Source organism: Pipistrellus kuhlii, unplaced genomic scaffold (genome assembly GCF_014108245.1).
Source record: "Pipistrellus kuhlii isolate mPipKuh1 unplaced genomic scaffold, mPipKuh1.p scaffold_m20_p_2, whole genome shotgun sequence".
NCBI classification, from domain to species: domain Eukaryota; kingdom Metazoa; phylum Chordata; class Mammalia; order Chiroptera; family Vespertilionidae; genus Pipistrellus; species Pipistrellus kuhlii.
In genome coordinates, this window is record NW_023425515.1 from 60983987 (window position 1) to 61128165 (window position 144179).

General features: G+C 38.9%; 2 protein-coding genes and 1 pseudogene across 3 annotated transcripts; 1 reads left to right on the forward strand and 2 right to left on the reverse strand.

Moving 5' to 3' along the window:
- Nucleotides 1-16778: 16778 nt before the first annotated feature.
- Nucleotides 16779-102320, reverse strand: CD96 (CD96 molecule). 2 transcript variants are annotated; one of them, XM_036446895.2, is made up of 15 exons: nucleotides 102169-102320; nucleotides 99603-99962; nucleotides 90183-90307; nucleotides 80178-80385; nucleotides 76343-76398; nucleotides 64039-64129; nucleotides 61496-61684; nucleotides 53640-53668; nucleotides 53513-53576; nucleotides 35751-35819; nucleotides 34609-34680; nucleotides 24872-24934; nucleotides 22829-22918; nucleotides 19545-19668; nucleotides 16779-17805 (listed from the first exon to the last, which is right to left on the reverse strand). In XM_036446895.2, the coding sequence occupies exons 1-15, from the start codon at nucleotides 102227-102229 to the stop codon at nucleotides 17649-17651; spliced, it is 1758 nt and encodes a 585-aa protein (XP_036302788.1). In that variant the 5' UTR covers nucleotides 102230-102320; the 3' UTR covers nucleotides 16779-17648. The 2 variants fall into 2 exon arrangements, with proteins under 2 accessions (XP_036302788.1, XP_036302787.1); XM_036446894.2 differs by having other exon boundaries at nucleotides 24872-24937.
- LOC118724776 lies at nucleotides 25242-28794 on the reverse strand (annotated as a pseudogene).
- ZBED2 (zinc finger BED-type containing 2) lies at nucleotides 69034-71503 on the forward strand. The gene is made up of 2 exons (XM_036446900.2): nucleotides 69034-69160; nucleotides 69398-71503. The coding sequence occupies exon 2, from the start codon at nucleotides 70209-70211 to the stop codon at nucleotides 70866-70868; it is 660 nt and encodes a 219-aa protein (XP_036302793.1). The 5' UTR covers nucleotides 69034-69160; nucleotides 69398-70208; the 3' UTR covers nucleotides 70869-71503.
- Nucleotides 102321-144179: the final 41859 nt, after the last annotated feature.

Sequence of the window (144179 nt, forward strand, 5' to 3'; positions counted from 1 at the left end):
GTATTATTGCAAGCCTGGTAAGACTGTTTATGACCAAAGTATGTAAAGAGTTTGGACTTTGTATTTCTGTAGACAAAATGGACCATTGTAGGTTTTTGAGAAGGGGAGTAAACTGATTCACCTTTGTACTTCAGGAAAATAACTCTTGCATGCTGAAGAATGGCCGGAGAAATGCCGTCTTTGAGGTAAGTCCCTGAAATCCATCATATTATAGAAGCAGGAGAGAAGTGAGAAGGCCTCAGAAGGCCTGTCGCACAGACTAAGCGCATGGCCTTTCTTAACGGTGGTGCTTGCCTCCTCATTCTCACTTCTCATGTCCAAGGACCTATAATTCTAGGGCTTGAGTGGACAGCCTAACTGTCTCTGAATTAATTTTGCATCACTTGAAAGTCTCAGCAATTTGGTCATCTATTTTGTTACCTGTAACCATACATGCTTATATGAATACCTCTACAGCTTTTGTGTGTGTGTTTGTTTTCTGGAAATTTTGTCTTCATTATTTGATCACCAGCCCCTCCGAATTGCTGAGGAGTTTAATGCAACTTGCGCCCTCTCTTGGAGACTATATTATATTTTGAAAGTGTCTATGACTCATTTTCTTTGGAATCTTGTGAGGTTCCCAGAGTAAGCATCTGAATAGCTTGCTATTTGGGCATGTCTGGTTGGCAGGGCAAATGGCCTAGATTTTACCTGATTGAAGACAACCTAAAAGCCTCAGAGGAAACTGACTGACTTAATGAGACTGTGATGGGCAGTCTCTGGCCCTCACATCTATTACCCTGTGCTGTCTTACCTCCCATTCTGTGTGCTCAAGGAGGGGAGGGGGCGAAGGACAGACCTCCAAGAGAATCAGAACCCAGGCATGTGTTTGGTGCAGGGACATTGCCTGGAGGTGAGTGTGGTTATATGATGCTTAGAGTTTCACAGTGATGTGTCATTCACATTTTTCCCCCCCTTGGGTGGAGGTTATGGGGAGGGTGAAGGACTGAAAGGACGATCCAGGTAAGTGAAAGATGGCTGGAGTATAAGGCTGCTTTGTTTTGTGCCTCATATCAGCAGAGTTTATTTCTCCCTAGTCATCCCCAACCTTGTTTCTCCAATTCAAGTAATAAGAAATCGTGTGATAAGGATCAGGGTGGAATGAAGAAATGTCACCACTGCAGGTGGTGCTGTAGACATGATGACAGCAGAAGCAATTACCTCCAGGAAGAGTGGCATCACTTGTGAGCCTCCAAGGAAAAGGAGATAAGGAAGTACATGGACGCATTCCTCAAACATCCTTAATACCGAAGGCAGAGTCAAGAGCCGAGATCCAGTTATTGTGCTGGATAGAGTTAGAGCTGGAGGCCATGGTATTGGGACCTATTTCCTGGTTGTACCGAGGGGATCCATTTCCTGACTGTACCCAGGTGACTGTCTTTGAGAATCTGAGTAAGAGAGCAGCAGCAAGGTAAGCAGGGAGTCATCATATGTGGCATCACCTTATGCATGCCTGGTCTTTGTGGCCCACAGCAGAGATTCTGTAAGGAGATGAATGAGTAGCAGCAGCAATTAACTATCCCTAAGATTGTTTCTCCCAGATTTGAAAGCTTGAAGTTCAGGTTCAGAAAGATCTTGAGAGCCTCTCTTACTTTTATATTTATTGGACATCAAATTTTCTGGTATATTTTAAGGAAATTTTATTTTAATAACAACATAATGTTACCATGACACTTTTGAGAGGTGCTAATAACAAGTGGTGACTATAAAGTTAGTTTAATGTTCTTTTAGAGTCATGTGCCCCTTAAAGACTGGATAAGTTTGAGAAATGCATTAATAGGCAATTTTATCATCATGTGGACATCACGGAGTGCATTACACAAGCCTAGATGGTTTAGCCCAGTGTTTTTCAACCTTTTTTGGGCAAAGGCACACTTGTTTCATGAAAAAAATCACGAGGCACACCACCATTAGAAAATGTTAAAAAATTTAACTCTGTGCCTATATTGACTATATATAAAGTAATTCTCTTGAATAGGAATCAAATAAACACAAAGAAAGTATTTTATAATTACTTTATTATGAAATATTAAGTAAACAAAATAGTGAAAAATTATAAAATTCTTGTCTTGTCTGCACCTACGGCACACCAGGCAACATCTCGCGGCACACTAGTGTGCCGCGGAACAGCGGTTGAAAAACGCTGGTTTAGCCTATTAGACACTTAGACTTATTTGCTCCCAGGCTACAAACATGTACAGTGCATTACTGTACTGAATACTGTATGTATTTGTAATAATAAAAGGATAAGTATTTGTACTGCTGAACATAGAAAAGATACAGTAAAAAAAAAAAAAAAAAGATGAAAAATGGAACACCTTTATAGGCACTTACCATGAGTGGAGCTCGCACAACTGGGAGTTGGTCTGGGCGAGTCAGTGAGGAGTGAGTGAATGTGAAGACATAGGACGTTACTGTTCACCTTAAACAGTGTAAACTTAAGCTACACTGAATTTGTAAAACAACACAAGTTTAAGTCAAACACCAGAGAAATGATGCAATCAAGAGGCATGGTAAACACATGGATGAGGCTGCTGCTAGCATAACAGCTTACTGTTTGATAGCAAACTTTTTTTTAATAACTAGGAAGCACACACTCTATAATATTGATAAGTAGTATAATATAGTGAAAACATAGATCAATAACACAGTAGTCATTTATCATCATTATCAAGTATTATGTGCTGCACTTAATTGTATGTGCTATACTTACCAGTAAATGACTGGTAGCATAGTAGGTTTGTTTACACCAGCGTCACCACAAACACATGAGTAATGTATTTACACTCTGATGTTATGAGGGCTGTGATGTCACTAGGTGATAGAGAATTTTTAAAATTGTTTTTTCTCTCTCTTTTTTTTAAATTATTTTTTATTGATTAAGCTATTACATATGTGTTTTTATCCTCCCTCACCCCGCTGGTGTCTGTGTCCATTGGTTGGGCTTCTATGCATGCATACAAGTCCTTTGGTTGTTCTCTCCCCCTTACCCCCACCCTCCTTTACCTTTCCTCTGGGGTTTGATGGTCTGATCGATGCTTCTCTGTCTCTGTTTCTGTTTTTGTTCATCAGTTTATGTTGTTCATTATTTTCCATAAATGAGTGAGATCAGATGATATTTATCTTTCTCTGATTGGCTTATTTTGCTTAGCATAAAGCTCCCTAGTTCCATCCATGCTGTTGATGAGTGGATTAAAAAACTGTGGTGATAGGAATTTTTCAGCTCTTTTATAATCATATGGGACCATGTCTTGTTGTATATGTGGCCTGTCATTGACCTAATTGTCGTTATGCAGCACAGGACTGTATTCCTATTACCACACAACATTCCTGCACCTTCTTCCATTCCCCCTACTGCCAAAATAAGTAATTGAGAGAATATTAAGGCCTCAGAGCTTTTATTTTCCAGCTAGTTGGTTGCAGTGTACCTGATTTAATATGGTATGGAGCCACCTTCTGGCACTAAAGGCACACTTCATGCATGTGGTAAGTTTCCTTTCACTTTCAATCCACTCACCAGCACCAGTAGGAACAAATCTTACGCAAAAATACTGGGTCCCACGCCAACCCTACTGCATCAGATTCCCTGGGGGTAACACCCTTTTTCCTTCCTTTTAAACAAGTTCCCTGGGGATTTTTATGCCTCAAATGCTTTAGATTAAGACTTTAAAATATCAATTTCTCTTTTTAAAAAAAATAGAAGAGGTAGAATGGCAGAGTAATCAGTTTTTATCCATGTTGGATATAATTTCATGCAATCACAGAAGAATATTTTGGCTCAACTGGCGGGAAACCCAACTGTTCTCCCTCCTTATCCCACCCCACATTTCCTGGAATGATGAGAATGACATCAGCTATTAGGGGAATACCAGTGTCTATATTAGTAATCACTTGACCTTTAGTCACAATCAGAATGCCTTCTATACATTTGTTATTAATTTAGCAAATTTAACCATAAAAAAAGAAATGTGTTCTTTTTAATGACCGGACTTTACATTTTGGGTTGCTGACAGCAGTTGGAAATAGCATGATGTCACATCATCAGTGAAGTAAATAGGGTAAATGAGAGCAGATATATATATATATATATATATATATATATATATATATATATATATATATATTATATATATAGTAAATTATAAAAATAATAGCGTTAATAATATAATTTTAATATTGTTAAAATTGCAAGTTTGTGCAAACAACTGTAATCACGAAAGATGATTCCTTTTAAAAAAGCAAAGTAAATTTTAGTGTAAACACAGACAATGAATCTTTAGTGTTTTTCCCTTATCAACTCTCTCTGAATGTTACGTTACAGTTAAAAGCCCTTAGTATGTGTCTTGGCCTTTTGAAGATTCGTTTCAAAGGATTCTGGTCCGCTTAAGTCTCTGCAGCTAACCCCCAACTTAACCACATGTTTGCTCCACCCTTCCCAAACTGCTGAAATTGGTCTTGGAGGAAGTTGTATTTTGTCTTAATCTATCTGTGCCCATAGCTTCTGCTTCCTTTTAGTAACAGAAGTAAAGAAAAGGTAAAGTTTATCCCACATATCTTTCTGTTTCATCCTAGTGTAAAGAAGAATGTCCTAGAAGTCAGTTGGCAATACAGCAAAGTAGGAGAAGTGATTTCAGTCCCATGGCGGAAAGCATCCAAGCCAAGTTTGACAACAATAAGTCTAGAGAGGATCGAAGCTTTCGATGGGAGGTTGAACTAGATGGGCTTTGGGGTCTCGCCAAGCACACTCCCCGCCTTCAGCTGAGTAACTTTACACAGTTCAGCCTTTCCTTCTTCTCCTGTTTATTACATTTCTTATGCAAATCTTTGGCTTCTTTTGCTGGAACTGGGACTACTGGGCTATCATATGTATAAACATGGACCTGACATTCTAAAATGATGCTGCTACCAGAGAAAGTTTGAGATTGTAGTTTGTAGAGCAGTTTTCTAATATAGCTTTTATACTGGTCATGCATCCTAGCCCCTGGGGCAGCTCAAATTTTTCTCTAACCCATCCCCACAACCAGAATCGAGGATGAGATGCTCTGACCTCAGGAAGCCAGTCTCAGAAAAGGAAGTTCTCAGAGTGAGGAGTATGAATAGCTGGCATGGCCCCCTTTCTATGTTTTCCACACCTTCCCAGTAGTGGCACTGGTATGTGTGTGTTCTTAGGGCAGAACTTCTCAACTCTTCTGCATAACAGTGGACACTGAGCAGAGCGCCATGTGGCCAGGGAGAAAGCACTGATCATGGCACTGCTTTCAAGATGCACGGTTTGCCAAAACCGGTTTGGCTCAGTGGATAGAGCGTTGGTCTTTGGACTGAAAGGTCCCAGGTTCGATTCTGGTCAGGGGCATGTACATTGGTTGCGGGCACATCCCCAGTAGGGAGTGTGTCAGAGGCAGCTGGTCGATGTTTCTCTCTCATCGATGTTTTTATCTCTCTATCTTTCTCCCTTCCTCTCTGTAAAGAATCAATAAAATATATTAAAAAAAGATGCATGGTTTGTTTTTCCAATTCATATATAAAATAAAATTTAATATATGTATTAAATTATATATATATATATATATATATATATATATATATATATATATATATATAATTGAGGCTACAGATCCTCTATGTTTCTCCTATGGCTGTGAGTCCTTCTTGGAGCACATCCATATCCCTGGGTAGTCATGATCCCTAATATGCAAGTTTCAGATCTGAGGGAAGGGCACCGAGAATCCAGTTAGACACAGTTAACCTCTCTTGGTTCACTCACGCTTTGACCCAGTTCATCAGGTAGAAGACTGTAGGTGGATTTGGGGTCAAAGCTCAGAATCCTGTCCACTTGTCCAAACCTTAGGTAGCATGGGACAAACAGCAGGTTGAGAATCAGGAATATGAGACAAAATTTTCTTGAAATCAGAGACATGGCCATGTTCTTGAAGAGAGTAGAAGACCAAAGACATCCTACCTAAGACTTAACTCTCTGCTCTTGATTTGATCTGGAAAACTACCGGTAGGGCCCTGCCTGTCTTACCGTGCAATGTTCAGTAGCATAGCTTGACCAGGTTAGCAAAGAGGCAGAAGATGGAGGCCTCTGTTTCAGGTTTAGAACTCCCGTGGCAATCCTTTGACCTGTTGAGACCTGTTCTCACTCTCAGTTTCAGACCACTGTGCCTTAACCCGTGTTTTTATTTCTCTTCAGCTTTGCTGAAATGTAATTGACTTGTGTAAATTTAAGTTGTATAACATGATGATTTGACACACATATATATTGGAAAATGTTTACCACAGTAAGGTTAGTTAACAGATCCTTCACATAATTATTATTTTCTTTTGTTGTTGTTAAGGTCTGTTCTTTTTTTTTTTTTAATATATTTTTATTGATTTTGTACAGAGAGGAAGGGAGAGAGAGAGTTAGAAACACCGATGAGAGAGAGTCATCGGTCAGCTGCCTCTTGCACACCCCCTAGTGGGGATATGCCCGCAACCAAGGTACATGCCCTTGACCGGAATCGAACCCGGGACCTTTCAGTCCCCAAGCCGATGCTCTATCCATTGAGCCAAACCAGTTTCGGCAAGGTCTGTTCTTTCAACAACTTTCAAGTATGCAATACAATATTGTTTGCTATAGTCACTATGCTGTATGTTAGATCCCCAGAAAACTTATTCATCTTCTAACTAGAAGTTTGTACCCTTTCACCAACATCTCCCCATTTCCTCCAGCCCTCAGGGTATTCGTGTTGACTTAGTTTAGTCTTCATTGATTCCCTAGATTTGGCTTTTCCTCTGCATCAGTGGATACTAGCCTGATTCTACCAATCTGAGTGAAATATTGAAATGGAGCCAGAGGTCTGTTCAACCTGCCAACCCCCACTCCTCCCCCCCCCCCAAAGATTTAGATCCTGACCTCTCCTAGCTTGACTCACCTGCCCCCAAAAGAAACATGTGAAGAAAATAGCAAATGGATGTATTAGTCTTTGACATGGAGTTAATCCAATAAAGCTTAGATCACCACATTGACAGACCATCACCCATTTTTGGCTAAATTCTGTGATCCACAAGGCTTTTCCCCCCTTCCTATTCACTCATTTGCCATCACATGTCATAGGTGACACTTGTCATCCAATATTTAATTGAACACTACTAACTTGTCCCAGGCTTCACCCTTACTTTGTGGTGCTGATATGTGCAAAGGAACCACATGCTCTTGGGGACATTCCAGTCCAACAGAGGAATTCAGGACCTGAAATTGCTTAGCTGGCAGTTGACATTATACATTTTGATTTGAACATTATACCAAATCTAAAAAGTGTGGTTTCTGTAAAATAGAGTGTATCTTCAAATTAAGTATTTATTGAACAAACTAGAGGCCCAGTGCACAGATTCATGTTTATATGTGTGTGTGTGTGTGTGGGGGGGTGTCCCTCAGCCTGGCCTGCACCCTCTTGCAATCTGGGACCCCTCAGAGGATGTCCCACTGTGGATTTAGGCCTGATCCCCACAAGATTGCTGAGCCTTCTGTCCCAGGGTTGGAGAGAGTCCAGGGCCTGCAGGGATCAAGCCTAAACTGGCAGTGGGACATTCCCAAGGGATGTAGCAGTGCACCAAGTGGCAGGTGGCCAGGGAGGAGCCTGACCCAGGGCTGGGTGCTGCACCACTCATGCTCATCCCAGCAAGCTGTGTCTGTCACTGCTGCTTGGTAGTGTTGCCATGGAATCAGGAGAGGCTCCTGCCACCACAGTTGTACTCACTAGCTATGAGCCCAGTTCTGGCTGAGTGGTGCTCCCCCTATGGGAGCACACTGACCACCAAGGGAAAACTCCTGCATTGAGCATCTGCCCCCTGTTGGTCAGTGCACCTCGTAGCTACTGGTTGTTCCTGAAATTCTGGTTGTTTTTTGGTCATTCAGTCGTACAGTCGCTTAGGCTTTTATTTGTGTGTGTGTGTGTGTGTGTGTGTGTGTGTGTGTGTGTGTATCTATCTATATCTATATCTATATCTATATCTATATCTATATCTATATCTATATCTATATCTATATCTATATCTATATCTCACTCATCCTTTACCAAAATTTGGGGTGCTCTGAAGCAGGAGAAAGGGCAGTGATTGCTGAGCCTTCTGCCCCAGGATTGGGGAGAGTCAATTGCTAGAGGGAGGAGCTGCACCCATTGCCCTGGGTGCAGATTGGGCTGCAAAGACTGTCAACCTCAAACTGTTTCCATAGTTTCTACCAAAGGAAAAAAACAAAGCACTGCCCCAGGGTGTGAGGAGGAACTGAAGTCTCTCCCTGAGGTAAAGAATGGGGAAACACAGCTTAGGCTCCTTTGATATGAAATGGTTTAATGGTGGAGGAAAATCTTGCCCTGGAGTCCTGGGAAAATCAAAGGGCTCTATTCATTTCCTTGGAAAAACAAAAATTGATTGAAATTTTGGTGGCTCTCAGCCAGTACCTAAGGCAGAATAAGACCCAGAAATGAAACAAAAACAGTGGACTTGCAGGATGAATCCTCGTTTATTTTCTTCTGAACTATGGATTAAATAACACCAGAGACTAGAGAAAGAAAATTCCTGAAATAAACAGATTGTTGCATCTCGTCATACTGTTCCGAGAGTTGCACTGTTGGGAAAAATAGGCTAGTGTTATTTATTAGTGTCTCAAGTGCTTTTTAAACTTTCTTTTTGGAAATAATTTTAAACTTTAAAAAAGATTGCAAAAATAAAACCAGTAAAGAATCCCCACTCATTTCCTTTACCTAGATTCATCTGGTGTTAACATCTTGATTATCTGCCTTTCTCTCTTTCTCTATGTATGTGTATACTTATGCATGTAAGTACTACATATACATACACACCCATTTGAGAGTAAGTTATGTACATAATGGCTGTGTTTACTACTAAATACTTCAGTGTGAATTATGTAAGAATGGAAATATTTTCTTACATAAGCACAACAGAGCTATCAATACTTTTATCTAGCTTTCTGCCCATATTCCAATTTTATTAGATGACCTGAAAAATACCAGGTATGGTTTGTCAGATTTCCTTTATAGTGTTTTTTCTCTCTAATAAGGAATCCAGTCTAGATTTAATTATTGTAATTAATTGTCATGTCTTTTTAGCTTCCTTTAATTTGGGGAATATTTTTAGAGCTTCTCTTTGTCTTTCAGACATTTCTTATTTTGTGATTTTTTTTATATTACTTTATATTTGCATAGGGGATATTATTGCCTATCCAAGGTGTCATATACAGAGGAGCACAGTATCTATATATTCGTTGCTGGTGATGTTAATTTTGATCAGTCTGTCAAGTTATTCTTTTTAGTCTAATTTCTCCACCACAAATTACTGTTCTCTTGTCTTCCCCTTGAAACTGATAAGCATATTCCAGGGAGGTCCTTAAAGACCATGTAAATATCATGATTATCATAAAATTTTCCCCCTTAACTTAATATGTGTTGATGAATCTAGGCTAATTCAATCTTTATTATGATGATTTCAATATAATAACTTTCCAATTGGAGTACTTATTCCATGTTTACCAGTTATATCTTGGCATTCTCCTGTAGGCAACAATCCTCTCTTCTTTTATTTCTCTTCATCTCTCCCTCTCCCTTTCTTCTTTCTCTCTCTCTCTCTCTCACTCATTTATTATAAATTCCAATTCCAATTTTCTAATTCATTAATATACTTAATTATATTGGTGCTCTAATTATCTTAGATTTAGCCAGGAGTCCATTCAAGCTTACTACTGAATCCTTTTGACATACTCCAACAATTTTTGGTATTCATTCCTATTTTTTGATACAACTAGATACTTCAATCTCATATTATAGCTACTTGGTCTTTAATTAGACATTTATTTGAAAATTTTAGTGAGAATTTTTTTTAAGAGTATAAATTGAAATAGTAAAGTTTTAAGACCTTACCTAACTTCATGGTAGTTATGAAATAATATAAACAAGATATTTTGTACAAAAGGGTTTCTTCTAAACCATTCTCCTGAAAACAACTTATTATAATGTAAAAAGATTTACTAATAAGATTTAATAACATTAAGCATTCAAACTGGAGAATAACTAAGCAACCAGCAAGCAAAGCAAACAACTCTCTTCCACTGGGTTTGACACATTACTTGTATGCATACTAAGTTATAATATAAAACCAACTATTAAATGTTGAAGAGACTTTGTTGTGTTGTGAAGAATAAACTTAACTTTGATACTAAAATATGTGACCAATATGCGTTTATTTTCACCTATTTCAGTATTTACTCCTAGTCTCTTTATGATCATTCCATCCCTGAAGGTTTTATTTTGATTGCAGTGTTTGTTTATTTTGTGGGTCCTTTATAAAGATTTATTATTTAAATTTATCTTGTTAAAAATATTAGACATGTCACCTTTTAATTAGGTAACTTTTTTCAAAAAAAGCATTTTTTGAGTTCTCATTTATATGAGAATGTTACTATGTTTACTTTCTTTTTATAAATTTACTTTCTTTTTATATATTAATTGTTAAGTCTTTATCTCATCACTATTTTCTTCTATTATATCTTCATATTTTGCTTGTAAAACTCATCTTCAGTTGCACTTTTTAAAATCTTATCTATGTTCTCCATCTTCCATGATTATTGATTTTCATCTTAATCAATGAGTCTTTTAAAAACTGGGCTAGGAGTAATACAAATATATATATATATATTTTAATTCTCTAGTTGGTGTCAGGAAATAAATATGTCCTCTTATAGCTACAGAGGATCCTGGTCAGGCTTTAAGAAGGGATTTCATTTAAAATAATTAAAACCCTGAGGAATAAACAGTGTTGCTACCACCAGTGTACCCTAGTTAGATCACTGTCCTACCGAGGCCATGGGTGTGAATGGACACCTGTTATACCCCACAAAACCACATAGAACAAGCAGTCCTTGAAGATTTGTTAAGACCCATCAGGAATGGACAGGTACACACATTGCTATTACTAAACCACTCATGTGAGACTGCCTTCAGGGCCTTGGACTTGCTGGGGCCTGAAAACTACTTCCCCCCCCTACTTCTCAGGGAAGCATTTCTGCAACTCTGAATCAGCCCTCCCTCTTTCATGTGTTCTCATATTTGGGTTGATTTTCTGGTTGATGTCCATATCCTCCATGAACTTAAACTCCAGGGGAAATGATCGCATACCCAGTGCAAAGCACAATGCTTGGAAGATAGAGTCTCCCAAATGCTGGTCAAATAAATGAAGGAATGTTTGCAGTGAGTCACAAGAGGTAACGATGTGAATACTGTAAGAGGTCAGCTCATATAAGGCCAAGGGGCCTTGCCCGGCTGTTGTAACACAGTAGTTGAGCATCAACTCATGAACCAGGAAGTCGTGGTTTGATTGCCAGTCTTAGTACATGCCTTGGCTATAGCTTGATCCCCAGTAGGGGGTATGCAGGGGATGGAAAATTAATGATTCTCTTTTACCATCGATGTTACTATCTCTTTTGCCCTCTCCCTTCCTCTCTCTCTCTCTTTTTTTAAAAATATATTTTATTGATTTTGTACAGAGGAAGGGAGAGACATAGAGAGTTAGAAACATCGATGAAACAGAGTCATCGATCAGCTGCCTCTTGCATACCCCCTACTGGGGATATGCCTGCAACCAAGGTACATGCCCCCAACCGGAATCGAACCCGGGACCCTTCAGTCCCCAAGCCAATGCTCTATCCATTGAGCCAAACCGGTTTCGGCTCCCTTCCTCTTTTTAAAAAAATATGTTTTATTGCTTTTTTTTTTACAGAGAGGAAGAGGGATAGAGAGTTAGAAACATTGATGAGAGAGAAACATCGATCAGCTGCCTCCTGCATACCTCCTATTGGGGATGTGCCTGCAACCAAGGTACATGCCCTTGACCAGAATCGAACCTGGGACTTTTCAGTCTGCAGGCCAACGCTCTATCCACTGAGCCAAACCAGTTAGGATTCAATTGCTATTTATAATGATGTGAGATTCAGATTTAGCAGGCATCAAAGCATGTCCCTTTGAATCAGCTTCATGTTTAAGAAAAATCCAGTGCAACCCAATTATCTATAAAAGTAGATTTATACTCATCACAAACTAGTGGTACAATATGGTTCTACCATATATAAAATTCCCAAATCTCCATTCCTCTTCCTATTCAGCATTAATTGATATTGATGTCATGAAGAGAGAAAAGGCAGAATAGAGAAGGTAACTCTCATACATGATTCTCAGGTTGTCAGGCCCACATCAAATTTGTCTTCACAGTTCATGAAGCTGTTGTTCTATCCTCTCCAATCTGCCTTCCCAGCACTTTTGAGTATTTTTCTGGTGATTGTGACGTGGCATAATACTGTAATCAGTTTTATATGACGGTATGACTTCTTTAGACAGAAAACGGGGAGTTGTCTGACAGAACTCAGGACAATTGTGCACATGTTGCTGGCATTTACCAAGGGTTGCTGGATGCAGCCCTATCCATGTTCTCTTCTTTATGATCTTGGGTTTGTTACTCTTCCCCTTTATTGTCTTTTGTGCTTCTCCCTATAATCATAACCTCACAGAGCCTTTGAGCAAATATGAGGCATGTGAGTAAGCAGACTAGGCAAAGTATATATCAGAAAGGTACAAAGATGCTGCTTGGGGGAAAACTTCAGATTCTGTTGTTCTCATTCTATAATTTGCACCAACCAAGGTCCAGACCCATCACAGAGTGCAAAGCAGTGTTTGAATAATTTCAAAAGTGTTTCACAGTCCTGACCTTGCCTACAGTCACATTTTCCTGTGCTCTAGTTCTGTCTTCCTGGCTACAGCATGGAGACGTGGCAGAAATCACAGAATCCAGGAAAAAAGACCCCATTTGCAGGATCTGAGAAATAAAACGCCCTGTTCCCACCAACTCAACACATGTTTCTGGCTGGAACATCAGCCTATTTTTGCCAGTTAATGTCTTTTTCTGCAATAGTGATAATAGTCATTCACCACTTCAGCTGTGACTGTTGGACACTCAAACATAGCTCAATTTTTTTATTGCTGTTGTCAAAAACTTGAGCTATGTATATTAACCCTCAGAGAATAACGTTTTTGTGTTTCTGCAGATTCAACCTTCAGGTTCAAGCCATGGGCATGCTCCTAAATCAGAGTGCTGAGAGGGCTGCCTTCCAGAACCTCTTCCCCTGCTCAGAGCCTCTGAGACACAGTCCTTTTCATTATCTCTGGCCTTGATCAGTTTCTCTAAATTCTCTTCCCAGCTTCTGACCTTGATTAGTCTCTATTCAATTTATAGTCTCCCCCCCCCCCCCCCAGCACCCCCCTCCCCCCACACTTTCTTAGCCATGCCACCCCCAGGGCTCAATTATTTCTACTTTCTTTGTTTTCTGTCAACCATTTTAAGAATATACAACCTGGGCATTAAAAAAAAAAAATCAATATTTACTTAAGTGCACACAAAACAGTTTTTATTTATAGTAGGATGAGATATAAAAAACAGTTAAATATGATGATTTAATAGAGATTAATCACATGATGTACTGGAAATCAGAGAGCTGGGTCATTTTAACTATGTCACTTCTAATTATGTGACCTTGGACAACTCCATTTCACTGAACCTCTAACTCCTTATTTGCAACATGACATGTAATGCACATCCTGGTTAAATGTTTCATAATGTTAGACCTATATTGCAAAGTTAATTTCATCAAGCCAACCATATGTTCTTCAGTAAAACAAAATTTATGCTGAATCAAGGGAAACTTTTTTTTTTTTTCACTAAAGCACTTATTTTAATACTCATCCTAGATTATTTTATTACTTATTTTATTTGCTCAATATATGAGCAAAACTTACACCTACCTCTGGACTCATGTGTATAGGTTAACGACTGCTATGATAATGCTGTATAACAACTCACAATTTCAGTGGTACATTCCAATATTTAATGTGTTAACGGGAAAAAAGAACCGTTGAAACCTGTAAAGAATTTTTGTGAGTTTATTTGAGCCAAACTTTCAACATATGCTGGGAAGCAGAACCTTAATGGATTGAGATAATGCTCCGAAGAATGGTGGGTTACATTTCTCTATTTATACACTGAAATCAAAGGAGGGACCTACGTGGGTTACATGAAATTCATTGGTGATGGAGTAAGAAGGCGGGAGAAAGCGAAGCGGTGGGAAACTCCTGGGATTGGATAAAAAATAAAATGATGGACTGCACTCAGGTGAGTGCAGTTACAATTAACATGATAAAGAAGGAATTTGAGGCATCTGTCCTGGCGCCCACCACATTTGGTTGTGCCCCCGGGGCTCCGGAAAAAGGGAAGTTATAAGTTACCCAGTCATCTCATAGATATGTTATCTTAGAGGCAAAAAGGCAAATGGGCTCAGTAAAAAGATCAAAGTTGATCTTTGGGAAAATATCGGCCTAGAACATGACTACCCACTATAACCTGTTTGTAGTTAGATATTTAATTTTCAAACCATCTTTTGTGGTTATTTTAGGTCTCTAAGTTCGCAAGACTGCCACACAGACCTCCCCTGAGCTTGTCAGGTTAGCATGTGGCTCTTTTCTTTCACAAATGTATACCCCTCTGAAGTAGGTTGGAGGTTGGTTGATCTAACTTGAGCATGGTTTAGGTGGTTCCTCTCTTCTCCATGAGTCTTATCTTCTTGGAGCTAGTGGGCTAATCTGAAAATGTTCTCATGGTAATGGCATAGAATAAGAGAGTAAGTTCAATCATATGAGCACTGTCCAAGCCTTGGGTAGACCATGTCCTTGATATTCCATTGTCCAAAGCAAATTGCATGGACAACCCCGAAGTCATGAGATGCTCATGATGCAGGTGGATAAGGAAGTGAATAGTTCTGAACAACAATCTAACATGCTGTGCTTTGGAAATGAGTGATGAAAAGGCGTATGTATGGCCTTTTCTCAGTGAAAATAAAGGCAGTGATGAAGATGTGCAGGATTAGTCGCTACTTTTCCTCCTGTGGCACATAACTGAATGCACTTCTAGGGAGAGGAGTTGCTGGTTTTGAGACAGCCTTTATGAACTTGCTTGCATACAATTTTAAGTTGCAGGTAAAACGGTCATTGTACTCAAATGAGGAAAGTCAAGGTCATGGCACTACCTCAAAAGCATCCCGAGCCCCTCTGATTGACAGATTTGTGAAAATTCCTGGGAACCACTGATCCAGTATTCCTTCATAGGTAAGCTCCTGCTCACTCTAATCAAGTTGGAGATGATTTTGAAAATGCAGATCAGGACTTATTTATAAAAACAAGGGATTGTGGTTCAAAAAGGAGCTAGTGCAAAAATACTGTGAGACACCTGCTACCTGATAGATTAAAAAATCGTATGACTTACATTGTATTTATATATGTAAAACTGTCTATCTCTTTACTGAAAGAATCTAAACATCCTTCAACTCTGCTGCTTTTTACCCCAATGCCTCCACTTGTTTTCATGTCTTCTGTTGAAACATAAAATAAAACCACAATGATGACACATTACTGATGATTAAGTTGTATTAAGCAAGAATAACTACACATGAAATAAGAGTCATATATTTTATTATGAAGTAGTCTATTTGTTTCTTGAGAACTAATAAGAAATTGAGGGTAATTAAGGCAGTCAAACCTTAGTTTATTTTTCCATTTATTGGGCTGTATTAGCTATCTATTACTGTGTAATGTATTTCCCAAACTTAATGGTGTGAATCAGAAGTATTTATTATCTCACATAGTGTGCGTGGGTCAGGAATTCAGAGGAGGCTTAGATGGATGGCTTTGAATTTCATGAGGTCCCAGTCAAAAAATCAACTGAGGTTTTAGTTATCTGAAGATGTGAGTGGGGGCTTGAGGAGCTGCTTCCAATATGGTTCAACCACATGGCTGGCTAGTTGTTAAGAAGAAGCCTCGGTTCCTTGACAGGTGGACACATCAATAAGGCTGCCTGAATGTCCTCACAGCATGGCAACTGGCTTCTTCCAGAACAAGTGGTCAAAGAGAGATCAAGGCAGAAGCTACAATATAATTTATGACCTAGCCTTGGAAGTCACACTCTGTCATTTCTACAGCATTTTATTGGTTATACCAGGCCTGGGACTGGTACTCACTCACAAAATTGTGTAAGTGCATGCCCTGAGTGTGAATATGTACTTAAATTTTACACCCTTGCTGCCTTGCTTGCCTTAATCTAGTCCTGACCAGCTGTACACATTTGCTGTACTTAGTGTTAGAAGGGGCTACATAAAAGGCAAGAATCATGGGAACAACATGAAGGCTGGCTACCATAAGAGTTAAGCACTTAACCAAGATTCTGATCAATGAGAAGGGACTTCCACTGGCTCATCAGTTCTCAACTTTGGTTGAACACCTGAATCATCTGGGAGTGATGACTTAATTGATCAAGAGGAACAACCATGATATCAAAAAGGTCTCCAAATTATTCACTTGTGCAGTCAGGGATAAGTACATTGAAAAGGAAGTAAAAGTTCCGTCTGAGACTGAATTCCACACAGAATTTGCTATTGTATCGATATCTATCAGCAACATCTGTTTTCCCCTCATGGAGCAGAGTATGGAGGAAGGTTTAGAAGGACAAGGGGCATCAGTAATTTACTCACTCACAAACTGTTGTGAAAACAGAACAGGTCAGGATGACTAGGTTTCTTTCCCCACCACCTGTATGTTCTGTTTGAAATGTTTTATAAAAGATTGGTAGACACAGGGTTAACTCATCAATGCTAGTCTGATTTGAGGTTCTTTATTTGTTTCAAGACATATCAAAACAGGCACATTGGATGAACAGAGAGATCCACAGATGAAAAAGAGAATAATGGAAATGAAATGAGCTAGATTAGGGTTAGGCTGTCTGTTTACTTATATACCAGTTTGCCAATGGTTTCACACACACACACATACACACACACACACACACACACAAACACACACACGTGAAGCCAATAATGAGATCACGCTTAGCTCATATAATTTTAGAAGCCAGTTCAGGTTTGTATCTATTAGGCTACATGGTTGTTGAGTAGTTATCTCTTTGAACCTTCCTTATTCCCCAGGGCAGGAGCCTGGGCTGAATGTACTGGGAAGAAAGGTGAAGGAGGATTGGAATGGGGTTCTTATGCTGTTTTCTGCATTGAAAATAAATAACATAATTTCAATATAAAGACTCCTGCTAGAACTTTCACATTTTCTTCTTGTAATTTTCCTAGGAAATGTAGAAAAAGCCTCAGAGATTAGCATGATTTTGGCAAATAGTTTAGAATGTTGGCAGATGCCCAAAGAGAAAAAGCTCTGTTACAGACATATGCTCGAAACCATTGGTGTCACCTCAATCAGATAATTAAAATGAAAAATAAAACACTGCAAGCATTTTTTATGGCAGTAGCCTAATTTGCACTTGTTACATAAGCAAGGACATTCCTGCAGATTGCACTGGGTGTCAGCATAACATATCCTCACTCTTCTGTAAAGGCATGCTCAGATGAAAGGGGACAAGTTGCTGGGAAAACAGGTCATTCTCTCCTGACATCCATTTTAGCCACAGAAGAGGCTTGGCTAGAGGGCAAATACTTAATAAACAAAATATCTACCATCTCAATAGGATTCTAGCAGAGTTTCATTGTATGGCAAAGTCTCAAAGGTTTGGAGTGCTTCCATCTCGTGACAGGGTAGATCACTTCCAATGGATTCTTGAATGCAAATGTACTTGATGGGAGGGGGAGGCGGCTTGAAAGATGGGGGTCTTTCCATGCTAGGAACAAAACATTGCTCTTTTAATGCTAAGAATGTGAGGAGGTGATTGAAGTAGGAAACAGAGAAAAAGAAAGACATACCCCACTAGCTCTCAGAATTTTCTTGGCATAACTTTCTGCTTGTTAGTTTTCTCATGATAATATCATTAATTAATATTTAGATGGTAATTGTATAGTTTGCAAAGTGTTTTCGTTATAACCTTATATCTAGAAATTGAATATTATTGTCACCATTCCATATATAAAAATTAGGCACCAAGGTTTTAAGCATCTTGTTCAAGAGAACCAGACGAGCAATTCAAGTCTTTTAACTTAAACCCATACTCTTCATGACAACTGGTTCTTAATAGAAGTGCTTCTCTTATGTGGGTTAAAAATATTCCTCTAGAGACAAAATTTTAAAATTCTGTGTGCTGTGGGATCTGGTTTAGGTGGGAAGTAAAGACAAAAATGTTACACTCAATTGAATCCTTGAGTTGATTGGTACAGAATAGATAGTACCAGAGTCCCTTCTCTTTATATAAGTGAACATTCTGAATGTCATCTTTGTATAAAGTGTTATTCTCTGTTAACGCAACTCATCTCTTGTCTGAAATGCAACAGGCATACAGGTGACTGTGAGATCTAGCTATACAAATGCCTCAGCCCTACTGATAATAGAAAACAGAAATATATCTGTGAGCAGATTTATGTCCACAACCAAACACCTCTAGCCCTTGTCTATCAATCCTTAGTACCTTAACTTCTCTCTCTCCCATAAAAACATTGTTTCTCATTTCTGTATAGCACAGGCATTTGACTAACACACAACAAAAAATCATTTCAGATTTTCACAGTCCCATAACTTTCTCATTCTATTAAACAAATCCCCAGTGTCTATTACCTGGTTTTCTGATGCTTTAATGGAGACAGTATTTATCAAAAGGTAAATAAAGTATTAAGAAATTTGCACTTTTGTTTCTTTCAGGTAAATTCTGAATTTCTCAAGGTCATATGGTGACCAAAGTGTAGTACTTGGATGAGAATCCATAAATTCTGACTATTGGTTTAGTGTTTTATTCACCATGATAGTAATTGGCAGATATGTGGAAGATCAGACCTATGTATTATGAGGGTCTCCTCTAATTGTGGCCTAATCTGGACTGATTCAACATAGATCTGTCAGAAAAGTAGAGCATAACCTTATGTGTCCTTTCAGATTGTGGATTGGAAGAAGAGTTCCAGAAAATATTTCAATACGACTTAAAAAAAGGGGGGTAACCAACTGCTTAGTTTCTTTTCCTCTTGGGGAAAAAGGTAAAGGGCAGTAAAAGCTCATTCTGCTGAAAAGCAGCTGGAAATTTCTTAAAATTACCTTTCTCACTCAATTTCACACTTGAGCATCTCAGCAGGGCTAGGCTCAGGCAGGTCAGAGATGCATGAAAATGAAAAAATAATAAAGATTAAAAGAAAAATCATTTTCAATTTTGAGGTAAGGTGAGGCTCGGTTTTTATTTCATGCCCACTGACTGTTCTACTTGCTGAGTGCAGTGTTACAGCCTGAACAAGGCAGAAGGGCTACCAAATCAGAAGTTGTGTATCTAAGCCCAATTGTGTGTTGTGGGAAAGCTACATTACCTCTCTGAGCCTTATTTCCTCTGTTAAATATGACTCAATATAGGAATGATATCTATAGTGCTGAATGAATAATGCATATTGAAGAAGTATCGGTTCCTGCATATCTTGGCATTATACCCACATTTCTTGTTGGTATTGACACCATTTTCTCACTCCAAGACCAAAAAATACCAGGCAGAAAAAGAGCAAAGCTGCTACCATCACTGGCCAGGACATTCCATCTTTGGGCTTATTAACCACATTATCTGAAAAGGGCATAAAGAGAAGAATTTTAATGCTAAACTTTGGCCATTGGAAAACAGAATTTCTCCCACCTGACAGATATTTCAATCAAGGGCCAAAGGTGTTTCCTGACCACAGTCACACCAAGGGACCTTGTCTATGCCTTGTTCTAATTTCTGGTTTGGCATTTATACAACCACGTTTTTACATGAATGTCTTTCTTGGTCATGTGTTCCACAGCTGATCTTTTCCTTCATTTCCCCAAGGCCCTGGACAATTCCTGACATGTGGTACCCAAAGAAATGTTACCCGTATTTCCCCAAAAATAAGACATCCTCCAAAAATAAGACCTAGCGGAACTTTGGGAGAAAAAATTAATATAAGACACTGTCTTATTTTCGGGGAAACAGGGTATTTGCAAGAATGAATAAATTAAAATAATTTGTAAGTTAACGTTATTTTTGAAACAATAGTCTACCTTTGGGTTTTCTTATTCTTGAAGGAGTCACTAAATGCTCTATGGAAGCACATGTGATAGGAGGAGGGAAAAAGAGTAAAAAGCAGTGTGACATTCCAAAGTCCTGAAGAGCTAAAGCTGAGAAACCCTGGATAATACCTATGGAGTTGTAGTGCTGAAAAACTATGTTTCAAGACTTCTCATTTGAATGTCACTCAAGGAATCATATCCAGGCTAGAGATTTTCTTATCCTTTTCTATCACATAGCCTCCTTTTTTATTCCCCATATCCATTTCAAGAATAGAAAGGGGAGAATGGACAAAACAGTTAAAACTGAAACCAGTTGGTATTGCAATTTCTGTGGTCTGAAAAGGGAGGAAGTTGAAAGTAACAGACTGGCTAAAATGATATTGGTGAGTAATCAATGGGCTGATTTTTCTTATTCTTGCTGACCATATCCATACTCAACTCATTCATTAACATTTGAATATTATCAATAAATTAAACTGCATGAATCAAAGTCTTTAAAATATTATAGATTCTAGACTAGCAGCAAAATAAATATCCTACTCTGGATGGTTTTACATTTTAGCAATTGAAATTGCCTGGTTCTACCTGGCAGTTAATAGAAGTATTTTCTTTTTAAAAACTACTGAGATCAGCCGAAACCGGATTGGCTCCATGGATAGAGCGTCGGCTTGGGGACTGAAAGGTCCCGGGTTCAATTCCGGTCAAGGGCATGTACCTAGGTTGCGGGCATATCCCCAGTAGGGGGTGTGCAAGAGGCAGCTGATCGATGACTCTATAGAGTAGTTTCTAACTCTATCTCTCTCCCTTCCTCTCTGTACAAAATCAATAAAATATATTAAAAAACAAACAAACTACTGAGATCGTGTTTACAATTCATACAGCACAGAACTATAAAACTACAGTGAAAAAAAAGTGCCCTTACTATTTAGGTACCAGTTACGCACACTAGAGGCAATAACTTTCAATAGTTAATTACATATCCTACCAGAAATTTCCTATGCATACATAAACATACAATATAATATAATATGTATCATGAATATACATCCCTTTTATTACAAATGCGGACATACTCTACATATTGTTCTGCCTGTTCCCTGGCTTTTTTTCTCTTAAAAATTTTCTTGGAATACTTTCCAAATAAGTGTATAGAGATTGACCTCACTTGATTAAACTCCTGGCTAGTTCCCCAAATGTAGAGATCTACCATAGTTTATTTAATTGGTCTCTTAATGTCAGGTGGTTGAATTGTGTCCAGGCTTTTATTATCTCTAACAACACTCCAGTGGAATCCTTATACATTATAGATAGATCTTTAGCTCTTTAGATTACATAGATCATTTGGGCAAAAAGTGAATTTTTATATCAAAATTATCTGGACTGATTTAATCCAGATTATAAAGGTTTTTATTTTCATTTGTTGTCTAGATCTATTATACTGTTTTCCATACAAGTCTCAAAAAAAAAAAAAAAAGATACAGTCTAAAAAACTGGATTTAGAATATTACGTACCAAGTCTTTTCTATGTCTTACATATTGTAGTTTGGACTGCAGCCACATTATGTTAAGTTAACAGAGTGTTGGTTATCAGTGTGGAAGACTGAAGACTTTTTCTCTCACAACACATATATCCAGGATTTGAGGTCTTCCTGAAGCTCACCCTACCTCAGCCCTGTTGAAACGGACCCCGAGGGTACCCTGGAAGCTCATGGAGTTCTTCCATACACAACCATGTGATACTGTGTATGCATCAGTGACTAAAGAGAGTTCAGAAATTCAAACCACTGGAGTATTGTGATCACCTAAGGAACAGCTCAGGACTGCACAACGTTCTGTTTTAGTGAAATCAAAATTAACTAGGCTCTACACTAGTAATATGGTAGGAAATAATATTTATCCCCAAAGTTTTAGAGAAATAAAAGAATAAAAAGTTTTTTAAATGGGTGTTAGGTTAATGTTTACAAAATTTTTCTTCAAACCAAATATAGAATAAGATCATTGACTTCAGGAATGTCTCAGTGCAGAAGCCGAGCTCCAATCGGGCCCCATTTCCAAAGTAGGCAGTTCTTAAAGTCACCAATATCTTATATTGGTAGGAACACAGTTTGCAATTCTGTTGACATGTTGTGTGAGGATGATGCTCTAATGATCTAAGGATTGCATGACCTTCCATATGAAATAAAATGATTACACAGGTGAAGTGCTCACTAATCAAGTGAACAACCCCTGAAGTGAAAGTGTTGATTAGACCTCTGAATTTATGATTAAGACCTGCATTGGGAGGGTCCTAACTTTATTGAACCTCCTTATATAAAATAATGGATTACATTTAGCATTGATTAATTTTTATTAATATAATACAGGAATTCTTTTTGTTCCAACAATCTCTTTCTTGATTCAGACTATATTTTCACAAGACTGAAATGTTATTCCATATTTTCCTGTTCCCCAATTAAAATCAGATCTTTCTGTTAGATGCTGACAATACCTGTACTATATCATAGCATGTCACAAATAAATTTAATTATATGGCTACTTAATCACTATATATCATCTCTAACAGATTACTATCTTCAGGAGGTCAGTGTTTTCACTGTATGCCCAACAGTTGACACAGTGTCTGGCAAACTGTACTCAATAAATATTTCTTGAGTCAATAAAACATAACATCCAAAAGTAAATGGCATATGGCTCACCAGTGATATGGATGTCGTTATTTTTAGTAGATCTATTGGCAGCTGTGGGAACTTCTGGAAATTCTTCGGTTGTCCTAATGAAGTCATCACCTAGGGATACAAAGGGGATTATCTGAACTGTTCCTAATAGCCATCTCAATCTGATCAAATAGTATAAAATCATGACTGGATTTCACTTGCTGTTAGGAAGAGCTCAATTTATATGGCTTAAACACTCCTAAAATATTTTATGTGTAAAGTTCACTAAGGATCAATTTACTGCAAGGCCAGAATCTTAGTTTCTGTCTAATATGGCACCAAATAGTGAAGTTTCCTATTGGATTAAATAAAAAAATAAATAAGGGGAGAGAGAGAGAAGCTGCATAGCGCACATTACAATCCAATATCTGCTAAAGAATCTCCATGAGAAATTTAAATAATTACGGGAAAGTATCTTAAGTTGGGAGCATGGAAAGATGAGGTATATCCCTATTCTCTCACAATAACAGAGGTCTAGCCCAGTGGTTGGCAAACTGTGGCTCATGAGCTACATGCAGCTCTTTGGCCCCTTGAGTGTGGCTCTTCCACAAAATACCAGTGGCGTTAGAAGAGGTTTAAGTTTTAAAAAATTGACTCTCAAAAGAAATTCCAATCGTTGTGCTGTTGATATTTGGCTCTATTGACTAATGAGTTTTCAATCACTGTTCTAGCCAATCAAAATACTGATTCTCCCCACTCTAATGTATTTGGAAAGGTCAATAAAAATTCATTGGCATCATTCAAGTAGACAAATCTATATTGACAAATCATTCAATCTTCCAATGGAAAAATAAAACAAAATGCATTTTTAATGATTTCAATTGGTTAAAAAAAAGCCATTATATAGATTTACCGTATTTTTCGGACCATAAGACGCTCCGGACCATAAGACACACCAGTTTTTAGAGAAGGGAAATGAAGAAAAAAAGATTCTGAAACAAATAGTGTCCTAAAATATTTTATGTGCATTAAAATCCAACATCACAGTCATAAACACATGTAATCAACCCTGTAAACTAGTAAACAGCAGCATTTAGAACCATTTTAGAGCCAGGCAAGCACACAGAGACCACACAGAGCCGGGCAAGTAAAAAAACTTTTTTTTTTAAAGTATATATGTAGGCTATATTTGGACCATAAGACGCAGGGACTTTTCCCCCCCACTTCTGGGGGGAAAAAAAGTGCGTCTTATAGTCCGAAAAATACGGTAAACCTATATAATAAAGAGCTAATATGCAAATAGTCATCACACCTGCATGCCATAATGACTCAGACATTTAACACTGGGAAGAGAGGAATGGGGACCAGCCAGGCACAAATGAGCTTGCAAGAAAGGCATGGGGACCAACCAGGTTATGGCCTAAGAGAGGAACAAGCCACCTGCCCCATGGTCCTGGGTGTCAGTGCCTGTGGCTGCAGCCCGTGTGAAGCCACCTGCCCATGGTCCCCTGCAGCTGCAGCTGGCCAGGGCAAAGCTGGCCTGGGTCCTGGGTGCCAGCAGCCAGCCAGAGGGAGGGAAGCCTGGGTCCCAGGTGCCTGTGACTTGTTGGAGGAGGGAATCCTGGGTCCTGGGTGCAGGGTGAGGCAGAGGCAGTTAAGGGTGATCAGGCCAGAAGGGCAGCAGTTAGGGGCAATCAGGCAGGCAGGCAGGCTGTCAAGCGGTTAGGAGCCAGCAGTCCCAGGTTGCGAGAGTCAGTTAGAGATCCTCCGAGAGGTCTCAGATTGGAGAGGGTACAGGGTGGGCTGAGGGACTCCCTGCCCCGTGCACAAATTTTGAGTACACTGGCCTCTAGTTTTGAAATAAAAGAGGAAAATCTAATACTTGGTCTCTATCTTCTTTCAGTGACTGGGCAGAATTTTGGTTCCATTCATTATCATTGTCATTGTCATTGCCATTTTCATTAACAAGATGCACTTTTAAATATCTATCAGAGATTGGATTCTTAGCAATCCTTGTTTTTTAATCTCTGTCAAGATGAAGCAGACCACTACCTCTCCTGACCCTAAGTCTTCCACACTGCTTACCATGAACTGTAGAGTCCACATCTGAGGGGAATGAACTGTGTGTTTCACTGGGCATCCATGAAGCTGCTAAAGGAAGAACATAATGGAAGAATCAATCTGTAAAAGACTAGTTATTTTCTCTTCTTAACTTTTAATTGAATCTAATGATTATAAAAGAGGGATATTAATGTATATTTAAAGCAACATCATTGTACTATTCTGCAGCACACATTAGAAAGTCCCAAAATAAAGTGGGAGTTGAGGTAATGCTAGTAGAAGGCCTGTATTATAGACAAATAGGAGAAAGAAAAAGAAATAAAACTACTAGGAGAGGTTCTTTCAGCCACAGAGAAGGTGCTGTGACTATTCTCGTGGCCATCCACAGATGAGCTTATGTGAGAGAATGAAAGCCCAGGTGTGTTATGGTGGCCTTTAGTCGAGGAGAGGTGCCAATAGGACTTTGAAGAACTTGGTAGAACACCTGAGGGAACAAAATCATTTGTATTTGTGAGTAAGCTGACATTTTTTATTCAACTGTGAAAATTGAACTGTATCAACAGTGAATTATCAGATCCTGATTGTTATAAGCCTGTTAGCTGCTGAGTGTAGCCTTTTAATGTATTCTGTGGCAAACCTTCCCCTTGAGTGGATGGCAGCAAACTCAGCACATATGGCTTTTGAAATAGAGCCATTAACTCATTTTGTTTAGTTCCCCATCTCTGGCAAGAAAATCCACTTCTTGGCAAACTCCCCATAACTGTATTTGATAACAGGCCAATAATGTGATATAAAGTAAAATAACTCTAGTGGTGCCTGAGTAGTATGCTCATTTAGTTAAAACATTAGCATACATGATTTTGCAAGTTAAGTGTCTTCTTGTGTGTCCAAACCAAAATAATCAAAACCAAAATAAAATAAAACAAACATTAAAAAATAAACCACAAAAAACAGCCCCAGCCTTCCCCTTTCTTGGTTTTCCCTTGAATACCAAGGGCATTTGCAGCTGCAGACCAATGTATGTTATTAGGTACTTCAGAAGAGGCATTGGTCCCCGGACAATCTGTCATGGCAACTTCCATGGGGAGTCAGTTCACAGGAAAGGGTGGTTTTGTACACAGCTATTTAGAGTTTGACTAGGCCAGAGAGATGTTCTTATCTTCAATAGAATTATCTGACCCTGCACCTATGATCTCAACTCTTTTTTTCCCCCTAGACTACCAAGGTATACAGATGTTGGTGTACTGAGTAATTTTAAATGTCCATTTTTAATGATTAAGTCGTTAAGATAGGAATTTGATTGACAAAGAGCAACAATTATAAAAAGAAATTAGTAAGAGGCCTGGATTTAGGTACAATTATAATGAAGACAGTTTGTTCAGGTTTCTCCTCCCCCCCCACCCCCCCTTATTTTTTGTTTTGTTTTTGCCCAATATTGTGTTTCACTTACTTTCTATTTTTAGTGTTTGATGTCTTTATATATTATCTCTTCAAATTCAGTTTTTAAGAAAGTATGTAATAAATTAATTTATGTTAAGGTGTCGGGAGCCGAAAAAGAATCAGTGACTACATCTTAAAAGACACCTCCATCTTAGACACTGAGTTTCTGACTTACCAGAACTCAAGTGACAAGCTGCTGTGTGGCAGGTAACTAGAAACAATCTAAATGCCTAGCAGCATATCTGGCCATTGAGCAAGGCACACCTGTTGTGATAACTCGCCCCGCCCCGGAGAATCCCTGCTGTATCCTCCCCTACAGACACATCCTGCTGATACACAACCCTCCCCGCCCTGGAATGTCTCTGCAGCAACTAACCCCTACAACCTGTGTACATATATTGCGGCTGCAACAAATAAAATTTGAGGCTTGATCAGAACCCTGTCTTGCCTCCACTTCTCCACATCTCCTGTCCTCCCTCATTCCCTTCCAGGTGTCTCCTCGCTCCCACGTTGCTGTCCCGCTGGCAGGGGCATTAAGGTTATAAAATGGTTGACCAAATGCTATCCCTTTGAGAAAGACAGGTATTTTTTTTTTTTTTTTAAGATTTTTCCATTTCATGATTATTATCAGCAGGTCACAGGGGAACAGTTTGTAATGATTAGTTACACGTGGATTCGAAGGCGTTTTTTTTGTTTGTTTGTTTGTTTTTTTAAGCGTAACATAATTTCAGGAAATGGTGATATCATTAGTATGATCCATCCAAATTACAGTATTTAAAATCATGCAAATTATTTGCCCATTTCATAAAGTTTCTTTTTAGACTTTTAGGTATTTTTCAAGTGTAAAAAGACATCTAAAAATGTGTGATAGAATTAAACTACAAAAACTATTTTGGAAGAGTAGAGTTATTTCTCTAATTTTGGCTTTAAGATTTTATTTTAACTTAGTTTAAAAAATACAGTGGGGAGTGTATTGAGGAAGGTGAAGAAAAAAGGAGCTTCTAGTTGATGGATTCAGCATGTCTAAAACACTTAAGTAATGTAAAAAAAAAAAAAAAAAAAAAAAAAAAAAATCATGAGCCCGAGCTGTTTTGGCTCAGTGGATAGAACATCAGCCTGCAGACTGAGGTGTTCTGGGTTCAATTTTGGTCAAGGACACATGTCCAGGTTGCAGGCTCGATCCCCAGAGTGGGGCACAAAGAGGCAGTCAATCAATGATTCTCTCTCTTCATTGATATTTCTCTCTCTCTCTTCCTCTCTGAAATTAATAAAAATATATTTTTAAACAACCTTCAAGAGAAAGAATATATTATAAATAAAATTTCAGCAAGATGAAGAGATGAACAATTTTTACAATAAATGTGCCCACAGGTGAGGCCTTCCTTAAGAATGCTTGTTTACAGCATCTTTAGTAAGATAGAATTGGTTATGTACAATAACTCATCTTTCACTAAATGATATACTTTTCTGAAAGTTCCTACTCTATCATTTAGCTATATGATTTTTAGAATTTTGTTTCACATTGACCATACTATTGGCCATTTTTAAGTCTCAAGAGTCTCAGCAGAATTGTGTTGTTATTGTCTTTTAATTGATTGAAATATTCTGTGTTGTTAAATTCAAGAGTTAAATCTCTGTCAAACCTTTGAGCACCCATTTTCATCAAAATCCACAAATGAACATGACTTTGACATTTAGATGATAGACACCAGCTTGATGGATAACCTCCTTTAGCACATCACTATTATCAGCTAAAACATGAACACAGGTATATTATGTTGATGGAGTTTCTCAAATACATTTTTATATAATCTTTTTAACATAACCTTGATTTCTTCCACAATTTTTTAAAATTTTACTATTAGCAAAGCTTGTTCAACAAGGAAACCATGTAATACCATTCTATCATAAAAATGTACTTCTCTTTAATGGTAAAAACAGGATCAATTTCAATAGCACGGTATTTTTCAGTTACTTGCAATAACTCCTTTGGACATCTGTCTGTAACTAATTTATAGTTATCAATAATATCATGACATGGCAGGCATATTTTCTCTTTGTAGAGAAATCTACTTAGTCTGTGGTTACCTGAAGGTTGGCAGCTCATCTTTTGATGAAACCAGTGATAATCTGTTACCTTTGTAGGATTCTTATGGCAAATTGAACTTTCAAATTATGGAATAATTTTACATGTCCAGACTTTTTTTATTTGATTATGTAGTCTTCCTTAAGGCACTCTGAGTTCTTATGTAATTAATTTTGTCCTAATACAATGGCATAGGTGGCAAGTAATAACTCAAGATGGAGGGCTTATATACCAAGATCTCTATGACCTTGGTCTTCAGCCCCGTCTTCCTCTTCAGGCTGAGTATGTATTCGGCCAGCACCACCTCTTCCACTAGAACATAAATGCTGGAACAAGTTACTGTGTGTGTACTCTTGCCATGATCACCTAGGCCAAAGGTGGGATCCTCATACTCTTCCTGGCCACCAAAAGAAGATGACATGCATGAGCTTTCAAAGTGTGACATTTGTGTTCTCGCTGTACAAAAGTCCCCAGACACTGGTAGTTTAACAAAAAAATATATATAATTTAAAATCAGAGAAATGAATAATTAATTTGAGACTGACCTAATTAGAAACTATATGACAGAAAGGGAAAACAACATTTTAGAGGATAGGAAAATGGAATGAGATGTGATCAGAGACATAAAATATTTTAGAATTTGAAAACAAGAGTGGTGAATTTAGAGGATCAGGATCAAAGCCAACAGGGAACAGAGGGACTGAAAATTATCCTGGAGATTTAAATAGGAATAAGATCCAGTGCTGCTATAGGCTCTCTCATTCCTATGTCCCTACCACTGACCCTCAACCCCCCAATTCTAGCCTCTCCATCACCTTCTGTCAATGGAAAGTAAAAAGGGGGTTGTTAAGAAATTATTAGACACAGCTCTCAAAAGCCTGAGAAGAGCCAGATAAAATCATGGGCAAGATAAGCAATGCATTTTCAAGGTTTAAGAAGAATACATATAATTTGAAGGATAAGGAATGCATGGTTAAAGAACAGAATAAAGACCCCATGTGATATCAGTAAGAGGTACTCTGAGGCCCAGGTGTGTGTGTATGTGTGTGTGTGTGTGTGTGTGTGTGTGTGTGTGTGTGTAGTGAGCTTGTTGATTTTTGTTAATAGAGCAAGTTGGAGGCATAATGATTCATGGAGATTCATATCATTTTTCTGCTTGTCTAACTGACAGACTGAATTAAATATGGTTTTCATCTCCAGTGGACCAGATGGATAACAGGGAAAACCAAAAATCAAAAAAGTAATTAAACTTAAATTTTCTGCTCTATGGTCTGATCACCTGAGTGTCAGGAAGAAAACATGTTATCAGATGTTATTAACTTTGTAGATTTGGGGCATTTAGTTGGTCAGATTTGGTATCCCCATTTCACAGGTGCTTAAAGTAAAATAAGCATATCTGTTTTAGATTGAGGAAACTTGGAAGCTGAACTAAGGTTAGACTTCAATATTCATGAATCCCAGCTTAGACTTCTTCAAGTTGATTAAAAAAAATGACAACAAAATAATACATTAAACCATATATTTATAAATTTAATGTAAGTGCAATGAACTCAGAACCATCTAGTGACACCCAAATAAATATGAGCTATGTAAAATACATGTATATAAACAAATATCCCATATCACAAGATCACAAATAGCAATGGCCTTAAAAAACACTGCTGTGGGATTATTTCACAAGAAAACCATTCATTATTATTCTTTTCCCTGTCTCTGAATATTTTATAAATCTATTGGAATAAACATAATGGAAGAAAACAAATCCCGCTGCCAATGCCTGCCACGAGTCTTGCTAAGTGCATCATCTAATATTGGGTGTTACATTATAGTACAATCCAATGAGTAGGAACATGCTTCAAAAATAGTTTGGGAATAAATAATCAATATGCACTTGTTGGATCCTAATGTGTTTTTGTCAGTGATTATAAATAGAACAACTCACTGCAGGAAATTTTTCTATGTTTATGGATAAAACATGACAATTTGTTAACAAGGACTTCTTATTCTTGCACAAGTAAAAATGTGGGTGTTTCACTGCCAGGAAAAAATTGTTTATTGGGTTTTAAAGTTGCATTTCTATATTTCACAATTTCTAAAGCTATTTTCATTATAAAAATGATAAAGAGATACGTGAGGATAAATAAAGTTTTCAACTGGGGAAAGAAAGAAAATGTGAAGTGTTACAATAGTTCATTTCAGTATGAAATATATTAGAAAGACCAAAAATAGACTTGTGTAAATTATAGAGAACTTTCAAATCCTTTTCAGTTTTCCAGTGTCTGAGACAAAATGTACCTTGGGTGGCTTGCCTGCTTCATATTGATGTTATGCCTGGGACAATTTTTTTTTATTTTATTCCTGGCACACATAGTATTTTAGTAAGAATTTAAATAAAGCAAATAAATAAAAAGGTCAAAAATTCCATTTAAGTAGGTCATTTCTTTTCACTGTATTTATGTGTGTTTTCTTTCTTGTCCTTGCCCATGTGTACACATACTCTTTCAAATACTCAAGAAAGATTTTCTGAGTACCTATGTATGCCTGCCACTCTACAAATATCAAGATACAATAGTGAACAAGTCAGAAAAAAGGTTAAGTGCTTGTTCTTGTGTATCTTACATTCTAGTATAATTTAAATAGAAAATCAAATAAATACAATAAAGAAAAACATCAGGCAATAACTGTTATGCTGATAATTAAAATATGGGATAATATATATTATATAATTGTAGCATAAATTTAAGTTCAGCTTTTTGTTATATCATTGTCCAATAAACTCTTTTGCTCACTGCTACACAATTCTCTCCACCCATGTCATCAACAAGTATGCTTTAATTTATCTTTCAACAATATTTATTGAGAACTAACTATACGGCAGGCATTACCTTAGGCACTATGGACACAGGTAAGCAAGCAAACCAAAAATCGCATGGAATTTACTTGCATTATATTATTGAGAATAAGGGATGACAAGTTAGTGAGGTCTGATTTCAGCATAGTTTGTTACAAACAACTCTATTTTTTATTAACACCATATAGGATAAATGTTAATTTATTAAGTATAGGTTTTCATCCCCAGTCTAACAAATATTTTATTCTCAATTTATAACTGATTGGTAAACCTTTCCAACTCCTAGCCTTGTCTACATAATAAGACATACTTTTAGTACACTATAACTATAGTTTTAATGGGCTTCATAATATTTCATTGACTTATTATCTTATGCTATTCCACATTCTCTTATTATTGGAGAAATTCTTCCCAAATGCCCCATCATTCTCCTTCACACACACACATTTTTTAATTTTTAAAAATAAACATTATTTGTCTACCTCATCTCACCCCTGTTATGCCATTCAAAAGCAAACACTGTTCTGAATGTTGTATCTATTATTCATTTATTTAATTTTAAAGTTTTTTTTTTAATCACATGTTATACCTAAACCATATAGTGTCTGGTTGCACTTGCTTTTAAATTTATTTAAAAATATTATTCCATATATTGTCACCTGGCATTTACTTTTTTGATTCAACAAAATGTTATGAAGATTCATTCATGTTGTTGTATGTGACTGTCATTTACTCATTTTTCATTACTTTATGATATTTTATTATATAGCAATGTTACAAGTTATTTATCTAGTCTCCTGGCTATGATCATTTAGATTATTCATAGTTTTTGCTATTATGAATAGTGTACATATTTCCTGGATATATGAGCTAGTGTTTTGTTGTGTGTGTATTAGAATATTTATCCAGGAAAAAAATTGTTGGATTGCAATGTATGAAAATATTCATTTTAAAAACATAATGCTAAAGTGATGGTAACAATTTATACTCTCACTAGCAATATATAAAATTGTACATTGCTCTCTAGTTCATATAACATGCAATAATTACAGACTTAACTGTTGCTAATTAATTAGGTATAAAATGATTATCTCATTATAGCCTTCATTTGTGTTTTCTGATTAATAGAGAAGTTGAGAATCCTTTTTTTCTAGCCACTATTTTTTTTTACTAATATATTTTATTGACTTTTTAGAGAGAGGAAGGAAGAGGGATAGAAAGTTAGAAACATCAATGAGAGAGAAACATCGATCAATTGCCTCCTGCACACTCCCCACTAGGGATGTACCTGCAACCAAGGCACATGCCCTTAACCCAAATAGAACCTGGGACCTCTCAGTCCACAGGCCGATGCTCTATCCACTGAGCCAAACCAGTTTTGGCTAGCCACTGTTTCATGATTTGTGATATACCTATTTGTTCATTGTCTATTGCTTTCTGCTTTTCTTCTTAGTGATTTGTAGGCATTCTTTATTATTATCCATGAAATAACATTTTGATCCATTGTGAATTATATAGTTTTAGTCCTTTTCCAATTACATGTGTAACAAATATCTTCTCTCAGATTCTAGTTTTCTTCCTTCCTTCCTTCCTTCCTTCCTTCCTTCCTTCCTTCCTTCCTTCCTTCCTTCCTTCCTTCCTTCTTTCCTTTCTTTCTTACATTCCTTAAGGTGTCTTTTGATAAAATATTATTTATCTTAATTTATTTGATTCTATTCTTTCTATTTTGATAATGGTGAGTGTTTTTTCTCTCTTCTTTAAGTCCTTCCCTGCCTCAAAGCTTGGAAGAAATTCACCTTTATTTGATTATGTTTTAGTGTTTTGCTTTTGACATAAAGGATATGGAGTTTATTTTTGTGTAATGTGCATGGTAGAAGTATATTTTAATACTTTTTTTCCCTTATAAATAATAAATGTTTCTAGGTCATTTGCTGAGCAGTCTCTCTTCTTCCCAGTACTCTGCTATGCTGCCTTTGACACGCATCGAAGTTCCACTTATTTGTGCACTTTGTGTTATTTCTTCTGATGATGCCTTTTTAGTCTTGTATTTACTTAGGCAGTGAGTTTACAAGTGTCTCTTATAATCTACCCTTGAACAACACTGGGGTTAGGGATCCTGACTCCTTTGTAGTTGAAAATTCGCATATAATTTTAATTCCTCCAAGACAATTGCTAATAGCTCACTGTTGACCAGAAACCTTACTTATGTATTAATAACATAGTTGATTAATACACATTGTGAAATATTGTACTCTTAACATAAAGTAAGCTAGAGAAAAGAACATGCTATTACAAAGATCAAGAGGAAGAGAATAAATACATTTACACTATTTTATATATTTAGTGAAAAAAAATCCACATATAAGTACATCTGTGCAATTCTAACCCATGCTGTTCAAGAATCAACTTATATTATTAACATATTTATTTAAATTAATATGACACATTAAATTATAGAGGGTTATACACAGACTGATGTTGAAAGTGCCTCATGAATTAAAAATTATGATTAACTCAAGTTTGTGAACCTAATGTCCATAAGAGATGAGTTGCTTGTCTCAACTCTAATGGCTCCCAACAAAGAGAGATGAAAGAAAGCAATAAATAATTCTATAGAAAGCAATATTATATGTTTCTCTTTTATTTATTTCCTAAGGATAAGTTCCATGCAGGAAGATGACTGAGTCAGTGGGTAGAAAATATTTTGAGAAGTTTTAAAGGTACAACTTAATGCATGCCAAAGGGAACATGGCCATCTACTGTTCGTGGCAAAGAGCCTAGCAGATAAAGTCACAAACCTGGCATCCAAGGTTTCACTTCTGCCACACATCCCTTGCTGTGCTGTCACAATACTGGTCTTTGTCAATTCCTGCTACACAGTGGCTGCAGACACTGCAGCTGCTAGCTGGCCAGATCAAAGGTAAAAGATCATTTCTGTGCCTCATCTGGGCTCCCTCTTTCATTTTTATTAGAGATAGTATGCATTCTGCTAGGATGCTTCTTCCATAGATACACTAAAAGCTTGCACTTCTACCTCCATTACTTATATCCTTACTCAGATGTCACCTTAAATTTAAGGCATTGGAAAGCTTTATTTAGAATGGGAACCCACTCTGACCCTATATTCTCACTGACTTCCTTTTCTGCTTTATGTTTTCTATCTCACTCATCATTTGTCTGTCTTTCTTCAACCAGGATTTGGAATTTAGATCTGTCTGTTCACAGATGTCTGCCCAGCTCCAACATTAATGTTTCAAATGTGGTGGATACCTTAGAAATATTTGTTAATATTATGAAAAAACATATAGGAGTTACTCAATATGTATGTTAGATGAATGAATTCGGGGCAGAGAGGACTAAAAAAAGACTCATGGTTATACTTACAGTTTTTGATATCTTTCCCACTGGAGGTCCAGGAGTAGTTGAAGCCTTGGGTAGTCACACTGGAATTGCTTGCTGTAAGACAAAATTTCCAGAATCCAAGCTTTTTATAAAGATGTAATTTAACTTTGCTGTGAGTGCTGAATTTTTAATTTATGTGACTTTGGGGAAATCTGAAAATTGAAATGTGCCTCGCTATGAAGTAACACTAGCTGGCATATTGAGGGAAAGTTCTGCAGCTTGTGTTTAATGCCAGCTAATCATGATTTACTTCCTTTTTCTGTTCTTGTAACCAATTCAGATCACTAGGAGTGCTGTCAAGACTACTTAAATATTATCTTAAAATCACATGATAAATAAAAGGTAGCTATAATAATAAAAACATAATATGCTAATTAGACCAGACAGCCAAACAACCTTCTGGATATCATTCTGGACGACGTTCTTCCTGATAAAACCTGGTGGTGGGGGCCAAGGCAGAGGTGGTTAGGGGCGATCAGGCAGGAAGGTGAGCAGTTAGGGACTGTCAGGCAGATAGGCAAAAGGGGTTAGGGGTGATCAGGCAGGCAGGTGAGTGGGTAGGGGTGGTCAGGCATGCAGGTGAGTGGGTAGGGGTGGTCAGGCAGGCAGGCGAACAGTTAAGGGCAATCAGGCAGCAGAGGGGGTTGGGGCAATCAAGCAGACAGGCAGGCAAGTGGTTAGGGGCAATCAGGCAGGCAGGTAAGTGGTTAGGGATGATCAGGCAGGCAGGTAGAGTACTTAGGGACTATCAGGCAGGTAGATGAGTGGTTAGGGGCAATGAGGCAGGCAGGCTGGCAAGCAGTTAGGATCCAGTGGTCCCAGATTAAGAGAAGGTGAAAGCCAAGCTGAGGGACTCCCCTCCACCTCCATGCACAAATTTTGTGCACTGGGCTTCTAGTAGTAAAATAACAATCATTAATCTTTTTTTTTTTTAAATAGTGATTGTCATATCAATATATAGTTACCAAATTACAAATTACAACAAGCAACTCAAACCAAAAATATCAACATCAAATGAGGAAATATAGCCTTTTACCCAAACCTCCACATTATCATGTCTGTAGTAACACTTGTGAGCCTGTTGTCTCTTTTGAAACATTTTTGGAAAGGCTTGCTATACTCACTTTGAGGCGTGTTGTTTGGAGTCAGTGTGCTCACATCTACAGGAGCCATTGAAGATGTAGCTAGATATCCTATTTAAAAAACAAATTTCCCAAATTGTCATAGATATTTGTATTCACATGTTTAACTCTGCCACTATGGTAAACAAGAGTGGCATGCAGAACATGTGATATTACAGCTGGTAAGAACCTTAGTGAATACAGAGTATTTACTTCATTTTATAAATAATAAAATTGAGTCCAAAAGGTACATGCCTATGGTTACATACCGAATATTCAACATCATTTATTTGATACCAGTCTCCTAACTAATGCCAAGTGCATTACATTCATACTCCCAAAATATATTTAATATCAACTGTCTGCCAGACTCTATTCTATATGGAAATAACAATAAAGACAAGGCTCTCACCCTCATGGAACTTACAGTGAATCTTCACAACTGTGTATAATGTTTTAACATAGAAAACAGGGTTTTGCATTTACACTAATTTCTATCTTCTTATAATCCATCATTTCCCATTCTCCTTCTCCCTTTTCTCCCCCTAAAATGAAAGACTAGTTCATATTCATTTGAATATATCTCTTCAGATGAAGCAAATTAGATTAAAGAAGAAAAATGCCTAGCCACACTCATTGAAAACATTTTATGTTTCTTGGAAAGACAAATTTTCAGTATATTTTATTTATGTGTATTTTCCTCTATTCTAAAACATTATTTAGGTGGCTTACATAGATATGCAATGCAAGAAGATACCAGAAGTGAAAAGGAAAAATAAGAGTAAGGAAAATATAGTTAGGAAAGGTTTGTTGAGTCCCATTGAAATTTGAGTGGAGATAGTATAAAAATGCACTTATTGATGTCATGTATTTTTGGTAGCTGTGTGCCCCCCATTTGGTCAGAACTTTCTAGTAACAATGCTAAGAAATAAAGTATATGTCATGCCATCAATGGACATTATAAGGTCAGAAACAGTCAATTTTTAAGAAAAACACAACTATTCCTTTTATGGTAATTAAAAATAAATTTATCCCAGGTTTAATACCAAGAATATTGTATAATGTTGTCACTATTCTCAAAAAAGATCCTTACTGGTACATTCTGATAGTCAGCATGCTCATGACCACTCTAGCTTTAAATGACAGTGAGTGGCACCACTGTTTCCCAAGTACCTCAGTTCTGAGAAAGAGTATGCCTCAGATAGAAAGCATGAGTAATCAAATCTCTGAAAAATATATGTAGGATAAATAAATAAATTGGCATTGGGGTTTATGCATCTATAAGGAGTTCAGCTATAGACATGATCAACCACAATCGTTTTTGCAGTGTAGCCCACCAATGAACATCAAAGATATACTACACCCTAGGTGTGTTAGAAACTGCCTCATATCATGCTGTATGAGCAACTAAAATAGGAAGCCAGCCTGAGAATAGGCAGAAAAAATGTTTTAAAGACCAGATATAAATAACTTTATTTCTGCAACAATTACTTATTTGAGTGCATAGAATAGGGGATAAAATAAAGAGAAACTTGCCTCTGCCCTCATGGAACACAGTTTAGTGAGAATAAAGGTCAGTGTGGGAGACCACTGGCTGATCACCAAAGCCAGTCCTCTTCTTTTTGGCTCAGATATAGTGAGTAGAATTCCTACTCTCCTGTGTGTTTAAGTGTGGTCTTGTATTGAGTCTGAGCCAATGGATTGTGAGTGATGATTACTATTTTAAGGCCTGACCAATAAAGCCTCCTATGCATGATCCTCCATGAGCTTTCCTCATGTACTATTCAGCTCTTACAGTGAAGGGAGACTTATTATAGAAGGCATAACTTAAAGGTGACAGAGCTGCTGGCAGCTTTAGTTCTTGAATGACTATGGGACAGAGCACCCAGCCACTGGCTTAGCCTTTCATTGGCTCTTAATGATAAAAGGACTTATCCTATATAATAAAGAGGTAATATGCAAATTGACCATCACTCCAACACATAAGATGGCTGCCCCATGTAGACACAAGATGGCCACCACAAGATGGCTGGCAGGGGAGGGCAGTTGTGGGTGAGCAGGCCTGCAGGGGAGGATAGTTAGGGACAATCAGGCCTGCAGTGGAGGGCAGTTAGGGCCAACTAGGCCTAAAGGGAGGATATTTGGGGGGACCAGGCCAGCAGGAGAGGGCAGATAGGGGTGACCTGGCTGGCAAGGAAGGGCAGTTGGGGAAAATTAGGCCAGCAGGAAAGCAGTTAGGCATCAATCAGGTTGGCAGGCAGAACAGTTAGGGGCAATCAGGAAGGCAGGCAGGTGAGTAGTTGGGAGCCAGAAGTCCTGGATTATGAGAGGGATGTCTGACTGCCCATTTAGGCCCGATCCTACTGGGATCATATCTAAACGGGCAGTCAGACATCCCTCGAGGGGTTCCAGATTAGAGAGGGTTCAGGCCGGGTTGAGGAACACCACCCCCACCCCCATGCACAAATTTTGTGCACCAAGCCTCTAGTACTATATCAAGCATAAATGAACAAAAGAAAAGTTTGGAATTTGTTGTTACTGCAAATTCTTGCAAACAGTAAAATCCTATTACAGTTCAAGGTGATAGCGCTATTTGCCATAGAGAAAATGTGGTATACCATGGGATTCCAAAGAGGGAAACATAACAGAAGTGGAAACTCAGGAAGAAGTTCTAAAAGTAGTTACATAGTCACTAGCCTGCAGGATGACAGAAATTAGTTAAGACAATCTGGGAGTTAGGGGAAGAAAGAGGAGAAGTAAGGAGAAGAATATTTCATGCAGTGTGAATAGAAAAGATAGGAGAGGACTGAAGCCAGTTGAATATGTTGAAGGCACTTTGTACACAGTTAGGAGATGCAGATGGAGCCCTGGCAGGTGTGGCTTAGTTGGTTGAGGGTTGTCCAGTTTAATTCCCTGTTGGGGCATATACCTAGGATTTGGGTTTTGATCCCTGCTCAGGATGAGTGCAAGAGGCAATCAATTAATATTTCTCTCTCACATCAATGTGATTTTACTCTCTCTCTCTCTCTCTCTCTCTCTCTCTCTCTCTCTCTCTCTCTCTCTCCTGTAAATAAATAATAATAATAATAATTTTAAAAAAGAGGTAATGATGGAACTTTAAGAAGAATCTGTATTCCAAAGGCCCATGGAAGAATTGACTTTCAGCTAGAACTTACAAGATGCTCTAACCCAGGCGTCCTCAAACTTTTTAAAGTGGGGGCCAGATCACGGTCCCTCAGAGAGCTGGAGGGCCGGACTATATGAACTACTAATTCCTACTGTAACACCTCAGCTGCGCTCACTGCCCAAAAAACCTGGCGGGCCGGATCAGACTCCTCTGCAGGCCGCATGTGGCCCGCGGGCCGTAGTTTGAAGACACCTGCAAGGGTAAGTCAGTCGGTAGCCTGAACTTACCTATACAGTGAAGGCTCAACAGAGCATGTGAATGATTGGATATAGGAAGTAAAGAAGAGAGAGAAGGCAAAATAAGTCCAAGATTCCTGTCTTGGGCAGCTTTTTGGTTCATGCTAATATTAACTGAGAAATTAAAGAAGAAGCAGTTTTGAAGTGGCCAGTGACATGAAAACAAATTAAAATTTGGACAGATTTATTTTGAATACATATTAAATTCCAGCAGAAGTCTGACCATGTGAGTTTGAATCTTAACTGTGAAACTGGGATGCAAATAGGTATTTGTGAGACACCAGCATATAATCAATAATTGAAATAGCTGTGAGTACCAGGGAGGGAGGATCCTGGAAGAAAATGGGTCTAATAGGGAATAATGAAGACTCCTTTCATATAATGGACAGGCAGAAGCAAAAAAGATTGAAAAGGAGAGTCCAGAGAGGCAGGAAGAGAGTATAGCGTGAGAAAGAAGCCAAGGTGACTGAGGTCTCCAGAAGCAGAGCAAGTCAGTACAATTTAGCAAATATTTGTTAGTGAACACTGTGTGCCAATTGCTGGGTCACTGATGTCAAACACTGCCAAGAAGACAGTTTCCACATAGCTCTCAACTGTTAGAAAGCCACTGCATCAGACCCATCAACCTGAATACAGAGTCTAGGGGACAGATTTGCAAAGCACTTGAAAGCTTGCAAAGGCATTGTAAATTATCTATTAAAAGCTTGCATTCCACAGCAAGACTTCCTGGATTGAGTCCTGGATTAGTTTTAAGTTAGATGTATGATCTTGGGAAAGTCTATTGATTTTTTTTCTCTCCTCCTCCAATTCCTCACTTGTAAGATAACTAGAAGCTTGGTTCACAAAATTCATGCATTGAGGGAAGTGTTCAGCCCAGCTTGAACCCTCTCCAATCTGGGACTCCTTGAGGGATGTCCAACCACCATGTAGGCCCAATCCCAGTGTGGTGGTCTGACATTCCTCTCACAATCCAGGACTGCTGGCTTCCAACTGTCCTCCCTTTCAGGCCTTGTCTCCCCTTCTTCCCGCCCCCCAACTGCCCTTCTCTGCTGGCCTTGTCACCCCTAACTTCCCACAACTGCCTTCCCCTGCAGGCCATTTGTGGAGGCCATCTTATGGCAGCTATCTTTGACTACATGGAGGTGGCCATTTTGTGTCTTGGTGTGATGGTCAATTTGCATATTACTCTTTTATTACAATAGATAGGATACTTTTCCAGGAGTGTGATCACAAAGGTTGAGAGTCATTCCTATCAAGTTTTTAGAAAAGTGCCTCACATGAGGTTAAGTGTTGAAATGTAATATTAGAAGCTATAAACTAGGCCATCCACAGTTTAGTTCAGGTGTTGAAAATACAAGCATGTCCTACCAAGAGAAGACTTGAATTTCCTGATGAGTTTTACAATTGCCCATTTCCCTTGTTCTTTCTAGGAGGTCCATTCAAGGTAACTAATCTCTCCTTCCCCAGGCTGACCCAAGTCAAGAACTACATCCCAAAAGACTGCATCATAAATGGGTAATTGGCAGGGGTGAAGAGAGGGGCAGCTTTCAGGGGCATTAACTGTGTGATGAGGAAGTAATTTCTACTGGCAGCTACCTACATCTCCTCTTTCAAATCACTGAGACACCAGTAGTTCAGATTCTAGTGCAGTAATTGTAACTTCTAGCTCACTGCCTCCCCCACTCATCAAAGAGGAGGGCCCAGCAGAGGCTGTATCAAGAGCAGCTATGCTTCTCCTTGGTTATAATTTTATGAACCTATGGATCACAAATTCAATTTAAATTTTATTTCTGTCACTGAGATGGCGTTATCGTTGTCCCTCTGTAGCAATTTCTTCAGCTACCTGTTTTTAAAATTTTGTATTGTTGTGTACTTTTTAAGTTATCTCATGTCATTATGGGAGCAAGGGGAAGTAAAAGAAAATGCATAGACAAAAGCAATGACTAGACATAAATAATCATTAGATACTGTGAATTATTGAGATATGATGTGCTCCTCCTAATTCATAGAGGAAGACAGGATGAAAAAGGGAAAGGAAAGGGGAGAGAACAAAGAATATTATTCATGTTTTGAACAATTTTCAGAAGGATAATGAAAATGATCTTTACTCTGGGACCCCATTCCTTATGTGAAGCTTTCAGTGAGAGTCTATAGTCTCTTACCTCCACCCCCATGGGCCAGCATCATTAATTCATTCATTCATTTCCCTTCCTCTCCTCCTCCCTCTCTTACCCTGAGAACTGACCTTCATAGAATTCACTGACTTAGTAAGTGAAAACAAAAAGGAATTGTTTTAACAGGGGTGATGCAGTACCAATCCTATATAATAAAAAGGTAATATGCAAATCAACTGGCCTGTGGAATAACCAGACATTATGACGTGCACTGACCACCAGGGGACATATGCTCAACGCGGAGCTGTCCCCTGGTGGTCAGTGCGCTCCCACAGGGGGAACACTGCTCAGTCAGAAGCCCAGAAGCTAGGCTCACAGCTGGCGAGTGCAGTGGTGGTGGCAGGAGCTTCTCCTGCCTCTGCAGAAGCACTAAGGATGTCTGACTGCAGGCTTAGTCCCGCTCCCCAGGGAGTGGGTCTAAGCCATCAGTAAGACATCCCTGAGGGCTCCCAGACTGCGAAAGGGCATAGGCCGGACTGAGGAACACCCTCCCCCCCCCCCCCCCCCCCCCCCCCCCCCACTCCAAGTACACAAATCTCATGCATCAGGCTTCTAGTGGTGATAATAAAGACAAAGAAAAAAAAAAACTAGAAAATGATCAGAGAACATTGCTTTTATTTGTAAGCCCTTCTTCTTCTTCTTCTCCTCCTCCTTCTTCTTCTTCTTCTTCTTCTTCTTCTTCTTCTTCTTCTTCTTCTTCTTCTTCTTCTTCTTCTTCTTCTTCTTCTTCTTCTTCTTCTTCTTCTTGCAATTGCCAGCCACCTTTTAAAATACCTCTTACTTAAAAGCAACAGACATTTTCCCTAGGAAGTTTGATTGCCCACACTGGGTGGTACTGAATAGTTCCCTATGATTTGATTCTGGCAGAATCATTGCAACCCTGATGAAGTATGATAACTTGACTGGGATTTTCATTTGTATTAAAATGACTGATTAAATGATCTTTTCTTGAGGTCAGAAAATAATGTGACAAAAATCCTTGCAGACAGTGGGTTTGCTGTAAAAGAACTTATTCAGCTCCATGCAACATGTTGTTTGTGGACCATGTGGGAGGAGGAATATGTGCATGCTCCCTTGATCTTCATGTTATTGTATCTCTTGCCTGGCTTAGGTATCATTGCTGCTCTATGTTTCCTCTCACAAGCAGGCCTGTGGAGTTTTCTGAGGGCTGAATATTGCCAATAAGCTGTTAGAAACAAAAGGGTCAATGATGCTTCGTCACTATCTTGAGAAAGCCAAAGATCATTTCTGTCTCGTTGGTCTCCAGCTGAATTTTGTTTGGGTCTTGTCCTGAGGATCTGAACCAGGTTGCACAGATTATTGAAAGAGTGTTCCCTTTACTCTGAGACCTTGCTCATCATATAGAAGGCAGAGCTGAAGTCATTTAGAGAACTATGTAGTTTCCTAGATAAATTAAATCCCACTCACTCCTCTCAGCTTTACACCATTAATTAAGGTTAAAAACCGTGTCCTTTAAATAAATATATATATTTATTGATTTAAAAAAAAAGGGCCCTAACCAGTTTGGCTCAGTGGGTAGAGCATCAGCCTGCAGACTGAAAGGCCCCAGGTTTGATTCCAGTCAAGGGCATGTACATTGGTTGCGGGTACATTGCTAGTAGGAGGTGTGTAGGAGGCAGATGATCAATGTTTCTCTCTCATCAATGTTTCTAACTCTCTTTTCCTAAATAGCAGACCAAGGTACCTATTTTCCCAGATAAAAACTGAAGGACATGCAAAGAATTCTCACCCTGGAAGAATACCTAAGAGGAACAAAGAAGCCCCCAAATTAGGTTGGCTTCCAGAAACTCAAGGGCTGCAGAAAAGGAAGAAGCAGAAAATGGAGGAGAAGTACTACCTTCATCTAAGGGACAGCAGCCACAAGCCAGTCACAGATTTCTGAGAAATATGGAAAGTGCCCCATGAGTTCAAGATGACCATTTTTACTCTCCCCACCCAGAAGGCACCTAAATCAGATTACAGACAGCATGGCAAAGAAGGTTTTTCCCCTACCTACCTCTCCCCCTTTTTCTCTACCTTATGATCCCCCAAAGTTGGTTCAAGCCAATAGCTAGGAGTGAGGGAGAGGAATGAGCCAGGAAATCACAAAGACATCTCCTGCATCTCTCCTCCACCTCCACTGACAGAAAGTACACTCCCTCATGTCCCAGGCTTCCACAGCTGACAGACCCAGGCTTGGGAAGGGAGGAAGAAGGGAAGTTCTGGACTGAATTAACTTTTGCAAGTTTTGACATTATATTTGACAAGACTTTTAAAATATTGATAGGGGTCTGGTCTTGTGACTGAAAGGGACCAGACAACATTTATTATGTAAAAATCACCAAAAAAAATAAAAAGCAAAGGAGTTGGCCTGAAATATCTTTTCGAGGCCAGGAAGAAATTATTCAGTAGAACTAATTTGGTCAGGGAATGATGGGAAAAGGAAAATTAGTTTTTGCTAACCTAGCCAGACCATCTTATTCATTAACTAACTGAAAGGTAAAAATTATTTATAAATTCAGACCATTATTGCTTGAGTGATCTGATTAGTCAAACTCAATTATCAGGATTTCACATTATTTCTATGTAAAACTGAACCTGAAAATGTAACTTACTTTCTCAAATAGTAACATTTTCACTTTGCTTTCCATTCCATCAACATAACATCTATTGGCAAGTCACCCAATCTCCTCAACAAATGTGTAATTTTAGTCCATCAATTACAACATCTACATCAATGATTTCACCTGCAGCACAAAAAGCCTTTAAAACCTATCCCACCATTAACCAGAGAATTGCACTTAAAAGAGTATAGACTAACAACTACATCTAAACACATTTGGGTCAGTCTCATCAACCCCTGATATCAGCATGAGGTGGATATTGACCTTCAGGCCAGCATAAAGCAGATGTATAGCATGAGATCCTAATCTCTGCACAAGTCCCTGTCTACACATTGGAGGCAGAATGTTTAGAGAAACGTGCTTCTGAATGACTAATGACAATGTCTGTTGCTGGAATATTGGTCTAACAAAGGTTTGCAGGACTTTAAAAAAATAAACATATATATATTAGTGACCTGGTGCATGGAATTGTGCACATTGGAAGGAAACTAATTACAACGTGGCTGGTAAGGTGGAACTGGGCCAGATGGGCCCGACACGCCTAGAGCCAACCTCCTGAGGTCCCACCCTGGCGTATATGGAGTAAGTGGAGTCCCTCTGGCAGGTGGGGTCCCTCAGCCTGGTCCGTGGGGATTGGGCTGAAACCAGCTCTCCGACATCCCCTGAGGGATCCAGGAATATGAAAGGGCACTCTGTACGGAACACAAATTCAGGTGTGTAGTAAACCAGAATTGGGGGCCGACAGTGCCCTAGCAACAACATAACCCACAGCCGAATATGGAATTGCACAACCCCATGAGGAATTGGGCTCCCTCCTCTCAAAGTTTTTGTTGTACAGGGTGTGTCACCCAAAAAACCATTGCTGCCAAGTGACTGCAGCTCAGCAGCTCCTGTGTTGAGCACCTGCCCCCTAGTGGTCATTATGTGTCATAGCAACCAGTGGACACAGTATACTAGCCTTTTTATATCTATAACTAGAGGCCTGGTGCATGAAATTTGTGTTTTGGGGGGTGTTCCTCAGCCCAGCCTGCCCCTTCTCCAATCTGGTACCCTTTGGGGGATGTCCAACTGCTGGGTTAGGTCTGATCCCACTGTGGGATCGGTTCTAACCCAGCAGTTGGACATCCCTCTCACAATCTGGGACTGCTGACTCCCAACCATTTGCCTGCCTGCTTGCCTGCTTGCTTCTAATTGCTTCTGCCTTCCAGCCTGATCAATCCATAACCACTTTCCTGCCAGCCTAATTGATACCTAACTGCCTCCTTGCCCGGCCCAGTTGCCCCAACTACCCTCCCCTGCTGGCCTGGTCACCCCTAACTGCCCTTCCTCCCCTTCAGGCCTGGTCCCTCCCAACTACCCTTCCTCCCTCCCCTGCAGGGCTGGTCGCCCCCAACTGCCCTTGCCCTTGGCCTGGTTGCCCCTAACTGCCCTCCCCTGCAGGCCTGGTCTCTCCTAACTGCCCTCCCTCCCATGCAGGCCAGGTCCCCTCCCCAACTGCCTTCCCTTCCTGTAGGCCTGGTCACCCCAATTGTCCTCCCCTGCTGGCCTAGTTGCCCCTAATTGCTCTCCCCTGCCAGCCATCTTATGGTGGCCATCTTGTGACCACATGGGGGTGGCCATCTTGTGTGAGGGTGTGGCAGTCAAATTGCTTATTATATATAGGATAATAAAAGCATAATATGCTAATTAGACCAGACATCCTTCTGAATGTCTTTCCAGACAACCTTACGGACAAAGCAGCAGCTTCCATGATTGCCTTGTGTCAAGGCAAGCCATTGCAGCTGTGAGGGCCAAGCCCCTTGCACGAATTTTGGGCATCAGGGCTCTAGTATATAGATATTTATTGATTTCAGAGAAGAAGGGAGAGGGAGAAAGAGATAGAAACATCAGTGATGAGAGAGAATCATTGATCTGATGCCTCCTGCATGTCCCACACTGGGGATTGTTCCTGCAATCTGGGCATGTGCCCTGACCAATAATCAAACTCTGACCTCCTGGTTTATAGGTTGGCACTCAACCACTGAGCCACACTGGCTGGACTGCATGTCTTTCTTGATGGAAGATGAAAGCAGGACAGAGTGCATCACACATCATGTGATAAATTTATGGACAATTACAAAATAAACTGAAAAAAAAATAGTCCATAGCTTTTCCTCAGAGGCATCATACTCTGAGTGGGGAAAACTAAATAAACAAATATAGAAAGTAAACCAGTCATCCAGAAGGCTATCCTTGAGTTATGGTGACAAGTCTGGGGAATAAAAAGAGAAATTCTTTAACAATCTGTAACATGTGCCCAGGTTGAAATGTGATGACAAGGTTATAATAATAAGTATTTCTTGGAATTCAAGGGAGCGCATTGAAGTTTTGTATGAATTCTGCACATATCTCTGGGCAATAAGAATTACAATAATGTTGGGAAGAGCAGGGATAATGGAAAGAAGAGGGTTTTTTTTCTCTGATTTATTTACAACGGAGGGAGTTAACCTCACTCCTAGAAAACACTGATCCAAGAAAGGAAAGATTAATAGAGGTACAGCTGTCATGTTGACCTTTTCATAGCCACTCTACCAGCTTCTCACTAGAAGGGATTTGTTCAGTGTCTAAATACATTTATTGAGCATCTATCATGTTCTCTCAGAGACTATAGGATCAGTCTCTGAAGTCTGACCATCTGAGTTCCATCCTGGTTTTTCCACTTTTGGAATGATTTTGGGTAATTTAACCTCTGTGTCTCAGTATCTTTATCTGTAAAATGGGAATAATAGTAGTACCTATATTAATGTTGTTGGGAATATTAAATGAGGAAATACATTTACTACTTTAGAATAATACCAGACCCATTAGCATCACTCAAATGTTAATAAAAACTGTTCATATTATTGCTTGGTACTATTAATACAACCATGTCAGTTGGCAGACACTTTCAGTAATTACTAAGGAAAGAATTGGAAGGCCTTTGTGCGATAGTCTTCTAAAGACCTTTTATTCCCCGCCCCCCCGCCCCCTCCCTATTTAGGCAGACAACCCTGCTGAGCCTCTTGTGGCACTACTCTCCATTTCTACATATGCCCATTCTAGTTCAGATCATCATCCCTTTAAATTGTTTAAAATCTATATCGCTTGGTCTTCTTGCTCCCTGTTCTTGCTGCTACAGCTTACCACACACATGGCTTTTGTTTTACTCACATTATTCACATACTCAGAAAGCCACAGTGGCTGTTTGGTGTTGTTCAGATCCCAGCCCACATCCATAGTTCATTAATTTAAGCTCATCCTCATCTAGTTCCACCTCAGCTGAGCAATCTAGTTCCAGCCACCCCCACTCCAACAAGCACTGCCAGCCTGCATCGTGTTTGTCTTCTTACATCTTGCCCTCACTTTATTTTATTTACCAAAACTACTGTCTGAATATCTGTCTCTCATCTTTCTTCCATTCGGGGCCATATCTCCTTCCAGACTTCCCTGTGCGGCTTCCCTGAGTCCAATCCCCTCACCCTCAGAACTCACTTATTTTTCTTACTTTTTGGTGCCTGGCTACTTTTGACAGTGGCAGAAGCTGTCAGCCAGCAATGGAGGCATCTGGATACTCCACGGCAGGCATGACGTGACCAGGGAAGGTGTCAGAAGTTTCTGTCACTACACATCAGCAATCTTCTCACTGCCTTACAGACTCTCTCTGGGAACCCCTCTTAGTTTTAGAACCCAGTATTTCAGCATACAACTGATCTGGTCTGCTTCCCCCTTCCAATGGCACCTTTTCCAATTTAACCCCCCACCCCTTTCTGCCATGCTTGCCCATAAATTAGTAGTTTTGTTGCATCCCCTGGGCAGGTGCTTCTTCCAGTCTTTATCCTCAGTATCTGATCCCCCACTTGCCAAGGATCAGGTATGTTCATCTAGAGACCTGGCTGTTGGTTACTTAAGGTGCCCAGGGGTAGAAATAGCCACATTGTGGGGAGAAGCTAAATTTTTATAGAGGGCTTAACATTAAAATCAGTATCATCAGGTTAAAGGATTCTGCACAGGCATAAAAAGAGGAGCATCTGTGGCCTGGTGGGCAGTGAAATGGAAGGCTAGGCAAGTAGGTCCTGCTAGAGCCATGGTTGGCAAACTGTTGCTCGAAAGCCACATGTGGCTCTTTAGCCCCTTGAGTGTGGCTTTTCCATAAAATACCACAGCCTGGGCAAGTCTATTTTGAAGTGGCGTTAGAAATTTAAGTTTAAAAAATTTGGTTCTCAAAAGAAATTTCAATTGTTGTACTGTTGCTATTTGGCTCTGTTGACTAACAAGTTTGTCGACCACTGTGAATCTCACTCTGTCCTGCTTTCATCTTCCATCAAGAAAGTTATGCAGTCCAGCCAGTCTGGCTCAGTGGTTTAGTGCTGACATATAAACCAGGAGGTCAGAGTTTGATTATTGGTCAGGGCACATGCCCAGATTGCAGGAACAATCCCCAGTGTGGGACATGCAGGAGGCATCTGATCAATGATCCTCACTGAGTATAAGCTCGGTGAAACTGGGCCCTCTCTGTCTTGTCTTTCACCATATCCCAGAACCTCAACAATGCCTGGCATGATGCAGTCACTCAATGTTTCATTGTTGTTGAATAAATAATCTGTAGAAGGTGCAGGGCAATCATGAGGGCAGGAGAAACCCCCAATTTATGCCAGTATTGTCCCACCCTGGATTTGTCAGCTGTCTCTGATTGCTGCATTCCAGCTTGTTTTATCTCGCCCTTTAGCTTGTCAGCCTAGTGTCCTTTCCTTTTCCGGGGACAGAACATGCAGCCGGGACTCAGCAAACACCAATTAGTTCAGGCTGAATTGAACTGCGTTTCACTGGATAGCTCTTGAAGTTTGTTATGAGTTACACAGTCTCCTCTCATTAAAGAATATTCTTCTCATTTTTTTTTGTCAACATTTGTTTAAAAAATATCCTTTCATTGAGGGGAAAAATATGAATTGGATGTTTGCAGCAAGATACGTAGCTTCATAATTATGATTGAACTATGTAGTTCATTACATCTTAGAATCTAAAATGAAACCATCCATAGCCTTTTGAAGTTGATTCCCAGGACATGTTCCATCTCGCTCGCTTCTTTTCTTAAGAGAACACAGGAGGGTGAATCCTACCAGCTTTTGGGACAGCCAGTCCTCATTACCCTACAGCTTGCTAAGACAAAATTTGGGATTCCACTTGAAATTCAGAGATTATTGTAAGAAAATAAATTGTATTTCGATATACTCAGCCATCGATTTAACATGTGTTGTCTTTTTTTTTTGGGGGGGGGGGAGGGGAGCATAAAAATCAGACTGAGAATTGTTCCAAACATAATCTATTGTTACTATCTTGATAGAGGTTGAAATTTTGTAAAGCAAAACAAACAAACAAAAAAACAGAAGAATTACTCTTAAGCCAGAGCCTAATTTAAAATGGGGTTTCTCAGCCTCAGCACTGTTGATGTTTGGGTCCAGAGGTTGTCCTATCCTACAAAATGTACACTATTTAACAGCACCCGTGGCTTCTACATATTAGATGACAGTAACACCCTCCCTCCCTCCCATTTTGGTGATCAAAAATGTCTCCAAGGGGTTGGAGGACAAAATTATGCTGGTGAGAAACACTGAGCTACAACAGTCCTGCCCTGGCTGGTGTGGCTCAGTTGGTTGAGCATCACTCCATGTACCAAAAGGTCACTGGTTCAATTCCTGGTCAGGGCACCTACATATTTTGTATAATAAAAATGTGCACTTGAAACTTAAAAAGAAAAAAAGCAATATATATATATATATATATATATATATATATATATATAGAGAGAGAGAGAGAGAGAGAGAGAGAGAGAGAGAGAGAAAGAGAGAGAGAGAGAGAGAGAGAGAGAGAGAGAGAGAGAGAGAGAGAGCGAGCGCCAGGGGCCATCACAAACAAAACAAGTGGAAGGATGACCTAACAGCCTGCATGAGGTGACCAGGCCAGCAGGGCTGTCAGTGAGGAATGACTAAACAACCAAACAATAGGCTGTGTGGGGCGACCAGGCCAGCAGGGGGGGCAGTTGGGGGCAACCAGGCCAGCGTGGGAGGCAGTTAGGAGTGATCAGGCTGGCAGGCAGAGATGGTTAGGGGTGATCAGGCTGGCAGGAGAGGAAGTTAGGGGTGATTAGGCAGGCAGGCAAATGAGCGGTTAGGAGATAGCAGTCCAGGATTGTGAGAGGGATGTCTGACTGCCAGTTTGGGCTCTATCCTGGAGATCGAGAATTCCTGATTGGAGAGGGTGCAGGCTGGGTTGAAGGGACCCTCCCCCCAATGCATGAATTTCATGCACCAGGCCTCTAGATAAATACATAAAACAGTCCAACATGGCAGGATCTTATTTTAAGGAGATTTTTAAATCTTCAGCTATTTCCCCACTATATCACCATAGTGTGATAATAGACCAGGTAGCATTTTTCTGTTTTCTAACAAATATATTTATTTGTGCTCTCCTTCTTCTCTAATACTAGAGCTGTAGTAAACAGTAGAGTCCTTAAGGGTAGTAGTGTCCTTTCCATTTCTTTGATTTTCTTTACAGAAATAAGAATAGTGCTTGGTCTGATGGAAACATGTGACAGCATGCATTAACCAACCCCATAGGAAACTCAACTAGAAGATATTCATTTATGCTCTCAATTGGAAGAATGTAAGTATCATGGGAGCATATTATTTTCTCTTTCTCTCTCTCTTGTTCACTGTTGTATTTCCAGCACCTAGAAGAGCATCTGGTGCACACCAAATGCTCAATCAATATGTAATAAAGGAATTATGTCATTTCTTTTCTAAAAATGTTTAATGAGGTCCCTGACTTATTTCCATGGGAGATTATTTGGAATCTTTAGGCTGAGGTTTAAGGCTCTCTTTATTCTGTGTTTTTCAATATTCTTCTGTGCATCTCTGCTATACAGTCCCACTCTTGGACACAAGCTTAGATCCAAACATTTTCTCAAATTCTCACAAACATTTTTGCCAATGAAGAACTCCTCAGTTTGTTCTCAACTGAGTGAAATCAATATAACACACATTTCAAAAATCAGCTTATTTCATCTCTTTTAGAGAATATCTGAGTCCATAAACTCATGGGGATCTCTCTTTGCTCAAAGCCTAAGACTTACTGCTCTGTACCTCACCTTGTACATTTTAATTCTATAAGAAGCAGCACCTTTCACTCTATGATTTTGAGTTATCATTTCCATGTATGCATGTCTTCTCTCTCTCCAAGTACACAGCAAATTTTTAGAAGGCAGGGACAAATTATCATGTTTAGAAATAATATAGAGTCTATTAATGATAGCTACATAATAAAGGTACATTATTCTCATTAATTATTTTATTTATTTATCTATTCAACTAGTATTTTTTAAAATATATTTTATTGATTTTTTTACAGAGAGGAAGGGAGAGAGATAGAGAGCTAGAAACGTCGATGAGAGAGAAACATCGACCAGCTGCCTCTTGCACACCCTCTGCCGGGGATGTGCCCGCAACCAATGTACATGCCCCTGACCGGAATCGAACCTGGGACCTTCAGTCCACAGACCGACGCTCTACCACTGAGCCAAACCGGTTTTGGCTCAACTAGTATTTTTTACTGGCTTTCTTTGTGCTAGACATGTGCCAGGATGTAAAAAATATGCTTACTGTTTTTCATGAAGTGTTTAGATAAGTTGGAGAAAACATGATATCTAACGTGGTGAGAGCTAGATTTAGCATGAGAAAACTTTGGTATGAATACTAACTTGGCCACTTACTAGTCATGTGACCACTTATGCTCTTAGCATCTTAGTGTCCCCATCTGGGAAGTGGGAATGATAACACTTGTTCTGTCTGCCTATCATAATAAAGATCACACCACATTGTATTTTATGTGCAAACATTTTCTAAGTGACTGAACATCATGGTTTTAATTTGTTCACAAATTGTTTGACAAAATCTCTTCAACAAGTGGAGCCTAATTCTCCTCTCCTTCAGGACAAAGCCGCCATAGTGGGGGCCAACGCAGAGGTGGTTAGGGGCAATCAGGCAGATAGGAAAGAAGTTAGGGGTGATCAGGCAGGAAGGTAGAGTGGTTAGGGGCAATCAGACAGGCAGGAGCATGGTTAGGGGTGATCAGGAAGGCAGGCAGAGGCAGTTAGGGGTAATCAAGTGGGCAGGTGAGTGGTTAGGGGTGATCAGGTAGGCAGACTAGTGGTTAGGGTGATCAGGCAGGCAGGCAAGCAGGCAAAGTGGTTAGGGATGATCAAGCAGGCAGGCAGGCAGGATAGCGGTTAGGATCCAGTGGTCTGGAATTGTGAGAGGGATCCTGGATTGCGAATAAATGCAGGCTGCACTGGGGGAGACCCCCCCTTACCTCCATGCACAAATTTCGTGCACCGGGCCTCTAGTGTTTTATAAGTTGTTAAATTTTGGGGTGAAATATTTGTTATGAAGCAATAGACAATCCACAGAGTACTGTACAGACTTAAGGTACTATTTTTGAGTATGCTATTATTTATTAAATGAAGCATATCATAATTTATAATTGTTTATTTCTGAATAATGAATTAGAAGTGAAAGAAAAAGAAACTTTAAAAGGAAAATGACAAAACCTTAAGAACTAAAAAAAAAAAAAAATCACGTGAATATAAACTTTCTAATTTGCAGGAGATGCTCACTCTGCCTCGTTCTTTATTTTCTGAAACATATCAACCTGTGACAGTGGCTGCAGGCTATCTGCTGAAGGCTACAGGCTAAAAGAATTGTTCATCCCTACTAACTGCTTTTGTTTGATTCCTTTTCAGTTCTCATTTTGAGCTAAAATTAATAGTTTTAATTAAATAAAAATGAAAACTTTACTTTTATACTCCATAGACTATATAAATATTTGTATTAGAAAAAATCATCATAGTTCTTTGTTAAATACCAAGGACATGGACATAGAAATTTATAATTTGTTTGCCAACTTCTGAAAGTCAGTGTTATTTCTTTGCTGTAGAAACACTAACCCAGCCTGATCTCCATTATATTTTTTTAATTTCTTTATTGATTAAGTTATCACATCTTTGTCCTAATCTCCAGTATTAATAATGTCCCTGTGAGGCTGAATTCATAGTCCTCACTAGTCAACTTGGTCAAAATTAATTTGAACCAGGACAAATTTAAATTTTAAATTTTATTTACCTACCTCTAGTCCACAGAATCTCTGTTTACAACAAATTTCTTACAAACATCCCACTTAGAAGGAGGAGGGCTGTCAATTTATTAACCTACTTAATAATATAATAAAAAATTTAATTTCTCACTGAATATTCATTTACTCTGTTTTTTCTAGGACTTTAAGTGAAGGACTTTGGAAGTTGTGCTAACTCTTGGAAACCTGGAGAATAGTACTTATGTGTTTATCTGAAATATCATAGATTAGAAAAGCTCATGAATGACACAAATGTTTTGAATTTTTTTCCTTTATCTGTATGCTTCGTTAAAGGATTAATAAATAGGACATGGAAATTAAAACAGTATGAAAATATTCTTACCTGTGGGAGATCTGTTGTTGGCCGGAGAAGGTTGGGTGCCAAAGGTAGATTCTGTAATACCAAGGGTAGATTCTGTAATACCAAAGATAGATTCTGTAATACCAAGGATAGATTCTGTAATGCCAAGTGCAGGATCTGTCGGAGGGGTTACTGAGTCTGAAAGGACAAAGCAGAAATTTATAATGAATAAAAGTACTATAATAGAAAGATAAAGTATTGACTTAATCTTCCCCGCCCAAACTTTGTTTATTCATTTAACAAATCATCATTGAGGCCTTTTAACAGGCAAGGCAGTGGCACATAATGGCAAATAACAGAGTCCTGTGGCTGTCTCTAAAAAGCATACAGCCTAGATCAGTGGTCAGCAAACTCATTTGTCAACAGAGCCAAGTATCAACAGTACAACGATTGAAATTTCTTTTGAGAGCCAATTTTTTAAAACTTAAATGCCTTCCAATGCCACTTCTTCAAAATAGACTTGCCCAGACCATGGTATTTTGTGGAAGAGCCACACTCAAGGGGCCAAAGAGTTGCATGTGGCTCACAAGCCACAGTTTGCAGATCATGGGTCTAGATGGTAGGTGGGGAACCAGCACTGTATTGATGCTGTGAGAGAGGAAGAGAGGGGGGTCAGGGGGAGGCACAGGAAGGTCACCCTCCTGGGGTTGGGAGGTCAAGAAAAGCTTTCTGGAAAAAGTGACATTTAACCAAGACCTAGTAAAACAAGCACAACAGCTAATATCTGAAGTATTTAAAAAGTAACCACACAGTTTACAAGTCTATAAACACACAAAAATTGTTTTACCAGCAAGTGTAGAAACAATGATACAACTATCAGACTGGATATAATACCAATGAACTTAAGATTGATGGTATGATTATGCTCTTTCTAAAATGCCTATTTTTGTCATAAAATTTTTATTTGGCTACACTTTTCTCTCTGTATGTGGGAGGGGGTTTAATGAAAGAGAGGCTGGAATATGTCATTTGACTTATTATGTATCCTTGTCAATTCTTTTAAAGCCTTCATTATTTGACTGTAAGATATTCCTATTAGCAATACAAAACAATTTAGAAATGCCAAAAGAAATCTACTGACTAGGAATATTTGGGTTAGATATGGGTAAGTGAATTTGAATCTAGGGAACTTTGTGATTTTCTAGATAAAATGGCATTGGGTATAGTGTCATGTATTTGATGTCAGTTATTTAGATATTTGATTACACATTATCCTGTTGGTTCTATTCTGTAACTTAACTTAAGGGAAAAGTATATATTTTTTAAATTATGTCACTTGAAACCACAGCATATTGGGAGGAATTTCTTATTGTCAGATGAATCTATGTTTTATTTTTATTGGTAGTAATGTTGTTACTGCTATTGGCTGTAGGTGGCACTAACAGCTGGCTCTGACTTGCTATCATACAAATGATTCCTTGTTATTAATCTCTGCGGAGGAGGAAGATGGTAGTTATATGGAGAGTATATGAATAGGTTAGTAGAATGACCATCTTCTTCTCCACATGCCATCCCAAACAAGATGGACCTCTGAGCATGATGTGCACATTTGATCATGATTTGGCCCCCTATCGCATCCCTGACTTCATTTCCTGATGCTGCCCATCATCTTTTACATTTCTCTCAGATCACATTCTCCAGCCAGCAGGTGATAGCTCAGCCCTGTTTCCTAAACACAATATGCTCTCAATGAGTGCCTGATCTTTGTGCATGCTGTTTCTAACACTTTCTCACCCCAAACCTCCTGGGATGCACTTCCTCAAACTTAAAAGGAGCTTTATGATGTGTTCAGAGTTTACCCTGCAAAGGCCTTATTACTTATGGGGCATGCCCTTCAAGAGAAGTAATTACTTTGTTCCTCACTTTGTATTTTTGTATTTTATGCAAGTGGATGATGATTCAGTGCCTACAAATTTCCTCTTAACATTGGAAGGAAGAAGTCCAGCTTTAAGTACAGAGCTGACTACGGGTGCATCATAAGCCTTATCTTCCAAAGGAATAACCTTGCTGAAACCAATTTGGCTCAGTGGATAGATCGTCGGCCTGTGGACTGAAATATTTCGGGTTTGATTCTGGTCAAGGGCATGTGCCTTGGTTGCAGGCACATCCCCAGTAGGGGGTGTGCAGGAGGCAGCTGATCAATGTTTCTCTCTCATCGATGTTTCTACCTCTCTATCCCTCTCTCTTCCTCTCTGTAGAAATAACCTTAATCAGTCGAAACACACACCTAGAAATATGATGCAGAGGTGTTTTTCTCTGTGGATTGCTTAGAACAGAGGTTGCCACATGTGGCTCACATGTCAAATCCCACTCATTGCCTGTGTTTGCAAACAGAATTTATTGGAACACAGCCATGCCCATGTGTTTATATATTATCCGTATAAGAAAAATCTGTTGTCTCAGTGCAAAGTAGAGAAATTCTGGGAATATTACAGAGCAGAAAAGAGACTGAGTAAGAGGAGAGCAGTTTTTGTTGCCTTTAATAAGAGTAACAATGTTGGTAGGCTGTAAGATAAGTGTCTGAGGTTCTCCCTTCCCCACCTACCCTGTATCCCAGGAACTCCTCCCCCCTCTGATAAAAGCAATGCAGACCTTTTAACATAAAACTTGAGGCCAAAAATATCCTTCTGGTTTCAGATTGGCCTGCAAAGTCAAAACTCTGCCTCAGTCAAAACAAAACTTAGGGGTATAAAAAGGAGCAGCTAAAACCTAACAGGGAAAAACTATTTTCTGAAATTCAAATTCAGAAGTTAGCAAACACATGTCAGCCAGTTTACAGACCATCAGGTTGTCAGGGGTAGAGATATTGGCCAAAAGCAGCTCACTTTGTTTCTGAGTGTGTCCCCTCTGCAGCAGGCCTGTCAGGGCCCTCCGGACCAGCAGTGGGCAGCAATGACCACGTGTCTGGCCCATAGAGCAGCTGAGTCAGTTTTAGGGCTTCCTTAGAGCTTGAATCAGCCCTTGGCTATTCCACCTTAAAGTGAACTCCTGAGCACACTAGGTCCATGCTTCTCAAAATGTGGCTCGTGATTTCTCATAGAAACAGAATGGAAATGCAGAATCTCAGGCCCACACCTTTGATTTACTGAATCAGAATCTGCATTTTAATAAGATCCAACGTGATTTGTATTTAAGTTAAAGTCTTTTATTGTATGAGGAACATAACAGAAAGTATTTGTCTGGCACATCCCGCCTCAATAGTCAATGGTTCTCTCGTCCCATTGTTGACATATCCCGTTGTAATTCTCTCTTCACATCCCAAAAACACCTGCACACTCACACACAGTCACAGGACTCACTAATCCTTAACTCTTTTTAATCTTGACCTTAACAGTTATAGTTGGAAATCCATTTAATAAACAAATCTCAGTCAAGGCTGATGATAGCCAAGATATTAGGCTCCCCCTGAGGTATTCACACTGAGCAAAACAAAACATCCCCTCCATCTCAATAAAACAAAACACACTTTGTATATGCCAAAAGCTGGACTCTGCATTGTTACAATAGTAGACATACCAATAGGTTAGGCCAGCAGCAGAAGAGGATATTTTTGGAAAATCATTCTTTAAAAATGTACTGTTGAATTACAAGAGTCTACAGGCTCTGGAATTCAAATAACTGCTCGATGAGCTGCCAATCACCCCAATCCTGACCCATTCCCTTTCTGAGTTTTCTATAGTAAGAGTCACTGAGCATTTGAACTTCCTGGGAGCCTGGGGTAGGTGGGAAGAGAGCACCTCAGATCTTGTTATCTTGCAGCCTTCTAACATTGTTACTCTTCCCTGGGAATAAAAAGGGGCAAAAACTGGTCTCCTTTCACTAATCACTTTTCTGTTCTCTTTTAGCACTCAGTGACAACAGACTTTTCTTCTGTATTTTCATCTTCCTATCTGTCAACAATAATAGCTTGATATGGGAATGACGTTTGGACAAATCATGAGAAGTTAACTCCAGTATTTATATGGCATCCAGTGGTACCACTACAGATAGAGAAAGCATGTTTGGAAGCGTTTAAGAACTATAACAAATGGAAAAATATGATAGAGTGATGACATTATTTTATGGAGTCTCAACTGCATCTTCTAAATCATTCCCAAAGATGTATGTCAGACTGTGACCAGAATACTAGCTATAATTTGGAGAAACTGGAATCTTCAAGATTTATTGTCTTTCATATTTTATCACAAAGTATAAAAACTCATTATAAAATTTTAAAAATAACCATCTGCTCAGATCCTAAAATTATATTAGATACAAGACTCTCCTATAATATTGGAATCATCATGTGCTTTGGGTATCCAGAATGAATACTCTTCCTTATTACCTTGAAATATTCATTATTTTTGTCCTATCCAATTTGGCTCAGTGGATAGAGTATTGGCCTGTGGACCAAAGCATCCTGGGTTTAATTCTGGTCAAGGGTATATACCTGGGTTGCAGGCTCCTCCCTGGCCTGGCCCTTAACCAATTATTTTGTTTCTCTTACATTGATTTTTCTCTCTGTCTTTCTTCCTCTCTTCCACTCTCACTAAAAGTCAATGGAAAAATATTCTCAGACAAGGATTAACAAAAAAACTATTCATTATTTTCTAATCTTAAAAATAAATATAATTCAAGAGAATGAGAAGATACATGACAGGCTGGGAGAAAAATATTTGCAAGAGACACATCTGACAAAGGACTGTTATGCAAAACATATAAAAAGAACTCCTAAAACAATATTAAGAAAACAAAAAATTTGATTAAAAAAGTGGGACCAAATCTTTACCAGACACCGAACCAAGGAAGATATACAGATATCAAATAAGCATATAAAAATGTGCTTCATATCACATGTAACCAGAGAAATGGAAATTAAAACAACAATGAGATATTGCTACAGAATGACCAAAAGCTGGAACACTGACACCAATCACAGATGACAATGGGAAGCAACGGTATTCATTGCTGGTGGGAATTCAAAAGGATACAACTACTTTGGAAGACAGTTTGGTGGTTTCTTACAAAACTAAACATACTTTTACCATACAATCCATCAATTGTGTTCTTTGGTATATAATAAAGTAGTGTAAAACTCATGATAGCATAGAAATCTGCACATGAATGTTTATGGTAGCTTTATGCATAGTTGCCAAAACTTGGAAGCCACCAAGATGTCCTTCAGTAGGTGAATGTGGTACATGCATACAATGGAATAGTATTCAGTGCTAAAATAAAAAATTGAGCTATCAAGCCATGAAAAGACTTGGAGGAAACCTAAATGCCTATTACTAAATGAAAGAAGGTAATCTGAAAAGGCTATATACTGTATGATCCTAGTTAATAAAAGAGTAATATGCAGATTGACCATCACTCCAATACACAAGATGGCTGGCCCCATGTAGTGAAAGATCCTGCCCCTATGTGGACACAAGATGGACACCACAAGATGGCCAGCAGGGAAGGGCAATTGGGAGGGACCAGGCCTGTAAGAGAGGGCAGTTGGGGGCAATCAAGCTTGCAGGGGAGGGCAGTTAGGGGTGACCAGGTCAGCATAAGAGGGAAGTTGGAGGTAACCAGGCCTCAGGAAAGGGCAATTGGGGGAGACCCAGGCCTGCAGTGGAGAGCAGTTAGGGGGCACCAGACCTGCAGGGGAAGGCAGTTAGAGGTGACTAGGCCTGCAGGGGATAGCAGTTAGGGGCAAACAGGCTGGCAGGGGAGCAGTTAGGTATCAATCAGGCTGTCAGGAGGGTGGTTAGGGGGTGATCAGGCTGGCAGGCAGAAACAGTTAGGGGCAATCAGGAAAGCAGTCAGGCGAGAAGTTAGGAGCCAGCAGTCCTGGATTGTGAGAGGGATGTCCCAAATTGGAGGGTGCAGGCTGGGCTGAGGGGCACCCCCCCCTGCTGTGCATAAATTTCATGCACCAGGCCTCTAGTTTTAATATAACATTCCAAAACAGCAAATCTATAGAAATTGTAAAAAGAGCTCAGTATTTTCCAGGGGTTGGGTGTGGGAGGACAGGGATGAATAGGTGAAGTACAAAAGATATTTAGGGCAGTGAAATGACTGTATATGATACTATAATGATGGGTACATATTATTACACATTTGTCAAAATGCACAACACCAAGAATGAACCCTAAAATAAAGCTATGGACTTTGGATAATTATGATGTGTCAATGTAGGTTTTCCAGTTGTACCAAATGCACATTCTGGTATGTGATGTTGATAATGAGGGAGAATATGCATGTGTGTGGGGAAGATGGGGGGCGTATACAGTAAATCTCTGTACCTCTCTCTTTTTTTGCTGTTAAACTGGAACTGCTCTAAAAAAATAGTCTTTGAACAAAGTCACAAGCACAGTTTTAACATCATAAAATATTGTTTTTATAAACATATGTTCATGACAGAAATAAGGTTCTCTTTGGAATGTAAGGTTGTTTGGTCTCTGGTTCATGTCATTAGGTTCTGCCAAAGCTATTGGTAAAACGATGTGAGAACCAGTTACCTTTAATTATTTTTAATGTTCCAAGACTGCACTTTAACTATACCCAGCCTTCTTCGGGAAAGATGATATATTTATTTTTGAAAGAATTAGGCAAAGTTGAATATGGATATATATATATATATATATATATATATATATATATATATATATATATATATATATGGTATATGGAGAGAGAGACAGAGACAGAGACAGAGACAGAGACAGAGAGACAGAGAGAGAGACAGAGAGAGAGTTATAGTAGGCATAGGGATGGTGCTATTGTCCCAGTATCAAATAGGCATTTGTTTCTGAATAGTGGGGAATGGACCTGCACCTTTGCTAGTCCAAGGATCCCAGGAACCAACCACCTGCTGGACTGGGAAGGACCCAAGAAACAGACGTGGCCTGAAATCAAGGGGAACTCTTTCCCTCATCAATTACTCTGGTTTTTATGAGTATGTTATAAACTACAATACCTCTGAAAATAGGAAGGTGGTAAAGATATTAATAGTCCTGCAGAGATTATTAATTGCTTACAAATCTATTTAAGTTTTATAGGCATTACTTTACTATTATACATATGCATATTTGATGGTTGTCATTACAAATTTCTATTTTTTATAGGTAATTTGTTGTCACAGTGTTTGTTGAAACATTTGTTCATCTCTTTTATGTGGTAAAATCTTCATTATTTGATCTAATTAGCCAACTGTTGAAATATGTAGGATGATCCTACATATCAATTTTGTCATAAAAATCTTCTTTGTGCCAGACTCCGTGCTTCAAAATCAGGGGTATTAAAGCAAGATACAGTCCCTATCCTTAAAGTATTTATATCTCATAGATGGTTTACCCATTGTGCTATATGTATTTGAATGTTTTTAGCAATCCATAAGGAATTTTTAGATTTAAAAAAAATGCTAAATGATCATCTCTATTGATTATTGTTATAGTAGTGCTAATGCCACTAAGTTAAGAGTTATTATTAATGGAATTTGGGGGGGGGGGAAAGGTTCTGTATTCATCTAAAAGTCTTGAAAACATTCTTTTTAAAAAATATATATATTTTATTGATTTTTTACAAAGAGGAAGGGAGAGAGATAGAGAGCTAGAAATGTCGATGAGAGAGAATCATCCACCAGCTGCCTCTTGCACATCCCTTACCGGGGATGTGCCCGCAACCAAAGTACATGCCCTTGACCAGAATTGAACCTGGGACCTTTAAGCCCGCAGACCGACGCCCTACCACTGAGCCAAACCGGTTTCGGCTTGAAAACGTTCTTGAATCAGCTTTTTATTTAAAGAATATATTTTTTCAGTAGGATACCACTTGTCAAAAAATGCTTTCTACTCTGAAATTTAATAATTTTGAGTTGTGTAGCAAGATTAAAATATCATGGAAATAATGAGTATTCTATTTGTTCCAATTAGAAATCCTCTGAACTTAGGGCAGTCTTGGCCACCCCCTTTTTACCTTATTAAACAGACTACTCACCCAAGAAAATAGTGATCTTTTCAGATGAGATATTCCATACTTTATTTCCAGGCACTGGAGTCTGAGCCATACACCATATGGTCAGGTTGTTCGATTGGGCTGGTTCATTGCCATACACCCTTGTGAAAACAGACTTTACGTTCAAAAATCCACTTTTGTCTTTTCTCTCTTCATTTGTAATGTATATTTCTACAAGAGGAATAAGAGCAAGGTTAGTCACTAACATTGCCAGCATGAGCCATACAGTGATGCCAAGGCCTGGCTAGAGACAGTTTGGTTTATGGTAAAGGAGAGTCTAAAGGTGTCTAATGGCAGTATCTGGGCAGTGAGGGTATGTTCCAGCAGGTGCAGAATTAACTGCAACTGTTTGCAGAGGCTGCTGCATGGCATTGGTCCATGGTCCAGATGTGAAATGTATTGATGAAGAGGATTGTTTGGTTTGTAACCAGGGCCCAGGGGAATTCCAGGACTCTGCTATGGAATCTGGATACATAGCAGGAATATGCCTAAGTGATCAGGAAACTATAAAATGACCTCAGCTAAGACTCTGAGATGCTCTGTGCCATCTCAGTGGTTCCCCTTCCCCAGTCCCCCTTATGGGCCCCTTGTTGCAAATGTACATGTGATGCATATCTTTACTTTAATGGTGATGCTTATTGTGTCCTTTTCCTGCAATAAACTTCAGGTTTATAGCCACTGTCATGTTGGGTCCTGTGAGTCTTCTTTAGAAATAGCACCCTGTTTAACTGCCTCTGTTAGTCCAACTTGCAAACAGCATACATGGCAGCAGGAATTTAATGTAAAACTGTCATCAGAGGCCATAACTTTCGGAATTCTCACAGCGTCTTTACATTAAAGGCTCTACATGCTAGTTCTGAAGTTTTTACAAACTCATCACCAAATGTAGTTACATGCTAGTGGAACTCTGACCACATCGTCTGGCCTTATGGTTGGGAGTGTCATTATAACTGCACAGGAACTTCATTTCTCTAATATAATTTTCTCTTTAATCCAAGCTAGCCTTGTCCAACCTAATGTTGCTATGACTCACTTGTCTCCTTTCAGCCAGATCCTTTTACCTGTGCACACACCGCACATCCACTCTTTAATTATTAAGCCCTTAGGATGTTAGGTTCTGGCCAGCATCAGACTTCTGTCTCAAGCACAAAGCCTCAAGTCTGTCAACCATAAGAGCACAGTTTCTGCCAAACTAAAGATAACATCTTGACCTCAGTTATGTTTCAGCCCCAGGCCCATGAAAGCGGAACAACCCTACACTACCAACCACATCCTCGTGAAATCAGACAGGATGACGCCATGGCCAGCATCGGGACCTGACACAATGATCAACTCCTCCCTTTGCTTTGGCTCTGAGGAATCAGTAGAGCCGAGGACCCCAACTCCCTTAGCCATCTTGACTAATAACTACCCCCACCCTATATAATTAATCTATCATCCAGAGGCCATTGGAGAGCCAGGTCTCAGAGTACTGGCCCACCTATGCCTCTGGGCTTGGTGTCAGTTCCCTAAATAAACCTTCACTGTACTTTCTTTGCTGCAAACTGCCGTTCACATCTTATTGGGCTTTAATGAGTGTAGGCAAACCAACCCCTTTAGTTTGAAGTAACACAATGGACACATCAAACAGGGCTTATTTAACAGAAGAACATATCTATAATGACATTTAACAGATATTATCAGGATTGCATCCTGTCATGGTGGGTGAACTGTTTTTAAAGGAAACTAGTAACAAAACCAATAGTAGTTTCAAAATGAATCAAGTGTATTAACCCAATGATTGATGATCACCAACTTTTAAGTTCATTATTTAAAAAAATAATGAAGTAAGCTCTGTGTGATTCAGTTATTGTTGAAAATATGTTGCACTTTGAGGAGAAATGACTCAGGAGAAAGGTTATTGTGCTAGGCAGGGATGGCTGGGATTATTCTAGCAAAGGTGGTCATGTTTATCACCTGTGAAAAATATGGCTTTGTGTAGTCTCACCTGAGGTTATTTCAATGTGTGTTCCTGCCCCAGAAACTTTTCATCCTCCAGGTGAGCATCTTCCTTGTCTCGGAGCCAAGTTCTCTATGTGCACTTCCTCCAGTATCCTCCCCTCCCTGCCCCCCCCCCCCCCACTCCACCCAGGTCCATTCAAGAAAATGTAGAAATCATTCATTTATTGACTTAAAGCAGTGGTACTAAGTTAATGGAAGTATATGAAATTATTAATAATTGTATGTTGAATTAAAAGTTTTGCCTTCATCTAAAAGTTCTGCTTTTACTCACAGTGAAATAAAACATTAGTGTTTATATATAAGTTGATGAAGTCAAGTGTATTTCTCATATCCTGGGAAATGATACTCCCATCCTCTTGGAGGAGCCAGATGAGAACCAAAAAGTGGCATTTAATGGGCAAGATCCTGTTTTCCTTAGAATGGGAATGTCCTTAAATGCCAAGATAAACTTAAGCAACCTTGATTTCTATTGTCCTTTGTTTTCTTTCTTTCCCAAACCCATTTCCATTGAATGATTTCCTTACCTTCTCTTTCACTTTGAGGAAAACTTCTCTCTATAAACCACATGAGATTTGCTGAAGGAAATACATTCCTCAGTGAGCAGGTAAATGTTCTCTGGGTGTAAATACAAGACACAGGAAGAATTATTTGCAAGTTCAGGAGAAAGGAATACCCATTACATCTCCACTAACCCTCACAAAAGGCAAATTGGCAGAAAACATTTTCTCCACTTTTAACAATGCCATGTTTGAAGAGGTTGTGTGAAAACTTGAACTACAAATAGAATTTCTCTTTATAAAGATGTTATAACTTAATAGCTAGAATCCAGGACAATACTGGTGTTGCAAATCTGGATTCTTGGTTTTATAAAAGGAAAATCACAGCTCTGCACAGGCAGAATAAAGTAGTAGTAAATGGAAATGAAAAGATAGAAGGAAGACACTATAACAGGCAGAGGCCAGAGAAGTATATTCTGTTAGAATAAATGCTATACTTTGGTTATTTACATTTCCCAAATAATATAATATAGAGAATGGTCTCAGGGTTTGGACAGGTTCAAGCCTCAAACTAATGAGAGGGCATGGTCCTTTTGTGGCAAAGCCACATGCAAGTCCCAGCTTGAAGGACAAAGCCCTCCAAGCACAATTATAGCCAAAGATTATAATTGTAAGCTTGACCTTAAGGTCTGAACCTGTGGTCCCAGGTAGCAGAGTGATGTAGGCTGTAGGAGGTTTAGCAAGTACTGTTAAAACAAAGCTTGATAGAGTTCAGGTGCATGTAATTGAGTAGATTCAAAACCTTTGAGAACATTGTAAACATCTTGACCATGCCCTTACTTTGCCTCGTGGAATCTGGCTATAAATTAAAGATTCGGCTTGCAGGCTATGGCACTGTCTCTCCATTGAAGAGCAGTGTCCCATCTAGCCCCTGCTTTATTCTCTTGTCTGTCTTCTTTAATCTTTCACCGACCCCCCCTCTCCCCCCTTCACCCCTGGCCATGCTGAGCAAGGCACAATATAAAATGTTATTTGTAGCAGTGGCCACAGCAACCCTTTACTATAAATATCTCACTTTTGACTTATAGAGAGTTTTCCTAATTCATTTTATTATCTTAATTCTATAGCGTAGGAAAGATACACTTTATTATTGTCACTTGACAGGTGGGAAAACCAAGGCACAGAATCACAGACTAGCTAAAGGGTGTGGGATGTAGTTGATAGCACAAATTGGGAACTGTGTTACCTAAATCCCAGTCCAAAATATCTCCTGGTAATATATAATATTGAAATAAGAGAGAAAAATAGACGAACAGGTTGTTTATGTCACAAAACTAAAACGTTTAGAGTTAGGATTAGTTATGTTTGATTTTCAACACTGTGTTTATTCTTTGTGAGATGGGTTTCTTCAATAGCTTGGTGAAAATATCCAGTAAGACTTATTGGATCCTCATTATTTTATTCGAGACACTGAGAAATAATAATTCCATTTATAATTACTTGCTTTCTCATCAAGAGATGTGCGTAGTTTTACATATTACCAACCCTTGTTTTTAGTTCTCAAATATTTCCCAATTGATGAATACACTAGTTAATTAATAAAGATACTCAGCATGCCAATTTCCCCACAGACTAGTTAGCCCCAAAGAGTCTGGACCTTCTACTGAGTTGAGAAACCACATTTAAACATATTAAGTTACATTTCTCTGGTGAGATCCTACTGAGGTGCAGTGTAGTATACCTCAGTGTGTCCCTACAAAAATCTCAAGGAAATATGTAAAACTTTCAGAGGAATCTATCTGTTGTATATCCAAAAATCTATGTATTCTGTATCAAACATTGCAACTCCCATGTTCCCACTCATTCAACACTTGACAGTGGGGATACATGCAGCAGCAAGAATGCAGATCTGTGAAATTGCTTCACTTTCTGTCCTAAAAATTCAAAAGTTGCCCTAATTGGTTTGGCTCAGTGGATAGAGCATTGGCCTTCGGGCTAAAGGGTCCCAGGTTTAGGCATGTACCTTGGTTTTGGGCACATCCCTAGTAGGGGGTGTAGGGGGTGTGAAGGAGGCAGCTGATCAATGTTCCTCTCTTATCAATATTTCTAACTCTCTATATCTCTCCCTTCAACTCTGTAAAAAAAAAAAAATCAATAAAATATATTTAAAAAAATCAAAATAGGTCCCCTAAAATATATTCCTGTCAAATAAAGAAAAAAAAAATAGTTTATTTAATCCAATAAAATGCCAAAGATTGATGATTATCTCTATGATGTAAGAGTTATAGTAAATGGAGTAGTATTATATCAACTAGAGGCTCGGTGCATGAAATTCATGCATGGTGGGGGAGGTTCCTCAGCCTGGCCTGCACCCTCTCCAATCTGGGACCCCTCACTGTCCCACTGCCTTTTGCAATTCAGGACTGCTAGCTCCTAACTGCTTGCCTACCTGCCTGCCTGATTGCCCCTAACCCCTCTGCCTCCCTACCTGATGGCCTCTAACTGCTTCCCTCCTGGCCTGATATCCCCTTACTGTTCCCCTGCTTGTCTGATCACCTCAAACCATCTCTGCCTCACCCCACACTCAGAACCCAGGATTCTCTCCTCCGGCCAGTTGCAAACACCTGGGACCTGGGCTTCCCTTCCTCTGGCCAGCCACAGGTACCCAGGATCCAAACAGGCTTCATCTGGACTGGCCACAGCCACAGGTGACCATGGACAGGCAGCTTCACCCAGGCCCAAGCTGCAGGCATTTGGGACCATGGGGCGGATGGCTTGTCCCTCTCCTGGGCTCCAGGTGCAGGCATGGCACCTGAGACCATGGGGCAGAGGCTTATCCTTCTCCTGGGCTGGGCCGCACGTGCAAGTGCAGCTTCTGGCTCCTGGGACTCTAAGGTGAGTGGCTTGTCCCTTTCCCAGGCCACAGGCACAGGTATAGCCACTGGCACCCAGGACCATGAGGTGGGCAGCTTGTCCTGCTTCTGGGCTGCAGCTTGGCTGGTCCCCATTCCTCTCTATTGCAAGCTCATTTGTGCCTGGCTGGTCCCCATTCCTCTTTCCCCAATGTTGAGTGTCTGAGCAGTTAAGGTATGATGGCATGAGGGCATGTGAGGGTGTGATGACCATTTGCATATTAGCTCTTTATTATATAGGTTACCTTTAACCACTCTTATGATTCATTTCCTCCATGCTCAGTTAACCCATAAAAAGTCAATGATGTGATAATATCAATAACAAGTGTTGGTTCCATTATTTTTTAAAGAAAATTTCTTGTCAACTTAAAAAAAAAATGTTTAAAGATTTACTCTTGTGGATTCTCTGAATTCAGATTTTATGGAATGATTTAGACTTCAAATATTCTATACCACCTCCAGACTGTATCCCAAGATTTTGTTTAGGAATATAGTTCTTATCCTGAAAATCCTCTTATCCTGAAAATCTCTCTAAAACAGTAGACTAAAGTAGTTGAAATTGAATATCTTAGAAAACATGAGCAGATATGGTTTTCCTGAGCAAACAGAACTGTCTTTATTTAGAAACTTCTACTTGGTCCAAATGAGTAAGAAGAAAACAACATGTTAAATTAAAATAAAAAAGAAGTAAATATGCACAAAAGTCTACATGCACACACATACAAGCACACAGAGACCTGTTCCTTTACTCGAAATTAAATCATTCGCTCACTCTCTGTGTGTCTGTTGCCTCCGTGAGACAAGCCAAATCATTGATTTCCCCAACACTTTATTCTAAGTCCACCTGGAATAAGTTAGCACTAGCACAAAGAATTGTGTAAAAAGTGCCAAATGTATTTGAAAATTTCTGTAGGAGTTCAGAGAAGAGTGGAATTTGAAAGTAGCTTAGAGAACAAAGCTGAATTTTGTGGACTGGGAAGAGATGAGCCCAGACTACAGCTGGTCTCTGTTGGAAAGTAGTGGGGAATTCACAAAGCTGGGTGGATGGAATGGATTTCTAGGCCAGGTGTGAGCTAGGAACATTGTCCTGGAAGCAGAGGGAAGCCAGTGGATGGTTGGAGTATTATGAGATTGAGGAGTCAGGAGAAATAGATATAAATCTGGCTGTAAGACTGACTGTTTCCTTATTTCCACAGTTGAAGTTCTGAAATGGTGACCATTTGTCAGTTAACCCACAATTAGTTTCCCTAAATTTGGACAAAACCTTTTTCCAAAGTGCTTTGCAAAGAATCACTTTGAAAACATTTAGCTTTTTAATCTAGAAAGAAAAACCTTTAAAAACTTCCCTATGTCTTTATCAACTCTACATTCCTATCTGGAGTCTTCCTCTCCACCCTCACCCCCTTCTTTTTCATTTGGAATTTTACTCTCATGCTCTATTTGTTTTTCACTTTGCCTATTTCTATTTTTCCCCCCTATTACTCAATTGTTTTCTTCCTGTTTCTTTTTGGCAGATTTTCTTCTTAAATCTATACATGCATATTCACTTATTTATAATATGAATGAAAATGTATTTTTTTGCTTAAATTGTGATTATCCTTTTATTCTACTCCAACTGAGAAAAGGAACTAATCACATTTCTACTTTTCCAATTCTAGTTACATAATATAATAAAAAGAAAATCCATTTTTTTTCTCATTTGGCTATATTTATTTGAACTGGGGTGTTTTCTTTTATTCCCTTTTCTGTAAGTTCTTTGGCTTTCTACTTATTGAATTTACATCTATAGTTTATAAACCAAAATGAGATTCTTGGTCTGACAATTGGGCAAAACATTTGGAACCTCAGATGCCCTTGAGGCATGTGGTTTCTGCTCACATTCACCCCTTTTCCTTAAATCTCCTTGGCTTGAAAGCTAGATAATCTAGTCATCTGGACATGGAACTACAATGTGTAGGTGCTGGATTTGCTCTTTAACTACATGCGATTTGCCAGGAACATCGTTTTAGTGCTGGAAGGGGAGGAGACAAAGTTTGCATTTGTGTCTGTGTTGCAGAAAAACCCACAGGCAGGGACACACCCATTTGGGAACATGGCTCCTCTGAAAGTGGGAGGGAACAGGAACTGGAGGCACCTCCTCTGGGGCAGGAGTCAGCTAATAACTAACTATTCAAGGCGCACAGAGCACTCACCCTGCAAGGGAGCCACTGGAATCAAGACCAGCTCCTCTGGTGCCTGTAAGTAACCCCTTGTGGCTCGTGGGTGTTTTCCAATTGTTGGGGGTTGCAAAGCTTGAGGAATAAGGCTCTCATTTTCTTCAGAAATGACCCAAGTAAGAAACCAGACAGAGGTCAGGCTACTTTTAAAATGTAATATGATTTTCATTTTTTAAAAACTCTTAAAATGTAGTAACTAAGCAAAACATGTGGAGTAAGCTGTTGTCAGGAAGGTCTTATCAGCTGTTGGCTTTGCAGGTGATGGTGCCTGGAAGGTGGAGCGTGCTGAGCTGCTTGCCCAGGACCACCAGTCTGTGGAGAGGTTCCACTTGTTTCTCCTCCGTGCCAGCCAGTTCCTCCCGCTGAAAACAGCTAAACCTGATGTTTGGACTTTTTAGAATCCTCGCCCCAGAGGACTCTGGAGGGATGAACTGACCTCACACTGGGAACTTTATTATCAGGACCCTGACAGGCATTGTAGCCGTTGACTGCTTGTTGTGACAGTGCCTGGGAAGCATAAGTCTCTCTCACTTCAGCATCTGTCCTTGCTTGCTGCTACCCACACTGAGAGGGACCTGGGGAAGCCCCAGCCTGAGCATCCTGAACAGCCTGGACATTGAGGCTGTTCATCTTACCTCCGAACACATTTTACAGGATCTGGGAGCACAGAGACAGTGGAAGCAGCCAGGAGAAAAACTAAAATTTTCAACATTCAAAGACACCGTGGCGTGGTGGATGTAGATGCAGAACACTGAGTGAGCTGAAGAGCTTTGCAATTGTTGCACTAGTTTGCTTTGACTCTGGCTCTGCCAAGGAGGGATCAGTACATCTGGGGCGCAGAGAGAAAGTGCAGGGGAGCCTCAGAGGCCATTTTGCTTGGCTCTGACTCACCCTGACTCTCTGGTGAAGCAAAAGGAGAAAACATCACCCCAACCAGGTGTGGCCAGCCTTTGATCATTACTGTGAAACTCCAAGAGTTGCCACAGTTCTTTTCCAGGTACACAATTAGTCTTAGTTGTGGTTCAACAGAGACTTTTAGCTCAAGGAACGCTGTAGCAGAGGAGACAGTATGAGGCGGGAAGAGGAGGAAGAAGAGAGAACCAGGATGACAGCTAAAGGGGAGTTGCTGATGAAGGAGGAGGAGGAGGAGGAGATCCATGAGATGGGAGAACTGGTTGGCCCTTTTGTGAATGCCATGCCAACCCCAGTGCCCCACAACAAGGGGAGCCGGTTTTCTGAGGCCTGGGAGTATTTCCACCTGGCCCCTGCTCGTGCTGGACATCACCCCCACCAATACGCCACTTGCCGCCTCTGTGGCAGGCAGGTGAGCCGTGGCCCCGGGGTGAACGTGGGCACCACGGCCCTGTGGAAGCACCTGAAGAGCATGCACAGGGAGGAGCTGGAGAAGGGTGGCCATGGTCAGGCAGGACAGTGCCAGGACCCGAGGGGCCAAGGACCTCAGATCCCCAGGGGCATCGAAGGCGAGTGGGCCAGGCTCCTGGAGCAGGTGGGGGCCCTGGCTTTGTGGGCCAGCCAAAGAGAAAGGGACCTTCTCAGGAGGGAGAGGGCAGTGGAATGGCGGGAAAGGGCGGTGGAAAGGAGAGAGCGAGCTGTGGAGGAGGTGGAAAGGGCCATCCTGGAGATGAAATGGAAGGTGAGGGCCAAGAGGGAGGCCCGCCAGAGGGAGACAGACCAGCTGGCAGCAGCTCACCCCTTCCATTTTGTGTAAAGTGGGCTTGGGGACATCTGTTCTGAAAACACTGACTTTAGATTCCTAGCAAAGAGCCATTTTAGTTTCAGCTTAAATAGATAGCAAGCCAATCTGGTGGGATTTTGCTTTTAATAGAAAGCGTGCATAGTATGTGTTAATACCAGCAAGCTCTGAATTAACCAAATGTTTAGCTATGGGGTTCCTAGTGCTATTCCGATTAAATCTTTAAAAATACACTAACTAAATATAGAGATTGTGTCACACCATGGGTCTGTGAATTGTTCTGGGTCACAATGTACCAGCCTATCAGCACGGATGAGTGAACATATTGGGATGGGTGCCTAGCACTTGGTTTTGGTAAAGCTGGAGGTTTTGACAGTTGAGGTTGGTCGGGTAGCTGGAACGTGCCTGCCTGGCCAGCTCCCTGTCAGAGGCCCTACCAGGAGCTGAGCTGGGGCTTCCTGGGGCTGAGGTGTTTGCATGCAGCTGGTGGTTATTTGAGGACTGGATACAAAGCTTGTTCTGTGGAACTGAGCAGTGGAAGGACAAAGAAGCTTGAGCCTGAGGTCTCCAGACCCTTCCAATGTATACCTTTCTCCCACAGTGGCAGTGCTTTGACACCTGCTTATATTAAAGCTGTTCCATCACTCTAATCTGTCTGAATCTTGTCTTTTCAACAACTTAACACAGAAGTGATTAATGCATAATTAGTGCAGAGAGAATGAAAGACTTTATAACTCATTTGAATTAAATATTAAGAATAAGAGGACATAAGACCATCCAGTTTGACTCAGTGGGTAGAGCATTGGGCCTTGGACTGAAGAATCTGGGGTTTGATTCTGGTCAAGGGCACATAATCTGGTTGTAGGCTCAATCCCAGGCCCTAGAAAGGACACATGCAGGAAGCAACCAATCAATGTGTCTCTCTCACATTAATGTTTCTTTCTCTGTGTCTCTCCCCATCCCTTCCACTATCTCTAAAATAAATGGAAAAATATCTTCAGGTGAGGTTTAAAAAATGTATTCATAAATAGTTAAAAATGTAATCTAGTCTCATATTAAGGTCTTTTAAGTGAGAAGGAATTAGTGAAGAAGAGATGAAAGAAACCCAAAGAGAAAAAGAAAATGATAGAGAGATGGGTAAATAAAAAAAAAATATAGACCTGAGGCAGAAAAGTTAAAACGAAAGAAAAAAGGATAAAGAAACATGAAAAGATAAGAGAAGAGAGACAGCTCCCTAGGCAAAATTCACCACAGAAACATAAAAGAGACCATGACTGTCTGGGACAGTGAAGGACAGAGAACATTTTGTTAAATTCTGAGGTCAATTCTAATGAGTTCAGTTGCTTTTATTTTCTTTCCACAGAACACTCAGAGCACTTGTCCATTTGAGCAGTAAGTTTTGGATTTTATTCCCACCTCTGAAATGCTAACTGCATATCCATCAATTGTTCTCAGAGTTTTTAAAACTCTTCATCATGAAATTTTCAGAGATGTTTTGAAAAAAGGGTGACTAATGGTCTATAGGAGGAGAAAAATTCCCTGCTTTGCTAAAGATATGCCTAAAATGTTAACTCAGGAACAGAATAAAATCAAGGTGGAAATTACTCTGGTTTTTGAGCTAGAGCTGACTGTTGCTTTGGATGATTCCTCTAGAACCTTTTTTTTTTTTTAACTGGGCTGGGAATAGGGAAAACAGAATGGTGAAAGCTGGAAAAGATAAGAGGAGATAAAGGTAGAAGCATTTTATTATCTTGTAGGTAGTCTAAGCACTCTATGGGCACTTTGCTTCCTGAAAGTGGACAAGATCCTCATATAATAATGGTGTCTTGCCTTGTTCAATCCTCACATACATGGCTCCTTCTTATTGCTTGTTCTTAGACTCCACCAACAGCTCTAACAACCAGATTCGTCTTTTCTATGAGCTTCTCATGGAACAAACACAAGTTCAAACACCAGGCTTGTGGAAAACCCAGGCTGTAATGCAGTCCTATAAATAGCTTTATCCCCCCCCCTGCCCCTAGAAGCCTGACTGATGTTAAAGATTTCACTTCCCATGTGGTTTCCCCACTGGGTATGGTTTCCCTCTGAGGCCTTCCCCAGGTGTAGTGGAAGCTCAAACCCTCACCACTGCAAGGAAGATGGTGGCTGGCAGTCTCATGACCAGACATTTGGACTCAGAGACTTATTGTGCCACAATATGTTAGGAAAAAAAAAAAAAAAAAAAAAAAAAAAGAAAAGAAGCCTCAATACCTAATCTTACACACACACACATACACACACACGAATGTTTCTTAGGAAGGTCAAGGAATCCCCAAAGATTCAGGATTTTATAAAACCAAGGTTAAATAAACAAATATCAACTTCTGTAAATAGCAACTAGAGCTTTCTTTTCTGATAGGTGTTTTTAGGTTATGGTGTCTGTTTTATATGGTTATTATTCTTCTCTTCTTTAGACATGTTTAAGCCCAACTGCTTTGGTTTCCTGTTTCATGTTAGGTAGTTTTCTTTATATTCCCCCCCCCCCCCACCTAAATTTTGTCAAACATAACAAAGGTTAAGAGTGACAAGAACAGGACCTATGGAGATGACTGAGTTAAAGTAAGGAGAGACATGGGGCTTGCGGAGAGACTGCACTGTTGAGTCAGCTCTGGAATTTGCATGCATCTCTCTTGTGCCTTCTTTTGCTGTGTCATTGGAGCTGGGTGTAGAGGGCCAGGGGCTCTGGGCTGAGGGGCTCATTGGCTCAGCACCTTTTGCTCTAACGTAAAAATCTGCTACATGGTGGAATCCAGAAGTTTAAACTGAAGGTCCCTTTTCCATCTCAGCTACAAAGGGAGGCTCCATGCCATATTGGAAGTCTGGTGAAACCTCCCACTCAGGAACACACAAGAACATGCCATCACAGGTGTGACACTTGGACATCCCTGGCCTGTCTAAGCCTGAGAGGCATCATTGTTACAATAATTTGGGAAATTTTCTATCTTACAGAAAAACTAAATTAACCATAAATGTTATAACTTTAGTAATGTTGGAAAACACTACTCACAACTGACCAAATGCCCATTGCTCTAACACTGAGTGCCACTTGTGTAGTAGTATGTAGCACATAGTAGGCATTTAATATGTTCATGTTGACTTAGAATTAATTTTTAAGGAATGAAGGGAGGGCATAGAAAATTACCACTGCCCAACACCTAACGTAGCAAAATGGCAGATACTTTGCATATGTTCACCGTTTGGTCCATACCTCACCCTTGTGAGGTTCGGATCAATGATGAGGAAGCCAAAAAACTGAGATTCCAGGGTCCAGAGTCAATAAGTGATGGATACGAATTCAACCCAGATCTATCAGGTTCCACAACCTACGTTCCATTTTTTTCATTATCCCACACTGTCTCAATCACATAGTAGATTTATGAATATAAATGCAGAGGAAGGAATGGGTGAAAGAGAGTGAATGAATGATAAATACTGCGGAGGAAAGAAATATTCCTGAGACATTTAACATGTACCATGTACTTCATTACTGTGCATAAATTTAATTCACCTAAAAACCCTGAAAAATATGTATTATGATCCCAGGTGAGGTGAGTTGGCTGAGACTTATGGGAGTTAACTACCTGGTGAGGATATGTAGTTAATAAGTGGTCTAATTAAGATTTGACAGTAGTTCTACCTGCCCCTGGAGCTGACTGCTTTCACTGTACTACCTGACCTGGATATGGGCAAGCTAAATTTTCATCCCAGCTTGGCCCTTTCATAATGACTCAGCCAGTTGTTCAGACTCTCCAGGCCTCAATTTCTTGTCTGTAAAATGACAGATATCCTACATTTTTTTTTTTTTGAGGCTTGTTGGGAGCATCTCATGATGAAAGTGTGTGAAAGGGTTTTACAGAGTTCATAACTAATTGAAAATACAATCTGATTATAAGAATATCAGAGGGAAGAATCATTAATGTTGGCAAGATGTTAAAAGACCCATAGATAAGCCATGTCCTGTAGTTGGATTTAGTGAGAGTTTATTCACTAATTCCCCAGGAAGTAAGGTCTCCTGTTTTCCCTCTCAGCACCTAGGCAAGCTTGGTATAGAAGAAATTTGATAACATGTAACACAAAGTCTTTTTTTTTTAAATTGGAATTTTGGGGTCCAATTTGATGGTAACATATCTAATTGAGTAATAGTAACTATAAACACCAGCACCAAAAACCTACAAGAAATCCTTATAAGAAACAAAATACCTGTTAAATATTATACCACTAGATTAGTGGTTTTATTTAAATTAATGAAATGAAGTCCAATGATAAAAGTGGGAATTAATTGATAAAATAATTTAAAATATTTTTCTATATGCTCAGAACTTCAATAGCAATGATCTGAGATTAATACATAAAGTCAGCAAAAGACACAAATTCTTGGGTAATATATATTCATATAAAACCACTCCACAGAGTCTGAGCTATAATTCAACTGTCAAATTACATGACTGATATTCAGCAGGACTAGAAATTATAAGTGATTTAATGTTCTTGGGACTAGAAGAGACTAGAATATAAGTATAATTTTCTCTCATCCCATGTAATAGGAAATAGAAGAGTTAATGAAAATATTTTTTATTTGGAGTTACGAAAAACTTGAAAGAAAAAATAATACAACAACACAGTTAATTAACATACATAATAGTAATATGAACAAAACAACAAAATAATATTTATTGAGCAATTAATATATGCCACACTATATACTAAGAATTTTTTCATAGGTTATTTCATTTAATTCTTAAAAACAACAACAATGTGCAAATACTCATCTAATCCCCTCCATATGACTGGGAACACTAACTACAAAGATGTGAAATAACTTGCCTAAAGTCACAGCAAAAAGAAGAGCTGGCAAGTGAGCTCTGAGCTCAGATTCCAGGTGATTAGAGGCTGGGAACTACTTAGGAGGAACTGAAGTCAGAGGGTCTACTTTACTGCCCCTTTTCTCTTGCCCTTTCTCCTGCTGCCTACGAAATAGCCAGGATTCTGAGGGGTACCTAAGGACAGGTTTATTCCTGTTAACTCCAAAATAAAAACAATGGGAAAGCTGGTACAGGAAATGGCTCTGAACAAATTAACTGTCAGCTAAGCATAAAACTCATTCTTTCACCAGGATTCACACTGCTCTCTGCCCTACTTTTCCTTCAGTATCTACTTCAATTTTTATTAAAAAAAAAAATTTAAGCTATTGAGACCTTTTTTTTTTTTTATTTCAGTAAAAAATAAGGACTCAGGACCACAGATCACATACTTTGAGAGCCTCAAGTCAGAAAGTAAGAATGCCCATTAGGTTTATAGAATCAATTCAGCTTCCCTTCTACCTCACCAGAAATTATTTGGCTGAGGGCCAAAGAATAATATCCTTTGGGAAAATATTCTGGACAACAAAGTAACCTAACACACCTCGGCATGTTATTCCATAAATTTTCAAAGGCTTTAATGTGACTCACCTCTCCCAAGACATCCATGGAGTTATTTTCCATAATCACGGGGATTTCTGGCTTAGCTTAAAGGCAAAGAAAACACAGTTAGTGGCACGTAATGCCATCTTACCTGGCTATAGTGTGTGTGTGTGTGTGTGTGTGTGTGTGTGTGTGTGTGTGAGAGAGAGAGAGAGAGAGAGAGAGAGAGAGAGAGAGAGAGAGAGAGAGAAATTAGTCATTCATAATATATTAAACACTCACTGTATGCCTGGAAGAATGTTAGATTTTTAGGAAACAAAGGGAGGCAAATAATCTTCACTGTGCTAAAGATATTCATATTTTCCTGGAAAAATACAGATACATAAACAAGAAATTATAAAACACTGAGATAAGTACCATAATGGAGGACATATAGGATTTGAAGAAAGCTTTTAAGAGAAACTGCTAACTCAACCTCAGGAAATAAGAGGAAGCTTTTGGAATTTGCAACATCTAATTGATAGTTGAATCATGATAATTAGTGAATCAGGTGACAAGGGCCTGTGGACAAGGGGAGGGACAGAAATGCAGTATAAAGTTTAGGCCTCTGAAAAGAACAGGAAAGATACTTTATTCTTTAGTTGTATGGTACTAGAAAATATTAGGAACTATTTCAACGATTTTGTTATCCTGTTAGATTATAGGTGCCTCAAAGCCAGACTGTTTTATTTATCTTTTCATCTCAAGCTCTTAACAGAGTCCAATCCAAAGTAGGTATTAAGTATATCATCTCAAACTTAAGTGGTTTCAAGTAAGTTCTTTACAAATATTTTTAAATTTCATTTTATTTTGTTAATCTTCACCCAAAGATATTTTCCCATTGATTTTTTAAATTTATTATTATTATTTTTTTTAGAGTGAGTTGAAGAGAGGGGGAGAGATGGAGAGAGAGAAACATTGATGTGAGAGAGACTCATCAATTGGTTCCCTCCCACACACAGTTGGGGATTTAGCCTGTAATCTAGATATGTGCCCTTGGCCAGAATCAAACCCAGGGCCCTTCAGTCTGCTGGCTGACACTCTATCCACTGAGCCAAACCAGCAAGGATTCTTTTTAAATTTTTAAAATATATTTTTATTGATTTCAGGTAGGGATGGAGAGGGATAGAGAGATAGAAACATCAATGATTAGAGAGAGTCATTGATCAGCTGCATCCTACATGTTCTACACTAAGGATGGAGCCCACAACCCGGGCATCTGCCCTGACTGGGAATTGAACCATGACCTCCTGGTTCATAGGTCGATGCTCAACCACTGAGCCACACTGGTTGGGCTCAAGTAAATTCCTGAGTACAGCAGACAAAGCCATCTATGAACCAGACGTTAATACATTTTTAATATTATTAAAATATTAAGACCCTATCACAGGTGCTATTAATGCCTGCAAATCCACTTGACATTTGCCTTTACTTGCTGGTTGAGAAACCTCACTAAATAGAGGCAAATGTGATACTCTCCTAAGGATTTATTGGGGCTAGGGGAGCACACTGAGTCCACAAGCAGGGCAAACAAGAAATCCCAGAGAATTTGTGGCAATAACAGATGGGGAGCTGTGGCTAATACCCCAGCTTCCCAGCCTTTGTTTGGGATAACTCTGATGTGTGTTCTTCCAGAGTTCCCCAGGGGTTCGAGCTCTAAACCCACAGCTTGATCGAGTACATTCTATTATCTTCCTTCCTCTTCTGATGTTTCAGAGGATTACCTCTCAAATAGATGAATTCAACCCCAGTCCTCTCCTTGTTTTCTTTCAGGAGAACCCAAACCAAAATACAACCCTAACACACTGAGGTGAGGAGGAGCATTTCTGACCTCCTATTGGCAACGAATACCGTAGAATAAAGGACCCCAAAGAAAGAAGAATTACTAAAAATTGCAGGGTGATAGAGATTATTTTTGAATCTCAGGACAATCTGATTTAGAGCAGAGGAGCAGGAATTTGTGATGGCAGGTGACTTACCACCAAGGAAAGGAAAGTTAAGGAAGAAGAGTGAGGGAGATGCAGGAGCTAGGCAAACTTCCAATCCTTGGTCTGTTAGAGAGTAGAGGCATTGTCAGGAAGAAGGAAAGAGCTAGATCTGGGGCACGTAGAGTGGGTCTGTGGTACACCCAGGTATTTATTTTGAGGTTTTCATATTTTTATTCTTGGCTTCATCTATTTGAGGATTAACCATGGAATTCAGAGTGGGTTCTAAATGAACTATGTATTGTGCTTCTATGCCAGGGCCATGATAATATATGTTCGGGTGACACCCACAAATAGTTTCAGACTAGATGAGACTTTTCTAACACAACCTAGCCGGCCCATTTGGTAAAGGAGAAAGTCCAAGGAAAATCTAAATATATCAACAAGGAGGCAGAATCTCCTATTTTTAAGCATGTACTGAAAGCAGTTCAAAGAAGAAACAGAAATGTTGAGACAGATATACAGATAGATAGGTTGAGAAAAGTGAGACATAAAAGTAAGAAGCGATCAAGACCAAGATGAAAGCATTTTTATGCAGCAAAGAGGACACAGTGTAATTTGACAAAGCAATTAAGTCAAGTTACGGTGCAAAAAACCCTTGGTCAAAAGGGACACAGTTTGCCTTATTTAGAATTGATATTTCTTTGCACATTCTGGATGGCTGCCTTCATTGATTTGCCAATAGTAAGACTAGATGAGTTGGTTTCATGTTTGTGCTAAGACAGTCACACCGCAGTAGGTGTGCTGAGAGTGATAATCAATAAAAGAGATGAACAGTCTTTCCCAACTCTTCACAGAATGTTGTTTGGGCTCCATAAGGAACCTGGCCATCAGGGGTGATTGATTATTTCCCAGCCTGTGCATGGGAGATCTGGGGAAAAAGGGGAGGCAGAAGGACAGGAGGGAGAGATAGAAGAAGACTATAAGCAAGAGGCTTTAAACTATTTTAATCTTGGCTGTAGCTACTCCATCTATGAACTGCAGGGCTGGCATTTCCTTCAACATATTGAATTGTGTAACCTCTAATCATAATGCAATGAGATTGTAAGCAAAAAAGTAAAAACAAAGATTTTCTTTTTACTTGTTATGTCAGTCGTGACTTATGCTTTGTAAAGTTATTTTCTTTTCGTTTACCTCATTTCCAAAATCAATTAATTGCTCACTTGCATCACTGCTTTTCTCTTTGCCTTAATTTAGAAATGCTGTTTTAAAAAGCACAGTTCTTAGTCACAAAGATGAGAAAAATATTCAAAGCTAGGGATTTTTGTTTATTAACATTTCCTTGCACCGCTGAACAAAATAGAATTTTCACATCCCCCATCCCCCACCCTGTTTGGACCCTGCAGAATCAGAGGCCCCTCCTGTGGGCTTCCTGGCTGGAGGAGCTGGCCTGCATTCACTCCAGCTGGCTTTGGCAAGGTGTGGGGGCAATGCCCTGAGAGTATCTCTGGAGCTCCTTTCATCATCCTCCTATTCTCACGCTGGCCTTATTCTGTCTTGCTCCAGCAAGCAACTAAGACAATTAGGCAGCTAAGCCATTATATTTTGGCAGCCATAATTAAAGAGATTTCCAGCATTCTTAGGAAATATTAAAATTGTAAGTAAGGGAGCGGTCACCAGGAAACCGACCAATTGTGTGATTTCAATCTGTTAACAGAATCGGTATTCTTTTTACTTTTTATCCTCCTCCCCAGCCCCAACACGAAAGGCAGGTATCAAGGTAAATAAAACTCCTCCTGAACAGCTAGCCTTGCTTGGCTGCACTCCAGATCACAGGCTGCTTCCTCTCTAGGGGGAAAAGTGAGGCAGGCAACGGGGATGGCAGGATGGCAGGGAGTCCAGAGAACAAAAATTCTTACCGAAGACCTTGACCCTGGTGGAGCTCCTCAAGATTGTGCCAGGCCTGACTGTAACGTGGCAAGAGAACTTCCGGTCATCGTCGTGGATTTGGACTGGAGAGAGGGAAAGCCCATAGTCTGCACCTAGCTTGACTCTGTCTTTAAATGCCGTGGCATTGCTGATGGGGTGATTCTGGTTGAAAAGTGTCTCCTGAGTTCCATTGTCTTCCTGGTGAGAAGAATAGATACCAGTCATTGAGCACTCAAGCAGGCTAGCTCTGGGCTAGGTATTCCACAAGTATTAATTTATATCTTGTAAAAAGAGAGAGATGAACGAAGGATTGAAATGAAGAGGTATTTAGTATGTTACTAGACAAAGTATCAGTACTCTTGACTTTCAGCTAAAAACTATTGTCAATTTATTCTAATATGAACAGATACTCTTTTCTGTTAAGAACTCCCCCTTGGAATCCCCTATAAACTGCATTTTTTGGGGGGAGAGGCACACAGCACTGGGGGCTAATGGCAGATCACAATTCTCATGTCAAATTCAGAAATCTTAATGGCAAGGTGTGCTGAGAAGGCTTTATGTTTTGCCTATAAAATCTTCAACTGAACTGGATAATTATAGTCAACCTCTCTCCCAGCATAACTTTAGAAAGCTTTCATTTAGGTCCTCTGAGGGCCAGGACTAGGATGAGGTAAGGAGATTCCTAGGGCACAAAAGGTTCTTGTAAATGCACCCTTGGGCACCTGAGTGTGAGCGCCTCCTTAATTTTTATGCTGTAGGCACTTCCTTTCCTCACTCCCACCTTGTCATGGACCTTGCCCTTCTGCCCTTATTTCTGTGTTTGTGCTGCCTTCAAATAGGGCACATGAAGAGGAGGCTGTAATGTTAATCTGAACGTTGGAGACCAGAGATCATTTGGAGTATTTGTTTCCTCTCTTCCATATCTTTCCTTGGGTGTGTGAAGAAAAGCCCCCATTGTTCTTGCCCACCTCATTATTTTCATGGACAAGATTTTGGGGATGTCACAGCATTGGCCCATGTCAGTCATTCTGCTGACTAAGGGTCCAGTGAAGAGGGGACTTTTGAGGGGCACAGGATAAAGGGAGGGGTATGTCCTTATAGCCTTTAGTATAACAACATGCTCAATTCAGTTGCTTTGAAAACACTCAGATGCACAAATTTATCCTCTGGGGGTTGAATTCAGTTGTTCTGGGGTGAGACCCTCAGAGGGGCGGGGCTGAGAACCACGGGTCTAACTCTAAACAACAGGTGGATGCTATGCACAGGGGCCAGGGGAAATGGAGGGAACTAAAGAGGGTGAGGTGAACAGAAATATTAATACATCTGGTGGGGAAGAAGTCATGAAATAATGCAAATAATGCTCTGACTTAGAATCTCTGGTTCAACAAATGAGACACATTCAGGGTGAAAGAAATGGAAGCAGATGAGTGAGAGAATTCAAGTATGGGCTAGGAGCAGAAACAGTGAAAACATGAACGTAGACTTTTTAAATAGTTTATATAGATATTTCCAGAATATACTTAGTAGAAATTCTTATGTAAGAAACAATTCTATAAATAACTATAGCAGGGATTGGTATCATCTTTACAAATTACATGTATATATCATACCCTGCTTAAAACCTACTCCTGAAGCAATGCACACACCTTTATACTAACATAAAGGACCTATGTGCCTATCCTGCTGTCTTCTTAATGAAGAAGTGTTCAGAAAGTTAAAGGGAGAGAGCTTATATTCTGGAGACAAGGGCTCCAAAAGGAGCCTTAAGAATTGGCTGGCACTTGACTCAGCATTTGCAGACCTTGAGCCCAATAATTAAGGAGGCAGGCTCCCCCTGCAGGTCCTCCAGCCCAACAAGCTTGATTTTATAGCTCCTGCTTTATGCACAGGGACTGTTTCATTGAGGATTATGGAATTCAAAATGCTGCTTGATGTTTAGTAAATGACTAGCCACCCGGAACATTTCCATCTGTCACTCTGTTGTGGGAAGAAGGGCAGTTAGAGGCCACTTGGTTGGAGGTTGGAGACTGGCAAGGAAACCTGCTTTTTCCTTTATTGTGTAGCTGGGTGTGACTAACCCTGCTAGTTTCATTGATGGAGGAAAGATATCAAAAAATAAAACAAAACAAACCCCCCTGAATCCCAATTTGCTCAAGGGTTCATTTGTGTGTTTTTTCTGGGCAGTTGACTGTTGTAGAGGAAAAGATTTGTTCCTTTGTTAGGAAAGATAGGATTCAGTTGCAAAGTTGTGCCTTGTAACTTACAACAGTCAGAGATCCTGAAAGAATCTAGAATCCCAGTTATAAAGGGGCCAAGGCAAGACTGCACATGGGTGTCTACTTTCATGGAGCAAATGGGAGGAGAGGCAGAAAAATACTAGTGCAGTAAAGCATTAAATATCTAGACTCAGTAGAGGGAGAGTAATACCAATATCATGCTATGACCACTACTAAAATTATATATTCTTATTAGTCATAGCTTAAGTTTATTTAGAACCTACTGTTTTAGGCACTAGTTAAAATTGTTCCAAGTCTTATTTACTCTCTACAACAATCTGGAATGAACTGAAGTTATGTAACTTGCTCAAAGGTCACACAAAATAAGAAGGCACTTACAAAGGCTTTTTTGCAGCATCAAAAAAGCAGGGATGCCTGGGACCAAGGACAAGTAAGCCTCAGAGACAACACACACTAATGAAAAGCAAACCATCACACACATACACACCAAAAAACAAAACAAAACAAAACAAACCACTTCCAGGACTATCAGAAAAGAAAAAAATTTAAAGAAATCCCTGCAGGCCAGAGGCTGTTATATAGGTTGTTGATTACAGAGGTGTGGACAATTTGCTGATTGAAAGGGCCCTTGGGAGTTAGATACCCTATGACTCTAGCCATCGAGTGTACTTCAGCTGCCACCTGATAATGATAATCTTAGGCTCAGCAGAAAACAGACTGGTAAGAGGGTCTTATTATATAGTCTTTATTCTTGTCTGTTTTTCTCTTCTTATTCTTTTAAGAAAAAAATTTAACAACTTTCATGGACTCCCAACTTAATGGACCCTATGATTTAATGGGAAATATAGATCATACTGGCATACCTACACTAGTCCTGACACTCAGTATATGTTCAATTAATACGAGCTATCCTCCAGCCTCACTGAGGATCAACCAGCTACTTCATGAGTCTTCTTTTTTTACCCTAATCTTGGCTCTTAGGCCACATAACTAGTAAATGGAGGAACCAGGACTTGAAAAAATAATTTCCCTCAAGGTCATGCTGTTAATAATTTTGCTATCAATATATACAGCCTCACAAATGTAGTAGGATAAACAATCCTTGTCTTGTCTTCTTAGAGGCTATTTGAGAAGAATTAATGCATAAGAAAAACAAATAGAAAACCATACCCCATATCCATAGAAGAGAAATAAACATATAATTAAGTTATATACAAGAGTTAGATAAGATAATTTCCATGATAAGGGCTGGCTGGGGTCATATTGAATCATGAAACATCGCTTCCCTGTGTCCCTTAAAGATCTGACAAACCTGGGGATGAATGGTGGAGGCTTTCCTATTTTTGTACTAGAATTAGAATTTCCAGTCCAGAAAAGGGACATTGGTACTATTTAATTTCATGACATTATTTCATCCCTGGGATGGCACAAGCTCCGTGTCAGAGCCAGTGGTGTTGACTACAGCACATGGTGGCTGCTGAGTGTCTATAGCTCATTCAATAAATTCTGTTCATTGTATTGTTTGCTACTTCTTTAACTCCATACTGCTTCCTATCTTCACGGCCCCCATTTATTCTCCATCCAGCTAGTGCTGTCCAAGCAGCTGCTTGTGAAGCCCCCAGGTCCACTCTGTAGAGCACCAGAACATTGTTTTTCTAATAATCACAACTGTAGGTTGGCCAGCACTTTAATTCTGATTATGATGAAGACAACTAGAGGCTACTGTCATCAGGTAGAAAGCGGAAATTTTGTTTTCTGAATTGCTAGGTTTCTCATAGGCAAGGAAAACAGCATTGTTTATTAGCACCATTTACCTTTTATTTAGCTATAAAACATCAGAAATGTTAAAGAATAGTATATCTATAAAGATACATTTATAGATAAAATTTTTTAAAAAATATAAGCATCTAAGTTTTGAAAAAATGTTTTATTAATTTTTAGAAAGAGGAAGGGAGATGGATAGAGAGATAGAAACATCAATGAGAGAGAAACATCATGGATCAGCTGCTTTCTGCATATCCCGCTCTGGGGATTGATTCCCAGCATGTGCCCTTCCTTACCAGGAACTGAACTACAATCTCTTTGTTCTTGGGTCAACACTTAACCACTTAGCCACACCAGCCAGGCAGCATCTAGGTTTTAGTTATATGCCTTTATCGCTAATATTAAACTGTTTGCTGAAATATTTCTGTCCTTCTTGTTGTGATTTTAAAGAGAAGAACCATGGGTTTCTCTTTACCTACAACTTTGGGAACAAATATTTCCTCCTGCCCTTTATCTTCCCAAATTGTACTCATGTGTCCCAGGGTTTTAGTACATGTCTGTTATTTGCTGGTCAACTGTTGTCTTTTTTTTTTTTTTTTTTTTTTTTTTTTTTTTAATATTCAGCTCAAACATAATCTTTGAAAGATTCCCCAGGTCCATCTAGTCAGAGTCAAACTATTTTCCCTCTTTTTAAAAACAATTTTTTAATCAAAATTGCATTTCATGGTAGGAAATATGTCCAATATAGTTTGTATCCCTGCAGGACCTAGTACCCCAAACAGATTTGCATATATTTATTGGATTGAATCAAAATTTATACTGTGGGAAATTAGGATGATGGTTTGGAATAAAAACAGAATATTAGATATGTGTAGAAGCTCCCAGAACAAGCCTGCAGAATTTCCCTGATGAATGTGTGTTTGTGCCCCAGGACATAAAACGGGAAAGATACAACTTGTCCTTTTTCTACCAACTGCATCCCATCTATTGTGTGATTTCTAATGGATCACCTGCCATTCATCTAGACCTTCCACTGAAGGGTTAACCCTTTGTGTTCACTTAGCTACTTTCCATGATAGATCAATGTTGGATACCCTATTTGTGCCTGGTGCCTGTCTACTTCAGTGTAGTCACAATTCTGGAAAGTAACTCCTCCAAATGCAAAGGATGTGCCCATGAACATATTTAGCACAGCCTTCATATGGGATCAGATACATATACCAAATGATTTTCTAATTTAACAGAGGGTCATAACTGATTTAATTAGATGCTATAAAACTCTACCTATACTTTTTATTTTCTAGTGACCTAGATTAAAATAATTTTAGTTTGTAAAATTGTTTCCAGACTCTAATGCAGACCTGAAAATGGGAGCGTGCACAGCTTCTTGGAGCTACTGAGTTCATTACAGCAGGTGTCTGTCCTCCTGAGCTCATCTCCCTCATCTCTGAATTTTATAAAAAAAACACGTTATATGTTTGTGAGGACAACTGGCTATATCGTTGTGATTGTTATTGCTAGTTTAACAAGAGATTAAAGAACTAAAATAGGGATCGGAGAGGATATTTATGTCCTCTGCAGACCTATAACAGTCATGGCATGAAGTACTGCAGTTTATTTCTTAATATGAGGAGATCGGATAATTTCATATCAGACTGGCTGAATCCTGCAGCCTCCAACAGCATGGAGCACGGATGTAAATCAGAAGAGCAAATAGATTTTGACATTTAAAAATGGAATGCACAGTAGGAATTTAATCAGCACATTTGCCAATACAATACTTCCTTTGAAGAGAGGTTTCTTTCAAAAAGATACCTCAGGAGCTCTGCATCCTGATGCATTGTTTAAAGTGAGAGCATGGCTTGAGGTTCTAGCAGAAGTTTAGGATTCACTCTCCCAGTGTGTGACCTTAGGTGAACTCTCTCTGCCCCTCATTTATCCTTTCTTGGCAGGATCCAAAGATGAGGTCTATTTAGTCTTCTTCATTTCTTTAAAGAAAATTACTAGATAAGGATGCCTTACCATTTATCAAGTCACCGACACTTAATGAGCAGCTATTCATTAATCAATCAAATGCACAGCATCAATTTAGTGACCATCAATTTAATACGAGGACATGGAGTAGGACTATGGGGGAAGGAGACAAAGAGACACAGAGCTGTCCCATTATTCACCGAGTGCCTATGTTCTAGGCACTATATATACCAAATGCTAAGAATTTTTGAAGTGAGTGATGCAGCTTTTTGTCCTGGAGAAGCTCATGATCACACAAAGGACACTGATCGAGTGAAGGCTTTACATTTGCTTGGAAAAACAGATCACACACCCTAAAGATAAGATAAAACACTACAGATTAACTTACTAGGCAGCCAAAACTCCATAGTGAAGATTTACTAAACTTTATTATTTATTATTATTAAGCTTTATTATCCCCACTGTTAGTTGAATTTATGAGAATTGGGGTAGAAACATTTTGCCTATATGTGGAAAACATTAAAAATGTAAGCCAACATATAGAAAGTGCATTTCCATTGCTGTAATGTTTAGTATTGTAAGTTTCTGCCCTCCCGGGGTCCTCTCCTCTTCAAAGCCTTTTCTTAAGAACCAAACTGTATCGCATTTATTAAGAACAATTGAGTTATACTAACCATAGGCAACATGCCCAGGAAGGTTTATATTTTAAAAATCAAACGCTACGAAAGGATAAGAGCATTTTCTGACCGATAACGAAGAGACATTGGACAATTTAGGACAATGAGAAAGATATTTTAGAATATTTTTTCCTTTCCTTTTACTGACTACCCAAAAAATATGTAGCCAGTGAGAAACTATCTGTAGGTTGTATTTTAAGGCCTACTAGCAAGTCAGTTATTTTGGGTTTGTCACATCCCCCTTAGAAATCTTTTTATAGGAAGGGTCTACTTTCCAAGACAGTCCACAAAAATCTAGGTCAACTTGAAATATGAATGATAACTTATGCAAATACACTATTTTGCAAACTGTCTCAGCTGCTATGTTCATGGATATCTATGATTCTGTAAGAATTTTTAAATTTTGTGTTTTTATTGTGATGACAAGCTAAAAAGTAATGTAATCATATTCTGGATCTAAATGAACACTCATGTTGTGATTACCAAAACTATGTTTATGATTATCTTTATAATTATCTTTAGAATTGCTTTGGTCTTGTGTCATTGTAACAATGCAGAAACCTTCTTTTCACATTATTGCAGGAGTCCCTCCACTCCCACTTTTCCCCTTTGCCTACCTCCACCCTCTCCTTCCTACCTCTTCCTTGGACTTTACCAAATTATTGTCTGTGTCCATGGAATATGCATAGGTGTTCTGTAGCTATTTCCTTCATCTTCTTTATCCAATCACTACTCCATCCTTTTCCCTTTGGGCACCAGCCAGTCTAGCATTCCATGTATTTCTGCTTCTGGTTACATTTGTTCATCAGTTTATTTTTTTTTATTAGATCCCACATATTAGTGGAATCATATAGTAATTGTCTTTCTCTAACTGGCTTATTTCATTTAGCATAATACTCTCCAGGTCCATCCATGCTGTTGGAAAGGGTAAGACTTCCTTCTTTTTTATAGAATTCCATGGTGTAAATGTATTGCAGCTTTTTGATCCACTTATCTGCTGATGGAAATTTTGGGATGTTCCTTAGCTACTGTAAGCAATTCTGCCATGAACATAGGGGTGGATATATTCTTTCTGATTGGTGATTAGGATACCTGAAGTGGAATACCTGGGTCAAAAGGCAGTTCCATTTTGAATTTTTTGAGGAAATTCCATACTGCTTTCCACAGTGGCTGCACTATTCTGCATTCCCACCAGCAGTGCACAAGGGTTCCCTTTCTTTTACATCCTCTCAAATATTTGTTATTTGTAGATTTATTGATGCTAGCCATTATGGCAGGTGAGAGGTGATATCTCATTGTGGTTTTAATTTGCATTTCTCTGATGATTAGTGATGTTGAGCATCTTTTCATACATCTATTGGCCATTTGTACATCCTCTTTGGAGAAGTGTCTAACCTTATTTTTTTTTTAATTTGCTCTTTATTTTTATTTTCCCCCTCTTTGATACAAACTGGCCTCAGCCAGTGCCTGGACTCATCTACCTCCCTCCCCTTGCTTAATAATTAAGTCCCAGGACAATGAATTCTGGTCATCATCCAGTAGTCCAGTTCTGTTGACTACAGAGACAGAGTTTTCAATCAAAATAATAATAATATCTTGACCTCAGTTATGTTTTAGCTTTGGACCTAGGAAAATGGAACAGTCCTACAGAACAAATCCTTGTGAAACTGGACAGAACAACCTCCATGGTTCACATCAGGAATAGATGCAATGATTAGTTACTTCTTACTCTAGCACCCACCAATCAGCAGAGACCACACCCTAGCTACTTTAGTCACCATGATCAATGATTCCCCCATCCCCCACCCCCAATATAATCCAGCCCTGGACACCAGCAAGGAGCCAGGTCTTTGAGCATGAACGACCTGTGACTTTGGGCATGGCACCATATTCTTAATAAATCCTTAATTTCTTGGCTGCAAACTCTTGTTCATGTCTTATGGGACTTTGATGCACTTAGGCAAATATTCTTTCAGTCTAGTAACATTATCTGATTTAACAGCATTAAAGGTGAACTATGTATATTGGCTAACAGCTGGCTGCCATTTGATTGGCTTAGAAAATTTCTCATAAAATTTCAGATTTCTCAATTTGTTTTTGAAGTGAGAAAACAAGGCAACTATAGGCTTGTCAATCCCTGTGGCAGTAATAGAGCTGGCCAGTGGCTGTTTGTAATATAGTTCCTCTTTCTATCAGGTATATTTTCCATCTATCTATCTATCTATCTATCTATCTATCTATCTATCTATCTATCATCTATCTATCTATATAAAATCCTAATGTGCAAATAGACCAAGCAGTGGAACCAAACAACAGAACAACTGAACAACTGGTTGCTATGACAGTGTTGACCACCGGGTGTGTGTGTGTGTGTGGAACATGGTGGGTGTCAGCAGCAGGCAGCTGTGCACGGAATGGAATGTGGTGGGTGTCAGCTGCAGCAGGATGATGGAGCAGGTGAATAGGAGCACCAGACCAAGGCAGGGTGCTGTCATAGGGGTGAGCGTGTGGTGGTTATTAAAAATTCTTTGCCCAGTGCACTGGTCCTGATTGCTCAGAGCTGTCAGCAGGTGCAAGTGGCAGCTGCCAGCCCTGACCACCCCTGTGGGCTTCTCTATCTCCACTTGCTCCTGAGGAGTGATGGGGCAGCAGCTGCCACTTGCACCCACTGATAGTGCAGGCCACAATGGTTCAGCATCATCAGCAGGGTGCAAGCTGGGCTGGTGCTTTCGTCACCTGGGAGCAGCAGCAGCGGGAGTGGGGCTGCCAGAAGACAGGGGAACAGGGGCCATGGTAGGAGGGGCTGGGCAGGGGCACAGTGGATGGGCCAAGAACTGTTTCTGTGCCCACTGCAGCCTTGTGGTCCACAGTTCCTTTCAAGGTGCACAAATTCATACACTGGGCCCCTAGTACCCCTAGTATTTTACAAGCATTAGATTTTATGTTTCCTCTCATACAGCAATGTTGTGTATTTCCCAGGATGTGATGGTAAGCATTCTGAGAAAAGGGAGTTTATCCATAGGCATACATTGTTTGTAAAACAAACATTTGTGAGTAGGGGCTTCTACTGGAGATGGCTCCTCTCCAGGGCACCATCACACACTTTTCTGTAATGGGGGCTTGACATATAGCTTGAAATAGGAACTAACCTTTAGAAACTAATTTCTAAATCAGTGCATGCATAGACCCCAAGACTTGCTGAGTGTCTCCCCACAACCATTCCCACCCTGACACATAATACCTGTCCCTCATCCAGTATGTGCTTCCTTCCTTATTATTATTTATTATTCATTTTTACTTCATTAATATTTAAAGATCATTCACTGAAAAGGGCAGCACTTACCACCAACCATGTGAAGGTGAACTCAGATGAAATTTCAGAGGACATATTTTGTAGGCATGGTATTTTCAGAGTCTGATTTATCTCTATTTCTATTGTATTGTTGCTTCTCCATTCTTCCTGTATAACTGTAACAAAACATAAGGTGGAAAAGACATTGATCTGTGGTTGGTTTATAAAGTGTCTTTTATCAAAGAAAGGAGAACTGTTTTAACATAAAGATTCATCCATCCTCAGGGTAAACCTATGAAGTAAAGAGGAGAAATCCCATTAGAGTCCTTACTGTGTAAATGGCAAAACAAAGTCACTATGAAAAATTACCACTGAAAAATTATAGGGGCTCTTTCCTAAAAGAATTAAGGTCACAATGTGACATGTTCCTCTGCTTTCCCCCTGAATTCATGCTTTAGTCTTCAGATCACATTTCCTTAATCAGATAGAATGTAAAACATTAAATATTAGCCTATAATTGTCTTTTAAAATTTTAATAGTCTTAATATTTTTATGTCTGTGAACCTCAAACAGCAGAATGAGTGGAAAGTACAGAGAGTTCCCATATTCCCCTTGCTCCCATGCTTGCAAAACCTCGCCACTATTAACATCTCTAATCACAGCAGTACATCATTTGTTACAATCATGAACCTACACTGACTCATCTTTATTATCTAAACTGCATTAGGGTTTACTCTTGGTGTTGTGAAGTCTGTGGGTATCAAGACATGTATAATGACGAGTTCACCATTGTGGTATCACACAGAACAATTTCACTGCCCTGAGAATGGTCTATGCTCCACCTATTCATCCCTCCCTCCCACCAAACTCCTGTCAACCACTGATATTTTTCCTGTTTTATAATTGTCTCTATAGAGCTTATAAATTCCTCCAAGTAAAAAATGATACAGAAAAAAACATAAGGAAAATCTAAGGAAGCATCATTAACACACTGGTTTCATTTTAAAAATGATATGAGATAAATAACTGGCTATAGTCTTTTTGTGTGGAAAGTTTTATACACATACTAGAATATATTTTTATATACTTACTAGAATATTATTTGATGTTTTAGTGTATATATACTAAAACATCAAATAATAACCCTACATACTAAAAGACTAATATGCAAATTGTCCCCTTGACCCAGAGTTCAACTGGGAAGGCTGGCTGCCAACTGTCCACAGCCCTTCCACACCACCGCCAGAAACCAATTACTGTTTTACTAATAGAGAGATGTGGACACGAAGCCAGGAAGGCTGTCAACAACATTAATTGCTCTAACCACTCACTCTTTAGTTGAGACATTGTTAGCTGAAGGAGCCTCCACCTCTGTTAGTCCTATGTAAATTTCTGTTATTTCCTGCCTAAAATGCTATGAGTGTTTTACCCATAGTCTCAATAAAAGGGATAGCAGGGCCAGAGCAGTGAGTAGTTATCCCATTAGTGTTGGACTACTGCCTGGCTCCCCATATTGCCAAATTAAATTTCTTCTAGTCTCTTTTCATTTGTGTGAGGCCCTTCTCCAGAACTTGAACCCTGAACCAGGATCCTGAATTACGAGGGATGTGAAAGGTGATCCCACATCTGGTGCCCGAACAGGGACATCTGGAGGAGAAGATATTTTTCACCTAAGAGCAAAGGAAGGAAAAAAGTTACACCAAGAAAAGGTGTGGAAAATTCACCCGACAAAGGTGAGGGAAGTTCACTGCACACAAAAGCCCATGGCAAGCTGCAGAGTCAAGAACTGTAAGTAGGGTGGGAATGTCTTTTTCAGCCAGGCTAATGGGGAAGAATTAGGTTATAAATATAAAGTAAACTTTATTATTACAGACTTTTGGTTTGCATGTTTAAAGAATGTGGTTTCTTGTTCAAATTAAAATCTTAGTTTGTTTTTGGAATTTAAAATATGTAATAAGAAGTGAAACTCCATTGTTGAAAATTTCTCTGCCTCTGGTGCAGAGAAATTCAAAGGTGGTAGGAGAGGGCAAGGCTATCTGCTCTCCTGCAATGAGATTACTTAAGGCCTTGTTTAAAAATTATAAAAGAACTCTCATGGAAATTCAAATCTTGGCCAAATTGGGTGTTATTACTTCAGAAAGTAAAAAATAAAGAAAAAATTTAAGACCTGTCTATCTTTTAAGTATAAAAAGAAATTCAGCCAGATCCATTGCTGAAACTTCCCCCAAAGTAAGCAGGATGTGGGGAAGGAAGGGAGACACATGGAGATCCAATGTGGAAGCCCACTCTCCCAATATGCTCAGGAAGGTGGTAATTTGCATTCGAATGGCTACAAACTTCCTCCAAACTGGTTTGGCAAAACTTTTTTTGGAAGTTTGCTTAATTATATAAATAATAAAGTTAAAGGTTTAGATATTTTTAAATGACAAAATGCTAAATATTTGACTATCTTAAGATAATAATAATAATAAATATTATAATCTTTAAACCATATATGGATATGGACATATATATAATGTTTATTTATTTTCCATATTAAAATTTCAAGGTCTTAAAAGAGATGATTCTTGGAAAGCTCCAAGGACTCTGAGTAATACAAGAAATTTATTCTCTCTTCTTAAAGGAAATCTTATTAAATTTAACAGATCTTATATACTTGAAATTGCATGGAAAGCCTTATCAAATAAAAATTAATAAATATGTTTTAAATGCTATGAAGGTTTGACCTCTAAGAGGGGCAAAATGAAATAACTAAATATTTCTAAATATTTCTTCCAGTTTAAAATTGAATTGCCATAGCTTAGAGCAAAGAATATCTTTACATGATATTATTCTATAATGTTATTATAATTTTTGATATTTTACAACAGCATATTGTACAATTATCCCAAACAAACTCACAAACCAATTTTTTGAATGTTTGGCAGTAATATAAAAAGGACATGAAATGATTTTATCCCTTCCACTATGTGGAAGGCCCCCTGGGAAGGCACTTGAGCATTCTATATTGGCCTTTCTTGCTCTTTTTTGCCAAGAGGGATCCTCCCACAGCTGTTGCCTGAGCTTTCTGTTCCTGCTATGGTTGAAGCCTTGCAGTAGCTGGTACCATGAATCTGTCTTGCCCAATGGCATGAGATGGGCCCTCCCTGGAGAAGAATCCTGGGTTCCCCAAGATATGTGATTAATGCTGGGGCCCCTCCAGCAGGCGAGGGGATCGCAAGGCAGGTGCTGGGTGTGGAGGCCACAGGGGCATAGGCTACCAAGGAGACAAAACTGAACCTCACATCGCCTGCTTGGCTCCGGAAGATGGCTGATTAGCCAAAGATGGGTAAGATTTCTCAGGGAAGGAACAACCTAAGACAGGCACAGTCCCAGAGAGGCCATCAGGAGAAAACTTGGGGATCAACAGAGGTGGGGCACAGATCCTCACCCCCCAAAATTGCAGGGGCTTAAGCCTTTGCCCCTTCTGAGGGAGGTCTCCTGTCCCCATGGCTGCTTTGCACTTCCCACACCCAGCTCAGATCAGGATCCAGGCAACAAACAGACTTGACCCAGCTCAAATCAGGACCCAGACAACAAACAGAGACTTGGCCCAGCTCAGATCGGGACCCAGGCAACAGAGATGTGGCTGACAGCAACTGCCCTATATCTAAATACAGGCTACCCCCAGGAATGTTTAGAACTTTCTCAAGGATGCAAATAATCCTTTCCATTAATATTTACAATGTAAACTAAGGTTGTTGTTTGAGTATTAAATTTGACAGTAAAATAGTAGTCAAGTTTTCAGATTAATTTAAATTGGCTAATTAAAATAAGTAAATATTCAAGAAAATTTAATTGTACAAAAAGCTGTTTCTAAAGTATTAACCAAAATTTCTATTGGTAGTTCATTTCATGGTAAAATTGCTTAACATGCAATGAACCTAAAGTAGTCATATTTTTGTGCAAAAAATTTAAAGTTATCAAAACTGCATTATAAAAATTTTCCAAAAGCCTTCTAATAATTAAATTAAAAAAGAGGGGTATAGTGAAAAAATACCATGTAAGAAAAAAATATCCTGTAAGTAAATTACATCTACACAAAAATTTTTTCTTTGAAAATTAATTTTCATTTGTAATACTTACAGCAAGATACCCATGGAAAACACACATGGTGTCAAAATAAGTCAAAGGAAAATTGGGCAAAAAATAAAAGGATCCCAAGTAAAATTTTTAGAAAAGATTCCTTTGTTAACTTTTGGTTGAGAATATGTTTGTATATTTTCAGAAAACAACTCCAAGACCATGTGGATTCCTGCAACAGAGAGGAATTAACAGGAATGCTCCAGCCATGAAAACAAGAGGAGAAACAGTTCAGAGATGGAAGACGCTGCCATGCTAGCAGTCAGCAGCTGTGCATCACTGCAGATTGCCCAGGACCAAACCAGAGATGGTAGGGCCTGCATTGCTACCATTTGTCCACCATCCAGATATCATTGCTGACATGTACACATAAGGAACTGTTGAACATTGAAACTTGGACTCAGAACTTTTGGACATTGAAATTGGGACTCAAATATTTTTTGTTCTTATATGTTTATTTCTGGTCTGCAGATGCAAGATTTTTTTTTAAAGGAAAGAATTGGGGGGAGTTGCCGAAACCGAACATTGTCACTAATAGAGAAATGTGAAAAGGGAATCTGAAAGGCTGGCCAATCTTAATTGCTCTGAATAGTAGGAGCTATTCACTCATTGTTTGGTTGAGACTTTGGGAGTTAAAGCAACCTCCACCTGTTAATAATATGTAAATTCTTGCTGATTGTCTATTATTGGAATTTCCTGCCAAAAGGATATGGGTGTTTCCCCTAGCCTCAATAAAAAGGGATAGCAAAGGCCAGAGCAGTGGTAGTTCTCCCCCTAGAGGTGAACTCCCCCCTGGCCCCCCATTTTCCCAAATTAACTCTTTTCCAGTCTCTTCAATTGTTTTCAGCCTTATCCAGGAACCAGATTTTGAATAGGAATCCTGAACCATGAGGGATGCGATAAGGGATGCAACACTTATACAACTCAATAACAAAAACAAACAAACAATCTGATTTAAAAATGGGCAAAGGAATTGAATTCACAGTTTTCTAAAGAAGACATACACATGCCAACAGTTATATAAAGAGGTGCTCAACATCACTATTCACCAGGGAAATGCAAATCAAAACCACAATAAGATCTCACTTTGTAATAGTTAGAATGGCTATTATAAAAAAGACAAGAGATAACAAGTATTTGTGAGAATGTGGAGAAAAGGTAAGCCTTGTACACTGCTGATGAAAATGTAAACTGGTGCAGCCACTATAGAAAACTGTATGGAGATTCCTCAAAAAATTAAACATAGAACTACCATGTGATCTAGCAATCCCACTTCTGGATATATATCTAAATGAAATGAAATTATTGTCTCAATAAATATCTGCATTCATATGTTAATTGCAGCTTCTATAATAATAATAAAAGCATAATATGCTAATTAAACTGTCTGGACATCATTCTAAATGTCATTCTGAACAAAGCCACCGTGTTGGGGGACTAGGCAGAGGTGGCGATCAGGAGACAGGCAAGTATTAATAGTTAGGGGTGATCAGGAAGGCAAGCCAGTAGTTAGGAGCGATCAGGCAGGCAGGCAAGGGGTCAGGAGCCATAGGTCCTGGATTGCTAGAGGGATGTCTGACTGCCTGTTTAGGCCCCTGCAGGATCGAGTCTAACCCAGCAGTCAGACATCCCAGAGGCATCTCGCATTGGAAAAGGGTGGAGGCTGGGCTGAGGGACCCACCAGGCCTTTAGTTATTTATAATAGCCAAACATATGGAAACAATGTAAGTGCCCATCAATGGATAAATGGGTAAAGGAAATGTTCTAATACACAATGGAATATTATTCAGCCATGAAAAGGAAATCCTGTCATTCGGGTAGGATGGATGGACCTTGAGAGCATTATGCTAAGTGAAATAAGACAGAGAAAGACAAGTACTGTATGACTTCACCTATATGTAGAATCTGAAAAATAAATGAAATCAGAGATACAAAGAACAGATTAGTGCTTGCCAAAGGTGGAGGTAGGGGAGTGGAAAAATGAGTAAAGGAGGTAAAAGAGTACAAACTTCCAGTTATAAGATAAATAAGTTCTGGGGAGCTAATATATAGCAAGGTGACTAAAGGTAAAAGGCCTCAAAGGCTTTTGTTGTAATCTGGGAAATTAAAGTCACATATTTTTATAATGAATCCTAATAACTACAAATTTTAAAATGCATCAACATCTTACAATCTATATCAATAACATGAAAGCCCCTAAACTAAGGGGAAACCTGGTTGAGTAAAAATTAATAAGAAGCAAACACCAGCCCAGCTGCCATAGCTCAGTGGTTGAGCATTGACCTGTGAACTAGGAGATCATGGTTTGATTTCCAGTTGTGGGATTGATCTCCAGTAGGGGGTTTGCAGGAGGCAGCTAATCAATGATTCCCTCTCATTGTTGATGTTTCTATCTCTCTCCTTTTTCCTTCCTCTCAAAATCAATACAAATATATATTTTTTGAAGTAGCAAACACCTAACTATTTTTGTATTTCTACCCTCATCCACAGCCTCAGAGCAGTGACTAACACAAAGGAATGAAATATTGAGAAAAGAGAAAAACATCCCTTCTCAGTGAGGCCCTCCAGGAAGAGGGGACAGGAGTTAGCATGCCCTGAGGTGTGAGCAGAGGAGTGGGTGGAATAAAGCATATGACAACAGAAAGGAAACAGGAAGAGGTCTCAACCGCCTCTGGTTTCTCAGCATTTTCATATTTAGATTCTTATATGTCACTTCAATTTGCATCTATTTATGTACATCATAAATGTTTGCAATACATGTGTGCTTTGCCCACCCAATTAACTCTTTCATGGATTTAAGAGGGAAATGGCAAGACTATGAATAGAAGTGAGAGGAGATCAAAAGAATAAGGAGGAAAAATCTATGATTGTGCTGGGGGCCCCGACCAGGCTTTTGAATGGCAACTGCCTTCTCTGAGTGAAGTGTCTACCCTTAGCTCTATGCCAGGCTTACATTTTTAGTCCCTCCACAGTGAAGAATTTTCCCCCTTGTTTCTACTTTCCCCCCTTTCTACTTAAATACACAGTACTTGAACCATCTCCCTAACACTGAGGCCATTGCTTTTCATCCAATCCAGCTGACCAGCAGCAAAGCTAAACTAAATCAGAAGACTGGGGATTTTCTAACCACACAGGATGCAGACCTGGCTCTGTCTCTCTATTGATGTTTTGGGTGGGGGTGAGGGGGTTTGCTTGTTTGTTTGTTTGTTTTGTAGCTACAACTGGGTAGCTACAAAACAAACAAAGGGTAACGGTTACCCTTTATTTTAGAAACACACTTTCCTTAAAGGCAATAATACCACTCCTCATTTTAGAGAGCATACTACCTCTTTTCCATTTCTGACTTCATGTTGAAGACATCATAATTCATATAGGATCTGTATCCTATTTCCTAGAGCCATATCAATCTATGTTGCCAATCTTGAAGAGTAAACAGTAAGTCCTCAGATATGTAATAGTATAAGTTTCCAGATCTATGCAGAGTTAAAAAAAAAAAAATCTATGTCTAAGCCAAGGTCAATTTGTATGTGTGCTCACGTATAATAAATATACTCTTGAGTTTCAAAATAGGCCAGTATAAAAAGAGGGAGGAGGATTCCTTTTTAATAAGAATTGAAAAATAATTTACTCAGTACTGTATTATACTTAATGAAAACTACCGTTTACCACACTTGTATCCTTCTATAGGAACCATGCTAAGTGCTTCAAATAGATTATCTCTTTTAATCATCAAAATAATGGTATCTATGAAGGAGGCACTATAATTACTTATTATGTTTGTTATATAAGAAAAGAAAAGCTTAGAGTCTTGAAATAACTTGGCAAAGATGATGTATATAGTGAATGACAGAGTTAACATTAAAATCTGAGCTGCCTGACCCCAATGCATAAATTATGCTCTCCTTATTTCTATTCACTCAATCCCACCCCACCTATCCCCAATTGAACTCAACTGCATTTTTTTTTTCATGGAAAACAAACAGCAATGGGACTAGAGCATTGTAAGGTGGTGGACAGTTTCTAGTCTGTAGGTGGACAATTTCAATCCCATGGTCTTATTTCTTGCTAATAAATAGAGAGGAGGTAATAAATCCATACCTGCTTGTCATGGGCAGTTCTATGCCACCCTTAGCATTGCTTTCATGAATTATTTTGTTTTTTGTTTGTTTTTTTCTTGTATTACTAGGCCACTTTACCTTGAGTTAAAAACATTCAATTTCCAGTGCATTTTTCACTTGTTGACTTATTAGTAGAAATAGGAATAATCGATTTTATGACTAAGTACTTTATGGTGGGAATTATTATGATGATTTTCCAGGTGGACTCAGAGAATAACATGACAGATCCCTGGTGAAATTCATTTCTAGCCATAAAGGAGTTAGAACTTAAGCCTAGGACTCCTGCCTGCAGAGCAGGTGTCCAAAGCATGTTTGTGTGAACTCTACATGTTCAGCAGCCTTGTTGGCACCCTTAGCTACCCTGTACAAAATATATCCGAGAACTTCTGTTAATTCCTCCACAAACATGCTCTATCCTTTTCTCCTCCTATCTTGGCACATGGCACTGCCATTCAGGTGTGTGTGCCAGACACCTGGATAGCAACCTCAACTTTTTTCTCTCCTTCATCACACTGCAATTGTCTTATATTACCAAGTCATGTCTCTTTTATGCCCAGTGCATAAAATTTCTCTTTTTCTTTCTTCAATCTTTTTATTTTTATATCAACCCAAACAACATTCTGTCTCCTCTCTGGCTCCTAAGACTGTTTCCTAATTTGTCTACAGTACGTATCTCCTTCTTATCCACCTTCATTTCATTCTCATACTAAGGTCAGGATGATCATATGAGTCTATAAATGTCATACCATCATTTGCTGAAAAGGCTTCAATGTCTTCACACGATAAAAATCAAAACCTCAAACTTGGATGACAATGCCTTATAAGATCTGGCCCTTACCATATCTCACACCTCATCCCCTAGTCTCTACACCACAGTCCCACTGATATTTCCCATTTCCTCAGACACAGCAAAGCCCTTCACACAAGCTGTTGCCTCTCTCTGGGTCACTCTCTAACCTCCTACCTCTGACTAGTGTGAACACTTAGTCTTTCTTTAGACCTCAGCTTGGACGTTGCTTTCTCAGAGACAATTTCCCTGACAGCTATTATATGCTTTCTCACAAGATCATTGCAATTCTTGTTGCTGTCGTTGTTGCAATTTTACATTTATTGGTGGAATTATTTGATCAATTTCTATCTCCCTTACAAGCAATACTGCTTTCTGTTCAACTTTGCATACTTAGTACCATGCTTAGCCCATAGTTGGCACACAATACATATTTGTGCTTACCATTTTTCTGAATGAGAAGGTTGTAGATTTTAGTCTGACTGCCTTTTGGGTAAAAAATAAAACTGCACTCATACTTCCCACTGAGTGAGGAGGACATGTTCCTTAAGTGCAGAGTCCATGTTGACACATTCCCAGGAGTTTCTGTGAAAGTCACCAGTGACTTACAGGGAACCCCATTGGCACAGTAGAAGCCATATTGTTGGGGGTGATAAAGGGCAATGAGGTCCACCTTTTTGGTGACCTTGGACCATTGCATTTGCACCAAGATGCCTTCCTTCCGTGTTTGGCAGGTCAGATTGACATCAGAGCCAGGTAAAGCATAAATGTCTTCTCCTGCGTTGAATTTTCCTTCCCATATCCCTGAAAAGGAAGAACATGAGCCATCAGTTTACATGATTCACAAGGAGTGCCTCTAAATTATAAACTTGGATGACTTTGATGAAGTGAGTGAGAACCACAGGAATGTTCTCCCTGGCTGCCTCAGGGATTGGAGGGAGCTCATGCACAACCCAGATAGAGAAGCCTGGATCTCAATACATGTGAGGAAGCTTTTACTTTAGGATACGAGAGGAACTTACTGACTTCTGAATGTTTACTTTTTGTTGGTTGGTCTAATCTAAAAAATAACAAGATCTCTAGCTACTGGTGAATAAAATCAAGACTATCTTAAAATTGAAATTCACCTTATTATGGCAACTATTCTTACATTTAATACAATTGGCTTTTTTTTGTTATGCATCAGCAGCTGCATGTAACACTCAAATGGTATTTTCTAAAACTATAAAAACAACTATAAACTCTGTGTAGCAGTTTTTTAAAAAAATATATGTACAAGAGATGTTTATATATACTGTCATGTTTAATCCTTCTCACATACTAGAGTGATATTATTAACATTCTTTTTTAAAAAAATATATTTTATTGATTTTTTTACAGAGAGGAAGGGAGAGAGATAGAGAGATAGAAATGTCGATGAGAGAGAAACATCGACCAGCTGCCTCTTGCACACCCCCTACCGGGGATGTGCCCGCAACCAACGTACATGCCCTTGACCAGAATTGAACCTGGGACCTTTCAGTCCGCACATCGATGCTCTACCACTGAGCCAAACCGGTTTCGGCTTAACATTCTTTTTCAAAGAGGAAACTGAGGCACAGGCAGATTAAGTTGTTTGTTAGAAGTCACACCTCAGTAAAAGAATATAAATTGGGCTGCCTAAAATCTGCACTCTTTCTGTAACCTCTTAGGAAGTAACCTCTAAAATGACCCCAGATTGGCAGAGAAGGGTAGGAAATTTGACACTCAATATATATGGATTGAAAGGGCCTTTATCTCCATGTGGTTAGAGTTTATGGGGGCGGGGGGGAAGGGGAGTAAACACCTCAGGTAAAATTCCCACTAAAGATTTGGTTAGCATCATCTAGATGCTAGATATAAAAGAAGATTCTCTCCCATCAGTTGTCTGATCAAATGGTACAGGGGACTTAAAGTATGTTAAGCATTGCATCTTTGACATACCTTCAATAGCGTAGGCCTCAGTTTTAGAATGAACATGGAATACTTTTAAAGAAATGACATATTATTGTGACAAGTACCACAGAAGCTAACAAGGGGAAAAGATAAAAAGATGACAAGCAACTGAGAAGAAACAAGGCTCTCAAAGGTACTTTACAAACAGGAATTATTACACTTTTATGGATGCAAAAGCATGGGTAGGCAGAGGTTAGTACAGTTTAATATATCTCCCTGTGAGCTCTCCTTTGCTGGATAATATGCTTCTGATCCTATCTACCACATTATATTCCAAAGTCTCCTTTGATTTAGAAATTCTCCTTAAAAATCTTAGTAGCTCTATTTGAAAAGCAGAGTTAATTCTTAAGATACACAGGATCGCTATAGTACCCTCATGCTGTGGGATACAGAACTAATCTTCCTTCCTACCAATTCTAAATAGGCCCATTAGGCTTTGGTTCCTACTGTCATAAGGACCCTGCTATGTCTCCCAGGTCTGTTACCTGCACATGGCTCATTAAATTCAACATATGCTCAACTGCCAACAACATTTGTCTTTAGAGGAGAAATGCTTGTTATATCCAAAAGAAGAAAAAAAGAATCATAGTTGAAAGAGAGAAAAAAGTTGAGCAAGGATCTCTGAACATTGGTGGCTTTGTGAGTTATTTTATTTTATTTTATTTTATTTTATTTTATTTTATTTTATTTAGTATTCCAGTGTTGTTCTGACTACCCTTTGGAGAACATTTCATTCTAAGATTCAAAATTTCCCAGTTACTCCAGAGATCCTCTTAGGAAGGAAATGGGTAAAAATGTCTCTGAGCAGTGGCACAAACTACCCATCCCTTTCTTGGTTTTATTGTTCCTCAGTAATCCTTTGTAGACTCTAACAGCTCCCCGCTAGCTGCTGCTTAAGTACATAACTGAAAACCTTCGGAACATCTGCCTTTGTGCTCAGTTTCAGCAGCAGTAGGAGGCATCTTCAATGAGCAAGAGGCCTCCCTCACCCCCTAAAGTGGCTGATTTGACAAGAAAGTACAACTGGAAGCCTTACCCCTGACAACATGTATCTGGATGATGGAATAGATGGCCCGGAATGTCCATGTTTTCTCCATCTTCTCCTGAAGGGCTTACAGCAGCATTTCCACCGTGATCACAGAAGTCACCCAATACCTTTAGCTAAACAAACTCGAGCCACCCTATTCACACTGAAAACCCCAAATCTACCACACGTCCGTGTGTGTTTATCACTTGGCAAGAGCCCAGGAAATGAAACGTAGACAGGAAAGTAATGTGGTTCAGAGCTCAGTATAACCTTCAACAGAACAGAGTTGAAATTGTTCTCTGAAACCTTGTGTATCACCTTTGTGAAAAGACTTTTCAGTACCCACAGATTCTCTCTCCATCAGGATCTCTGTGTCAGTCGAGCTGCTTCTAAATCCAAAGGAAATCACGCAGAGCAGTTCATAATGTGCTTTTCATGCACTTCTTTCAGGAGCACAAAGTCATTTAACAAATGTGAGCCTCGTGTCTTTTATAATAGTTTTTCTGTTCAATTTAAAAATGTATTTGCTTTCCAGAATTGCTCCAGGGTGAAAGAACAAAACATTAACACACTTAATAAAATCTGAAAAGTGAGGGGAGCATCAACTATCAAAACAAACTTTATTGTCTCCCCTCTTGCAGGGAACCCACATTTCCTGAGGGTGGGGGAGTGAGGGCTCCTTTTCTGTCCCTGGTCTGGGAAGAACTGGAAGTTAGACAGGGAAGTCTCCCACAGTACTGGTGGGAGGCCTCTTGTGGTGATGGCATAAAAGCTTGTGTATCAGCCCCAAACTACAGTGAGGAAGTCTGAAACAATCAGAAGGCAAAGGCAGAGAAGTTCCTACCTCAGCTAGCCACCAAGCATGTTACATCTGCCCAGTCACTTCCGTTTACAGAGGACCAAGATAGGAGAACAGGGAAGTGACTCCTCAGACATAACGAGTATCCCTTGACAGATGTGACTTCATGGTTTTCTAGCTTAGGATAAAATAGACCATCTTCACCTTCCAACATTAAGAAGACAGCATTAGTTGGAAGACTGCAAAGTGTAATAAACAAAGAATAAAAATGAGTAATATATGTGTCAACATACAACTGTATGGACAATCGGTGAAGTATCCTGTGACCTCAATCTCACTACTACATTTTGGAAGCACCCAGATAACCCAAAGACAAAGGGAAAGGTGGAACTTTATTTGTGAGGTAACAATTTCTTTTTGAGGCCAGGGAAAGAGAATTTTCACCAGGTTGTCATCATGTATAATATCATGTATCATGACATCATGTCATTAAGTGCATACTGATCTCCCCAATTCAGGGACTTGGGGTGATTATGAATAATGCTAAGACATAAGGCATCATCCTTGTGATTGAGGGGATTAGATTTTAGCTGGGAGAAGAGAGATTTGCGGATGGTGAATCAGGGCTACCATCTTCCTGGATGTCCAGGCTACCCTGTACACATACTTGCCATAATTGTCGTACTTACTCATTACTACTTACTAATGATGTTTCCTGCAAAGGCCAGAAGATGAGTTACCCATTTCCTAATGTAGGCCTTTGCAAGCATTTACCTCCTCCCCCCCCAACAACCTCCCCACTAAGTCTCAGATTACTGGAGATGTTGGGTTAGGTGGTGATGACAAGCATATTTCAGAGAGAGAGTTGGGAAGTTTAGAGTCTTTGAAAGGAGGAGACATCATGGCACTTGATGCCTTCATCTCTCCCTTATTTGCCTTAGAAAACCCAGGAAATGACAGTGATAGACTATAGAGGTAAAAACAGTTCAATAGATATACCAGGGAGATCCTGATCTGTAGGTTGGCATCTCTACTAAATTGGGACACATTGCAAGCCTGGGGAAGAAATTTAGTTACCTCACTCAACTTCTCAGATGAAGGGGAATTTACCTAAGTAGAACCAATAAACAAGTATAAACAAGTACATTTATTGAATTCTCTAAGAACAATACCCTTCCCCACTTAATGTACTTAGATTCCTCCCTTAAAAAAATTCTAGTCTGAGTATATGTTTATTGATTTGAGGGAGGGAAAGAGAGAGAGAGAGAGAGAGAGAGAGAGAGAGAGAGAGAGAGAGAGAGAGAAACACACCTGTGTGAACAAGAAGCATTGATTGATTGCCTCTTGTACAAACCCCAACTGGGGACCAAACCCTGAGCTTAGGTATGTTCCCTGACTGGGAATTGAACCTTTTGTTGTGGAGAACAACTCTAACCAACCGTGAGCCACACTGGCCAGGGCTAGATGTCTCCTATTTTTTATTGCTTTAAAGTAAAGCAACTCCACAAAAGATTGAAAATATAAAATAAAGCACCTTAATTTTTTTTAAAAAAAAAAGGAAATCGTCATATATTTTCCTGAGCTATCTATTCACTTTTAATGGAATCCTTTCCTCACATTGGGTTTGGGGGCTCAAAGCACCTGGTCAGTAGCTGCCGGGCAAATTGGCCTTCTCTGGGTAATTATTCAGGGCCTGGTCCATGTTTCCTATATCTAGAAACCTCTGCAGCCAGAGGTCATCAGATCTGACTAGTTTTCCTTTGGGACCCACCCAGACTCTAAGAGAGGGAAAAAGAAATTCAGATGCTCACAGAATCTTAATTGAAGGCACCTGGTGTCCTGCAGCTGTGACCCAGGTGACAGCTGCTCCATGGCTGTTTTCGTGCAGCAGGTGGCAGCAACACCCTGCAGACTGGCACGGCTCTCCCAGATGATGGGAATTTTACTTCCATTGTCTTTCAATCCCAGTATTATTTTCTAAAGGCCTTTTCAGCATGGGGATAGGCATTCTCTAAGCTTAAAAATAACTCTCCTATAGAAGTCATGTCAATCTCTTCTATTATCCTCGCTGCTCACCAAATCCCAATTGCACGGCATTCTTCTGTCTTAGAGTATATTCTGCTCATATAAAGAGGAAGCAGAAGCAGTCAGTTTCACACACAAAAAGAAATCTTGAACTCCTTGAACTTCAGAGGCAAATTCAATTATTTACAAAGAGAAGCAGGGACACTCATTATTTCTGCTACTGGCGAGCCATAACTGGTTGTTTTGGGCAAACTTTTTCTATGCTCCATCTAAACACTTAGCCTCAATGAGAAAAGGACATTTTCAGAAATAGGAAGTTGAACAAAATGGTAAATTTACTTTTGTTGTAGTTTTCATAGAGGTTAACTCAAACATTACTGATTTGTCTTGCATTTTGTTTTTTACTTACACACACACACACACACACACACACACACATTGTGGAGTGTTAGGTTTCTCTTCCAAAATGTTTAGAAACCATAATGCTTAATGTTTGTGCTAATAAAAACATATTTGAGTGGCAAATCTTAAAAGATTACAAAGTTCCATAGTTCTAGGTGACTTAGAAACATAAACGATAAAAACCATGTCTTACTCTTTAGACACTTGCATTTTGCTGCAAAAAACATCCCCAAGTGACACAGTGCACAGGGTCAAAAGTGGAAGTAGGATAGGTCTTTAGGCAAGAGGAGATCTCTCAGCATCAAGTGGGATAGGAGCCTATGAAGTGTGGATTCTAAATTTGCCTTTATATTATAGACATGGATCTGGCTTTGCCAGGGCCTTGCATTACTGGGTTGACCCTGTTCCCTCCCCTCCCCTCTCAATCCCACACTCCCTCATTCACCATAGTTCTGCCTCCTCTATCTTTTCTATCCTTCAGAAGCTCGTTGTTCATTAAACCTCAGGAGGTATTTGCCAAGTTTTCTGCTTCAAATACTCTTCCACAGACTTGTTTCCTGACTGGGTTCTCTCAATCTGAAGAGACATCCCCCCTCATTTTATAAATGAGGTCATTCAAATGCCCTCTCCTTCCCTTGCTAACTTTTCTGATGCCAATAACGCTTCAAGGAGCCCCTGCCATGGGGCTGTCACATCAAGAGCTGAATGTCCCTCATGGTGCTTATCACTATGAGAAGTTAGATTGCTTATGTTCTTATTTGGATGTTGATTAGACTATAAACTCTGTAAGGACAGGGGCTTAGTGTATTTGTCATCTGTTATGCCTCCTAAGATGCCCTTTTGTTCCAGCTGCTATGAAGGCAATCAGCTGTTCACATGCACAACCTGACAGCACCTTTCCTCAGAGGCTCCGAATGCCTCCCACTTTCTGAGGTGGCATCTCTGGAGCAGAGACACAGTGCCTCATCCATTCTGATACATGCAAAACCCTGGAGTTCATGAAAGTCAACACCCTACAGGAAAACACATGACCCATGGGAACAGGAGCTGGTGTATACATCCTTCCTCTTCTGAAGCTTAGGTGAATGATCCCAAGGTGTATTTTACATGGCTCCTCACAGGGTGCCCAGACACATTTGTCCATGGTACAACTGTTTAATAATGCACCCTCGGATTGGCTTTCTCCTTTTCCCTGCTTTATTTTTGTTTTTAATTTCCCATTCTTGTTTCAGAGAATAATATTCCAAAGTACCTGTAACAGACCTTTACCTTGGGCTGTGCTTTTGGGCAGAGTGCATGCTATGGCTGTCTCCCTACTCTCTGCTCTAACCCCAGCCCTCAGAATGGTACTGGGCACATCATAGATACTGTATGAATATTTTGGGTGATACTCTCTTTACCAAGTAATGCAATTTCCCATCAAGGGAACAACCATATAGCATACTATCTCACAATGTTTACAGAATTGAAATAAACTAAATAACAGTCCTAAAAATAGGACATCTTTCTTATTCCAACATATTTATTGACAAATATTGGGCTCCATCTACATGGCAGGCAATAGGATTGACTCAGAGAGAAAGATAAAGAACCTTTGCCCTCTCCCTATGTCATTTCAGCATTATCATGGAAAGGGGTAACCTCTACAAGGATGAGCAGTTCAAGCACCCTTGTTGGATTTACCACCATTATGACCTTTAGGTCACCTGGGAAGGATAGACTAAAAAAAACTAGCAGCTCATAAAAGAGTCAGCAGTGTGTTCCCTGATAAAAGTACAATATGTATCTTGACAAAGTGAATATAAAGTCTAAAGACATTTCATGGCTGTCTTTTCAAGTGCTCAAATCAACTGGAGAAAATAAAGAAATCTTGTCACATACAGCTTGAAATTCAATAGCAGTTCTTAAGATAGAAGTAAGGGTGACACATCTAAGTCTACCGATGTCTATCAGACAAGATTTTTTTTCTCTGATAACCAGAGAGTTAAAGGGTATAATGCCATAACTATGGAGAGATGAATGTGATAAAATCCAGGGCTCTTACATATAGGCACATAGTATTTAAAAATATCAGAAAAGCCGCAATGCAATCTTTGCTGTCACTATGGCTTAGCATTCACTGGAGTTATTGCTCCCTGAGAGCTGCAGTACTCCAAACACGGTAAGCCAATTTTATCCCAGCAGAAAACAGAAGGCACACTCAGAAGCGATAATCGGGTAGGATTTAATATGTAATTCATTTATGAAATTGTGGTTGGGAGTAGAGGAAACAAGCATTGACATAGTTCTAAGGATTACCACCAAGGGGAAGCCATTTTCTTCATCGGAACTGAGGGGAAATGCGGGAGGGTTGGTAGGAGAGTAGCAGTGGGGCGGGGCTTGCTGACAGGAATGTGGCCTCAGTATAGAAGGGCAGACAAACTGGCAAACGTTCAGGTAGGAAAGGAGCTGGGGACATAAATATCCTGACTTTACTCTCTTAGAGGGAAAAAGGAGAGTAAAGTCAGATATTTATTTGCACTCATTTGCTGAAGCCAGAGATCAGGAGACCTCGTTTACACAGTCCGCACAGCTTAGCCGCCCAAAGTATCTAGAGGGACAAGCAGGTCATGTGAGCAGAGCAGCTATGTGGTCTTCAGTTAATGTAACAGGAGAAGTCACAGGCCTTCTTTACGGGTCAACCTGTACTAGAGCAGGGCTCACCCTTCATTGCCCAGCCGACTGGTGAGGAGGCACCTCAGAAACCAGCAAACAATGTGCAGCAGAATGATAGATGAGGACTCTTTTCTTCTTTAGAGAAAGGCTTAAAAATGTCTCTTTAGTCTTGTGCAATATGAGGTTTATTTTATGGGATAGAGCTCCTCCTATAGGCAATGCCTGAAAGAGGCTCTCATCAAAGAGCTCAAGAAAGAAAATGAAATCATGTAAGAGTTGTTTCATTTTGTTCTGGAATCTAAAAAAAGATGCTTAAACTTTCTGAAATGCTATGTCCTATCATCTGTAAAACAGTTGGGTGTGAAGATTGATGCTGTATACAGTGCTTGGCACCAAAATAAACCTACTGTAAAATGACCTATTAAATTAACACAAAATATAATAAATAACAATAATCTTTTGCCAAATGTTGATTTGTATTTATTGCCTAATTCTTTCCTTGATGAAAACAATTTAAATTTTTTTCCTCTTTGTGTGAACTGTAGATTCAGAAGAGCTAGAGAAAAGTGATCTGTGTTCTGGTTAGTGCTATCCATCATTAACTGAAGTCCTCAGCTATGTTTTGAATCCCTAACACAGACAGTGATGTATGGAGCAAAAGGTGGCCAAAAAGAGTAATTTTCAGACAAGGATTTGAGGTCAGAAGAATAGTTCAGAAAATCACATTTTGCCTTCAGAGAGACATTGGGGAAATGAGATGAGTGAGAGAGAATATTACAATGTCATCTTTCTAAGCAATATTATGTATGGGGCATGGTCAGGAACTGAAGGTCTGGGTTGATATTAGCTTTAATTAAAAATCTGGGATTCACTAGATGTTAGATTAATGGCCTTGGTCAAATAACTTCTTTGAGCTTCAGAAAGGTTGTGATGAGAATTCAGTGGGACTGCATATGTGAAAGCTGTCAGGAGTCCAGAGTCTGGCTCATAGTATAGCTAATGAAACCACAATCAAGTCCATAAAAATAAGATGCAAAGGAGAGGAGGTAAGAGAAGGAAGACTTTTCCCCAATTCAGTGATGTAGACAGATAAGTCATTTAGCTTTTCTGGACTCAGATTTCCTCATTAATAAAATAGCAAACTGCTAAAGATCACACAAATGAACACGGCCTCTAGTTCATTGATTTAAGACAAGTTTAATGGTCATCACTAAATGACTTTGAGAGATCTTGGCATTATACACTCTGCTTGGCCTGCCATTAAGTTATGAAGCATAAGATATCCACAAAATATAGAGATGATAGTCCATATAAAACAAACATTACAGTAAATTATATGAGTGAATATGTTAGCTCTGGCAGATGCAGCCTATATCCCTTAATGCTCCCCTGCCCTCCACTAAGGAGGCTTTTTCTCTGATCCTTAAAAATCAATGTTACAGTGAATTAATCATAGCCTGCTATAGTAATGGGCTTAACGGGAAGATCTTTCTAGGGCTTACATAAAAATCTAAAGTAAACAGCCACCCAATATATAGATGTACTGGTTGGAGCATAGAGACACTTAAAATTTAATGAATAAATGTACTTTAAAAAACTTCTAAACTGGAAGGGACTAGGATCTCATATTCTCTATCATTGTTCCTCCTTCGCAATTTTTAACAAATCAAATTTGAGTTTTATTAACACCAGGTCCTGTGAAAGTCATAGGCAAGTTAACCAATGCTCCTCCCCCAGTTACTTCCTGGCATGGTGTTGGTTCTATGTTATTTAATCTAGATCACAGGAATGTCTACACCTCCATCAAATTCATTTGTGAATTTAAATTAGCCCCAGATTATGTAACAACTGAGTCTTTTAAGCTAAACCTGAGAAAGTCTTTCAAGTTTCTTCAGCAGAAAAAGGTTGTAACACCTTAATAGCAAAGAGGGATGATTAAAACACTCATTCTCCACAAATTTACGTGGTTCAAAACATTAGGCATAAAGAGGCTGGGATTCATGTTCTCGTAAATATTCAGGAAATGATGAGTCAATATGTACTCAGAGATGGCCAAATGTTCTGATTTATCATGTGTTATTTTTCCCACAAAGCAGGTGACAGAATAGGAACAAAGCAAAATGAATCTATTTTCATTAGATTGGGGCCACAATCTCATATTGTGTTTAGATATTGGATTTCCTGACAGCTTCCTGTATTGTCTGCTCATTGTTTCCAAGGGAGTCAGGAATGGTCCAGGACACTGGTGTGTCTAGGATTTGAGACATCTTAAATTGATGACACAAATTCCCTGGGTTCTGCTGCCAGTGGAGTTCCCCAAGCGAGTTAGTGTTTATGTGTTGGTGATATTTGGGGGATCAATGGAAACCAGAGAGAAATGATCCTTGCCTGGAATAATGATAGCATAAAAGATAGCAATAACACAAAAATGAATACTCTTATGATGGTAATACTCAGGCAGTATCGTCTATCTGAGTGAGGAGCTTTGTTTGCTTGAGGGAAATGCAAGGGCTCTTTTTGGCATTGGTTTCCTTTCCTTTCAGGTTTTTATGGACTGTACTTGCCTCTGATATTTCCCTTCTCCCTAGTCATGGGATATTCTGCTCCTTCCTATATTTAATGTGACATATGCTCCCAAATCCACATGTTTTAGGGTTGGTTCTTTAATCCTTTCTAACAAACTTGATCTGTCTGGCTCAAGGCTTCAGTGTGACAAAATAATAAAGTACTCTCTTCTCTGAGTTATACTTGAGCCTTGGTCTGGCTTTCTTTTTTCTTAAAAATATGTTTGATGATAGGTCCCGAAGTTTGCAGATAAGTGGAAGACCAAAAGCATTTTCCATTAATTTTTTAAAAAATGACATCATCTGGCACAGAAACAGAGGAAAAAGTAGATAACTTTGACTCAGAACAAAACCTGGAAATTAATAGTATTTTGTTAAAATTGAAGTACCTGGGTTGGAAGATGTGGGTGGATAGGCAGGTGGGGTGAAGTGAGAGGCATCACACCACCCAATCAGAAGATACCTTCATCCTCCAGTAGCTCCATCTAGAATTTCTGGGCCCCATAGCATCAGCAACTGACTGATTACTCTGCCCAGCAGCATCTGGCAGGAGGGTCAAAGTCAGCCCCATACCTGCTGCACTGGGAGGTGTGTGTGTGTGTGTGGGGGGGGGGGGTTCTTCACTCTGTCCCAGCAACGCACCCAGAAACTGACTGGGTTAAGGGGTCACCTGGCTGGAAAGGAACATTGGTTCTTTTCTATCCCAGCTCCCCTTGCTCAAAGGGTGGGGTTCCTGTGAAACTTGTTCTAACTTCTGCAGGCAAGACCAGAGCAGTACTTTTCTGCTCCCACCCCATTTCCCCCACCTCCATACACACTTGTATGGCCAGATCTTCTCATTCTTCTTTGTAGGCCTTTCAAACTTCCACTCCACAATATCATCTATCTGAGGTTATGTTTCCTTTCTTCTTTTCTTCTCTGTCTAGCCTTCCTGCTCTATTTCTCACCAACAAGTTCAAACAAGCAATGCATGGAGGTTGAGAGTAGAGAATTCTTCTGGAAGTAAAAAGCAGAATCAGAAATGGCAGGAGAGGAAGGCAGTTAAGTACTTTTAGGAAAGAATTTTGATAATGTAGCATGTATTTTAGACTGAGAAGAAGCAGAGAGTAAAGAAGAAGAGGCTAATAATTCAAGAAAAGGGGGGAAATATAAAGGACTGTATCTGAAATCAGATTAAGAAGCCGAGCTTCAGAGCATAGATGGAGTAATCAGTTTGAAAAAGAAAAAGCAAAGTGATTCCCCTTTAACAAGGGAACAATATTATGGTGGGGAAAAAATGCAAGTAATATTGGGATGTGGAAAGTAAGACAGTTAAAACATTCAGATTTGAATCCTCAACATTAGATATAAATAGAAGAGAAGGTGGGACATTTTTTGAAAGTCAGTGAGAGGATGCCTTAGGAAAATGAAGCAGGAAGATTTGAACTAGCAACGGGGAGGTTGGGGACAGGAGGTCAAAGAAATAAAGAAGAGGGCTCCTGAGTAGAAATGAGAATGTGGTGCCAGATGACAGGTTGACTTTGTATTGGAATCAATAGTACTTGCTGTCAGGGAGCAGGAGAGGAGAATGTGTGGCAGGTGGTTGCTGCTTGTAAGATGGTGACATTAGGAGGTTGAGAGGTCCAGGTACAAAGGGAAAGGGGGATACATGTAAATTTTCTAACTATGGAGAATGTAGGCAGAAATGGAAACCACGAAGGTAGCTGAGGAATGGGGAAAACAGGAGGGCTGAAGAGGAGAAGAGAGAAAAGGGAGAACGTCAACTGTCCCTCCATTGTTCACCATTCCCACTGGATCATACTTTTTGCTGTAATTTAACTAGTAGCTTGAAAAAACAGAGTTGAATAATAGTAAATTTGAAATGTTGCTACTCCTTATTCCAATAGCTCATTGTTGTACTAGCTAACATCAATATATCTGGGCAATTGGCTTTGTCAGAGAGAGACTACACGCTGTGGCTTTTTTTTTTCTTCTTTTTTTTTTTTTTTTCTTTTTTTTTGAGTGGAGTGAGGAGAAAAAGGGTCATGCTTTCAAGCTTAAGATCAGCAAACTGATAACTACAGGCCTTGGACTTTCGAGTCAGGGAGTGAGGGATGATCCTTAGAGGAAGCAAGACACTAAAGAATAACCTTTGCCTACATTATTTTTGCCATGTTGTATCTTATGGATATCTGGCATTGAGGTAAAAAAATGGTTATGAAATTCTATCTAACCTCTAACCCAGGACCACACTTGTGCTCACTTAGGAACCAAGAACTACCGTAGCATTCTGTGGAGAAGTGGGAGGGAGATTGTCTGATTAGATCAAGACAGTCCACCACATCCAAGTACAAATGGTGCCAGACTTTGATTGCCTCTTTGTCTTTGGGCAACTGCCAAGTTTCATCCCAGGAGGTCTTTATTTTCTTTCAAGAAACCAAAAAGACATCAATCACTTAATTCTTTATGAGGTTAAGGTGAAAGATTAGAGGGGATTAGAGTCAATTATAAACACAGTTCCTTCTGCCGTGCTTCCTGGGGACCAAAAGAAGCTTGTCAGACCCCTCATTAAAGCAATTACTCCCACCAACCAGTGATATCTACTTTATCTATTGGCCTTCCTGAGCCTATATTGAAACCAAACTAGAGAAATTAAGAAAACAAAATAGAGAATAAAATACCTGAAAAATGTCACAGATCCAGATTAGAGAGACTGTGCTTATAGTCATGATATATAGATAGATGATGGTAGGTAGACAGACAGATATTTATCATAGATCAGGACTGGTGAGAACTGTTAGTTTCTAAAGTTGATTAATCTAAATATTAATATTAAAGCAACACTTTCTGAGCTAGAAGAAATGGAAATGATGGTGGTTTTGGTCAGGGATGAAAGGAAACTGAACATTAAGTGAATGATAGAATGGAGGGGCCCAAGGAGACAGCTGAGCCTGGAGAGAACTCCTGGTGCCTCCTGTACATCAAAAAAGAATGCTCAGCCTTAGAGCTATGATGAGTGATGCACCTGCCCAGCTGGCTGCTCAGCCAGAGCAGAGTCCACATGAGACATTTCTATCATTCAAAACAATAAGTCCACAGTCGTGTTGTTTATAAAGACTTGCAGGTGTCAAGGTGAACTGGAGTTTGACTACCTAAAATCTTTACTGTGTGATCTCAGAGTCATTTAAAGCTGTTTCCTCGCCTTTTATGAATGTTAATTCAACTAATAACACTTTTATGTGTGTGTGTGTGTGTGTGTGTTTTAATATTTCAGGTCTGTCTAGTGATGCTTCACTTTTTAAAATTCTTACCTAATAATAGACAAACATGTAAATTGACCATACTTCCACTACGCCCACAGCCAATCAGTGTGGGTAGGCAAATTAGAAGGCCAAAGGTGGTGACCATCCAACTGCTCCAGGCATGGAGTGGCCAGGTGGGGGGAGGGCTGGGGGCGAAGGGATCTACAGGAGCAGAGTGCATCAGTATACACAAGACTGCAGACTCCGGAATCTGCGATGAAGACAAAAATGGCAGACTCTGTCCTGGGTGCCAGAGGAAAACCGGTGCTGGAAGCCAAAGGAAGGAAGGCCTGTTGCATGAATCTCTTCTTGCAATGGGCCTCTAGTGTTTAATAAAATGATACAGAGTTATCGTTAAAACAATAGGGTGATGAAGGCCTTTGGATAGGGGGTGAAGGTGAGCTAGAACCCATAACACTACATGCCTTTTTGCAATATAACTTAGCCACTCCTTCAGTTAAGTGGTTGAACCTAATTGCCTTCTCTTTGATCTGAGCTGGTTTTATGATTTGCTTTGGGCACTAAAATATGGTGATTTCTGGGCATAGGCCTTAAGAGGTCTTGCAGCTTCCCATTTGCACCTTTTTGGAAGTCAGCTGACATGTAAAGAAGTTTATGATAGACTCTTTGATGACTGGAAAAGAAAAAAGATGCTCCAGCTAGCAGCCAGGACAAGCCTCTAAATAAAAGAGGTCATCTTGAGTCCTTAGCCCTGCCTGCACCTTGCAGATCTGCCCTCACAAGAACAATAAAATAATTGTTTAGGAGAAAAGTAGAAGGGGTCAATGCGGATGAAAGGGACATATGTAATATTTTCAACAATAAAGATTTTTAACAAATAAATAAAATTTAAAAAGTTAATGCAGTCTAACATAGGTATTTTAGTCACACAGGAAGGCAGAAAATATCCTAGCAAATACTTAGAATTTCTCATTAGCATGCATGGAATTAATTTCTTCCTGTGCTAGAACAACAGGTTCAGCTATGTTTGCTTTGGGATTTTAAACTTGAGATTTTTGCTGGCATTTATATGATTAAAAATCCAATTAATTTCATTTTTATACAAAGATATGGTTAATTTTATTTTTCCTCTTTCAGAAAGGAGAGCTTTAGAGCAGAAAGGGGACAGGGACAGCCATTTGGTAACTCATAAGATAATGAGTTGCTAATGTAAACCTTATGGAGAACTTGGAAGGAAATGAAGGACAAATAGCAGTGCTCACCTGAACTGTAAGCCAGCCATTCTCTACTGAAGTGGATGGCTATTTCATTTATAGGGGAGAGCCTTCTCCACCTGCAGGATTATAATAGAATTTAAGTTATTAACAGCACTGGATTTAGAACACAAAACATGAACGTAAGCCCTATTTCTGTTATTTACTAACTCTGTAAACTTAGATAAATTATTTTATATCTGAGTCTGCTTTCTTATATGGAACTAGAGGCCCACTGCACAAAATTGATACATGGGCAGGGTCCCTAGGCCTGGCTGGTGATCAGGACTGATCAGGCCTTCTAGCTGCTGGCCAGGACCTTCCTTCATTCTGAGTCACCTCTTGATGGTCAGCGGGAGTGATTGAACTCCTGGTCTCCTGGTAGAAGTTCCAAGGGGACACTTTGCATATTGGCCTTTTATATATAAATAGATGAGAATTTTCCAAGGTCTTCTAACTAGAACATGAATTTTCCTATTTTTTTTTAGAGGAGTTGGAGGGATTAGATGAGCTCACAAAAGAAACAATATCCAAGACAATGCTTAGTGCATGATAGACATTGAATTAATATTTGGCATTTTCTCCTTTCCTGTTTTAATTAATAAAAATGATTTTTGAGAAATTGCTTCTTGGAGTCACATTTCTAAGTACTTAAAACATTGGCAAGTACAATATCTATGTAAATCAATTTATAAACATTTCCAAAGTACTACCATTCCTACACAACCCCAATGAAAAAAGGTTCTGATCTTGACAATTTTCCAGTCCAATACCCTCATTTTATAGACAAGGAAATTGACCCAGAGAAGCTAAGTGAGATACCCAAGGTCACACAGACACATGGTAGCACACTCAGGACTTGAGCCAGGTGTATTACCCTGTTACTATGTTGCAATGGGCAGAGAAGTGCATGTGGTCAAGGTGCCTGGATGTCTGAGGTTCAGGAATGCTTGTAAGTTTTCAATCAGTTCATCTATTTTAGCAAATGGCTTAACCTAGCATATCAAATCGCAAGAGGAAAAGGAACACTCAACCTGACCAATAAATAAATACTTTCAGGAATATATGAGAGCTAACTTTGAAGTTAACTTAAAGCTGGACTCTTCCACTTACCCTATGGCCCATGATAGTCTGATTGCCTGTGTCCTAAATAGATTTACCTGATCTGATGGTGGCAAACGAGAGTCTAGATATGAGGGATGGGATTAAAACAGTCTTGGGGGACTTCCGAGTTTAGCCTACACCATCTTCTGCCCTGGCATCACATTGGGTTTGCAGCTGAAATTATAAAGGCAGATGATGTCACATGGCACACTTCAGGGAGTACTCATCCAGCTCCAATGGAGGACTGAAAGGGGTTTGTTTGAGGCCATTTGGGGAGAACTTTTAGGTTTTCAGAGGCCAGTCTACAGTCTTGTGCCAGACTGCCTGGCTGAATCTCTAGGACCACTCTGCAGAGAAAGTTTAAGAAATAGAAATCCCCAGTCCCCCCTTCCCACGAGATCCACTTTTGGTCAGTGTGTGGTGGGACTTGGGCATCTCTCATTTCAAAAGAGCCTTAAATGTTTTGATATGCAACCACCACACTAACTCAGGATGGGCAGAGAAGTGCATGTGGTCAAGGTGCCTGGAGGAAGATAGAGGGGACTTGTACAAAGAGCAGGTATAAGGGGTTCTAATTCAAGTGCCTCCCCTCATGAAGTGATGTAAATAATTATCGCTAAGTATCCTCACCTCACTTTGCTTTTCCACAGCCAAAATCTGATCACCAATCTGTCAGAATCCAGGCACACACCTTGAGTACAACTCTGTATTTCACTCTGCCTAGTGGAGGGTAGCTGTCTGCTCCCTTAGTAGGAGTAGTGAACTCCTTGCATTGAGAATGGAGACTTCAGGCACATGGTAGGAATGCAATGAACATGAAAACATAAATTATAGCTAACTTCCTTGCTCTCAGAAAATGGCATCATCTCAGCTTTGGTTTTAGGAGGAGTGCATATTGACATGCCTGGGAAAACTCCATGTCACTGAGAATTCTGAGATTTATTTTTTCCAGGAAACTTGCAGACTCAATCCTTGTGCTTAATCAATTTCCATGAAACAAATCCCAACCTGACAAGCGATATAAACACCCACAGTGTCACTTCAGGAGAAGAGCCATGTGGCCTGTGGGCCTTCTACATGGCTTCCAGGATTCTAAGAGTAATTCAGCCTGTGGCTTTTAAACAAGCACAGATGCCGATCTGGGAAGCAGAATGAGGTTAAAAGCTGGTGAGCCCACAGTCTATAATAAATCAGACTTTAAATCAACGGGGATACTTTGGGAAGCGTGTAGCCTTTTGAAGCAGATTCATCTTCAGCTGCTCTGGATTAATTTGGGGCTTTATAAAATTGGAGGGTTGGAATGAGGAAACAATGAAAGTGTCAGCTTACACTGGCACCCAAAGAACTCAAGTGCATGAGCGAAAGTTACTTGGCTTGATCCAAATGGTGATTCTGCTTTTTATTGAAAGTGAGTATAGTGGGATTCACAGTGTGCCTAAACTCTGTTCCTTTGGCTGTGGCTCAGGCCAGGCTGGCTAACTTCGGTCAACTCAGAAGCGGATCTACCAGAAGTTTATGGGACTGAGGGTAGTCTTGTTGAGAATTCATCTCCTGGCAAAGATGTACAGTCAGGCTTGGTTTGGCCATGAAACCCCAGGCTTAAGAGGTAGTGGGACTTAAAAAAAAAATTATATATATATATATATATATATATATATATATATATATATATATATATATATATACTTCAGAGAGAGGAAGGGAGAGCGAAAGAGAGAAAAGCACCAATGAGAGAGAAACATTGATAAGTGGGAACTTTATATTCACCCTGATATCTCTATTTTTCATTTGTCTCCTGATTTAGTCTGTATGAACTCGTATCTTAATCTCTGAAGGGGAAAGAAATAGGATGGGGATAAAATGATGTTTGATACAAAACTACAGCCATAACTGCATAGTATGTATAAGCTGCACTGGTCCAGGCTAAAATGTAATACTTCTTTATTTTTCCAACATCTTGTGAGACTTAGTCCACACCTACTCTAATGAAAGCCTCCTGTGCTCTCCAAACTTTTGAGCATTCCCAAATCCCTGGAAGTCTCTCATTCTTGCATCCTAACAGAATTCTCTCACCTACATACTCTTGTACTCTTTACCTTGGTCCATCAGCCTCCCCTCTCCTCTGCACACAGCATTCACAATACGTATCTGATAAGGCATATCCCTCTACCAGATGCCCCACCCCCTCCATCTCACCTGGATATATTTTTGTTTTGTTTTGGATTTTTTATTAATTTTTAGAGTCAGAGCAAGGGAGAGGGAGATAGAGAATCATTGATGTGAGAGAGTAACATTGATTAGTTGCCTTTTATCATGAATTGAGCCCATAACCCGGGCATGTACCATGCCCAGGAATAAAACTGGCAACCTTATGGGGTTGGGTTTGGAGGTGGGTGTAAGAGATCAATCAAAGCACTTGTATGGATGCATATAAGCATAACCAATGGACATGGATACTGGGGCAGTGGGGACATGTCTTGGGGGTTGGGAGTGACTGGGAGGGATCAATAGGAGAAAAAGGAGACATATGTAATACTTTAAACAAACAAGGCAATTTAAAACAAACAGCCCTGACCAGTTTGGCTCCGTGGATAGAGCGTCAGCCTGTGGACTGAAGAGTCCCAGGTTTGATTCCAGTCAAGGGCATGTACCTTGGTTGTGGGCACATCCCTAGTAAGGGGTGTGCAGGAGGCAGCTGATCAATGTTTCTAACTCTCTATCTCTCTTTCTTCCTCTCTGTAAAAAATCAAGAAAAGTATTTAAAACAAACCAACAAACAAACAAAACTGGCAACCTTTCCGTGCATCGGACAATGCCCAAGCAACTGAGCCACACTGGCCTGGGCTGGAGATGTGTTTTTCATTTCCTTGATTGCTTTTCTCAAACAACCACTTAGATTTTGTCCTTTATCTCTTCACAGCGGAGGGAAGCAAAGATGCTAAGTGGAAATAAAAAGAAGAAAAAGCTGTGAACATCTGTGTGTTAATTTTATCTCATCACGGCTATTTCAATAAAAGCTCTGTAGAGCTTGCACCCTAACAGCCGTTTTGTGATAGCTTACTGCAGGGAAGAGCACAAGGCAGAGATAAGGGCTGTTCCGTTTTCCATAGAGCCCCATACAACTTTGGGCCGGGCTCCCTGATGGTTCACATGCAGGAGTGATGGCAGCCACAGCTAGTGGTGGTGGTGTGCTGAAAACATGCTTTCAATTTTCAGATGTTGAGTACTAGGGAAATATATGGATTCATTATGGTATTCATGTTGTACAAAATATAATCAGGGTCATGGTTAATGTGACTCAGTGGTTGGACATCATCCCCTGAACCAAAAGGTTGATGATGGTTTGATTTCTGGTCAGGTCACATAACCAGTTTGCAGGCTCAATCCCTGCTACATCAATGTTCCTCTCTCTCCCTCTCTCTTTCTCTCTCTCAAAATCTCTCTCAAAAGCCAATCAGTAATTGGCTTCTAGCAATAACCTACATTTGCATTGCTACAGAAGAATGGTGGATGGATGGGTGTTTTAATGGGGACTAATTTGTTTTAATACTTCCTAAGATCTTTAATATAGCTAGCAACATCATGATGTTTAATTGGTCATTAGAAAGATGTTTCCTCACTTTTTATTCTTAAGGCATTGTTGACCTTATATGACAAATCAAATCACCATGAGCCCAGGCATATCCCTTCATGCTCCCTATCCCAATTTTTTTCATTCATATAACCAGAAAATTAGATTTAACTGCCACCTAAATCCCTTTTACCTCTAAATTTCTTTGATTCTGCCTCTCTTCTGTTGTTCTAAATTAGGTAGAGCAATGGTTTTCCAACTTTTTAAATCAGTGTTACCTTTAATCAGTATGATGTATGAGTTAACCTTAACCTATAAAACACATAAAGGCAGAAGCTTTGTGGTTAAATTTGGATGGGAGGCAGATTTTGCAATTCTTTTGTACTCTCCTCACCCGTCATGCTTGCCCCTCAAGTATTCCGATTTATACACAAATTTATACACCGTTGTGCTAGGGAAGTAAGCACTAAAGCACTAGAAGCTAACGAGGTGGATCTGAAGTGATAAATGCAAGACCAAATATTGAAGACAGCTGGAGACTGGGTGTAGTGGTTCTGGTTAGATCAGGATTTATCTAGAAAGAACACCAGAATTTCATAGAGATGCCCTATAGGAGGGGGAACTGAGTCCACAAAACAACAATTTTCTGTCCTTTTATGACTTCAAGGCCAAACTCTACAAAAATTTAATGTAAAACTCACAGTCCTTAAAAAAGGAAGACACAGAGGGAAGCATCCCTGGAGGAGTTTAGGGCAAGATAACCTTAAATCAGACTCAGTGAAAGAAAAAAAATGCATTTTAAATCTTATCAAGTAGTACGATGCAATGACACATCAATAACAAGTGCCTGTGGCCATGTTTCTAAATAATGGCTTGGAATTCATCCTCATGCCCTCCTCCCTCCCCTGCAAAATTCATGGCAAATAAGGTCGAATGGGGAGTGTCTTCTATGCTCTTTCCATTCTTTCATCTGACTCAGAAATGAAAATGATGTTGATGTTTTATTTTAGTCATCTTTTGATAGAATCCTAACTTTAATCCATCATGTTCTCTAAAAATATTAGCAATTCCTTTGACCTACTAAAAGACAGTGAGTTTCAAATTGACTCACTGACATAGTTAAGTGATAGACTATGGTATTTTCAGCTATTTTAGGTAAAGCCTGTTCTTGACATAACTCTGATGGATGGTAGTAAAACATACAATGGGCACAAAAAAATAAAAAAGTGTGTGTGGGGGCAATGAGAAAAAGTAATCATGATATTTTACCCACCTTCCTCTCTCATCTACTTCCCCACAAGAGAATAAAATGTCAAGGAGACCTTCAGTAGGAAATTTATAATTGTCCCTTTATTTAGTACAGCTCAAGGCTATAACTGACTGTATCATCAGGGATTCTGCAGGAAAACTTGATGAAATAGTCATTGAAAGTAAAGGACAGGGAATAGAAAAACAAAACTCCAGAATGATGTCACTTCCTTCAAATGAGGGCTACCATTCCTTTATTCTCCATCTGTCCATAATTTATTTTGTCTCATCTTCGTTTAAATAGAATAAGACAGTATTAATTTAGAATTTTAGCATAATTTTTTCTAGGAAAAAATGAAAATTAAAGATTTATCTGCATATTTTTTACAATATATTTTTTCTGATTATTTACTCCCAAATTAAGAATTTACTGGATTTTGCCCAAACCGGTTTGGCTCAGTGGATAGAGCGTCAGCCTGTGGACTGAAAGATCCCGGGTTCGATTCCGGTCAAGGGCATGTACCATGGTTGCAGGCACATTCCCAGCAGGGGGTGTGCAAGAGGCAGCTGATGGATGATTCTCTCTCATCGATGTTTCTAACTCTCTATCCTTTACTCTTCCTCTCTGTAAAAAATCAATAAAATATATTTTTTAAAAAAGAATTTACGGGGTTTCTATATACTTAGCACTTTTAAATGCTGGAGAGAAAAAAAAATGAGTAAGGAAGAATTCTTCCCCTCAAGAAACTCATGGTTTGATTTTTCTGCATTGAAATCATAGCTTAGCTATAGAAAGAGAAGTCTTTAAACAGAAGATATGGTCCTTAAAAGGAAGCTTCAAGTAAAACCAAAATAAGTTGGGACTACTAACAGGAACACAGAGAAAAATATCAGTTAATTCTTAGTTCTAATACAGCTCAGTTATTTATCATTATAATTTATCTTTTAATTGGTTATTATTTATATACATAAAGGCTATTTGCATATGTTAATTTTGTATTTTATACATTAATTTATTTCCTTATTTATTTTAGTTTTATTATTTAGTACTTTGAATTTATACATATTTTATCATAGTTTCAAAAACATGTTTTGATTCTTCTTTTTCAATTTTCATGGCTCAAATAATCTTTTATCTACATTTATTAGTTAATACTTATAATGTATTATTAAACAACTAAAGGCCCGATGCATAAAATTCATGAAAGAATTGGCCTTCCTTCCCCCAGCTGCCAGCACCAGGTTCCCTCCAGCACTCAGGACCCAGGCTTCCCTCTGGCTTCCAGCAGGCACCCAGGACCTGGGCTTCCCTTGCAGCCCCAGATTTGTCTGGAAGGTCACCTGGAAGGATGTCCTGACTAATTAGTATATTACACTTTTATTATTATAGATAGAAGAGATAGTGGGCAACTTCAACTTATTCCTGACCCTAATGGGACTACCTCTAGCTTCCCTATTAAGTAAAAATATGGCTTTAGATGTGAGTTATATATATTTAGTGTTAAAAATAATTATATATTCCTTTTCACTTTTATTTATTTTATCTTTCTTGTTAATCTTCATCTGAGGATATTTTTCCATTGATTTTAGAGAGAGTGGAAGGAAAGGGGAGAAACAAAGAGAGTGACACATCGAAGTGAGAGAGAGATCAATTGGTTGCCTCCCCCACAGATCCCAACCAGGGCCAGGGATTGAACCTGCAATCAAAGTATGTGCCCTTAACCGGAATCGAACCTGGGACCTTTAAGCCCATGGGTCAATGCTCTAGCTACTGATCCAAACTGGCTAGGGTTTATTTTATTTTTCAATTACAGTTTACATTCAATATTATATTGTATTAGTTTCAGGTGTACAGAATAGTAGTTAGACATTCATATACTTTGCAAAATGTTCCTTTTGACATTTCTGGTACCTAGCTGGCACTATGCATACTTATTACATCATTATTTACTATATTCCTTATGCTGTACTTTACATCCTTTCACTGATTTATAACTTCCAATTAGTACTTCTTAATCCCTTCACCTTTTTTACTCAGCCCCCTACCTGAATCCTCTCTGGCAACCATCAGTCTATTCTCTGTATCTATGAGTCTGTCTCTCCTTTGTTTTTCATTTGTTTTGTTCTTTAGATTCTACATACAACTGATAAGGGGTTACTATCCAAACTTTATAAAGAACTTAAAAAACTCAACACCAATAAAACAAATAATCCAATTTAAAAAATGGGCAAATTAATAGACACTTCTCCAAAGAGGACTCACGGATGGCCAACAAACCTATGAAAAGATGCTCAACATCAGTAACCATCAGAGAAATGCAAATTAAATCCACAATGAGATATCACCTCACATCTGTCAGAATAGCGACCATCAATAAACCAATGAACATCGTGTGTTGAGAAGGATGTGGAGAAAAGAGAACCCTCATGCACTGTTGATAGGAATGCAGACTGGTGTAGCCACTGTGGAAAACAATTCGGAGTTACCTCAAAAACTTAAAAATGGAACTGCTTTGCAACCCAGCAATTCCGCCTCTAGGTAAATAATTGAAGAAATCCAAAACACTATTTTAAAAGAACATGCACACCCCTATGTACATTGCAGCATTATTTACAATAGCAAAGGTATGGAAACAACCCAAGTGCCCAACAAAGGCTGAGTATATATTTTTAAAATTAAGAATCAGTGTGAAATTTGTCAAGGGCTTTTTAGTTTATTATTTCTCCTTTGCTATCAGTGGTAGTGAATGATATTAATACATTTCCTATAGTAAAACATTTTGGAATAAATCACTTGATTCTGGCATATTTTATTAATATACCATTAGCATCTGTTTGCTGGTGTTTTTTCTAAAATTTTGGCATCAATATTAAAACTAGGACTTTTTTAAGTTTTCCTCTTTTATGTGACTTAAGCATCAATATTATGCTTGCTTCATTAAAGAAATTAGAAAGTTTCCCTTTTTTTTTATGCTCACTAGCAAGGATGTTAGAATGCCCTTGAGAAAAATGCCTGAACCTGGTACTTATTGCAGGTAATTCTGCAAGAACCTAGTAATTCTTCCGTAGCTCATTGACTTTCCTGTGAAAAGTTGTATGCTTAAGTCTTTTATCCCAACTGAGATAAATTTTTGACCAAATTGTATTTTTGTCCATTTCATTTAATTTTTCAAATATATTTGCATAGAGCAGTTTCTTGGCATGTTTAACATGTGTTCTATTTCAAAAGTGATTTCCCCACATAATTTCTTTATGTTTCTGTGTCACCTCTTTTTTTTGGGTTAGATTAGCTGGTGGTATACTTATTTTGTTAATCTTCCTCAAGAACCAGCAATTTTATTTATTTATTAGTTTTACTATTTTTATGCTTCCTATTTTATTGATTTCTATTTCTACATTTACAGCTTTTTCTCCTTTCTACACTTACCTTTCTGCATTGGAAATTAAATTCATTTTAGTTTCTATTTAAAATTTTTATTTATGTAAGTATTATCTGTGTTCTGCCATGCTAGTTTCTCATTTATATTCTGCCATTCATTCTCTATTATGGAATGGCTCTAGACCTGGCTTTGGAATATTTTGCAATATTTACTACCCATTTCTTTTATACATATAATTTGATGCATCATATTCTGTCTCCTAGTTATGCTGTAAGAATGAGTGGTAGATGGTTTTATTTCCCCTCCATGTGTATCTGTATGCTGTTTGAGGGGTCAATGTATGGAGAAATTTATATGAGGAAACTGCAGTTGACCTACAGGAACCCAAAAGTCTGAATTGGTTTCCTCTTTGATCCATTGGCTTTATAGATTTTTTTTTTTTTTCCATTTCCAGCTGGTAGGAGGTGTGTCTTTACTTAAGTTTTTATTTGATGCCATAAGATATCTTAAAGTAAATTTATGGATTGACACTTAGCATTAAGCTTAATTTATATTTAAAAATATTTTAAAACACATATATGTGTTTTAGTGTAAATGATATTCTTTTTAAAATTTTTATTTTAACATAGTTATAATCTGTTTTTCCCCACCACCATTTATCCCTTCTTTATCCTCTTCCACCTCTGGCCCCTCACCACTGGCCCACAATCATTATACAGTTGTCCATATCCATGAGTTCTCTTTTTTTTTCTTTATTGCTTAATCTCTCTACCTTCCTGCCCACCAGAGATGTCTGCCTGCTCTCTATGTATAATTTCTATTTTGCTTGGTAGTTCAGTAAATTCCACAGATGAGTAAAATCATATGGTTCTTGTCTTTATCAAACTGGTTTATTTCTCTTAGCATAATGTTCTCCAGAGCCACTTATGCTGTCACAAATGGTAAAATGTTCTTCCTTTTTATGGCTGAGTAGTATTCCATTGTGTAATGTACCACAGCTTTTTTTTTTTTTCCCCCCCTTTTTTTTTATTCATCATCTACTGGTGGGCACTTGGGCTGCTTCCATATCTTGACTATTATAAATGACACTGCAACAAACATAGGGGTGCGCATATTCTTTCAAATTAGTGTTTTGGGTTTCTTTGGATAAATTCTCAGAAATGGAGTCACTGGGTCATAAAGCAGTAATGATGATATTCTTATTCTAGAGATCCCCATTCCTTAATTATTTATTTCATTTACCTCAGATAAAATATCTCCAAATAGATTTCTCAGGCACAGTAGATAGGTGGTATAATTCCTGAGCCATTGCATAACTAAATATTTGTTTTTCTGCTGCCTTCACACCTAATGACTACATTTCTGAATCAAATTTTTGGGTCACAACATTTTGCACTGTTTTGTGGTTGTCTGGTATTCAGTGCCAAAGAAGTGTAAGGTCTGCCTGGTAATTTTCCTCTGTAGATAACTTGTTTTAAGTTTTTGTTTTGTTGCCTGGGGCATAAGTATCAATGTTATACTCATTTTGTAAAAATAACTTAGTAGACTTCCTTTTTATTCTATTTTATTAAACATTTTCAGTAGCACTGAAGTTATCCTCTCCTTAGAGTTTTAGTAGAATTCCCCTGTGATACCATCTCAGGACTGGAACATATTTTAAAGATTAGCTCTTTGATATCTTCCTCTATTTCCTGTACTGTAATTGACTATTCAGATTTTCTCTTTTGGGGGTCAATGTTGGGTATTTGTGACTGCCAGAAAAATCACTCATCTCACCAAGGTACTAGACTATTAAAGGTGATAATCTTTTAAAGGTGATAAAATCATCCTTTAGTTATAATTATTTTGTAAGTATGTGCTATCCCCATTTTACTTAATTTAGTTTTCTATCAGTCTAGTTCATTATTGCAGTTTTTTGTCATTACAGGCAAACCTCTTAGATTTATTTGTTTTGCAAGTTTCTGATTTCTAACTCATTAATCCCTACTCATTTACTTAGGGTTGTTATTATTATTTGAAATTAATTAATTTATTTATTATACCCTTAAATTCCACATTCACTGGGCTCACAAGCCCTATACAGTCATGTGTCATTTAATGACAAAGATACATTGTGAGAAATTCATTGTTTGGTGATTTTGTCACTTGGCAGACATCAGAGAGTGCTCTTACACAAAGCTAGATGGTACAGCCTACTACACACCCAGGCTGTATGGTATAGCCTATCGCTCCTGGGCTACAAACCAGCACAGCCTGTTACTATACTGTAGTCAACGCTAACACAATGTTAAGTATTTGTGTATCTAACTATATCTAAACAAAAAAAGGTACAGTAAAAATACAGTATAAAAGACAAAAATGGTACATCTGTATAGCACACTTACTGTGAATGGAGCTTATGGGTCTGGCAGTTGCTGTGGGTGAGTCAGTGAGTGAATGTGAAGGCCTAGGACACTACCACAGACCTTATAAATGTTGTACACTTAGGCTACACTAAATTTAAAAATATATTTTTCTTCAATAGTAAATTAACCTTAGCCTACGATAATAACTTTTTTTACTTTACAAACTTTTTACTTTTTGACTCTTTTATAACAACATTTGGATTAAAACACAGCACATTACATGCTGTACATAAATAATCTTCCTTTATGTCCTTACTAGAGGCCTGGTGCATGAAAATTCATGCACTGGAGGAGAGGGATCCCTCAGCCTGGCCTGCCCCCTTTCACAGTTCAGGAGCCCTCAGGGACAGGAGGCAATCTAGCAATCAGGGAAAGGCAACACTCCATCACACCTCTGCTGCTGCCACTGCCAGCAGTGCAAGCCTTGACTGGCCCTGGTTACCTGAGCCTTGGGCAGCTCTGGGTGGCTGGGCAGCTGCCATGTGAGACTTGCTTGCACCTCAGGCCAGCCTTGGGCAGGTTAGGGGCTGAGGGGATTGAGGGACTCCAGAGGCAGGTGCATGGAACGGCTGGGCCCGCCTGCCACCCCAGAGGGGCTGAGCACCACCATCTGTGACTGTGGGTGCTGCCATCTTTGAGGGCGGGGAAGTCAATTAGCATATTCCCTTCTTATTGGCTATGGGCACTGCCATCTTTGAGGGCGGGGAAGTCAATTAGCATATTTCTTCCTCATTGGCTGTGGGTGCCACCATCTTTGCAATGGCATGAGTGTCAATTAGCATATTCCCTCTTTATTAGATAGGATTTTATAAGTACTTTTCTATTTTTTAAAATTATCAATTTTTTAAAACTTATTTGTTGAAACTAAGATACAAGCATACATTAGCCTACATGTGCACAAGGTCATGATCACCAATATCATTGTTTACCACCTCCACTCTTGCCCCACGGGAAGACCTTCAGGGGCAATAGCGTACACGGAGCTGTCATCTCCTATAGCAGCAGTGTTTTCTTCTGTAATACCTCCTGAAGGACCTGTCTGAGGGTCTTCTTGTGTCACTCTTTTCAGAAATATGTCCATGGTGGTTTGCTTGGTCTGTTTCTTTTTTTCATCATGGATTTACTTGTAAAAAGATAATGCACCATGAACATCCCTCTCTCCTAAACAAAACCTTTCAGTGTTGGAGGTCCATGTTTTCAAAAAATGTAAGGAGCTTGTTGAGGTCTGCGAAAAATTCTGCTCACCACTTCACTAGGAATTTGCTTTACAGGTTCTGTTTTCTTTTTCTTTCTTGTAGTTTCCTGTTCTCTTGGCTCTTCTTTGGGTGATCTGTTTCCAAATTATTTGTATTCTATCCTTATATCTTAAGTTAGGTATAAAATCCTTGGATCACTCTTTCTTCCCTTTTTATAGCATCTTTAAAGTTAAAAGTTACTGTGGAAAAGTCTGAAATGAATCTTATTTTTTCTCTCATAAAAGATGACTAGCTTTCAGTCATCAATGTCTTCTCTCCTCTTTAAAGATCATAATATCACCAGATTATATTTTTTATTTTGATTATTGTGTACATATTTTTCTTCATATCATAGTATATCTTTTCAGACTATAGATTAAAGTCTTAAAGTTTTTGGAAATATTACAAATATGTTTAAATATTTTCTGTCCCATTATTTTAGATCTCCTTTTTTTATAAGAGGGAGACAGAGAAAGAGATACAAATTATATTTATACTAGGGGCCCACTGCACGAATTCATGCACCTTGAAAGGAACTGTGGGCCTCCAGACTGCAATAGGCACAGGGGCGGGTCTCTGCCCATCCTCCTCTCCCCTGCCCAGCCCCTCCTGCCACAGCCCCCAGTCATCTGTCTGCTGGCAGCCCTGCCTTACTCATACCACTCCCACACACTGCATTGGTCCCGCTTGCACCCGCTGAAGGCGTAAAGCAAATGGGGTCATTGCCAGCAGCAGGTGTGAGTGGGGACAGCACTGTCAGTGGGTGCCAGCCACAGCTGCTGCCCTGATCACCCCTGAGGAGAAGGGGGAGGTGGAGAAGCCCTCATGGGTGATCATGGCTGGCAGCTGCCACTCGCACCCACTGATGGCACTGAGTGATCAGGACCACCTCTCAGCACAGGCAGCAGGTGCGATTGGGGTCAGCGCCAGCAGCAGGTGCAAGCACCAGGTGAGACTGCAGTGGTGCGTGGGAGCAAAGAATTTTCAGTAACCACCAGAGGCTCGCCCCGAGGACAGTTACCGGTGCTTTGGTATGGCGCCCCACTCACCTGCTCTACCATCCTGCTGCAGCTGATGCTGCCATGTTTCACGCAAGCCCCCTGTTGGTCAGTGCACATCATAGCAACCAGTTGTTTGATTGTTCCACTGTTCGGTCTATATGTATATAAGTTTTTTATTATAGAGAATTAAATATTTTTTGTTTTCCATATAGAAAATGTTCTTTCCAGTACTCTTTAATTTCATTTGTTTTTGTTTTATTTTGCTCCTTTTCCTCAATTCTACTGTTTGTCTCCTTTGACTGTGCTTTCAGCGATTTTTAATATTCTTTTCTAATGTGTCCTTTACTTCTGCTATGGTTTTAAATATTTTTTACTTCTTATGTGATGAAAACTTAAATTTTATCTCCTTCAGTTGCTACCCTTTCCTATCTTCCCACTTATTTTAGAAAAATTATTTAAAGGCAATTATTTTTAATTTTTATGGCAGTGCATTTGCCTAAAATTGTTAACTCCATCAAACATTTTTAGAATGGGCATATTTTACGTATATGCTTTTTTCATATTCCTTCCATCTGTTTATTTGTGATAGCTTTATAATATTTTGTGTTACTTCTTTTGATTTTATTCGTATTTGAATGAAGTTAGAATGTCCTGGACCTTCTATTCACTTTGAAGCTTTTGATAGGTTAAAAACTGAGACAATATTTAAGTTAGTAGAAATTCTCTTTATGACAAAGAATAGTGTGTGTGTGTGTGTGTGTGTGTGTGGGTGTGGGTGATTTACAATATGCAGTCTCTCATCCCTTGCTTCAAGGACAGCCATCTTCCAGCAAAACGCTCTTCACTGTGTGATTTCTTGCTTGTTCTTAATTTTCCTGTTGCTTGAGATATTGTGGCAAAAAAAAAAAAAAAAAAAAAATTCAGGGAAGTGATTGCTACCAGACGAGATTCCCAATTTCATTGTTCTAATCAGAGCTCATTGGTTAGGGGTGCCAATTACTTTGGAAATTTGCTCTCTGATCTCTTTATCTGATATTTATAGATATAAGTAAATGTTCTATACTTCTTCTTCAATACTATTAGATCTTTATTCAGTTGTTCCTTCTCAGAAATTTTGGTGAGCTATAGCTGTTTTCTAAGGAGACAGTCCCCTTGTTGCTCATTTTCTGTGAGTTTTGTGAGGTATTTACGAATTGGGAAGATTCACAATAAAATCACAATAATGCTCTCTTAACTGGTCTTGTTGGTCTTTCTTTTTTTTTCTTTGCCAACACATAATGCAGTTTCAGAAGTTGTTATCAGAAATGATTGGCAGTATGTTCTCAGTTTCCCCCACTGTCTCCTATGAATTGGAAAATCATTTATCTTAAATATAAATTTTGAATTTTGTCCTTATTGCAATTGATCATTGTTAGAAGGTAGGAGTTTAGTGCAAGTTTTCTGGATCTTTCTCTGCTCTGTCAGATTCTCTCATTAAACAATGGGGTATGATGCAATTTATAATATTTTGAACAGTGGAATTGCCTGAAAGATCAAAATTTCCATTCTGCACTTGTAACATTCTTCTGCCCAGGTTTAGGGGACAAAACCTATGTTTTAGCAAGTCTTTTCTCATCCCTATGCACTTCCTTTGGAGCTGCGCTCTGGTAATTATAGTTTGAAATGAGGGTAATAAAAAGAATATAATAGGGATAAAAATGAAAAGGTTTAAGACCTTGGTTCTATCTGGCTATAAAATTAATTCCTCTGGAGTTGAAGAAAGGCCACCTGTTTTCCTAGTCAGTTCATCTTCAGTCTCACTTACAGAGGTGAAGCAGTCTTTTCTAACCTTGTTAGATGCATCTAGCCTGGTCTGATTCAGAGATTAGAGCATGTTTTGTACAGTTCAAAAATGTACTGAATTTATTCTCACGGCTGGTGCAATCAGTTGAGATTCTGTGTGCATCTGGCATATTGTCTTCTCAGTTTACAGTGATGTTGCCAGCTTTTTAAAAAGCGCTTTTTTTTTTTTTTTTTTTTGTATTTTCTGGGTATTTTAATGGGAAGTTGGAGGAGATGTCATAAATGTGTCAAGCCTGCCACCAAATTAACTTCCATTTTCATGCAATGAAGCCACAACTTAGGTGCCTTGAGAGCAGGGACTCATATATCATCTTCTTTATTGAATAACTGCCCAATAAACATGCCTTGATTTAGAACTGAATAACATGAAAGTTAAGTTGTCCTTGGTATTCACTTTAATATGCTAATTGTGAAGTTTATATTATCCTTGTACTGAACATAATGAAAATATGAAATTGACATGTAAAATACATCTATACGTCAAAATTTTTTAGCTTGTTCAAATCTTACTCTAGTTGAAATTCCCTATTTTTACAAAGAAAACCTGACTTCTAAATAAATGGAACTTTGAAAAAGACTTGGAAATTGTGCTCTTGTTAACTACAGAAAAAGTTTCTTTTAGTTCCCTCTACAAATTGCTGGGGAAAGCCAAAACCGGTTTGGCTCAATGGATAGAGCGTCGGCTTGGGGACTGAAGGGTCCCAGGTTCGATTTCGGTCAAGGGCATGTACCTTGGTTGCGGGCATATCCCCAGTAGGGGGTGTGCAAGAGGCAGCTGATCGATGACTCCCTCTCATCGATGTTTCTAACTCTCTATCTCTCTCCCTTTCTCTCTGTACAAAATCAATAAAATATATTAAAAAAACAACAACAAATTGCTGGGGAAAGATTCAGCTTGGTCATATAAAACATATGGTGAAAGATTCACCTTGGCCATATTACAAAACAATGAGTCAATTACAGAATTTCCACCATTGTCAAGAGACACACAAAGATTAATAGAGCTGCCAAATCATGCTACTTACTCCAGGGGTTATTTATTCTACCTACTAGTATTTTTGCTTCTTAGAGTCATAATGACAGTTAGTATTAGAGGGTAATATCATCAGATGCTGTACCTACTTTGTAATTCCCCCTTCACTTATATTTTAGATACCTAAGGCAAAGGCAATCTTTTTGTTCCCCTTTAACAATTACTGCTAGGCACAGAGAAGTGCTGTAAGGCACAATCTAGAAGCATGCTTTGAGGGATAGATTATGTGTAAATGGAGAAATGTACTTAAATAAGCCTGATAAACTATAAATAAGCCATAAAGCAATAAGCTGCCTTGACTATGTGTAGCTGCCCTTCAGATGGCTGACATCCAGCTGTGATCAGAGCCAGGTCAACTGAATAGTCGACATGAGCATTAAATGTTATGTAGAATGCAAAAAAAGAAGAAAAAAAAAGAAAAAGAAAGAAAGAAAGAAAGAAAGAAAGAAAGAAAGAAAGAAAGAAAGAAAGAAAGAAAGGAAGAAAGGAAGGAAGAAAAGAAAGGTTTATTAACAAGAATTCCTGAATGGGAAGAGATGAGGGATGGGTCTGCATATGTTTTGGGAGGAATATTTGGATAAGCATCTTAGGGTGAAGAAACAGACCCTCATAGGGTATATATCAGCAGATGGTACCTAACTGCTTTCTCAGGAGGATCAAACCTGTTGTACCAGACTTCTGTTTTGATGAGTGGAGTACAGAATCTGGGGGCTGGTAGTGGGGCCATTTTTCCCTTTTCTTCCTCACACACCTGAGCCATTACTGTAAATAAATGCTGAAGCTTGAGTTTAAAAATATCACTTTTAAGGGTTGGCATATGAACAGCCTGTCTGGGATATGCACAAGATATTACCAGGTTTTCAACATGAGAATATTTCATTGCATAGTATCATGGGAATTGAAGTAAATGAGAATAAAATATTTTCAGTGTTAATTCTCTAAGTTCTCCATCTCCTGGCATTACTTGTTCTAACTTAGATCTCTGTGGTTCAGCTTCTAGAACTTCAGGTTTCTTATGAAGTTATAGCTTTTGAAATATCCAATGATAGATTCCTGCTTTATTCATTAATGAGGTTTTTATAACCCTTCTGTGCTAGAACCAACTGTCTGTGTTGGTAGGCCTGGGTAACTCCTTGGAGTTAACTCATCTGCTTTTCAGGAATTGCTTACATGCGTGTTGATTATTGTGCCTTATGAGTCATCCTGCTTCTTGTAGGTACAACTATAGAACACAGTAGATGCCACTCTTTGAGTCTAAGCATTGCTCTTTTATTATTGTGACCCATGAAATAATTTACATAGTCTGATGGTATTATTTGAGTTTTCTTAAAAGTTGTTTTGATTCTCTGATCCTCAAAGCAAGCCCTTTTTAGAACAGAAACTATTTGTTTATACAGTCATAGCTTTGAGTATGATTCTTATATATTCATCTGAGAAAACTGCAACTCTGACAATTCAAGACTTTTAACTTTTTTTTTTAACTTCCAACAGCAATGAGATATGTTTCCAGACAAAAGCAATGTCACATGATGAATATTCCACTTGTTATTTGACTTTTTGCTTTTGAGAGACAATGCTAGGTCATCCAATGACATCTACAGGAGGGTACTATTATTAATGGAAATTAAATGGTGTATAATACAGACTATGTCACAAAATATGTTTTCTTTAATTATATTTTGAAATGAGATGGAAAATGGTTCAATAACCCTGAAGCTGATATATTTTCTACATATAATTTAATTTAACCTTTGTTTTTTTTACAAAATATATAAATTATCAGAAAGATATAAACATAGATTTTGAATTAATTTTCTTAGTGAAAGATGATCCTTTTGGCTTTGCTATGTTTGGGAAGCTCTTTAGGACTTTTACTTCTTTTTGTCCCTAGTTTTAAGTCAGTTGGGAGTATATATGTAGTCCACAGAGAGGTGAAGCCATAAAATATAAACAATATATGATAAATATGACTTGATTACTGTCTTACATAAAATCATTTTAAAGGTTTCATTCAAGTCTTCAAGAAAAAATATAACTTTCTTAATATTGCATATAGACTCTCTATGATGAGATCCTTGATCACTCCTTTAACTTCATTACTGACCATCCTTACCAATTTGCTCTCCAATACTCAGGTATATGCACACACATATATCCCTAATTGTAGTTATAGTTTTACTCTGTAATTGTTTTGGATCTTTACATTACTTACATGAAGCCAAAGCAACCTCGACACTGTCTCTAAATCTACAAAATTAACAAATAGGAGGCAGCTCCAATGTTGAACTCCTTAGAGGAGAGGCAGTAAATTTACAATGAAATAGCATTTGTTATCGAGTGATATGTAAGGAGAGAAGAAAAAAATGAATGGTTAATGTATAGTCTATTGATGATTACAGATAGCTTGAATTTGGGTTGTAAATCAAGCATGAGTTATGTGATTTTGGCCAGTGTAATTTTTCTCAACTTCAGTTTCTTCACCTAAAAAAAGGGCCTATCTAGAATATTGGGTATTCAGGGAAGTATTAGGATTTATTACCCACTGACTGGATGAGTTAAGGAAGATTTAACTGGGTGGGGAGTTTGGGTAGGAGGTTAGGAATGGTAGTAAAAAGCATAAAGAATTAGATGAGTGACTTAGAATGTTTGGAGGACTTGAAGTCTAGCTATGAATCCATGAGCATTTTTAAAAAGTTCAAAGAGCAGGGGCAGGCCAAACAATGGAAGTCAGAGCCAAGGGTCACAGACCAAATCAGGACTTAGCAAGAGGGAAAAGGTTCAAGATCACATGGGAGTGGCTGATGGCTGGGGACAGAGTAGAAGGGACTGTGATTTGCCACAGATAAGCTCAGACAATGAAAATGCATTAATTCACAGAGTGATTGACAGCATAGGCTATTAAAAGTCAAGTAATTTGAAGCATTAAAAAAAAACTGTAAAGACATAACAGATATTACTATTTTTATCTTGTGGTATCATAAAGATGAGACAACTGCCAAAATGTTTGTCAAGATTAACCTCATCAAGGAGCAACCCAACAGCTGTCCTCCCTTTACCCAGAAGAACATGCACTTGGAATTCACCAGAAACTTGCCTTTGCTTCTCCTCATGTGTCTGACACTATCACACTCAGGACATTCACCTTCTGCTTTGATCTCAGGGTGCTTTTAGTAAACCCTTCAATTCCAAACCATAAAGGCTGGTGCGCTGGCAGGACTTCAGGCATTTTTCATCAAGAAATCTCTCAACTCCTGCTACCTAAAGTTAAAAAAAAAAAAAAAAAGTATTTCTGAAGGGCAAAGCTATTTTTTCTTTCTCTCCTATCTTTTGAGTATTTTGTCCTGGTGGGCTGATGTGCTTACATTCCATTACCATAAATTCAATTGTTGGAAATTTGTTCTCAATTTTTTTTGCCCTTTGGTTACAATAGCACATTTAGAATGGGTTGTTTTTAGCAAGTTTCTTGCTTCTCTTTTGTTGATGAGTTCTCTGAATTTTCACTGTCTGCTTGATTCTATTATTTTTTTAATAGCTTTTAATTTTCTCAGATATTACTGGTCATGTTACCATTCAGTGGATATTTTTCTACCAACAGCTAGATATTTAACTGTCAACCACAGAGAAACTGGTAGGCTGAAGATTCTTTCCTTATTTATTGATTCAAATATCAATTTGTCATTGTCCTTTTTATTCAATGATCTCTGTCCTCACTGACCCTTGTTTCTTTCCCCTAATTCTCCAAAACTGCTTATCTTATTGTCTAAGCAGATTTATGATAACATTAATCTAACATTCAGAATGCTCCATTAATGTATCTCAGTTCAGAATTATATAGTGAAATGCTCATTTCAAGCTCATTTTTAAGAGCAGTCACTCATTTACCTGCAGACTGAAGGGTAGAGGTTCGATTCTGGTTGGGAATATACCTAGGTTGCCGGATCTATCCCCAGTAGGGGGTGTGCAGGAGGCAGCTGATCAATGATTCTCTCTCATCATTAATGTTTCTATCTCTCTTTCCCTCTCCATTCCTCTCTGAAATAAATAAAACATTTTTTTAAATAAGAGCAGTTATTGCTCTGTGTGGTACAATCACAGAAGCGGGTTGAGCAGCCAACCAAATGCATCTCCTCTTTAGAGAATGTAAAAATCAAAATTCAATGTGAGCCACAACTTCTTGTGGTAAAGATAGCTTTGCTTCTTGTGGTAAAGATAGCAAGTCAGAAGACCTGAGTCATATTTTCTGTTCTACCTCAAAAAATCTTTATTCATTGGTCATCTTAGCAATCCTGTATTTCTTGATCTTTCACCTTGAAAACTGGAACTTTGATAAATTAATCTGTAAGTTCCCAGACAACTTCAGAGCTCATTTTTCATAATTGTTTTTTCTTCTTCTACAAATACATCCTTTCTACAAATACATTCTCAGTGGACTGAGAATTCTCGAGGGGAAAGGGTGTGGGGGGTGTGGGAACAGACTGGACAAAAATCATATACCTATGGATGAGGACAGTGGGAGGGGGGTAAGGGCAGATGGTGGAGTGGAAACCAGGTAGAGGGGGAATTATGGGGAGGGGGGGAGAGGAACAACTGTAATAATCTGAACAATAAAGAATTATTTTTTAAAAATACATCCTTTCTGGAAAATGAACAGAGTGACCAGAGAGGTCTCAACAGAGTGGATTTCTAAGCTGAGCTTTGAAAGATTAACGGAACACTTCCAGATAGATGAGGGAAGAAGAGTGTTCTAACTAGAGGACTGAAGTCACAGAGAGGTAAATTAGGGTGGAGAATTTTAACTTGGGTTAAATCACTAGGTAGGGACTCAAGGGGAAGTCAAGCTCAGGATGATAGCATGAGACTAATGAACTTTACAACCTTAACTTTGAATAGACATGGACTGTTTTTAGTTTAAAAATCAATATTAAATCACATCTACACAAAACATAACAGGCCAGTGGAATAAATGAGTTTTCCCAGTGCTCAGGGGGCAGGAACTTCACAGTGGAGGCTCTAGTTCCATGGCCAACAGCTATTATCTTCACGGTACACCTGCAATCTTTCATCTTGTCTGGAAGGCAGACCAATGAAAGTTTTCTGGAGACAGAAAATTGAGGAAGATTGATCCTTAGTCTAACTGTACATGATGTAGTCAGAATGAAGGGTCAATTCCAGTCTAGTTGCTGGAAAAAGATGCAGAATCTAAATATAACTCTCTGGGAAGGCAAATTCCCCAGTGGAAGGCTGGCAGTACAATCTGAGGATTACAGAAAATATTTTATTTTCTACATGCACACACACACAAAATTGTAGTAATTAAATGGAATAAGGTAGTTAAAGAGTTTAACATAGTTTCTGACCCATAACAGACATTCAAGAAACATTAGGGCTTTAGTTGTTGATTATGGCTCTGAAATTTAAACATTGAGGCTGGATTGACTTCTAATAAAAAGGGATGAGACTTAAAAATAATAGGTCAATTGTTCCCCAAACCCCAGGAATTTCCTATTTTTCTCCACTCCAGCACCACGGATTCCCCAGGCAGCCCTCCTAGTCTTTTGCACTCATTTATTATAAGATGTGGGTCTTACTTTATCCCCTTTCAGTGTTTGGGTTTACAAAACATAGAGTTTTACAAGGTTCACCATGACTTTGAACTAGCAGTTTCTCCAACCTCCTATTTATGGGATTAAAATGTAGTTTCATGGACTGTAATCAACACTAGGATGGGAGTCAGGAGACCTGGGCTGTCTTTAAAGCCCTGTCATTAATGAGCTGAGTGTTCTAAACAAGTAACTCAATCTAGCTTGATCTGAGTTTCTTATCTAAAAAAGGGGAATTCTCATCATTTGCAGCAACCTGGATGGAATTGGAGAACATCATGCTGAGTGAAATAAGCCAATCAATGAAAGAGAAACACCACATGACCTCACTCATTTGTGGATAATAAAGATCATTATAAACTGATGAACCAAAAGATAGATACAGAGACAGTAAAGCAACAAGCAGATTGTCAAATTTCAGTGGGGAGGGGAGGAGGATCTGGGGGAGATAATAGATCAACTGAAGGACTTGTATACATGCATATAAGTACAACCAATGGACATAAAGCTCTGGGGAGGGAGGGGATGGGTGGGAGGGAGGGAGGGGGGAAAATAAAATAAAATTAAAAAATAAAAATAAAAAAAATAAAATAAGAAGAAGTACTTACTCAAGCATGATACTATGTTTACTGTTTGTGATCAAATACTTTTTAAAATATTGAAATAAATCATTTAAATTAAAAAAAAATAGTTGCTGTTTTAACACTTACTATTTTTACTTAATCTCTACAATGTCACCTGGAGAATTTAAATAATGAAATAAAATTTAATTTTGTTTAAAATTAAAAAATAAATAAATAAAATAAATAAAAATAAAAAAGGGATAATTGAACTGAATAATATGCAAGGACTTTCTCAACTCCAGCAGTTTAAAAACATGGCAATGCCTAGGGAGGGTGCACTCCCTATTAAAGTTGACAAAAAGGCTTAACACATCATATTAGGAATCAAATTAGCATCAGCTGCATAATACCAGTTAATGAGTTTTTGCTGGAAGGAAAATAACATAATGAAGGGAGAATATCCACAATGTTTCAAAGTCATTCTTCTAGCCAGCAAGATTTTGTTCTCAATAGCCATGAATTTTGATTTAAATGGCCACTTTTGGAGACCTCAATAATTTGGGAACTGCAACCTCAGTGATTCTCCTTATTACAAGTCAACTTGAGCAACACACCTTAGTTGGATGCCTCATGTGTGTAGGAGCAATAGGCAAGTCCTCTCTGTACTGCATGTGTTAAGGCTTAACACACATATACCTTCTTTAAACATATTCTATAACTTGTCAGATTCCCTCTAGAGTGAAGAAAATCTTACATTCTAAAAAACATATGGTCTAATGTGTAAATTAATATCTGGATCCATTAGTTGATATATTCCTGAGAAAAGGAAATTTAATGTAGGTAACCAAGACTTTGCATAACCATTGCATTCTATTGTTACCAACAGTTACATTTTTGCCAAGCATTTCTTGTGGTTTCACAAAGGAATTTCTAATGGTGACTTTTCCAAGGATATTCTTAATTTCTATTATTGTATGACATGGTTGTTATTCAGTAGAGCAATAGTCAGCAAAGCTACAGAAAATAAAAAATGGTCTTTTAAAAAACTTTAATATAGATTTTATTATCAAAACTCTGAATAAATGAAGAGTCACCATGTTTAACATTTAAAGACAAAGCTATTATCATAGTAGAACAGTCTATTTGCAAAAAGCAATGCTTCAACTTCAGTGAAGGAGTGGAGAAAGAATTTTCTTGAAAAAGACAAGTTAATGTGGTATGCATCAGAATATTTTTTGTCAGTTATAAAAAAACAGATTCTCCCAAATCATATCTTCTTAAGTTAAAGAATCCTTCATAGGAAGATGCAAAAATGAGAATATGTGTATTTTGTTTTATTTTATTTTTTAAAGTAAAGGGCATAAACTGCAACATGACTGATTCAATCTAGACACTAAGAGAAAGATCATGATAGTTAACAGTGATAACTCTGGAGGGGTTACAAAGGAAACAATTCCATTATATTGTTGTGTAAGTTTTAAAAGTAGGAGAGATCATCTGTTGGAGTGAGGTTGAACAAGTTAGTAATTCTTAATCTCCTTTCATCATTTAAAACTTGGGAGAATCTCTGAGGTTCTTTCTAATTTTGAAAACCGATACTCCACTTCTGTCATACCAAAGTGTATCTTTAGCTGAAGTCTGTGCCCTTGGAATAGGGCAGTTTAGGTGAACTTGGCTACTTCATGAGATTTCTGTCACCTTAGCACCTATCATGTTCTTATCTGCAATATCTCTCCTATGGCTTTTCACTTTATTAAAAACAAAACAAAACTGAACTGGAAACAATAGTACTAGTAGCAACTATAACGTTTTTATAGCCTTATTTTTAGGCCATTCATATTTTCAGTTCTTCAATGCAGTTGTTGTCAGCCCACCATTTTATTTGTGTATCCTTTATTTTCTGGTATCTCTGACTAAATACACTTTCTGGGCTTCTGAATCAAGGAAGGGCTATCTTCCTTGGAAATTCTAAAGCAGTTTGGATCTATCAAGAAGACTTGGAGATTCATTCTTACTTGCTATTCTGGTCCTGCTGTTAGTGAAAGCACATAGGTGTTTGAAATGAAACTCAAGAAGCTCTGCATGAGTCAGTATCTGGGTATAGTGGTATAGTTGGTAGGAGAATCAAAAAAGAAGGAGCATAGAAGGTATTTTGTAATAATATGAAACCTGGTGAATACAATTATTTCTTCTCTCTGTTTTACTTGTTTCCATGGAGCTAAAGACATTTTAAATCATAGAGCAGAATAGAAATGATCAGTGTAGCCCATTCAGATTATATGGGAATGAGATTATCAGATATTTTTTTTAATAATTAAAGAGCAAAGTATTGAAACAAAAGTTTTGATGAACTGGTTTTAAGGCCACCCTGGTCCTCCATGTTCAAGCATAAGCATGACTTAGTTCATTCTCCAACATATTTTTACAGATATATATATCTTTGGCAATCAGTAGTAATTTAATTAAATTGTGTTCTAAGAAATAATATAATTGCAATTTCTGTTGATATATATAGTTTATCTTTCCAGTAGCATATAGGCCTTTAAAATTAAGAAATGTGACAATGAAACTGCTGATTGTTGACCATTACCAAGGCAACTAATCATTAAAAATATCACATTGGAGCACTAAATCAAATAAACATTGCATCATGGAGACTAAAGTCATTTAAAAATATTTTGTTCCTAACTTTTCAATAGTATGATGTTGTACTGTGAGATATTTTGATGTGGGTACTAAGAGAAACAAATTAAACTTATCTATAAATATTACAATGATATTTTAAGAAAGAAATATATTAAACAAAGGAACATTTCAGGGGAAATGTGGTTTCCTGAAAATATAACTACAGTCTGATTTTTCCCATGTTGACAATCCACTTTCTGTCCCTTTTGTGTTCATAAGACCAGAGAAGTGGCAATGAACTATTGCTCTTCCTGGTTGTGCCTGAATTGTGGGTAGTATATTTTAGGGAAACATCTACTTTCCTTCTGATCACAGCAAAGGGTTATAAATCTATCCATAGAGTGATTCCCAGGACATATGGCTCATGTGGAAAATAGCTTGCGTTTAGCTTAGGCCAGTTGTCCAGAGCTCAACAATGCTGGCAACATATTTCAGGGCAGATAAGCTAGGAAATATATTTAGAAATAACAAGTTAGGAAATTTACACCAATCTTCCTCACTATATTCAAAAACAGAAATTGCAATTACGCTATTTCTTAGAACACAATTCAATTTAATTAAATTACTACTGATCGTCAAAGATCTGATTGAGCAGGAATAATATTCACCATCTCAGATCTTGTGTATAATAGATGGCATTTATCTGATTAAAACCATAACAATAAACTATTTTATCTATCTATCTATCTATCTATCTATCTATCTATCTATCTATCTATCTACAATATCTATCTATCTATCTATCTATCTAAAAGCCAAAGCAACTTTTATGGCCAAATGACCAGAACAATCATAACAACTGGTTGACCAGTTGCTATGATGCAAACTGACCACCAGGAGGCAGATGCTCAACACAGGAGCTACCCCCTGGTGGTCAGTGCACTCCCACAGTCAACCTCCCTCAGCTTCTCTCCCCGGCTGCCCCCCCACCCCCAACTTTGATGGGGAGCGCCAAATGACCAACTTCCCCAAGTCCCTCCCCTCAGATGGCCAACCACCCAGGGTCCCTCCTCCTGGCTGGCCAGCTCCCAAAGGCCTCAATAGCTGGCCAGGCTGAGGGACCCCACCCATGCATGAATTCATGCACCAGACCTCTAGTAACTTACAAGTTCTTCAATTGCATGTCAGATATGGTTTCTGACCATGAAAAAGTTAAAAGAGCAAGGGAAGGTCCATATGTGGAAGATGGGCCATTTACAAATTTGCCTCAGCCATCAGACATTTACAGAAAATAAATCTCATTTTAAGACTCTGAGTTCATGAGGCAAAAGTTAGTTAACAGGGCTCCTTGGAGATTGGTTGATTCTTTGGCTGGGACAAGAAAAATAAGCTGAGCCTGGCACATCTTATAATGCCAGAAAGAAAATGTTTTAAAAGTGAATGAGCAAAAGAAAAATAAAAGAGAAAAAGACAAACTCATGTGGAAAGGACACAGGAACTAAATTATCAGAGCTCCCAATGGCCAAAACTGGAACATTTTGAGCTTAACTTAGGGGCCTCTGTAGAGTTCTACTACTTTCTCACAGGAATCTAACCAAAAAAGATATTAGAAGTAAAAACAAAATAAAAAAAATTCATGTACAAGGCATTATAGCAGCATCAATGCTATAATAATAATGGTAATATAATAAGACCTATCTCATTTAAAAAATAGTTAAGAGATACCTAATAAGAAGAGAGAACCATGTAGGAGAAGGAAATGGGTTGTATAACTATTTTCTCTTTAGAGAAACCATGGTCTTAATTTTTTAAAGCATGTGTTGTTGAAGAAGAAGCTCAAGAAGGAGGAGGAAGGGGAGAGTTTTAAATAAAGAAGATGAGGAAGACAAGCTGGGCAATTTTCATGGAGAAGAGTTAAAAAGGAAGAGAAGGATCTGTTTAAAAAGGATGTTAAAGGTGCTCTAAAGCCATAGGAAATAGTCATTGGTTTATGGTTATGGACTCTTAGAACTGGGAGGACACCTTTCAATAAATCTACTGTAATCTCTCTCTTTGTGTGTCCCTTTCTCTCTTCCTTTCTTCCTCTTTCCTCTCACCCGCTCTGCCTCCCTCTCCCTTTCTCCCCATTCCCTCTCTTTAACAGATGATAGATGGAGATACAAAATGTGATACCAACTGTCCCAAAGTATACAACTGTGCAGCAGAAATAAGGTTAAAAATTTAGATTTATTGATTTCTAACTTGATTTCCCTTTCATTTCACTGAGCAAAGCATATATATAAATAACTGAAATATATATATGTATGTGTATATATATATATATATATATATATATATATATAGCAATGACATGATAAAATCAAAACAAAGATAGACCATGAATAACTAAACTTATACTGCTAGGATTAAGTAGCTCAAGTAGCTCAAGGGTCAGCATTTTTTTTTTTTTCCCAGAGAGGAAGGGAGGGAAAGAGAGCAAGAGAGAGAAACATCAATGATAAGAGAGAATCATTGACCAGCTGCTTCCTGTGTGTTCCACACTGGGGGTTCAGCCCACAACTGGGCATGTGCCCTAACTAGAAATCAAACTGTGATCTCCTGGTTCATAGGTTGACATGTAACCAATGAGAAATGCCAGCTGGGTGGGGGAGGGAGGGCGCAGCATTTTTTGACGTGTTTAAATTAGGACTACACAGTTAAGGATTTGAAGAATTATGTCTATTTCTCTCTAGTTAAGTTGCATGTAATAAATGCTGAATAAATATAATCAGTAATAATCTATTACATTATTGCTGAATTTCTACTCAGTGTTGATGTTTTGGTTAGTCCTTTGATACTGGAGTCACTATGACTCTCAATCCCTTTGCCCCCTCATAGTTCTTTCTTATTTCCCATGCTGGTACAAACCTAAATCAATTCATGTCCTAGAAATAGTTAGGAAAGGTCACACACTGAATAAACTTCATTTTCTAGCTCAATAACCCTTGATATATGCAAACAGTTGTTCCCAATTAAGGTTAAGAAAATTTCCCCCCTAATTAATTCTGTGGAAAATTCCACACTGTTGCTGTTTCCATGCTTTTTGTCCATATTATGTCTAGTTCTATATTCTGAGAATATAACCCATCTATTATTTCAGAGATGCTTGAGGCCATTTTCCTTTTTCTCTTCCCAGAAAATATCTATGTACACATTTTGGGCACACGTCTATGTATTTCTATACATTCATCCTCTTTCCTAAATTAACTCCTTCATTTACCTCCTGGTCCCTCTCTATTTCCAAACCTCCCAATTTCCCTGCCTTTTTAGATTTTTCTCTATCAATTTCTTACATTTGATTTGTTCAAAAATTTTCTATATTGGTTCTCTCTCTATCTCAAAAAATATTCATGTTTTCACCTTCTTGAAGAAAGCATCCTTGAGCTTATTGCTAATTTAGCTGGCCTCAGCCCTTAGAAAGTGCATTAACTCTC

What these genes read in the sequence shown, in the direction of transcription:
- CD96 (XM_036446894.2), bottom strand. Translation starts at nt 102,229, where the DNA reads ATGGAGAAAACATGGACATTCCGGGCCATCTATTCCATCATCCAGATA. An exon ending in AAAGATCACTATTTTCTTGG is followed by an intron (nt 53,669 to 61,495) that starts GTGAGTAGTCTG and finishes TTGTCCTTTCAG; the next exon opens with ACTCAGTAACCCCTCCGACA. An exon ending in CCCCTCCGACAGATCCTGCA is followed by an intron (nt 53,577 to 53,639) that starts CTTGGCATTACA and finishes ACAGAATCTACC; the next exon opens with CTTGGTATTACAGAATCTAC.
- ZBED2 (XM_036446900.2), top strand. Translation starts at nt 70,209, where the DNA reads ATGAGGCGGGAAGAGGAGGAAGAAGAGAGAACCAGGATGACAGCTAAA.